Below are 144,179 nucleotides of genomic sequence, written 5' to 3' on the forward strand. Positions count from 1 at the left end.
TGTGGAAGACTAAAGCGTTGTTGCAGTATAGCTTTTTGGGCTTCCTGCATTGATAATCTAGCGAGCCAGTTTTTATTTTGTCTGGAATCTATAGTTCAATTTGATTTCTTGGTCACCTGGATCATTGATATGGAAGAAGCCAATGGTAAGCAAGCATTCTGGTTCTTGCCTTTTTATTTAGCTGAAAGTTAATTTATTCCGACATAATTTATCGTTTCTGGTTTTCGAGCTTGTTTATGTGATGGGCATGTGTGCACACACCCATCAGTGCCTTATTAGATGAGATATACGTACAAACCCAAACACATCTAATATGCAAATACCCATTCTTTAAACTGAAACCAGTGTGTTTCAATACAAGAAATGAGGAAATAGGAGGACCTTGTTATGACAATTTATCACATGTTTTCTGATGCAGTTATAGAATCCAAGGATGGGACCATTTCTGCAGCATCGGCATATACAGGTCATCATGAAGGTCAGATTTTGCTAGGTTATGCTTGATAACAATATTTTATGCTACTTTTCAATGGACTTGTTCTATTTGGGATCATGAAGATCGGTGCAGAAATCTGCATATAATTTGCAGAGTGATGTTCTTTTACGGATTTTTAGACAAACTTTTGTTTTTCAAAGATGAATTCTGCGATTTGAAATCTAATCCACAATAGAAAAAAGTGAGTGCATTGATGCTCCCGTGAACCATGCTAGAGACTAGCCAACTGCTCTTTGTTCCATGGAAAACAAGGTTCAGGTGCCAAAGAAACAGAGCAGGGGAAGCAATGGTTAAATGACAATCCTTATCTGATAAAGTTTAAAATAAAAATTCTGGAACATGCAAAGGAAGCAATTTTTAGGCATAGAGTAGGAGGAGAGGTAATTCTCTTATTTGTATCTTGCCTCAACCATTTAATGAAGTTACTAGGGTTCTTGAAATGTGTGGTTATGTGGAGATTCAACTAAATAAAAATGTTCAAGAAGGATTGCTGACGAAAAATTCCCTTCAGAAAAAAGGAACGTCTGCCTTGCAATTTCGAGATGCAGGATTGCAAATTCACATTTTTGGAGTTGATTGGGTTTATCTCTTATGTTTTTGTTATGTTTTTTTTTGGGATTTTGGAATCACCTGAGTGGGCTTTTTGTCCATTATTTCGCTCTCTTTAAATAGACTTCTATGAACCCTTTCTCATCCAATTGCACAAGACTATTTTTTGATTCATCTATAGAAATGAGTTTCAAGATTTTAATAATTCTAATTTCTAAAATTAAATAAATTATTTTTATTAAATGAATTTTATGAAAAGCATCTTACAATTAGTTAATGTTTTAGTTATAGTGTGAAACACCAATGTAAGTGATTTGTTTTAATATTTGTAAATGTAATTTGCGGCTTTTCAATTACCATGTAAAACACTGTAATTTACTTTTTATTTGTTCTTTTAATATCATATCTGCTGGTACTGTTCTTTTAATATCATATCTGCTGGTACACCATCGTGGATAGTACCTTCGTCACTACTGAGCTTTGTATATGATTACCTATCTGAGCTTTATATATGCTTGTCTATCTATAGAGGTTTCCTCTTTTTAATAATACTATCGGCCTCTCTTTGTACCTTTTGGAACAATTGCTAGTTTAGTTATTAATCAATAATAGTGAAAAAGATACTGATCACTCATTATTTTCAAACTATAAATTAATTTATTTATTCTTATTTAGAAAACCAAATTTCTATAAGAAAGATATGTATTGAATACTTTGAAGCTTCTTCGGTCAATGCATGCGTAAGCAGATAGATTGTTGGATGAAGCATGCCCCAAAGTTTTGGTCATCTACACACGCTGTCACACCGGTTCAGGGATTGAATATTAGACCGTTAGAGCATTCCATGGATTGACTTTTCTTCTAACTCGAATATACAATCAATTTAAAAATAGCGGAAGGTCGTTCTACTTACGTTTCACGAAATACGTTACGAAATCTCAATAAGAAGACGAAAACGATTCCATAATGGATCTTGAAAATATATGTATATAGGTGCACCGTTGATACATAATCAAACACCATCTGCATATTCCTGTTGCCGGTTTAGTGGTTAGAAGCATTCTACGCCCTGATTTGTAGATCCCCTCTTTTAGTCAAATGGGGGGCGTGAGATTGAGATTTTCTTTTTTATAAAATTATTTTTATTTTGTTATTTTTACTTTTAATTTTAGTTTTAAATTTTATTTTAAGGCAGTTAAAATATTTACTTTGCATTATATTAAATTTTTTATTTAGTTTAAATTTATTTTAAGCGACTTAAAATATTTACTTTGCATTATATTAAACTTTTTATTTAGCTTAAATTTTATTTTATTTTCGGAAAATTAGTTTACATTATATTATAACAGATATAAATTGACTAACGATTAATTAGTTCTCTAAAATAAATACGTCAACATAAACTTATATTAGCAGAAAGTGAACGTATATGGTAATGATGAATTAATTCCTTAAATTGAATACATTGGGTATGTAAACGTTACATAGAAAAACTTCACAAAGAATATTTACATAACCAATATATTTATTTTAATTAATGATTAGCCTACCTAAGTTCATTTACGTGTTCGATCAAGATAAATTCACGTAACCAATATATTTATTTTAGGGAATTAATTAATACTTCCTAAAATTAAAATTAATTAATAATTAGCCTACATAAGTTCATTTACATGTTCGATCAAGATAAATTCACGTAGGTAATCTATCGTAGATGTTACCAAATAATTTTTTAAATGTTACTTAAATTCACGTAGATGTAAGTTCACGATTCAGGTAGATTTCTTTTTTTAATTTTGATTATTCGGATGTAACTTACATTCACGCGGAAGTAAGTTCATATAAGTTACCTTTGAGTGATTTTAAGTTCACAAGTTAATAAGTTATATGAATAAACGTAAGTGTAAGTTTATGCAGATATTATCTTAAGTTCATGTAAGTTACTATGCTATTTGTATGAACATAAATGTAAGGTACGTAGAAGTTATTAAATTTTTAAAAGTTTTAGAGGTTTTATTTTTTTATTTTTTCCCAGTTTGAAAAGTGTTGAGGGTGAAAGTAAACTATAAGGATACATTGTTTTTTGGAATTTTAGATTCAACTAAGTCTAAATATTATTAAGAAAATAGTTTTTCAATTAGATATTGACATATTCGTGTGCTGTTTATTCGTGTGATATTGACATATTCGTGTGCAGAGTCGTTTATTCGTGTGCTGTTCGAATTGTTTGTTCGGTTGACAAGGTTTGTGTACCTGCGCGCTTCGCCTGGTATGCAGGTGCTGGTGCGAATGTTTGCTGGAGTTTCAGGGTTTGTGGTTGGGACAGTGGTTCTGCTTTTCTTGTGCTTTTCCACCTGGATTTCTTGGTCGTTCTGGAATGCCGGTTGTTTAGCATTTCTCTGGTGGTGGTCTTATTCGGCGATTTTGTTGTTTGGGGAGGAGTCGGTCGCAGTTTTACTGAGCTCGAGGTAAAATAAGAATTTGTTGTTTTGTGCTGGTGTTTTTGGTGGTTTTCTGTTCCCTAATGGCTTTTTCTTCTCGTTGCAGGTGTGGAAAAGGTCGTTGCAGGTGTGGAGAAGGTCTGGCGAGCTCCGGGGAAGGTGGGGGAGGTCGACGACCATCCATGGCCTGTATCCGGTAGGATTTTAATCCTACCAGCGATTTCTCTGTGTTTTCCAACACAAGCAACTCTATTTGGAAATTTTGTATACTTTCTATGGCATTTTTTTTAGGATTTTTTTTTAGGGTTTAGGGTTTTTGGATATTTTGATGTTGTTTGTTGTTGAAGGTTTAGGGTTTTTGTGGAAATTTCATTGTTTTCTATGTTATTTTTGCTGTTTTCGCTGTTATTTTTGCCGTCCCGTGCCCTCGGCCATCCCGTGCCCTCGGTCGTCCTGTGCCATCCTCGGCGGTGTGACCTATTCGTGCACTCTGAGTGTGCTCTGCCTACTACATATGTGCTGTGTGAGTTATGAGCGCGCTCTTAGAAGGAAAAAAGCACCAATACCAGTTAGAACCCACTTAAGCGGTTATTTTTGCCGTCCCGTGCCCTCGGCCATCCCGTGCCCTCGGCCGTCCCGTGCCATCCTCGGCGGAGGGCTTCGCCCCACAGCCGGCCCCGAGCAGAAAGACAAAGGGAAAATGGAACATCGCAGCAATGACCCCAAACAAACCCTCGAAACTCTCTGTCGCTGCTCTCAATTGACTTGCATAACTTGTAAATTCATGTAAATTTCGAGTGGACTTGGCTTGGCACTTTGACATGCCTGTCAGAGTAGCCCCTTGTTACTGTGTTTGCTTTATAGATAAAAACGCTGCATTTTTATTGTCCCTGCTATAGTATTTTTTTCATTGAATTCAGGATTTCATTCCATGTAGATATGACTACTTTTGTTCATTTTAGCAAGTTTAGTTTTTGAACTGTTTCTCTAGTTTGGTTGGCTCTAGCATCATAACCTGACCAGGAAACTTTTGCTAACATAAACAGAGTCAAGACAGAACTGCAAGATAATCTACGCATTTGAACAATAGCTATTGCAACTTTAGTATTGTCAACTCCTTAACTGCCTTCTTGCCGCAACATGCTGAGTTATTCTTGCATGTTAACGTTTGTGTTTTTATGGTTTGTACATTAGAAGCAAGCAGGAGGTGTTTCTAATTGTGAGTGTAGACTTCTATTCAGTGTTAAGTTATTGTAAACTTGCCCAGCACTGTCATCACATTATAACTGTTTTTGTTTCTAATAAAATTTATATGGTAAATATGTTCGATCTAAATCAGGACAGTATAGTGGTGTAGTGAATGCAGACCCATTAGAAGAGATTTACAGTGGCACTTATTTTTTATAAGTTGAATGGTGTTCCTTTAGATAACGGTTCACTTATTGGAGCCATAAGTGAGTTTAGAGCTTTGTACAGTGCTGCAAATTTGATGCCTTCAATGTTGAGATCGAAGGCATCCTTTGGAAAAATCTCACCATCATCTTTTTCTGTACAATTCATGTAAATTTCGAGTGGACTTGGCTTGGCACTTTGACATGTCTATCAGAGTAGCCCTTTGTTACTGTGTTTGCTTTATAGATAAAAACGCTGCATTTTTATTGTCCCTGCTATAGTATTTTTTTCATTGAATTCGGGATTTCATTCCATGTAGATATGACTACTTTTGTTCATTTTAGCAAGTTTAGTTTTTGAACTGTTTCTCTGGTTTGGTTGGCTCTAGCATCATAACATGACCAGGAAACTTTTGTTAACATAAACAGAGTCAAGACCAAACTACAAGATAATCTACGCATTTGAACAATAGCTATTGCAACTTTAATATTGTCAACTCCTTAACTGCCTTCTTGTCGCAACATGCTGAGTTATTCTTGCATGTTAACGTTTGTGTTTTTATGGTTTGTACATTTGAAGCGAGCAGGAGGTGTTTCTAATTGCGAGTGTAGACTTCTATTCAGTGTTAAGTGATTGTGGACTTGCCCAGCACTGTCATCACATGATAACTGTTTTTGTTTCTAATAAAATTTATATGCTAAATATGTTCGATCTAAATCAGGACAGTATAGTGGTGTGGTGAATGCAGACCCATTAGAAGAGATTTACAATGGAACTTATTTTTTATAAGTTGAATGGTTTTCCTTTAGATAACGGTCCACTTATTGGAGCCATAAGTGAGTTTAGAGCTTTGTACAGTGCTGCAAATTTGATGCCTTCAATGTTGAGATCGAAGGCATCCTTTGGAAAAATCTCACCATCATCTTTTTCTGTAAAATTCATGTAAATTTTGAGTGGACTTGGCTTGGCACTTTGACATGCCTGTTAGAGTAGCCCCTTGTTACTGTGTTTGTGATCAGGAGCTCAGGACTAAGTGTCGTAAAATGGTCAAAAATGAAAGTGATCAGAACTGATTAGAACCTGAGCGACCGGATAGAGCTCGTCTTCCTGATTCCGGCGCCGCAAACGGTTCGAAAAACGGTCGCTGTATGAGAAAGTTATGCCAAAAATAAGAATTGCTCAATAACTTTAGAAATTTGAATTTTTATAAAAAAAAATTAAAAAAAGAATATTCCACGGAATATTCTTTGGAATATTCCGAGGAATATTCCCATTTTGCAGCCAATCAGAAAGTGCCACGTGGCAGGCCCGGAGGGCGCCACGTGGCCTGGGTGACATCAGCAGAGGCATTTGGGCGAATGTTTAAAAGTTTTGGTCGGATGGAGGATTGAACACGCGACCTCCTACCAACCAGTGCTCCGCTTTACCGTTACACCACACTGTCAATCCTTGACATATGGGCGGCACAAAGTTTATTTAAGGTTTGAAATGTTCTGAGTGGGAAAACAAAGGGGGCCAGCCCCTAAGGGCCAGCCCCGCATGCCATATGACCTCAGCCCGAAAACCAGGGCTTAAGCCCCATAACCGCCAGCACGGAATCCTATGCAAACAGCCAGCAGATTTTTTGGTCACATGCATTTATGAAAACTGCAGTTCAGTTGGCGGCAGAATTGGCGGAGCGCCAAATTTGGCGGCCGCTCCACATTTGGCGGGCTTATCTGGCCGTAACTAAAGTTAACTGGAGTTTTTTTAGGCCAAGCTGGCAGTTGGGAGTAAATGGCCATAACTTTGGCTAGGAAAGTCCATTTTGGACGAATTTTTTTTTTGATTTTGGGTCTCTTCGACCTTCTGAAGCCATTGGCACAGGTTTCACAGCCATCTGAGGTCATTTGCAGGTGTTTTAGCTTCGTGGAAGTTCCAGGAGCCACTAGGGCCAAATCAGTTTAGGAGCTGTATTGGGAATTGTGCAGCCATTGAATGTGGAACGAAGGTCATTCCTGAAGTTTTCCAGCCTTCTGAATCCATTTCTACAGCTCGTTTTTCCTTCTGAGGAATTCTTCTCACTGTTTAGCTTCAGGGAAGCTTTCAGGGCCACTAGGGCCATTTCAGTGTTGGAGCTGTTTGGGGGCTATGTTCATCCGTTTTTGGTGATTCAAAAGCCTATGTCTGCTATTTTCGACCTTCTGAGTCTAATGGCAGAGGTTTCAGAACCAATTGAGGTCATATTCACCTCAAAATTCTCCAGGCAAGTGTAAAGGGCCACCAGGGCCAATTGGGGAAAGTACTGTATGAAGGTACAATTTTCACTGTTTAGTGTTGGGAAAGAGCATGTTTAGCTAATTCCTATCTTCTGATTCTGTATTTACAGTCAGATCTGTCCTTTGAGACATTCATATTCTTGTATTAGCCTTTGTAGCATTTTTAATACAAGAGGACAAGCCTAGTTGGAGAGGCTTGGTCCAGCAGATGTAGCCCAGGAGGGGGTGAACTGCTTTATCATTTTGATGTCTTTAATTGCTGAAGATGACATGGTAAACAAAACTGATATAAAGATTTAAACAACAAATATACATAACTTGCATACACACATAATCACCTGTTCAGCTGCAGAAAGTTACTTGTCTTATTCCGCAAGGACATTAAACTTCAAGTTTGTGTATGTCAAAGACTTCTAAGTGTTTACTTGTTTATTTCTTTAGGCAGAGCCTGTAGAGGGCCAGGTAGCCTCTGGAACTCATCCTCTTTTTAGAGGTGACATGTCCGGTGAATGCCCCTACAGTCTATCTCTGTATAAGAAATAAGAAGTTTATACATTTTTAGAGGTCATTTGGAGTGTCTAGCTCACAGTTGAAATTATTGGAAATGGATACCTTGCACCCTTAAACAAGTACATTCCATTTTCAGATCAGTTTGCTTTATAGATAAAAACACTGCATTTTTATTGTCCCTGCTATAGTATTTTTTTCATTGAATTTGGGATTTCATTCCATGTAGATATGACTACTTTTGTACATTTTAGCAAGTTTAGTTTTTGAACTGTTTCTCTAGTTTGGTTGGCTCTAGCATCATAACCTGACCATGAAACTTTTGCTAACATAAACAGAGTCAAGACAGAACTGCAAGATAATCTACGCATTTGAACAATAGCTATTGCAACTTTAGTATTGTCAACTCCTTAACTGCCTTCTTGCCGCAACATGCTGAGTTATTCTTGCATGTTAACGTTTGTGTTTTTATGGTTTGTACATTAGAAGCAAGCAGGAGGTGTTTCTAATTGTGAGTGTAGACTTCTATTCAGTGTTAAGTTATTGTAAACTTGCCCAGCACTGTCATCACATTATAACTGTTTTTGTTTCTAATAAAATTTATATGGTAAATATGTTCGATCTAAATCAGGACAGTATAGTGGTGTAGTGAATGCAGACCCATTAGAAGAGATTTACAGTGGCACTTATTTTTTATAAGTTGAATGGTGTTCCTTTAGATAACGGTTCACTTATTGGAGCCATAAGTGAGTTTAGAGCTTTGTACAGTGCTGCAAATTTGATGCCTTCAATGTTGAGATCGAAGGCATCCTTTGGAAAAATCTCACCATCATCTTTTTCTGTACAATTCATGTAAATTTCGAGTGGACTTGGCTTGGCACTTTGACATGTCTATCAGAGTAGCCCTTTGTTACTGTGTTTGCTTTATAGATAAAAACGCTGCATTTTTATTGTCCCTGCTATAGTATTTTTTCCATTGAATTCGGGATTTCATTCCATGTAGATATGACTACTTTTGTTCATTTTAGCAAGTTTAGTTTTTGAACTGTTTCTCTGGTTTGGTTGGCTCTAGCATCATAACATGACCAGGAAACTTTTGTTAACATAAACAGAGTCAAGACCAAACTACAAGATAATCTACGCATTTGAACAATAGCTATTGCAACTTTAATATTGTCAACTCCTTAACTGCCTTCTTGTCGCAACATGCTGAGTTATTCTTGCATGTTAACGTTTGTGTTTTTATGGTTTGTACATTTGAAGCGAGCAGGAGGTGTTTCTAATTGCGAGTGTAGACTTCTATTCAGTGTTAAGTGATTGTGGACTTGCCCAGCACTGTCATCACATGATAACTGTTTTTGTTTCTAATAAAATTTATATGCTAAATATGTTCGATCTAAATCAGGACAGTATAGTGGTGTGGTGAATGCAGACCCATTAGAAGAGATTTACAATGGAACTTATTTTTTATAAGTTGAATGGTGTTCCTTTAGATAACGGTCCGCTTATTGGAGCCATAAGTGAGTTTAGAGCTTTGTACAGTGCTGCAAATTTGATGCCTTCAATGTTGAGATCAAAGGCATCCTTTGGAAAAATCTCACCATCATCTTTTTCTGTAAAATTCATGTAAATTTTGAGTGGACTTGGCTTGGCACTTTGACATGCCTGTTAGAGTAGCCCCTTGTTACTGTGTTTGCTTTATAGATAAAAACACTGCATTTTTATTGTCCCTGCTATAGTATTTTTTTCATTGAATTTGGGATTTCATTCCATGTAGATATGACTACTTTTGTACATTTTAGCAAGTTTAGTTTTTGAACTGTTTCTCTAGTTTGGTTGGCTCTAGCATCATAACCTGACCAGGAAACTTTTGCTAACATAAACAGAGTCAAGACAGAACTGCAAGATAATCTACGCATTTGAACAATAGCTATTGCAACTTTAGTATTGTCAACTCCTTAACTGCCTTCTTGCCGCAACATGCTGAGTTATTCTTGCATGTTAACGTTTGTGTTTTTATGGTTTGTACATTAGAAGCAAGCAGGAGGTGTTTCTAATTGTGAGTGTAGACTTCTATTCAGTGTTAAGTTATTGTAAACTTGCCCAGCACTGTCATCACATTATAACTGTTTTTGTTTCTAATAAAATTTATATGGTAAATATGTTCGATCTAAATCAGGACAGTATAGTGGTGTAGTGAATGCAGACCCATTAGAAGAGATTTACAGTGGCACTTATTTTTTATAAGTTGAATGGTGTTCCTTTAGATAACGGTTCACTTATTGGAGCCATAAGTGAGTTTAGAGCTTTGTACAGTGCTGCAAATTTGATGCCTTCAATGTTGAGATCGAAGGCATCCTTTGGAAAAATCTCACCATCATCTTTTTCTGTACAATTCATGTAAATTTCGAGTGGACTTGGCTTGGCACTTTGACATGCCTGTTAGAGTAGCCCCTTGTTACTGTGTTTGCTTTATAGATAAAAACGATGCATTTTTATTGTCCCTGCTATAGTATTTTTTTCATTGAATTTGGAATTTCATTCCATGTAGATATGACTACTTTTGTACATTTTAGCAAGTTTAGTTTTTGAACTGTTTCTCTGGTTTGGTTGGCCCTAGCATCATAACCTGACCAGGAAACTTTTGCTAACATAAATAGAGTCAAGACAGAACTGCAAGATAATCTACTACGCATTTGAACAATAGCTATTGCAACTTTAATATTGTCAACTCCTTAACTGCCTTCTTGTGGCAACATGCTAAGTTATTCTTGCATGTTAACGTTTGTGTTTTTATGGTTTGTACATTAGAAGCGAGCAGGAGGTGTTTCTAATTGAAAGTGTAGACTTCTATTCAGTGTTAAGTGATTGTGGACTTGCCCAGCACTGTCATCACATTATAACTGCTTTTGTTTCTAATAAAATTTATATGGTCAATATGTTCGATCTAAATCAGGACAGTATAGTGGTGTAGTGAATGCAGACCCATTAGAAGAGATTTACAATGGCACTTATTTTTTATAAGTTGAATGGTGTTCCTTTAGATAACGGTCCACTTATTGGAGCCATAAGTGAGTTTAGAGCTTTGTACAGTGCGCACATAATAACTTATAGAAATAGTTTTATCATAATTAATGTTTTACAGAAAGACATATTCCATTGAAAATTTCTTATCAACACATAGTTAGGTTGCCACAAGAAATCACTACTAGGTTGTAAGCCAAAATGTTTCTGTGCCAAGAAAAAGATACAATCCATCCAAAATCCACATCATAATGTGGTTAGAACCAAAAACATATGACACCCCTATTCTTTATGGCCTTGAGAATCTTGAGTGCCAAAACTCCCGAGTTACCTTCTTGAGCCAGGTAGGTTGGCCTACCAGTCAAGGGCTGATTAGGAAATGTTTGATTGATGCCATATGATTGATTCCAATTTGCAGCTTCCAACCATGGAGGTACTGAGTACCCATACCTCACATTTGCACTAATGACCCCTGCATTAAGTGGAGGGGTGTAATGAGCATATAGAGAATTGACACCAGTTCTAGTAGGAACAAGGCAAGTGGGTAAACCCTCAGTTTGATAGTGGGGCACTTGAATGTTTATGAGATCTTGGAATAATGGTTTATTATCTGCAATGGAGTCCAATGAGTTTGAAATAATCATGGTTTCATCAGCTATTCTTGTATCGTTGATCATCCCTTGTTCCTTTTCAAGCATTTGTTGTGCCTTTCGTTTTTCCTTTTCCTGTCTTTCCATTTGCTTTTGTTGGTCCTTAACTTGCCTTGCTTTATCTCTTTCAATCCTTTCTTCTTCTCGACGTTGTGCTGCAACAATCCTTGCTGCATTCTTCTCCTTGACCATATCCTTCTTTTTCTGTTTTAATTCTTGCATTTCAAATTTCTTTTTTTTTGACTCAACTAACAGGTTTATATAGTCCTCTGAGGTGAGTAACTGTGAGCTTCGGCCCAGACGAAGACTAGCCGGTGCACCTTGCTTTTTTCTCATTGATACTCTCTCTACTGGTAGCTTTAGGAACCGCCCAAGTGTCTTCTCCACCCCTCCCACCTGCATGTCATTGCTTGGTACTTCCCTTTCAGTATCTATTGGAACTGATTGAACCATATCATTATCTTCATTTGATGCCTCATTATGTCCTTCATCTTCTTCCATTGATCTATTGTCCACAAGAAAATGAACAATTTCACTGTTCAATTCTGTTGGTTGTGAGGGCATGTTCATGCTTTCTTCATTGGTTGCTGAGACACTATGTGCATTCATATTGATCATTGCTTCTGCTAGCCATGAAGGTGGGGTTACTTGGCTTGGCAATGTCAATTGGTCATTGTCAACTGCATGTTCAACAATATCATTAGCAATATCAACAACAGGAATTTCATGTTCTTGAGTTGGTGGAACAATCTCCATGTTACTAGGAATTTATTCATTGTTATATTGTGTTTCACATATAGTTTCATCATCTTTAGCATATAAGTGTCCTTGAGACAGGGAAATCATATTACCAGCTGCAACAACATCATCTTGGTCATCTACTTCTTGCACTTCAACACTTGTTTGGACATTCCCTTCTTCCTGACCATCCACATGAAACGCTTGGCTACAACCAGTATCATGCATAAGAGCATCATAGTTCAGTGGCCAGATTCATGTCCTCCTAAAGCCAGCCTTGATATTTGATGGTGTCAAAGCCCTTTTAAAAGCTTTACTTGCAAGCTCTGCTAGCTCAAACCTTTTCACCTCAACCCCTGGATTCTTTGCCATCCATGCAGCACGCTTCAACCTGAAACAGTTCTTGAAAGGGACAAACACACTCACATCAAGGGGTTGCAGCCTATGAGTGGTATGAGCGGGCAATGTCAACAGGTCGATGCCTAAATTGTTTGCTTCCTCAATTGTTTGTACAGCCATGTGGCTCTCATGGCCATCTAATATCAAAAGGTGTTTGTTATTAGGCGAGACGCCACCTAGTACCGATGCAGCAAAGTGAAAAAGCCAACTTAGAAACAGTTCTTTAGTCATCCATGCATGGGGATGTGCAGCCATGCATGCACCTGGTTCACAGTTCTGTATATAGTTTTTTAGTTGATTTTTACCTTTGAATAGATAAAATCCTGGGATAGAAGTACCAATTGCATTAACACAACATAAAATAGTTATCCATTCCCTGCTCTTGGGCAAAATCTTTGGCACATTTTGGCTCCCTCTCTTGGCAATTACCCGCATGCCACAATTCCTCCCTGCCTGTAAACTTGTTTCATCACAGTTCCATATATGGTCTGCTCCATAAGAATGTTTATCATAAGCACTAGAAAGTGTGTCATAAAATTTTTGCACAACTGCAGGGCGCAAATTTAATGCTCTGTCTCTGTCAAGGCCCTCAGTAGTATGCAATACAAGTTCTGGATGCCTTTTTTTAAACCCAAACCACCATGATTTACCAGGAAACCCATCTTTGAATGGGTTTGGCCTCCCTTGACAGATTTGAGCAACTGTTGATTTGAGTTATATCAACTCTAGCCCATGTCCCAGTTGGGCCATCTCTTTACACCACTCAACCACCTCGGCCTCCTCCTCCTCAGTCATAACTGTAAGAGGCCCTCTACGTTTTGTATGAGTCAGTCCATTTATCCAATAATGTATTGATGAGGGAGGAATACCATGTTTTTTTGCAGATGCCCGAACTGAGTATCCATTAAACTCTATGTCGTCAATTGCAACTAACATTTTTTCTTTTTTCCATCCTCTTATAGCACTGATCTTTTTAGTTGAGCTTGCCCCTTGGACTGTTGTTGATGGTGGTTCTGTGGCTGATGGTGTGTTAACATCAGCGGCTGTCACATGGTCATCTTCAACAATGTTCCCTGGTGCATTGCCGGCATTGACATCAGCTGGCCTGTCATCATCAGACGATGTGCATCGCAACTGCGCACCCCTTGTCACTCTCCTGCCACTTCTCCTCGTATGAGCAGAGTAACTTCCTTTTGCCATAGATGCAACAACCTGTAAAATTATTGCATGCATTTAGACATTAGAATATATGTCAAATTATGCTTTATTACTTCTGCAAAAATTACTTTTCCTCTATTACAGGAAATTATCAACATGTATGTTGCATTTAGACATTAGAATATATGTCAAATTATGCTTTATTACTTCTGCAAAAATTACTTTTCCTCTATTACATGAAATTATCAACATGTATGTTGCATTTAGACATTAGAATATATGTCAAATTATGCTTTATTACTTCTGCAAAAATACTTTTCCTCTATTACATGAAATTATCAACATGTATGTCACTGTTTTCATATATCATTTTCCATTTACTTTCAACAGCTTTATACAGCTAAACCAATGAGGTATGTAAACATGTATGAATTACGTCATTCTCCTTATATCTGTTAAAGATTAGGGAATACAGGCAATAAGTAGGTCTATTCAATATGTACTTACCCTATAGAGTAGAGTGTAATCGTTACTAATGGTTGAATCAGTGCCATAAGTAGAACCATGGAAATCAAAGTAATGAGGAAACAGAGCTTGTTACATTAGGATATGCGTATACAGTGATTACAGTCTATCCATATGTATTGATTAAGTATTGATTATGGAGAGAACGGTACTCTATATAGCAATAAGAAAAAAGGTATTTATATAATAGGAATGACTAAGAGTGAGAACCCTGGGATATCATGTTGTATATTGATTAGCTTGTCACCTTTGTACCTTATCTAAGCTTATGACAAGCTATGGAATTAGAACACAGTAGTTACACATGACTCTTTCTAACCATGCTTGTTTACCTAATCACTTGCTTGTCTCGTTCTCATAACACTCGGCATAAGTAATAGCACAGATATTTTATAAGTAACATCATCTAAAGGTTGACCCATTAGTACTAACCTAAGAAATACATGTATAGATATGATAAAGTACCTGTATCATAGGTTGGTTATCTCCCTAATAGACTGGATTCAGCTTTAATATACATATAACGTATGTAATTATACAGAGCTTTGTTCTACCTCACTCATAGATAAGGGTGAACTGAAACCATGCTCAGATACTAATACGAGCTTTTTAGTGTATAGAGCTTAATAGTGATAAGATGAATGAGATGTATTCAATAGATTCAATTCCTGTAAGCTAAGGTTCAATTCCTGTAAGCTAAACAAGCTGTGACTACAGTACTAACACGACATACGTAACCTCTGTGATATGTAAGCTATAATCACTATGAAGTTGATGATCGAATAATTCCTGTAAGCTAAGGTTCAATTCCTGTAAGCTAAACAAGCTGTGACATTGATTAGATGGATACGACTGTATTCAATAGGTTCAATTCCTGTAAGCTAAACAAGCTATGACTACAGTACTAACACGACATATGTAAGCTGTAATCACTATCACATTTGATTCTATGGTCTCCTAGGTGTCATAGACAATTGGTTTTACTTCAGTTTAATCGAGTTTCATTGTAGTCATTTTTTTTTTTTTATATTTTCCATATAATTTATTTAGTTATTTTGAATATTGAGAAGAACAATCTCTGCTCCAAGATTTCTCTCCATTTTCTGTGACTTAATTTACAGTGCTGAATTATGTAAATCCCTATTCCTTTGGTCCAAATTTTACAACTCTGTATGGCTCGGTCTCTCCATACCCTAAGGTCTCGAGCTCAACGAGGTGAAAAGATATGAAGGCCAATAAGACTGTCATCTGCTATGTTACTTTTAATTGTGTTTTCTCATTATCTAAAATCTTACAGTCATCTAATCCAATAAAGAGAAATGGTCATTTGCTCAGGCTTCCATTCTAGGAAACCATTCCTCAGTTCTATGGTCCATTCATCAATAGTAGAAATTCACTTATTTGCATTCTTTCGACTCAATATCAAAATTTTTTCTTTCTCAATAGCTTCATGCTTCTGAAAATACATGTCTTTCGATTATGTTTCAATGTGATGTCTCAATGATGATTGTCAAGGTCTGAAAATATGTGAAAAATTACTAAGTTTATCAGAGTCATTAAAGATACAATTCGTTTTTGTTCTATGTTTTAACTCATTCTGAATAGAACCCAAGCCATAATAATCGCTCAATTCATGTAAGCTAAGGTTCAATTCCTGTAAGCTAAACAAGCTATGACTACAGTACTAACACGACATACGTAACCTCTGTGATATGTAAGCTGTAATCACTATGAAGCTAATGATCAAATAATTCTTGTAAGCTAAGGTTCAATTCGTGTAAGGTAAACAACCTGTGACGTTGATTAGATGGATACGACTGCATTCAATAGGTTCAATTCCTGTAAGCTAAACAAGCTGTGACTACAGTACTAACATGACATACGTAACCTCTGTGATATGTAAGCTGTAATCACTATGAAGCTGATGATATAATAAGCTAGAACACATACATAAACTTTGTATAAAAAAGGTTAACTGTAACTGTATAGGTTAACTGTAACCCTATGGACAGAACTGTAATGTAAGAAATCTGATAAATGAAAACAATGAAAACAGAACTGTAAGAAGAATGAGTTGTAATTCATATAACTAACTTGAATATATTGGCCACTGTTTTGTGATGTTGTCTTCAAGTTTGCTGAATAGTTTGAAAGCGTAAGATGCAACTTCAACAGTGGGTGGACTTCTTTTATAGTTTTGGGGACTTGATTTTAATTGGTGGACATGGATGCACATGGATTGCAATGGCTTCATTTTGAATGTGTGGTATGGATTTAATTTGATGTGATCTAATGGTTGGGAATTGTTTATTTGTTGATCCATGTGCTTTGATCTGTTTTAATGAGAAATAGAGTGAGTTGGGTGTCATTTATTGCAGTTATTGGGTCTAGGTGTCATTTATTGAACAAAGTGGATTTAATTGTTATTGGGTTGGGTGTCATTTATTGAACATAGGGTGTTTAGTTGTTGAACGACACAGCAGTTATGGCTGACATACATTCCTTTTGTTATGTGCAGGTAGGCATATTTATTTGGGATGCAAAGTTGCAGTTCTGATGAGTGGGGGTTGAAGTGACTGCTGTTTTGTACTTCTGGAATAGACCAGTTTGGAAGCCTTTATGGCTCTAGCTGTTTTCTACTTGGGTCAATATGTTTTGCAGTATTAAGTAGTAAAATACTATTTATGGACAGTTGTGGGCCTAGTCAATGTATGGGTGATTTTTGGACATAATTTAATACTTATTTATACATAATGTTATTTATTTCTGTTTAAATTTTGGTTTCAAAAGTCTCAATCACTGGTGGTTTGGTGGGACCAGTACTATATCAATTACTGGTCCCTGCACAACAATAGGAATCTCTCCCATAGCAGTACAAATATAAATTCCATTACCCTTTACAAGATCCACGCTAGTGGTGTAACGATAATTCGTTTGGCTTGCATTGAATAGGTCGTTGTCCAATCGTGCTTGTCGCGATTTTTATGCGAACAATATGTTATATGTCATTAATTAAAATATGTAACAAATTCTTTTCTACCAACTTATCTACAACATATTGGTAAACCACCGTATTTGGTTTTCGGAGGTTACAGATTTGATCCAACCCCCACAATCCATTGTCATGTGGCAGTTCTCAATTGGACCAAGAAAACATCCCAATCACCTGCCACATTTCTAGACACGTCAGCGCCATATCAACTCCATGCTACATCAACACGTGTTGACCACATGTCACATTCTTGTGTTTCCACTTGTCAGCGACATCAACATGCCTTGCCACATGTCACACTCTAATTGGTCTATCTATCATGCCATATCAACATATGTACTTCCACGCCATCACCATCCATACTACCATGTAAACGTTCATATAGTCCACCTCAACGTCAATAATACTACATGAGAACCTATCATATTGCCACATTATCATTTATACATTGTTCGTGCAGACATGTGGCAGTCCCTGGTGATGCCATGTGTCCCACTTATCTTTTTCCTGGTTTAGCTATAACTTTAGTAGGCCATAAATTTCTCATACGACATCCATTTGACTCCATTCAAGCATCTTTGGAAAGCCCTTGACGAGCTCTTAGACATGAGTACATTTAAATCAGAATTTGAAATCATCAATTTTTCTTGGTTGTAGAGATCCTTGTGGATCAAACCTCCCCACAAAAGGAACTTTTGGTCCACCAAAAGTTTACACATATGGTTTGACTTGTTTCTCTAAGTTGTACACTCTAGAAAGCATAATAACACTATGTTGCATATAAGTGATACTATAACAGGGGATCACTTATACAATTTTCCCTTCTAGGGGTCCCATACATAACATGTGAGGTTTACAACAATGGAAGTAAAGAATTATGCAAATAGGCTACCCATTCCTTACCCAGCCAAGCTAATGGATTATCCTTTCATGGTGAGGTTCTTCATGAAATGCGTATTGGATTATTATTCCGTGCTCCACTCTTCCATCTTCTACCTCCATTTTGCAGGTGCTTTCTCAACTTTCTTTCCCTGCTTTGGATGAAGTTATGGATAGAGTTTCCAACCTTTCTCTATCTAGTTACCACTCATATTATAATGAGTACAATGGTTCTTTTAAATCATGCCCTTCTTTCCATTCTCCATATTCCAACTTGGAGCGCAGTATTTATGTCTTGTCTCCATCCTGAGTTACATGACCTTCTTATACAAGGAATTTCTTTTCCAGCTACACAATGGTGATGTAATCCACAAAAAAACATGGATATTCATACAATAATTTATGTATTCCATAGCCGTTTTTCTTATGATGAAATAAAACATTGGAGTAATCATGGTTGTTGTTGTATCCCAAACATGTATAGTTAAAAAATCAAAGGTTTTAGTATGCAAAATCCAAAAAGAAGTCAGAGTTAGAGACCTGATGGAACTTTTGTAAGAGTAAGCAGAGCATGTAATAAAAATGATAACAAGGAATAAAATAGTTTGAATCGCCAATGGGATTGAAACTCCATATAAAATTTGTCACAATATGATCTTGAAGATCCATGCCCTTTAAAATATTGTATGTTTGAGCCGAGAGGCTTATTCTACAACTCAGTATGAGGGAGATGTGTAATTTTGTCTATCCCTCTGTTCTTTTTAAAATAAAAATAAAAGTAAAAATTATGTTTTAAATAGAAAAATAATGTCTGCTATAATAATGAAAAATAAATAGAAGTAAAAAAATGTATGAGTAAGATGTTTAAATCTTATACTTTTCAAAAATATTTCAACAAAAAATTTAACTATGTGAAGATCTATGTTAAGAAATAAAACAAAATAAGATACATATCATCTTTAACTTTACATATGATATTAGTTTCTTTGTCTATTTAACACCTCACTTTTAACATCTCACTCAAGGCATACTACTAATGTCCAGAGCCTAAAGAACCCATGGAACACTTTGAAAAAGCAGCGGAAATCATGTTCTTAAAACTATGAAATGTAACCAAAATAAAAAAAAATGTATAAGACCACTAAGCAACTAGGGGATTACACCTATGAAACTTTTAGAAAGCTATTTACAGTCAGACCAACGAAATACATGCCATTAAGAAAATGAAGAGGAAATTTTATTTTGGCAGGAAATTATGAATCTGAGAGAAGTGAAATCTCTACGCAAATTAAATATTTATATTTTGGAAAAAGTTAAATCACCATTTAAATATGTTGGCACAAGTGAGAAAATCGATGCAAATAAAAGCCCTCAACAATTGACTCTGATATTAAAGACACAACGGCGATGAAAGCAGTTTATATAATCTCCCTGCACTTTGAAGATGGTATCAAAGTAATCGATGGCCTACAACGCTCATGCTCCAGATCAATGGAATCCGAACAGGTCACCCAAATCAAAGTTTAAATGGCAGGAAACCATCGAGAAGCTGAATTATGAAACCATTATTTTCGTGATCCACGGCCACCATTTATCCCGACGGTATTCCCCATCATTACCAGAAACGCTGTAGTTTTTTTTCAGAGGAAAAAAATATTAAGAAAATATAAAGGTTTGTATTACACAACAAGATTTGGGGTATTGATTCCCCATCAATACCCCATCATTACAAGAAATGCTTTTTTTTTAAGTTATGGAAATTATGATCATATTTTGAAAAGATTTGGAGATTTTTGTAAATCTAAATTTGGGAATTTTTGTGAATCATAATTTTAAATGCCTTAAAAATTTTGGACAGTGCTGGATTTTCCTGACACATGTGATGACAATTAGATCATTCCAAACATCACTTTTCATATATGTTTTCGACTTGATGTAAATAGCCAGAAAACTAATTCAATGAAATAATTTGTAAATGTTTTATAAGGAGAGTCAAAGTTTAGATTTTTAAAAAATTGTTATAATAATAATAATATCTATATATAATATTTTAAAATTATATATAAAATATTTATTAAAAATAAATTGCTCTTATAACTTTCAAAAAAGTCAGCTTTAGAATGGACTGAAACCGTTAATCTATAAAAATAAATTGCTTTATAACTTCCAAAAAAGTCAGCTTCAGAATCGACAGAAACCATTAATCTAGGGTAGATAATAAAAATGGGAAATCAAGGTTTTTGTAATGGTGCAGAGTTTGTAAATTAGGAAATTAGGAGAATAATGTAATGGAGAAATTTTTTTTGAGATTGAAGAATAAAATTAGTTTTGATTCTAGTGTTGGTGGTAAATTGTAGTATTGTTTTTTTTTTTTTTTTATATTTGTTATTTTAATTATGTTTTTTTTCTCATGGACAAGTGCATGTAGCAACATGATTTTTTTAAATTGGGAGTATGAATTTACTTTATAAATGGTACTTATTTTTTAGTTTAAATTTTTTAATGGACGCTCTCCTTCCACGGATTCATACACAATTTCTTAGTCTTTTCACCATTCTTTATGTAGAGTTTGAACTCAGATTCTTAAAGGCTAGAGTTGTAAAACCTTGTTATTTTTTATCTTTCTTCTAATCAACTCTTTAGTCTAAAATTTTGCAGTCCACATTGGTCTTGGCCACTTTGGTCTTGAATGATAGGTTTCTGAACTAGATCATTCATTGCAACTCTCATAATTTGTCCCTCTCGCCATTTATTTTAAAGCTTTTTATCAGTTCTTATATGTCTTGGCCCTTGTTTTCCTTGTAGCCAGGAACTATCTCCAAGGTACAACACTTTTCATACCTTTTATGGATGTCCTTAGTGCAATTTTGTCAAGGAAAATTTGTTTTCACTCCTCCTTTGGAATTTTCATCTCTCTTTGGATATGCCTTGCATTCTTTATCATGCTCATGAAGTGATGTGCCATCGCTTTGGATAAAGGATTTTTGTAATAGTTTAGGCTCTTCTCTTGAAGCATCTCTTACTTCAACAACCTTGGAGAATTCTTCAACTTCTCCTTTGCCATATCCCAAACCTTCATAGCGAGGTCTTTCCATAACCTCTATGGAATTATTTATACCTTGGCCGTTGATTCCAAGGCCTTTTCCTTTAAATCCCATCTTGTTTAGCAATTTAAAACCAACACCCCAAGTATGCTTCTTAAACGCACCAAAAGCAACATCTATATCTTAATGGGAAGAAAGAGAACATGATGAATCACTTACACTGCATACCTCAATCACGATTTCTATAATAGGTGTAGGAGATGGTTTCTTTAGAAAGGTAGAACCTCCTTTCCCCTTAAATCCTTCGACACTCTAAAATTTTTCCAAAGTCTCTTCTATAGCTTGCAACTAAAGTTGCATCTATTGTATGATTCCCATAAGAAATTCTCCATGAAGCAACAATATGTATTGCAACTCTTGCTTCTCATCTTTCAAGACTCATAGCAACCTTCTCAATTTATAATTATCTTCCTAAATTTGTTGGTTAATATCTTTAAGTTCCTGAAGTATTTCTCGCTTCAACGCTTTTCCCATGGTTTCCAAACGCACTAACAAATATTGTCATACCTTCTCTGACACCAAACTTGATCTAAAAATTACACTATCTGGTTTGCAACAACTTAAAGTGTGAATGGACTTATCATAAATTCAGAAACTTAATGAGAAATTAAAAAGTAAAAATGACAAATGAATAGAAAGAATAAAGACAAAGAGGCAAAACTTGATAATGAATTACTGAATTTGGGTTACGTCTCTGGGCCCACTCAACTATGCAACTTCTCCATTATTATAATGTGAAGCATTTCATATGCTTTATTACATCACTATGGAACTTAATCTTGTAACAATGTCTTCACTAACTCTAGGAATATTGTTGCACTGATCTAAGGCTCTCCATGCTCTCGATCTACTTGAAAAGTTCTTATAAGTTCCTTAGTTTCCCATTCCACACTTTCAATGTCTCAAATCAAAGCTACCCTAGCTTGCACATTTTTATAATAAGCAACTTCCTAAAACATTGGTAACCTACAAAATTTACAATGGATAGATCTCGAGTTCCATTCTCGACCTTTCCATCCTTTGGCTACTTGGAAAATGGCTTCTAAGGCATCATTCCTTCAAAATTATATAGAGAACTAACAAGCCCAAAACCCTTGGTGTTGAAAACATTTCACCATAACACACTATTTATAGCACTAGTAAAAGCGTATATTTATTAAACAACATGTATCAGGTTTGATCCCGATATTCCCATTATTTGGGTCGTGGTCTTCAAACTCTGCATAAAAACATACACCTGCAACAATGTTTCAACCTTCAGCCTCGTTGATGCAATGGAAAAAAAAATCTAGTTTATATATATTAGAGAAATTGTGAGGTCTAAAATGGGCCTTCTAGGGAATATCATAAAATAATAGTGGAAATAATAAAATAATATTAAATTACCTCATTAAGTTTTGGAGGAAAAAAGAAAAAAACTATTTTTTCAAGTTGTATTTTCAACTTATCTCCCCACGATTTTACTCAAATTTCGAGTGGGAACACTCGTTGGATGCGGGATTTAGTCTTGCATCCAAGGGGTGCCCAAGTTTCATACTTTCGATGGAACCAACTGCATGAAAATTGTAAAATACATGTAACAACGTGATTGCAAACATGTTTTTCCATGTATTTCACATTTTTCGTGTGGTAGGGTCCATCAAAATTATGTAATATTAGTACTCCTTGGATGCAAAATTAAATTACACATCCAACAAGTGTTCTCACTTGAAATTTGAGTAAAATCATAGGGATATAAGTTGAAAATACGAGTTGAAAAGGTAGTTTTTTTTTTTTTCATTTTACCTTTTTACTCCAAAAATGGTGAATCATCCCCCATGGTTGACATCATCATATTGAATCCTATTGGTTCTTATAAAGCTGACTTTTTTGTACATTTTTGTTATGAGGCCCATTTTTACCTCAAAATTTCTCTAATGCACCAGGTCGTAGGATCAAACCTAGAAACCTTGGTGATTTTGTGGGCTTCAATAGAATTTACACTTCAAATATAAATTATAAATGATTGCTATATTATGAATTTTGGTAGCATGGTGGTTGGTTCATTAGAGCATCAACAAGGAACTCACGGGGTCAAACACACAAACTCCCAATTTTAACCATTGAATTTGATCAAAACTTACATAAAGGTTATCTATCTACCTGTTGAAGCCCCGAAAATCGGGTCTACAACAAGGGGGATACCCGCTCGGTCCGGACATTGGTTGGTAGCTCCTTATCCGTTTGGTATAGCGGGTTCGACTGGGTATATGGGACCAGTTTCCCAATCTATCAGTGTGTGTGTGTAGAATTTGATGTTCCTGGTCTAACAGTTCCTAATTTAAGATATTCTAATTCTAATTGTAATCTAATGCTATGCTATTGTAATCTAATAAGCAGCAACATCTAAGTCTATACTAACTCGGGATATAATTCTTCTATTATGTGATCTAAAAAGAATTCAAATAACAACTGGTAATAAAGATCATTCAGCTATTATAAGAAAGGAAATTAATAAAGATGAACCACTTCGCATAAAAAGTTAGACGAAACAGTTGTGAACAACATATCGCATAATGAGCTATTCATACATTAAGTATAAATAAATAGCTATCACCGTACAAAAGTGCCAAATGATAACTCAGGCATTCATGCAATAATACATAAACAACTAAAAACTATATATCACTTTAACATATAAGCAAAAATGGTCAAGAGATAAAAGTACCATTTATGACTAGTCCTACTCATAAGCTTCAAGCGACAATGATTTATCTCTCCTTGCTCTAACATCCACTAAGAGTACAGAAGTGCAACATCAGTAGCAGACATCAAATGCAAACATCAACAAATCTTGATCCATTCATTCACCAAAACCTCCTCTGAGGGTGCAAAAGTGCATGTTCTGAGGACAAGTTTTTGATAAATTTCTGGACCCTTCTCTAAATGCATGAGAAGGGTTTAAATACTACTAACTAAATAACTTAATTACAAAAATTCAGGATGCGGTTTAAATGACCGCCCTTTTTCTAAGCAAAAATTAAAGTGAAAATTGAATCCAGAATTAAACTACTTCTGTACTTGGTCTTTGAAATTGCATGTATGCAGCATCTGTTTAAGGAGAGTCGGCTGGCTGACTTCTGCTTTTAGCTGAGCTGAGAAAATAGAATCGATGAGAGCTGGTGCCATTTTTTCGGCCGCATTTATGATACACTTAACAATCATCCACTGGCTATGCAGCTTCACCAAGTATGCCCAGTAATATTCCCAATTTAACTTTTTCAGCCCTTGAATTGCTTTTGCCTTTTCTTGCGCTCTCTGTTTCCATTCTGCCTCTAGTTGTTGTTTGTTCGGTAAATATCCTGGGGTAGTCTCTGCGATCAAATTTGCCTTGTGCAAATTTTCATTTATACAATCAATAAGACTGCTTGCTGCCATGGCTGCTGTTTCTGCCGCTTGTTCTGCCTCCCTGATTTGATCGTCCCATTTGTTAAAGAGCAGTTCTTTATGGTTCTCATTTATCCTTGGTGCACCTGCTCTTTTTCCCTCGTCTTCATCTTGCCAAGCCAAGTACTCAGTCACCCGTTTATCAATCAGATCATAGTCACTTCGTAAATCTACCACTTGATTAGTGGTCTTATCACTAATTTCACAATAATAACTCCACTGTGGTATCTATTGGCTCAATACTTCTTGCTGCTGTAGTAATTGTTCATTGAAGGAAATGGATTCCGAAATAAATTTTGTAAGCTTAGGGTCACCTTTGTGCATCTCTTGTAAATCCTGTAACTGCTTTCCTTTCTCATCCAAACTTTTCTGATATCCTATCTACATTTGCTGGAAGTCCTGCTGCAACCTATCAAGTTGTTTTTGTGCTTCATTATTGGTGTTAGCTTGTTGCAACTGTTGTTGCAGTACTTGTATCTGGTCTTCCCTTTCTTTTAACAACTGTTGTACCTCAGATGCTTTATCAATAGTCGCAGAGGTGTATGCACCAGCGATCTGAGATAGTTTGGTGAGATGTTCAGTAGGATTGCTAGTGGGATATTTCCACAAGACGTCTAATTGTTCTGCGTCTTGAGAGAGTGCATTTTCCAATTTCCTTTTCTTTCTCTATCTTCTTACCACTGCTTTATGCTGTGGGCTATAAAATATATCCAGAGGGGGAATTTCTTCTATGTTGAGTATAAGCTCAGAAGATGGGGCAACCGGAATATGCTCCGTATCTGAGACATCGTTGATTGTTGTTGTGACTACTTCTTGTGCTACTTGTGTATTGCTCACAGGTGTTTTTAGGGCTTGTCCTTCAAGAGTGATCAGTTCGTTGAAGGTTTCCCATTCTTTATCTAATTCGGTTGTGACTGGTGGTGCTTGAATGATGAGAGGAGGAGGAGGATATTTTTGCGGGGAGGCAATAACTTGCTGATGTAGAAGTTCCATTGACTGAGCAGTATCCTTAGCTGACTCTTCACTCCTATCCTGGTCATTTTCGGATCTTTTAGAGTGTTTGGGCATTTCTTGTTCAGACTTGGATTTAGATCCGTTAGTGCTTGAACTCCCACTGAGACTAACACTTGGAGTTGGTTCGCTTGCGGGTAGGCGTAGTTTCTCTAGAGGAATACTAGCTAACCTTCTTTCTCTGTATATTATGAACTTTTGGAAATCTTCTGGAGGTAACTGCAATTGGGCTTTGCGCAAAATCTCATGAATTGTGCTTTTCTATTGGAATATATCATCAAATAATCCTTTTTCCCAAAGAACACCTTTATCTTGACTGTAGTTGTGAAATTCTGGGCAACCTCATTAGGGTCAAATGGTCTTCCCGGGAATTTGAATAATTGTAAACACGTCATATTTTGTACTTCCGTGAGTGCGTGACCTACATCGAATAGCGAAAAGGCCCCACAGGCCATAAGAAACTGTGGCCATATAGCCTTCTTTTTGTCCTTTAAGTCTTTAGTTAGGCCACCTTCTCCACAGATTTGATATGCAATCTCTCGAGCTAAAAGTTTATCAGGGATATACAAAGGTAGAACATGAGGGGGTGCAGTACTTCCAAATACCCTGACATAAGTGAACAATTCCTCACCGAACCATCTTGCGATGGGGAGGATGTCTACCTCTGCTTCAGGCGAGCATCTTGGGGGGTCTTTATCATACAAAATTCTATACAAGGGCAGCATAATTCCATGACAAATTTGGTAGAAGTATGGAGTGAACTGAGAGTCCCACAATTCCTTATGATAGACATGGATGGGTAAGGGGTCTTGAGTTGTCCACTTCCAACCCATAACAGGAAACTTAGAAACATAACATATTGAATCCATAATATATGCAGACAGGTAAAAAGGAGGATAAATTCTCCGATCCGTAGCTCTTTTGGACCGGTAACTGACAATGACCATGACTAGCTTTTCAGATAAAATTTGGCCCAATCTACAATAGTGGCATTTGTGGCAGCATCCAGTAATGGTAGCCATTCGGATGAAAATTTGTTGATATCTGGCATTCCAAATATTCTACAGAGCATGGTAGCAGCAAAGAAATATGGGGAGGTAAGGGAACCAGTACTGTACATACCGTGTTTATCTTTCTTGAGCGGTTTGTCTCTCCTGGACCAGTCTTTGGTGGTTTCTGCTAGGTTCTGGTTCTCCTTTACAAATTTCTCCATAAATTGTTTGTTATAAGTTGCTAGTGGTTTGGGCAAATGATACATGAGCTTTAAATCCTGCGCAGTGAATGAACCGTTGAGTCCTTGACCATGAACCTTGAATTGTCTATTTCTGATCTTTGCGCTATCGAGTATCCACTTGACCATGTCTGTGTATGGGAGGATTTTGGCCTTGCTGCTATCCGATGTAAGAATGAGAAAGCTAGATCTATTAGGGTTACTTTAGAAGGACTCCGTGAGCCCACAACAGTAGTAACTTCCATTACTCTGGGGTTCTCCTCTTCAAGTATATTATACATGCCTTCCCACGTAGCTATTCCCGCGTCTCTGTTACAAGCAGTGTCTGTATATAAAGGTGCCATTTCCTTTTCTTCGGAGCTCGGGGCTTTGCTTTTCTTTCCCATTTCAACCTGCGTATTGCTTTGTATCGTCCTCCGTTCTTCGTTCCTGCAATTCACAAGTGAAGTAGAAATGAATGCCAGGAAGGGTGATGGGATAATTTTAAATACCGCAGACATACCAAATACACCACCTTACCTGAAGTGATTCTTCGAAAAGCACGCATTCATATTCTATTAATAATTGACAACTAACTCCTTTATTAGCATTTAAAGTGCATAACCATGTGTCAATTTATGGAAAATACTTTTCTTGAATATCGTGCCTGAAAGGTCTGCAATGGAGCGATTTTGCGATTTGCTTCGCAACATCGCAGATCGCAACATCGCAACATCGCAACATCGCAGAATCGTATAAACACAACATCGCAGCGCTGATCTGGCCTGACATCGCAATCATTGCTTTATCGCGAGATCGCGATATCGCAATATCACAGATCGCAGGAGTTTTATGTATGAAAAATTTCGTTAACCTGCTTCTTGCGAGATGCGATCTTGCGATCGACGTCATCGCAAATCAGTAAATTCTGAAGTGTTTCGTGTAAGTTTTACTAAATGCGACGCGATATTTATTCAATGCCACGATCTCGCAAATGTTGGGGTTATATTCGAATGATGGCATCCCGCTATCTTTTTACGATGCGATTTTTAAAGACTTTTTACCTTATCAGAAACTTAGATCTTAAGAATCTCAAAGGAGGCTCCTAAGCTTATGATGGTAACTTTATTTACGGAAAAGAAATTTAAGCACTACTTTTTTTTTCCTAGATTTTAACTAAGGGTCTCCACACATTTAGTCTTTCGATTGACACTTAAATGTGAGGGGGGTTGTTGCTGGCCAAAACAATTAGCGATTCACTTAGAAGAACCAGTTATCTCTGTTTTCCTATTGAATATTCTAAACTTCCAAAACAGAATTTTTTTTAGAAAGTTAAACTTTGTTATGGAAAGATAAAGTACATTATGCTCTAACCTGTCAATGGCATTTTGTTTCAACTATTTTCAACTTTGATTATTTGCTTCCTCAGGCTAGTCCTTGTATTTACATCAGCCACTACTTGGTCTGTAAAAATAAAACAAAGTCTTCTTTGTACACAGTTTTAAATGTGCTCATTTGTCGTAGGTAGAGCCTCTACTGCCAGCAGGAATTTATAGCCTTGACAGGGTTACCTGTTACCCAGAAATGATCTTGTATCCTACTTAAGGCAGCCTACAACTTTTCAAAGAAAAATCCATATCCACACTTATTGCTTTGATTTTCTTTTTACTCTTAAAGAACAATGTCTTGGTTTGGTAGCCAAATTATAACACAATCATTCACTTGATTTATAACCTTGCTGAACAAGCTGGCTCCTGATGAGACCCCTTGTTTTTTGATTGCAACAATCTCGAGTCATTGCCCTGTTGTGGTGTACAATATTGGCAAAGTCAGCAAGTTATAATATCTGTGATTATGATAAGCCGGCTCATGATGAGACCTCTTATTCCTCAAGATAAAGTGTATCTTGGGGTTGTTCCTCTGAAAGTCGTGATTTCCTTAGCAGGGAGGAAGTCATTGTTTCCTTAAGATAGCTTCTGGATGACAATAATAGAGTTTTTGAAAACAACTATTCTACAGAGAATCTTTATTTCGTTATTGATACCTTTCATTGTACTGAGATAAAACAATTTCTTCACTAAAGGTTGTTTTCATCAAACTTTATAAAGTTGAAACTAGTATCATATCTAGGCTAGAGTCTTTAACTGTATCTATCAATAATAAAGATCAATTTTCCAAAATATTTGCTATTTATACAAGCGAAAAGTTCAAAATCTGAAAGAGAATTGGTATCTTTTTCGTAAGTGCCAAATGCAGTTAACGACAACAGATTTTATTATGGAAAAATATATTTAAGGAAAATGAGAAGTAACTATTCCCTTGAATTATTTATATGATATGAAGAGGGCTAATTACTTCCTTTATTTTGCCTGCAGACTGTCAAAAATAAAGTATCAACCTAACAAACTAACTAAATTAATTCTACTCCTATTTTAACTATGTACATAAAATTGACTAGGTATAATGATATTTCTAGTGTAACCATTTTCTCATTTTTATTCCTACACATATATACATTTCAAATATTAGTACTAGCAATAAAGTTTTTGTTGAACTGAGAACATTAAATGTGGAATTAGAATGCGCAACTATTGTTAGAATTTTGCTCGAAATCTCCTTCTTATGATTTTTTTTTTTCAATTGGATACCTATTGTATCATAAAAATCAGGATGGGTTTCCATTATGGATTGATAAACGTTCAATGGAAGCGATGACAGGCCAGATTGAGGATATGAATTTTTGGTTTTAACAGCCTGTAACATATTATTAATGTTATATGTGAAAGTTAAGCCTTTGACAATTTCTAGTGAAAGAAAAGTTTCCAAATATATCTCACTGAATGGATCAATGAAGAATGGATGGAAATCTTTCAAAGGACAATTATCAATTAAATTGAATTGATGGCAATTTTCTAAAAATACATTCTTTTGTTGATATTGTTTTGGATAAGATAGAAGCTCTTCAAAAAACATTGATATTGATTGGAATTGAGACATTCTTTCGAAAAACTTCAATTTTCCAAAAGGGTAATACATCACTCGAATGTTTGATAATTTTGTGCTCAGTATGCCAAAATGATATGTCAAAAGTGTGAAAATTAAAATCTAAAGCAAAATCTGGTTTTATACAAAATGAGTGCAAACGGAATAGAATGCAATGACTATCTGTACAACTAGTATTATAGCACAATTGGGATCGTTTTGAAATATTTTCTCTTCCACAAGGATTGGCCAGAATTATGGGATTCGAGTAATTTCAAATTCCATCTTGTGAATTAGAAAACAGATTATGATTGTGAACAGGCGTGAAGGCTTGATCATGATATGAATCATAGACTGGAATACTCTCTTGGATAGTGAAATCATGCAGATGATTTGCTGCTTTAGAATGAGGATCGGTTGAAATGGTTTTTGAATTAGAATACCTCTCATTCTCAGATGTTATTTGAAGTTTTTGATGATTCTCTCGAGATAAATCAACATCTTCAATATCAAAGTAATTATCATAAATGACTTCACAGGTTTCCCTAGATTCCTCTTTTTCATCCAGTATATTCAAACAAGGAGGGACAAACCTTTCATGTTTATTAATGGAAAAAAGGTGTTCTATAGCTGCTTCTCTATCTTGAAAACCTAATGGTGATTCATTTAGATCAGCCTCTGTATTTTCTGAAATATCATTAATACCGAGGGGGGAAATTTATCATCATTAAAAATATCAGGATAAAGAGAAAAATGTGACTTTGAAATAATGCATTTAAAAATATCTCTTTGTGAGAACTCTTGTGCATTACGTTCATCGTAGATTTCAGGTTTTAGATCATACCTTTGTGTGCTCATGTTTTTTGGAAGAAGATTACTTTGCTGTTCTAACCTTGGCATTTGCATTTGTTGAGTTGCGATCATATTTTCTGAATTTGCCTCAAAGTTGCTTTCTGATTCCAAGGCAGCCTTTTTCCCAAAATTTCCGCTTTTGTCTTCTTGTATTAGATCAGACATATCCTCCAAGCTTTCGGAAACTTCTTCATCATAATTTATTTGCACATCCAAATTGGATTTCTCATTTATATTAGAAGGAAATTGAACAAAGCTTGGACTAATTTCCACTGGATTGGGAATAGGAGGCAGAGAATAATTATGATCAACAAAATCTAGTGATTCTTCACTTATGAGTTCATTTTCAACATCATATTTCAAACAATTAAGATGAAATCGAATATTAAAATCTCTAACAGACTCATCTTCTTTTCGTAGATATTCAATTTCATCATATACCTGATCATAATCATAGCAATCAAATTTACAAACGAAAATCGTGACAAATTGATCCCAGCTGTGAATTGAGGCAACCAGAAGGGTTCTACACCAGTTTCTAGCTTCCGCTACAAATGTGAGAGTAAAAATTCTGCATAAAATGCCTTCATCAATTCCTTGAAAATTTGAATTTGAAACATTTTGAATAAATTGAAGGGCATGATTAAAAGCAGAAGAATTTCTCTTACCATTGAATTTTACCTGAGACAAGAGTCTTACCACTTTGGGTGGAGTGTTGGAAGAGGCACGAACATGGATACAACTCCAAATTGGAAGTTTAAGAGAGGCCATCCTAATTCAAATGTTACAATTGAAAACAAACCCCAACAGACAACATGTTTCAGGCCCTCCTTCTAGCGCCAAATATGTTGAAGCCCCGAAAATCGGGTCTACAACAAGGGGGATACCCACCCGGTCCAGACCTTGGTTGGCAGCTCCTTATCCATTTGGTATAGCGGGTCCGACTGGGGATATGGGACCAGTTTCCCAATCTATGAGTGTGTGTGTGTAGAATTTGATGTTCCTGGTCTAACAGTTCCTAATTTAAGATATTCTAATTGTAATTGTAATCTAATGCTATGCTATTGTAATCTAATAAGCAGCAACATCTAAGTCTATACTAACCCGAGATGTAATTCTTCTATTATGCGATCTAAAAAGATTTCAAATAACAACTAGTAATAAATATCATTCAGCTATTATAATAAAGGAAATTAATAAAGATGAACCACTTCGCATAAAAAGTTAGACGAAACAGTTGTGAACAACATATCGCATAATGAGCTATTCATACATTAAGCATAAATAAATAGCTATCACTGTACAAAAGTGCCAAATGATAACTCAAGCATTCATGCAATAATACATAAACAACTAAAAACTGTATATCACTTTAACATATAAGCAGAAATGGTCAAGAGATAAAAGTACCATTTATGACTAGTCCTACTAATAAGATTCAAGCGACAATGATTTATCTCTCCTTGCTCTAACATCCACTAAGAGTACAAAAGTGCAACATCAGTAGCAGACATCAAATGCAAACATCAACAAATCTTGATCCATTCATTCACCAAAACCTCCTCTGAGGGTGCAAAAGTGCATGTTCTAAGGACAAGTTTTTGATAAATTTCTGGACCCTTCTCTAAATGCATGAGAAGGGTTTAAATACTACTAACTAAATAACTTAATTACAAAAATTCAGGATGCGGTTTAAATGACCGCCCTTTTTCTAAGCAAAAATTAAAGCAAAAATTGAATCCAGAATTAAACTACTTCTGTACTTGGTCTTTGAAATTGCATGTATGCAACATCTGTTTAAGGAGAGTCGGCTGGCTGACTTCTGCTTTTAGCTGAGCTGAGAAAACGGAATCGATGAGAGCTGGTGCCATTTTTTCGGCCGCATTTATGATACACTTAACAGTCATCCACTGGCTATGCGGCTTCACCAAGTATGCCCAGTAATATTCCCAATTTAACTTGTTCAGCCCTTGAATTGCTTTTGCCTTTTCTTGCGCTCTCTGTTTCCATTCTGCCTCTAGTTGTTGTTTGTTCAGTAAATATCCTGGGGTAGTCTCTGCGATCAAATTTGCCCTGTGCAAATTTTCATTTATACAATCAATAAGATTGCTTGCTGCCGTGGCTGCTGTTTCTGCCGCTTGTTCTGCCTCCCTGATTTGATCGTCCCATTTGTTAAAGAGCAGTTCTTTATGGTTCTCATTTATCCTTGGTGCACCTGCTCTTTTTCCCTCGTCTTCATCTTGCCAAGCCAAGTACTCAGTCACCCGTTTATCAATCAGATCATAGTCACTTCGTAAATCTACTACTTGATTAGTGGTCTTATCACTAATTTCACAATAATAACTCCACTGTGGTATATTTTGGCTCAATACTTCTTGCTGCTGTAGTAATTGTTCATTCAAGGAAATGGATTCCGAAATAAATTCTGTAAGCTTAGGGTCATCTTTGTGCATCTCTTGTAAATCCTGTAACTGCTTTCCTTTCTCATCCAAACTTTTCTGATATCCTATCTACATTTTCTCGAAGTCCTGCTGCAACCTATCAAGCTGTTTCTGTGCTTCATTATTGGTGTTAGCTTGTTTCAACTATTGTTGCAGTACTTGTATATGGTCTTCCCTTTCTTTTAACAATTGTTGTACCTCAGATGCTTTATCAATAGTCGCAGAGGTGTATGCACCAGCGATTTGAGATAGTTTGATGAGATTTTCAGTAGGATTGCTAGTGGGATATTTCCACAAGATGTCTAATTGTTCTGCGTCTTGAGAGAGTGTATTTTCCAATTTCCTTTTCTTTCTCTATCTTCTTACCACTGCTTTATGCTGCGGGCTATAAAATATATCCAGAGGGGGAATTTCTTCTATGTTGAGTATAAGCTCAGAAGATGGGGCAACAGGAATATGCTCCGTATCTGAGACATCGATGATTGTTGTTATGACTACTTCTTGTGCTACCTGTGTATTTCTCACAGGTGTTTTTAGGGCTTATCCTTCAAGATTGATCAGTTTGTTGAAGGTTTCCCATTCTTTATCTAATTCGGTTGTGACTGGTGGTGCTTGAATGATGAGAGGAGGAGGATATTTTTGCGGGGAGGCAATAACTTGCTGATGTAGAAGTTCCATTGACTGAGCAGTATCCTTAGCTGACTCTTCGCTCCTATCCTGGTCATTTTCGGATCTTTTAGAGTGTTCGGGCATTTCTTGTTCAGACTTGGATTTAGATCCGTTAGTGCTTGAACTCCCACTGAGACTAACACTTGGAGTTGGTTCGCTTGTGGGTAGGTGTAGTTTCTCTAGAGGAATACTGGATAACCTTATTTCTTTGTATATTATGAACTTTTGGAAATCTTCTGGAGATAACTGCAATTGGGCTTCGCACAAAATCTCTTGAAGTGTGCTTTTCTGTTGGAATATATCATCAAATAAATCCTTTTTCCCAAAGAACACCTTTATCTTGACTGTAGTTGTGAAATTCTGGGCAACCTCATTAGGGTCAAATGGTCTTCCCGGGAATTTGAATAATTGTAAACACGTCATATTCTGTACTTCCGTGAGTGCGTGACCTACATCGAATAGCAAAAAGGCCCCACAGGCCACAGGAAACTGTGGCCATATAGCCTTCTTTTTGTCCTTTAAGTCTTTAGTTAGGCCACCTTCTCCACAGGTTTGATATGCAATCTCTCGAGCTAAGAGTTTATCAGGGATATACAAAGGTAGAACATGAGGGGGTGCAGTACTTCCAAATACCCTGACATAAGTGAACAATTCCTCACCGAACCATCTTGCGATGGGGAGGATGTCTACCTCTGCTTCAGGCGAGCATCTTGGGGGGTCTTTATCATACAACATTCTATACAAGGGCAGCATAATTCCATGACAAATTTGGTAGAAGTATGGAGTGAACTGAGAGTCCCACAATTCCTTATGATAGACATGGATGGGTAAGGGGTCTTGAGTTGTCCACTTCCAACCCATAACAGGAAACTTAGAAACATAACATATTGAATCCATAATATATGCAGACAGGTAAAAAGGAGGATAAATTCTCTGAGCCGTAGCTCTTTTGGACCGGTAACTGACAATGGCCGTGACTAGGTTATCAGATAAAATTTTGGCCCAATCTACAATAGTGGCATTTGTGGCAGCATCCAGTAATGGTAGCCATTCGGATGAAAATTTGTTGATATCTGGCATTCCAAATATTCTACAGAGCATGGCAGCAGCAAAGCAATATGGGGAGGTAAGGGAACCAGTACTGTACATACCGTGTTTATCTTTCTTGAGCGGTTCGTCTCTCCTGGACCAGTCTTTGGTGGTTTCTGCCAGGTTCTGGTTCTCCTTTACGAATTTCTCCATAAATTGTTTGTTATAAGTTGCCTGTGGCTCGGGCAGATGATACATGAGCTTTAAATCCTACGCAGCGAATGAACCGATGAGTCCTTGACCATGAACCTTGAACTGTCTATTTCTGATTTCTGCGCTATCGAGTATCCACTTGACCATGTCTGTGTATGGGAGGATTTTTGGCCTTGCTGCTATCTGATGTAAGAATGAGCAAGCTAGCTCTGTTAGGGTTGCTTCAGAAGGACTCTGTGAGCCCGCAACAGCAGTAACTTCCATTACTCTAGGGTTCTCCTCTTCGAGCAGATTATACATGCCTTCCCACGTAGCTATTCCCGCGTCTCTGTTACAAGCCGTGTCTGTATACAAAGGTGCCATTTCCTTTTCTTCGGAGCTCGGGGCTTTGCTTTTCTTTCCCATTTCAACCTGCGTATTGCTTTGTATCGTCCTCTGTTCCTGCAATTCACAAGTGAAGTAGAAATGAATGCCAGGAAGGGTGATGGGATAGTTTTAAATACCGCAGACATACCAAATACACCACCTTACGTGAAGTGATTCTTCGAAAAGCACGCGTTCATATTCTATTAATAACTGACAACTAACTCCTTTATTAGCATTTAAAGTGCATAACCTTGTGTCATTTTATGGAAAATACTTTTCTTGAATATCGTGCTTGAAAGGTCTGCGATGGAGCGATTTTACGATTTGCTTCGCAACATCGCAGATCGCAACATCGCAGAATCGTATAAACACAACATCGCAGCGCTGATCTGGACTGACATCGCAGTCATTGCTTTATCGCGAGATCGCGATATCGCAGATCACAGGAGTTTTATGTATGACAAATTTCGTTAACCTCCTTCTTGCGAGATGCGATCTTGTGATCAGCGTCATCGCAAATCAGTAAATTCTAAAGTGTTTCGTGTAAGTTTTGTTGAATGCGACGCGATATTTATTCAGTGCCACGATCTCGCAAATGTTGGGGTTATATTCGAACGGTGGCATCCCGCTATCTTTTTACGATGCGATTTTTAAAGGCTTTTTACCTTATCAGAAACTTAGATCTTAAGAATCTCAAAGGAGGCTCCTAAGCTTATAATGGTAACTTTATTTGCGGAAAATAAAATTAAGCACTACTTTGTTTTTCCTAGATTTTAACTAAGGGTCCCCACACATTTAGTCTTTCGAATGACACTTAAATGTGAGGGGGGTTGTTGCTGGCCACAACACTACCATATTAGGTGACATCTTTGGCATGTTGGTAAAGTTGTTGGCTCATTTGCGCTAAGGTCACAGGGTCGACCCTCATCGACTGCTAATTTTAAACATTAGATACATTAACAGTACAAATATAATTCCATCAAATGTTTACAAGCTCCATGTTATTGGTGTAACAATAATTTTTTTGGATTGCATTGAATAGGTCATGGTTCAATCCTACCTGGTTGGCTTTTTGTGCTCACCATATGTTTATGTCATTGAATGAGATATGTAACATGTTTTGTTACTAACTTATATGTGGCATATTGGTAAACCATAATATCTGGTTGCTAGAGCTTATGGGTTCAATCCAACCTTGACAAGCCATTTGAGACTGTCACGTGGGAGCTCTCAATTGTACCATGAAACCATCTTAATCACTTGCTATATTTCCAAATGTGTTAGCACCATGTTAGTGCCACATCAACCTCCTGTTATGTTAGTAGTGCCTCCTATCATGTTCTGGTGCTACCACCTATTGGCCACGTCAACATGCCTTGCCACGTGCCCCACTCTAATTGGTCCACATGTCATGCCACATCGGTATATGTACCACCACATCAATATCCATATAGTCAACCTCAATATTGTACTACCACGTCGACCTGTCATATTTCCAAGTTAGCATCCCTTCTATGTTCGTACAGACATGTGTCGGTCCCTAGTGATGCCTCGTGTCCCACCTTCATATGTTTTTTCTTGCTTGGCTAAAACTTTAGCAAATTGTAACTTTCTCATACAATATTTTTTTGACTTCATTCAAGAATTGTTGGAAAGCTCTTGATGAGCTATTCAACATGAGTACATTTACATCAGAAATTGAGATCATAATTTCTTTTATATAGATATCCTCCTGTATCATCTAAGAATATCCTAAATATTAAATGCAATATAGCAAGAATGTTGGGATTTCAATGAAGATCCCTCTCTTTAAAATATCAAGGGGAAATGTTGCTAGCAAACACCCTTAGAAATAATTTTTGGGAGGATCTACTAGGAAATATGGAACAAAACTAAGTATTTGGACCTTAAAATACCTTACTCTACCAAGTAGGACCCTCCCAATGGACTCAATGAAATTCGTGCTACTCTACCTATTTATGGTATTAGTTGCAACAAAATTCCTAATCCATTTGAAATTATAAAGGGATTTCCCTAGGGGAAGACCCCAAAAAGGAAACAAAAATAAGCACCCACGGTATGGAAAAAAGTTTGTTAGCCCAAATAATAAAGGATATTATGTATAATTGATCCTAGTTGAATAAGAAAATCACTAGTAGGGGAGATGAATCACATCAAAAGAGAAGTTATTGGGATAAATATGAAGAAAAATGTATGCCCACAATGTAGAGGAAAAATATTTGGTCCAAGTGGATGGCATAAGAACAAGATCTTAATTATGGAATAATCCATGGCAGAATAAAGGATTGGTACAAGACAAAAAATTCTAGGAATTAGATCAAGATGAACAACCTTATTCAAGGATGAATCCTAACAACAAAAGCCTAAGTTATAGAGGAAGAAACCCATGAAATTTATTGGCTCCTTTCTAGGATGGTAACATTTTCATTCAGTACCAAAGAGAAGAATGTGAAATATATGCAAGAGATGAAGGATATAGAAAATAGGGGAAAGTTGGTATGCATGCCCATTGCTAGAGAACAAGACCCTCATAGACGAAAAGTTATCCAAAAGGTTAATTAGACAAGAGCAAGGGAGGATACCTTATGTTGGGATAACAAGGAGGGGGGATTAATATAATTAAAGAGGCATATATATATATCTATATATATATATATATATATATCTATATATATATATATATATATCTATATATATATATATATATATATATATATATATATATAGTTAAAGAACTAAGGGATAGAAGAGCCAGGAATATGGAGTTGGACATGGAACCATGATCTGTAGTAAAAAATGTCAATGTTTCTATGGGTTCTAGCCAAAATAAGACCCTTGCATGGGATAAGGTACTTCCATAAGGTCTTAAGGATCCTTCATATGTTTCATGTGTAGTAAGGAGGGAGAAACAATAGAAAATTTATTTAACCATTGTTCATAAGCTAGTCAATTGTCAAACCAAGGAGCCACCATTTTCCACCAAATAGATCACCAAAGGAAGACCTTCGAAAACCCATAGAGGAATGGTGTCATTCAAGCCATTTGAAAAGATATTTCTAAATAGGGTATGGTATTTATTTATATGTTTACTCTTTTGAAGACTATGGAAGGAAAGGAACAAAAGAATTTTCAAAGACTAGATTAGAAAGTTTGCCAAGTATGGAAATACATCGAAGGTAATGTCAGGGTAACCATTCATGTGTTAAGTTAGTTAGAGGAAGACAAATAGTACCAAAGGAAATAACTCATCTTATAGGCTTGAGCTTATACAAAATAAATATCTTAAACAAAATCCTCCCACAACCATGCCTTAAGCCACTCCTTTAAAGCACCAGACTAAGCCTCTAACAAGCTTCATAAAAATGAATTTCAATTATGGCACTTCAAAGGAAAAACCTAGGCCTTGCAAGTTTAGGTGGAGTCTTTGGAGATGATAATAGAATTATATTATATGCCTACACATAATTCACAGGCCAGGAAACTCACAATTAAGCAGAAATGGTACCCATGGAGAAAGGACGCCACATATCCATATGGAAAACCTAGAGTGGAAATGTAACTCTCAAATTTTGGTAGCAACACTAGGAAAATTGATCCATGGTAACAGGTGTAGAAATCTCACAAGGAATTGACATCTTTCAGTAGGTTAGGAAACATACAATTCCCAACAATCATTCCTTCTCATGTGTGATTCAAGGTGAATGTTCTAGGAAACATGCTAGCAAATGTAGGAGTTCTTAGAGGAATACAAGAACTCAATGTGGCTTGGGAAGACTTGGAATCAAATTGTCTCAAGGAATATTTAAACAACATTAATTGAAGAGAAGAATCCTTCCCTAGATAGGGCTAAATATTTTAAATGTAAGCACCTCCATATGCATCAAAACACCATTATTATTATTTATGTTGATATGCTCAAAATGTTAGACAATAACTCATTACTTTGATAACTCAAAAGCAAATTTTGAAAGATCCCTTAGAGAGGGAAAACATATAAGGTTTTTAGAAATTATAAAACCTAATTTCATCTAATGGGTGGACCCAATGACTCATAATTTCCTTTCATGTCACCTCATGTGATGACCGAGTGGTTGGCATAATGGGATGTTATCCCCTCCACCTAGTTTCAAATCCCATGGTGGGGGCATCTTTTTCCCAATGTGATAAGGCTCAAGGAGCAGGCTCCCCCACCCTCGTGGAGTCTCAACTCTTGCTAAGCCACAAATTCCTTTTATATCTGGCTTATGAGCTATTGGATATACTCTTGGTTTTATAGTGGCAACCACTAGATTTGATCTTGAGCCTCACCCAGATTACTCCAATGAATTAACGATTCAACATGGTAAAAAAAATCCCTATCATATATGGGTTCAATAACTCCTTATTATTATTAATCATTATGTAAAATATTGATTCATTATAATTAATTAACTTAAAAAAAATACTTAACTTCACTATTAAAAGTGTCACGACTTAATTAAAAAGCCATTTTAATTATTTAATACTTTATTTATACGTTATAACATAGTAAGTTATATATTAATTATAATTGTACTTTTAAAATGCTTCAACCATTAGCCAAAAAAATTATCTAATGAATAATGATTCTTTAATTTAAAAGGAGAGTGAATTAAATATAAATTATGCTTAAATATTATTTTTCAAAAACTAGGCGTTTAATATAGTCATTACTTATTAATATTTTTTAATAAATTAATAAACTAATATCATTATTTAAATATTAATTTTCAAAAACAAGGTGTTTAATATAACCATTACTTAATAACATTTGTTTTTAATATATGAATAAATGAATATCATAATTTAAATATTATTGTTCAAATATAGTCATTACTTGAAATTATGTTGTTGGCATTATGATTCTGGTTTGGCTATATGGTTCAGGTGTTGTACTTGATGGCAACTCACTCAAGTGGAAAAACTCTGTTCAGGCTCTCAAAATGATGGAAAATAAGAGGTTCGCTAGTGCATCGTTCAAAAGGTGTGGACCCGCAGGTTCACCGTTCAGGAAGTGCGGACATACCCGCAGGTTCTCCGTTCATAAGGTGCGGTCTCCCAGTTCACTCTCTCCAATGCAGAGAAGTGCGCTCACGTGGGGTTTCTTATGTTTGGCCCTTGGTATTTAGCCCGTCGATTCATGATCCTATGGTTTTTGCCTGTGGTATAGGATCTAAATTATTGAACCCCGGTTTGGATCCCTTGTATTGGTGTTTGATGGTTTTGTCCCATGGTGTGAATAAGGGATTGACTATAAAAAGGGGAAGGAGATCACTTGGCTAAACACTTGTGAAAATTTGAATATCTTAAGATCTGACAGTTTGGGTGATTGGTTTTAAAAGATAGATCTAAATCAAGGAGAAAATTTAAGGCGAATCTATTGATAAGTCATGATCTCTCGGGCACATGATCAGATCTGTGGATTTGACTGATTGTGGCACATTGGAGGACTGCTAATTTGGCCCTAATCAGAGGTTCGCAGGTGATCCACGGCGTAAGTGCGAGGGTACACAGTGCAGGAGAAGACGTAATGCGGGGGTACGTAGGGCAACAGAAGGCGCAGTGCGAGGTACGCAGCGCAGAAGAAAGCACGGTGCAGAGATACATAGAGGCACAAAAGGAACAGTGCGGAGGTACGCGGTTTGACAGATAGTGCAGTGTGTATCTGAGTTGAGGTACGCAGTTCAGCAGAAGGAGAAAGTGCAGTGGTACACAGAGCAACAGAAGGATATGGTGCGGATCTACGCAGTTCAGGCACAGAAAGAATGCGGATATCCGCAGGTTTATATCGGTGAAGTTGTGGACCTGTCTTGAAACATTTGTTGGCTGTCTTTTATATATTGCTGCAGAGTTTTGGGTTTAGATTTCTGGTATTACTTTTCTGCTTACAGCATTCTGAGAAGTTGGGTGATTCATTGGTTGATTGTATAAGGAGATTGGGTGATTTGCATGTACTTGATGATTATTTGATCTTCTTGGATCCAGTCTAAAAATTAATGAAACGTGGTCCTTAAATAAGTAGAAGAGCAAAGGAGGTTGTAGCTCCCTTCCAGGAGAGACTGGAAAACGAGAGAGAGTTGTATCTCTCTGCAGGTTGCAGCCTGCATACTGGTAAAGGACTACACCAGTACAAAATCCTTGTAAAAGAAGTTTCTAATTGAAAGAAGATAGAGACATATTGCAGCATGTGGCTTTCACCCACATTGGGTTTCCACCTTATATCTGGTGTTCTTTGGTTTGCTTATCTATTTTTCTTGTTCTTGTTCATTATTATATGGCACTGACATACAAATTAATGATCAATATCTGAGGAATAAATTAAAGTATAAATATGGAAGGCATATTGAAAAGAATTTGATAATACTGATTCACCCCCCCTCTCAGTATTATTTCCAACAGTTGGTATCAGAGCAGGTTCTTCAGAAGAAGCTTGATCGCTTGAAGAAAGATCTTGCATCATGAGCAACTACGAGAGGGAAGCATCAATCAGGCCACTGATTTTTGATGGGACAAACTTCGTTTATTGGAAGGTAAGAGTTATTGCCTATCTTCAATCTCTTGGTACAGAAGTCTGGGATATCATAGATACAGGGTATACTTTTCCATCAGAAACTCCTACAGATCCGGCTGAGAAGAAGAAATATGAAACAAATGCAAAGGCGGTCAATACTCTATTAGGATGCATATCTCAATCAGAATTTGTCAAGGTAATGCAGTTTAAATCTGTGAAAGAGATATGGGACAAGATTGTTCTGAGCTATGAAGGAGATGATCAGGTAAAACGAGCAAAACTTCAAACCCTCAGGATTCAGTATGAAAATCTCAGGATGTATAATGATGAAAGTGTGGCTAAATATTTTCTTCGTGTAGATGAGATTGTTAATTGTATGAAAAAATTGGGTGAAGAAATAAAAGAGGCTGTTGTGGTTGAAAAAGTTCTAAGATCTTTGTCCCCTAGGTTTGAATCTAAAGTTTCTGCTATAGAAGAAAAAGAGAATCTACAAAGCCTTCAAATGTCACAGCTGCACGGAATTCTAACTGCTTATGAAATGAGGAAAGGAGGTCCATCAGACAGGAGAGAAGCTGCCTTCAAGGCTTCAGGAAAAGGCGAGTACTACGAGTCAAGACACGTGTTAGAAGAAGAAGAAGAATCAAATTTTGTCAGAAATCTTCAACGGGGTACTGGACGGTTTCGAGGTAAGTTACCTTTCAAATGCTTTTCTTGTGGAAGAGTCGGTCACTATGCTGCCAAATTTCCCCACAAGGGTAAGATTGACAAAGGGAAGGAACCTGTTAGATGGAACAAGAAACAGAATGCAACTAAGAAAAGTTACTACACTCATGAAGACAGTGATGGCCTATCAAATAGTGACGAATATGAATGAGGTAATGATTATAAAATTTTAATGGCTTTTGAAGATGATGATTACATGGATGCTATAGATGTGGATGAATTTTATGAAGAGATTTCTAGACTCAAGACATGTTTAGAAGAAAAGAATGTGATCATTGATACTCTGCAATTTTGTTGGGTCCCTATAATACTAGTGATTACCCCATTACTATTGTAGTTATACCCCTTATTTATATTGTTGTGCCCCTATTACCCCCATGTTGTTATTTCTGTGCCCCATAGAATCCCTCTATTGTTATTTTTGTGGCTTTATATTATTATTGTTAGGTTGGCTGGATTATATTGTGACTCCTTAGACTCCTATATATAGAAAGGAGGTTTTGTCATTTGTATCATCCAAGAATTGTTCATTTATGTAATGTAAAGGAGGTTTCCCCCTCGAAGAGGCTGAATTCTAAGGCGTTGATCTTTCTTTTCTATCTTTTCTTGAGCTGGTTTCATAACATTTGGTATCAGAGCTTTGGATTCTAGGGTTTCGCTGCTCCAAACAGGTCATCGTGGCATTTTCGCTATAACTTTTTTTCTGTGACATTTCAGAAGTCGTAAAAAAAACCCATTTGAGAAGAATTGGCACTGAACCTTGGGTCCGAATTTCAGAGCTTTTCGCGCGATATTTTCGGAGATATGATCTGAGGAAGTTGGTCTTTTTGCAGACTCCTGAATTACATTCAAAACAGGTGACCTGGGGAAAATCGTCATAACTTTCTCTCTGAGGATCGGATTGAAATTTCATAAAAAGGTACAAAAAGAGGACGGACTGTAGTTTCTTGTATGTGTGTTTCAGATCTAAAGGTCAAAACAGTGACTCGTGGCACGTCGTACAAGTTCGCTCTACTGAACCAGTCTATAAGCAAGTCACTGTGGGAGATTTCACATAACTCTTCCTTGGAGAATCCAATTTGGGTCAGACTTGTGGCATTGGAAAGAGGACACAGAGGGCTACTACAGCTCACAAATTCAAAACTAGATGATTGGAAGGTACAGAGATACATCAGAGTCAATATCGAGCTCCTACAAAGTGAAAAAAGGTGTGTAGATTTTCTTAAATTTTTGCTTAAGCTTGGTTTGAAAATTTATTTTGAAGGAATTCAAAGGGCATAGTAGAGCATTATTATCGGTAACTGATGCCCCGAGGAAAAAAAATGCAAACACCTAGTAAGGAACCTGAAAGCTCTAGCATGACTCATGAAGAAGAGGAAGAAATGCTACATGATATATCAAAATTACAAGACCAAGTGCAACAACTGTCCCTTGCACAAAAAGGAACAGAATCTAAGATGGATGGTTTAAAGAAAGATGTAGAAGCTAAGATGGATGGTTTAAAGAAAGGTTTAGAAGCTAAGATGGACTGTTTAAAGAAAGGCGTAGAAGCTAAGATGATTGACGTGGAAGCTAAGATGGATGATTTGAAGATAGATTTGAAGACAGACATGGACGAATTGAAGATAAATATGAATAAGTTGCTACAAGAAATGGTCACTAAGGTGAAAGAGTACTAAAGGAAACTCATGATGAGAACAAAAGAAATGTTAATCATGATTCCATAGACTCTAATGTTGGATCGAAGACTCACCATGTTCCAAAAATCGATATGAGGAAGTTTGATGGCAAGGATCCCGCCACATGGATATTACAGATGGAGCAATTCTTCGATCTCAATAATGTGCAAAACACACAAAAGGTACGTATGGCAACTTTATATTTGGAACCAAATCAGTTTGTATGGTATCAATGGCTTTGTTCTCGTAAACAATTTATCACTTGGGAAATTTTTACGGAAGAATTGATAGCACATTATGAGGATACAAAAAGCAACACTTTTTTTAGCCAATTGATAAGTCTCAAACAAAAGGGTTCAATAATGGAGCACATTGAGGAGTTCCAAAAATTGAACATAAGGGTAAAAGATATTCCAGAGGAGCATAGGATTGATGTGTTCATAGGGTCTTTAAAGGATAATATCCAACATGATGTGCGCCTTTGGGAACCTGATTCATTAGAGAAGGCATTCAGGTTAGCAAGAAAAATGGAAAGCAAAATTATGGCAACTAGGAAGCATACCATTCACAACTATAAAGACGGAAGTGTTGTTGCCATAGTCTTCCACAACCTACAAGGTTGACACCACAACAATTGGAAGAAAAAAGAGCAAAAGGGCTTTGTTACAATTGTGATAGCAAATACACAAAAGGTCATAAGTGTGCTGAGAAGAAATTATTCTACATAGATTGTGAAGAGGAAGAAGAAAAGGAGCAAGAAAGGTCAAAAGAAGAGGATATATTCCAGGAACAAAGCCTAGATGAAGAACAAATAAATCCGACCATATCTTGTAATGCATTGGCGGGAATTACCACTCCTCAAACCATCAAGATAGAAGGACAAATCAAGAAGAAAAAGGTAATAGTGTTGATTGATTCAGGAAGCACCCACAATTTTATTCATTGTAGGGTAGCAAAAGAATTGAATTGCTTCCTATATCCAGCACCAGAGTGTCAAGTGATGATTGCAAATGGAGGAACAATAAATTGTTCTGGAAAGTGCCATAATATCAAGCTATCCATGGGAGAATATGTATTGACTAGCCCAATGCTTTCCATTCCAATGGGAGGTGCTGATGTTGTACTAGGAGTCCAATGGCTACAATCCTTGGGTACAATAGCTTTTAATTTTCAAGAACTTTTCATGAAATTTTCTGTGGAAGGAAAGGAAGTTGAATTAAGGGGTATTGCAGGGAAACCAGGAAAGATAATCAGCTCTAATGGCATGACAAAGCTTCTAAAAAAGGAGCAAAGAGGTGTAATTGCACAATTATGTTCGCTAGATGTTTCCACATTGGAATCATCTATTTCTCCAGATCTCCAAAAAGTCCTGGACAATCATTCCAAGGTATTTGAGACTCCCAAAGGTCTCCCACCTATGCGTGATCATGATCATGCTATTCATCTGATTCCAGGAAGTGTTCCTCCAAACATCAGGCCGTACAGATATCCATATGTCCAAAAAAGTGAAATTGAACGTATGGTTGCAGAAATGCTAGAGGCTGGTATAATTCAACCGAGTCAAAGTTCTTTCTCAGCTCCAGTAGTATTGGTGCACAAGAAGGATGGATCATGGCGCATGTGTCCAGATTATAGGGAGCTCAACAAGCTCACTATTAAAGATAAGTTCCCCATTCCTGTCATTGATGAATTACTGGATGAATTGCATGGATCAATTTACTTCACCAAGTTGGATCTTCGTTCAGGATATCATCAAATCAGAATGAAGATTGAAGACATTCCGAAAACGGCATTTAGAACTCATGAGGGTCATTATGAATTTTTGGTCATGCCTTTTGGCCTTACCAATGCACCTTCAACATTTCAAGGTTTGATGAATTCAATTTTCAAACCATTCCTTAGAAAATTTGTGTTAGTATTTTTTGATGATATACTAATCTACAGCAAGTCTTGGAAGGATCATGTTGAACATGTTGACAAGGTGCTACAACTATTGGAGGAGAAACAATTATATGCAAAAAGATCCAAATGTTTCTTTGGAGTCCAGGAGGTGGAATATTTGGGTCATATTGTATCTCATGAAGGAGTTAAGGTAGACCCTAGCAAAATTAAAGCCATTAAGGAATGGAAAATCCCCACATCCATAAAGCATCTGCGAGGATTTCTTGGGTTGACAGGGTATTATCGCAAGTTTGTTAAGAATTATGGGAGAATAGCAGCACCTCTAACAACATTATTGAAGAAAGATTCATTTTCATGGACTCAGGAAGCAACAAAGGCCTTTAACATCTTAAAGAGGCAATGTGCCAAGCACCGGTCTTAGCTACACCGGACTTCACAAAAACCTTTATTGTGGAATGTGATGCTTCAGGAAATGGAATTGGTGCTGTTCTAATGCAAGATGAAAGACCCATTGCTTTTGAAAGTCGTCCAATCAAGGGAAAGTTTTTAAGCAAAGCTATTTATGAGAAGGAAATGTTGGCAATACTCCATGCACTTAAGAAATGGCGACCCTACCTAATGGGAAGACACTTCAAGGTAAAAACGGATCATGATAGCCTTAAATACTTTTTAGAACAAAGATTATCCTCTGAAGAGCAACAAAAGTGGGTCACAAAGATGTTGGGTTATGACTTTGAAATCATCTACAAAAAAGGGAAGCAAAATGTGGTGGCAGATGCACTCTCAAGAAAGGATGAGGATGTGGAAGCATTGTTGTGTGCCATTTCTATTATCCAACCAGATTGGATAAACGAAGCAAGGGAGGAATGGAAGAATGACGAAGAAGTGTGGGCACTTATTCGAAAGCTACAACAAGATTCCAGTACTTCTGATACATTTAGCTGGCAAAATGATTCGTTATGGTACAAAGATCGCTTATACCTCTGTAAGAATTCCCAGCTAAAACAAAAGATTCTTATGGAATTGCACACTTCTCCCTTAGGAGGGCACTCAGGATTTTTAAAAACTTACCACAGGGTTAAGAAGGAATTTTTTTGGGATGGCCTTAAATCAGATATTCAAAAGTTTGTGGCGGAATGTTTGGTTTGCCAACAAAATAAAGTTGAAACAATTAAGACACCGGGTCTATTACAACCTTTATCCATTCCAAGCCAACGTTGGGAGGAGGTTTCAATGGATTTTATCACAGGTTTACCCAAGTCTGAGGGAAAGAGTGTCATCATGGTGGTAGTTGACAGACTTACCAAGTATGCACACTTTTGTGCATTATCACATCCATTTAAAGCCAGTACAGTTTCTACTGCATTTATGGAAACAGTTCAAAAGCTACATGGAAACCCAAAGATTATTGTAAGTGACAGAGATCCCATTTTCACTGGAAATTTTTGGACAGAATTATTTTCTTGTCTTGGTACTCAGTTAGCTCATAGCTCATCTTATCATCCTCAATCTGATGGGCAAACTGAGATAGTAAACAAATGTTTGGAAGGATATCTTCGTTGCTTTGTATCTGATAAACAGACACAATGGGTCAAATGGTTGCCTCTGGCTGAATGGTGGTATAACACTTCCTTCCATACAGCAACAAAAATGACCCCATTTATGGCACTTTATGGGTATCAACCACCATCCATCACATCATATTTAAGAGAAAATTCTAAGGTTCAGGCAGTGGAACATCACATCGAACATCAACAACAAGTCCTCCAACTCTTAAAGGATAACCTCGTGTTGGCACAAAATAGAATGAAACAACAGGCAGATCAACATCGCAGTGAAAGAAGTTTTGATGTAGGTGATTGGGTATTCCTACGGCTACAACCATATAAGCAAATGTCCCTAAAGCAAGCTAAGAAGGATAATAAATTATCACCAAAGTATTATGGTCCGTACAAGGTGTTGCAAAAGATTGGTACTATGGCATACAAATTGGAGCTTCCTGCAGCTTCTCGATTGCACCCAGTTTTCCATGTTTCATGTTTAAAGAAGGTTATAGGCGACAAGCTCCCAGTTCAAACAATATTGCCAGAACTTGACGAGGAAGGAAAAATTATATTGGAACCGGAAGCAGTCACAGAAACAAGAACTCGACAGCTACGAAATCGATCAATTTCAGAGTATCTTATCAAGTGGAAGAACTTATCCGCTGAAGATTCCACATGGGAGGATGAGAATTTTATGCAGAAGTATCCAGAACTACTCAAGCGTTGAGGACAACACTTTTTTGAAGGAGAGGGGCATGTTGGGTCCCTATAATACTAGTGATTACCCCATTACTATTGTAGTTATACCCCTTATTTATATTGTTGTGCCCCTATTACCCCCATATTGTTATTTCTGTGCCCCATAGAATCCCTCTATTGTTATTTTTGTGGCTTTATATTATTATTGTTAGGTCGGCTGGATTATATTGTGACTCCTTAGACTCCTATATATAGAAAGGAGGTTTTGTCATTTGTATCATCCAAGAATTGTTCATTTATGTAATGTAAAGGAGGTTGCCCCCTCGAAGAGGCTGAATTCTAAGGCGTTGATCTTTCTTTTCTATCTTTTCTTGAGCTGGTTTCATAACAAATTTCAACTTGATGAAAAAGAAAAATCTCTTGGGAAGTTATAATGTGAAATTGTTGGCCTTAGAAAAGAAATTGAGAAAACAAAGGTTCTTAATCTTAAGTTTGTTAAAGGATCTGAAACTCTGGATGAGATTATCAATGTACAAAGTTCTCCTCTAATTAAGACAGGTCTAGGTTATAATGGAGAAACATCTCAAGCATCCACCTCAAAGAATTATCTTGATGCAGCAAGGAGGAATGAGAAAAATCCCAATGGAGATCATCAGGTAAAGCAGGGAAAAATTACATCAAGAACAAACAGAGACTACCAGGTAAACTAGGGGCAATCCATCTTAAGGGTGAACAAAAGATACAACCAGCCACAGGTAAAAGCTTCTCAATTTGCTTCAAGAATGGATGACAATAGAAATTACAATCATTTGGCTGGTAGTTTTGATAATCGTAGAAGTTTCTTCAATGGCCAATATTTCTCTTGCCATAACTTTGGTCACAAAGAAGCTCAATGTGTTGCCTATAAGACAATCATGACTAGAGAAGCTCAAAAACAAAGAAGTATGACCGAGATTACAAAAAGGACCTATAACAACTTTTTGGCCCTTGAAAATGAAATTGAATGTTCTATTTGTAATAAATTCGATCATGAAGATTCTGAATGTAGGAGCAGGTTTCGTCAGACAAAGGAACAAGCCTCAAGCACTCGAACATGGAGAATAAAGGAACCACAACCAGAAAGATGTGGGATAGCTTTTTATGCAGAAGGACAGGAGAATCTATGGTACATCGACAACGGATGTTCGAAGCATATGACAGGTGATAAAGAAAAACTTGAATCATATACTGCTTTAGAAAAGGGTAAGAAAGTTTCTTTTGGAAATGATACCCCTGCAGCCATAAAAGGAAAAGGCATTGCTCAGTTAAAAGAAAAGGTTAAAGCTGGAAATGTTTTGTATGTTGATGGCTTGAAGCATAATCTGCTGAGTGTCAGTCAGATGTGCGATCAAGGAACCGAGGTAATATTTTGATCAAATGGATGTAGCATTCGTGATCTTGATACAGGAAAAATAGTGATCAAAGGCAGAAGAACTCCAAATAATCTATACATATTTGAAGAAGGACAACAACAATTCTATTTGAGCAAGGATGATGAACATTGGTTATGGCACCAGAGGTTGGGGCATCTAAGCTTTTCACAAATAAGGAAAGCATGCAAATACCAGGCAGTTCGTGGTCTTCTAGATATCAAAATTCCAGACAACACCATATGTAAATCATGTCAGTTTGGTAAGCAAACCAAAACTAACTTCCCTGAGAAGGAAGGATCAACCAGCAGGCCTCTTGAACTAGTCCATACAGATGTATGTGGTCCATTTAGGACAAGGTCACCTCGAGGAGAATAATACTTTATATTATTCATTGACGACTTCTCCAAGATGGTTTGGTTGGGACTTATGAAACACAAGGACGAAGCATTCGAAAAATTCAAATCTTTCAAAGCCTTGGCTGAAAACGAATCAGATCACAAAATTAAGTGCCTCAGGTCTGACAGAGGTGGGGAGTTTACCTCAAATGAATTTTTCGATTTCTGTGAGAAACATGGAATAAGAAGGGAATTCTCTACAGCTAGGACTCCTCAGCAAAATGGAGTGGTGGAAAGGATGAACAGAACGGTCCAACAAATGGCTCGTGCTATGCTTGATGAGTCTGGGACTCCCGCAACCTTCTGGGGTGAAGCTGCATTTGCTGCGATTGTTATTCTCAACAAAACAAATGTCCGAGTGAACAACACTCAAACTCCTCATGAGCTCTGGTATGGTGAGACTCCTTCAGTAAAGCATTTCAAAATTTTTGGGAGCAAATGCTATATCAAGAACACTGATGAACAGCTTGGAAAACTTGAACCTAGAGCAGATGAAGGCATTCTCCTTGGTTATTCTCCCCACAGCAAAGCATATAAGTGTTACAATAAAAGACTTGGAAGAATTGTTGACAACATTGATGTAGTGGTTGATGAAAAGGGATACATCCCTAGGCAAGTAAATCATGAAAATATCGAAGAGGATGAAGACTACTCTCCAAATCAGACAAATGATGAAGAAGAACCTCAAGAGGCACCTGAGGAGCAAATAAGGATAGAAGAGAAGATTCCATCCAGGTACATTCAAAAGAATCATCCAGAATCTCAGATTTTGGGGCAGAAAGAACCAGGTGTACAAACAAGAAGAACAATTGCAGAAGCCTCAAGCTATTTGGCATTGCTCTCCTCCACTGAACCACAAAATGTAAGAGAGGCATGCAAAGATGAATTTTGGGTCAAGGTGATGGATGAAGAACTTGAGCATATCGAGAAGAACAACACTTGGGAGTTGGTTCCTAGACCAAAAGATAAGAATGTCATAGGGACAAAATGGATCTTCAAAAATAAGTTGAATGAAAATGGAGAAGTAATTAGAAACAAGGCTAGACTTGTGTGTAAGGGGTATGCTCAACAAGAAGGAATAGACTTCGAAGAAACTTTTGCTCCCGTTGCTAGACTTGAGGCCATCCGAATGTTCCTTGCTCTCTCAAGCTTTCAGGAGTTCAAAGTTTTTCAAATGGACGTGAAATCAGCCTTTCTGAATGGGGACTTAGAAGAAGAAGTGTACATTGAGAAACTAGATGGTTTCATCCTTGGGAATGATCCAAATCTTGTATGCAGACTAAAGAATGCTCTCTATGGTCTTAAACAGGCTCCAAGGGCTTGGTACTACCGTTTGGACAAATATCTTCATCAACAAGGTTTTTCAAAGGGATCAGCAGATAGCAATCTTTACATAAAAATTGAAAATGAAAAATTACTAATACTTGTTGTGTATGTAGATAATATTATCTTTGGCAGCAATGAAGAAGCTATGAGTCAAAGCTTTTCCTTGGTGATGCAGAAAGAATTCGAAATGTCTTTGCTTGGAGAACTGACATATTTCCTTGGATTGCAAATCCAAAAAAATGAAGGCAGAATCTTCTTGTCTCAAACCAAGTATCTCAAGCAGATTTTGAAGAAATATGGCATGGAAGATGCAAAACCAGTATGTACCCCCATGGTCATAGGATGTAGCCTCAGTGAAAATGATGAATTAGCAGCATTGCATCAACCAACCTATAGATCTATGATTGGAAGTCTACTTTATTTAACAGGTACCCGACCAGACATCATGCATGCAGTGGGAATAGTTGGAATATTTCAGGCAAATCCAAAGGAAACTCATCTTCAGGCAGTGAAGAGGATTTTCAAGTACCTTCAAGGAACTCAAAACTATGGCTTATGGTATCCTAGAGATACAGATCTCACACTTCATGCTTATACAGATGCAGATTGGGCCGGAAGCGTGGATGATAGGAAGAGCACAAGTGGTGGTGCATTCTTTATGGGTTCCAGATTAGTATCTTGGTTCAGCAAGAAACAGAGTTCGATTTCTTTATCTACAGCTGAAGTGGAATATGTGGATGCTGCATCTTGTTGCACTCAACTCCTTTGGATTATGCAGACCTTGCAGGATTTTCAAATCACTTGTACTCCACCTATCTCCATCTTATGTGATAATACAAGTGCAATCAGCATTTCAAAGAACCCAGTCATGCATTCAAAGACCAAAAACATACCAATCAAGTATCACTTTCTCAGGGAACAAGTGCTTGAACAAAAGGTCAAGTTGGAGTATGTTCCTTCTAAGGAACAAGTTGTTGATATACTCACCAAACCATTGCCCAAGGAGACCTTTGAATACCTCAGGCAAAAGTTGGGGGTTGTTGATGCATCATCCTGTTGTTGAATCTCATATGTTTCAGAGATTGTTGGTTGTACGCAAGTTTCATATGGGTAGAAGATCGAATGGCACAGGTTCAGGGGGAGCATATATTCTTCTAATAATTCATTTTTGGCATTATGGTAGAAGATCTTGGAGGAAGTACAGAAGCAAAACATGGATGTTGATCTGAATATTGCTGCAATATGTGTCTATCTCTTTCACGGTCATGTATGGTGTATGGTGGATTATGGTTCTTCTTGAAGAAATTTTTCGTTTGCAGATCTGATCTTTAGTCAGGGGGAGCATGATTAGCAAAGCAAAGGCCTAAGCATGTTCTCAGGGGGAGCATAATCCTTTGCCCTTGATGTCAAAGGGGGAGAATGACGTTGAGGATCTTGAGGTTGCCATCAAGTCCAAATGGGGAGATTGTTGGCATTATGATTCTGGTTTGGCTCTATGGTTCAGGTGTTGTACTTGATGGTAACTTACTCAAGTGGAAAAACTCTGTTCAGGCTCTCAAAATGATGGAAAATAAGAGGTTCGCTGGTGCATCATTCAAAAGGTGCAGACCCACAGGTTCGCCGTTCAGGAAGTGCAGACATACCCGCAGGTTCTCCGTTCATAAGGTGCGATCCCCTAGTTCACTCTCTCCAATGCAGAGAAGCGCGCTCAGGTGGGGTTTCTTATGTTTGGCCCTTGGTATTTAGCCCGTCGATTCATGATCCTTTGGTTTTGGCCCGTGGTATAGGATCTAAATTGTTGAACCCCGGTTTGGATCCCTTGTATTGGTGTTTGATGGTTTTGTCCCATGGTGTGAATAAGGGATTGACTATAAAATGGGGAAGGAGATCACTTGGCTAAACACTTGTGAAAATTTGAATATATTAAGATCTGAAAGTTTGGGTGATTGGTTTTAAAAGTTAGATCTAAATCAAGGAGAAAATTTAAGGCGAATCTATTGATAAGTCGTGATCTCTCGGGATCATGATCAGATCTGTGGATCTGACTGACTGTGGCACATTGGAGGACTGCTAATTTGGCCCTAATGAGAGGTTCGCAGGCAATCCATGGCATAAGTGCGGGGGTACACAGTGCAGGAGAAGACGCAGTGCAGGGGTACGCAGCGCAACAGAAGGCGCAGTGCGAGGTACGCAGCACAGAAGAAAGCACGGTGCGGAGATACACAGAGGCACAGAAGGAACAGTGCGGAGGTACGCGGTCTGACAGACAGTGCAGTGCGTATCTGAGTTGAGGTACGCAGTTCAGTAGAAGGAGAAAGTGTGGTGGTACGCAGAGCAGCAGAAGGATATGGTGCGGATCTGCGCAGTTCAGGCACAGAAAGAATGCGAATATCTGTAGGTTTATATCGGTGAAGTTGCAGACCTGTCTTGAAACATTTGTTAGCTGTCTTTTATCTATTGCTGCAGAGTTCTGGGTTTAGATTTCTGGTAATATTACTTTTCTGTTTACAGCATTCTGAGAAGTTGGGTGATTCATTGGTTGATTGTATAAGGAGATTGGGTGATTTGCATGTACTTGATGATTATTTGATCTTCTTGGATCCAGTCTGAGAGTTAATGAAAGGTGGTCCTTAAAGAAGTAGAAGAGCAAAGGGGGTTGTAGCGCCCTTCCAGGAGAGACTGGAAAATGAGAGAGTTGTAGCTCTCTGCAGGTTGCAGCCTGCGTACTGGTAAAGGAATGCACCAGTACAAAATCCTTGTAAAAGAAGTTTCTAATTGAAAGAAGATAGAGACATATTACAGCAGGTGGTTTTCACCCACATTGGGTTTCCACCTTATATCTGGTGTTCTTTGGTGTGCAGATCTATTTTTCTTGTTCTTTTTCATTATTATATGGCACTGACATACAAATTAATGATCAATATCTGAAGAATAAATTAAAGTATAAATCTGGAAGGCATATTGAAAAGAATTTGATAATACTGATTCACCCCCCCTCTCAGTATTATTTCCAACATATGTCTCTACATTGCTCTCTATTTAAGCCTTTGTCATGGTATGCACCTTCATATGGTCCTGGTGATGAACCACACTTTTTGGTTCGAAACGCGTTGGCCAAAAATTTCTCTTATGTGATTTCTACTGAAATACTTTGCTTAATAAATAAATTATTCTTTTAGTTTCCTAAAAAGTCAATACTATTTCTCCCCCCCACCCCCAAAAAAAAATATTAAAATAATTAAATAATATTTTATTTGAAAGATAATTTAATTAAAAAGTAGTTATGGCACCCCTCTAAGTTTGACTTTAAAAAGTTTTGGAGGAAGAATCTAATTTGTAAGATTAAAGGAAATTATTTGATTCCAATGAAGAACTGGAATATTTACCTTAAAAACCTCTATGAATCCCCTAATATCATGGACACCATTTTGAATGCCCCTATAGAGGATGATATCTTCTTTTTGGAAGACATTGATTTTGGGATTAAATAACTTGTTAATGGGAAAACTAAAGACATTGAATCTCAAATTTTTTAAATGGGAGAATCTTTCATCATCCAACACTTACAAAAGCTCTTTAATCTGGTAGTGAAACAAGGTTTCCCTAAGCCTTAGATGCAGAGCCTTGTTGTACATATCATTAATTGGGGAAATAAAATCATTCCCTCTATTACATGAACATCATGATTAGCCACATTTTAGCCAAGTTGTATGAGCTTATTTTGGAAACAAGATTAGCCTTTGGCTTGAAAGCCATCGTAAAAGAGCTAAATGAAATGTTGAGTTTAGGAGATATCATTTAACCACGGACCATCTTGTTACTTTTAGTATAATCGTAGAAGAATGTTGCAGTAATAAAGTTGATCTCTTTTGTTTTCTTATTGAATTAGAAAAGATTTTGACACCATTACTAAAATAAAGCTATGGAAGAGGCTAGAAGAGATAAATATTCCTCTCAAGTTTATGGTTGTTGTGACTAGGTTGTACAAGAATGTTATTTCCAACCTTAAGACCACTGAGGCTTGGTTGGAAGAAAGTAAATGCAATATTGGAGTTAAGAAAGGGTGTCCCTTATCTCCTACCCTTTTTGGCATATATGTTGATAAGCTAGAAGAATGTTTGGAAGATGCAGGTTGTGTTGGTCCCACACTCACTGATATGGTCATAACCCTTTTTTTTTTATGACAATGTTGTTATTTTGGCAAGGAGTCATTATAATCTTGGAAAGTAACTTAGAATCCTCTAAGATTTCTACTCCAAAATGGGTATGACTATAAATACCGACAAAACTAAAGTTGTGATAATCGAATCCAGAAATATTGCCTATGATACTTTCTGATCTAGGTGGCTCCATACATGTCCAGAAATAGAAGTGGCCTTGAAAAGCTCAAAAATCAAAGTCCTAAGATTGAAGTGAAACCAAGACCGGATTGTATTTCTCGTCGTCCTCATTCCAACAGTGTAAAGGGCTCTCAAATTTGAGTTCATATGCTCAAGATATTCATGGTCAAAGTTCATGTCAAACTTGGCCAAGTGGCCATCATTAACGAGGAAAAAATTTGGCAGAGTCCTACCGTACAAAATCTAGCCACTCGAATGGGTGCGTTTGTTGCCTACTTAATTTTTCCAATGACCCTTAAAATCTGGTCAAAGTTTTTAAACTATTATTGTTAAAAAAAATCGAAAAAAGATATGAAAATTGGGGTGGCATGCTACCACCCCCACCATCCCCACCAACGACATCGTTATATATATTATATTAAAAAAAGAACACTAGGTTGGCGGGCCGCCACCCCCGCCAACCACATACCACATATATCATATGTATAACACCTGACCCATTTGTAATACCACAACGTCAACATTTTCTGGGGCCAACAAGGTTTGAACCCACCCGGCCCACGTGGGTCAGTGCCCAACGGGTGGCCCCACATTATAAACACATTGCCACATATCATATTAAACATAACCATTTTCCAACGGTTATTCAAACCACATATATAATCGCACTACAATACTACCAACAAATGGTTAGAACTGTCAACGGTTCAATTTATTAAATGCCAAAACAATGTAAGCAGTGAGGCAGGGGTTGAACCTTGGGACCTCTGCCCGCCCAACTTAACGCTCCACCAATGTGCCAAATGGGCTAAATTTGATCACTCCACCCACACACAAGATTTTAAACCTTTGTTGCTCATTCGAACGGGAGGAAGCGTTGAACGAAGTGGAGCTCGAGAACCGTGAGCGAAACCAGGAGCCGAGGAATTGCACCCAGGTTGGGCATGCTTTTTGAGGAGAGAATATTCCAGGGGAATATTCCACAGAATATTCTCATGGAGAATCTTAAAGGAATCTAAAAGATTCATTAGAGGGTGATTTTTCACAGTGACAGAAACATGTCAACTTTATATTCAAAAGAACCAAAATTTCACAGGGAACGCGCTGGTGTGGTTTGATTCCGTTTCCTTTGGAGGATGATTTTTGATAGAGGTGGAATGATGCCAACTTTATAGTAATTTTTCATAGAATTTTGTGGGGAGCGCAGTGCTATGCTCAAAATCTTGACCATCTTCAGGAAGGAATCTTTGAGATTCTCGAGGGTCCATAATTTAACAGTGTCAAAAATGGGAAAAGTTTATAGTTGTTGGACATGATTTTGCACCATGAATTTGATAGTGCAGTCCATTTCATTAGCTTATCTTTGTATCTTCCGACCATCTCGAAAATTGGAGGTAAATGATGCAGTTATTCCAAGTCTTTTCTCTAATTTGTTGAGATGATGTTTTTGTTGTTGAGATCTCAGATTACCATTATGTTGAGGGATACTTGTATGCCACATCATGTCCTATTTTATTAGCTTGTCATGCTGAAGGAGGGCCCATTTGAGTGAGAGTTCCTATAAGGGAGAATGTATTGTGGAGAGACATGCCACTCTGGTTGAGGGAATTCATCCTTGTAATGAAAAATAATATACCATGTACATCATCGTCAGCATTTGCAACATTTAATGAAGTGAACTCCCTTATCTTGACACTAGGGATTAGAGACATAACCCACACTGGGTGAACTCTGTTATCAATATATTTGTGTCTTTTGATTTGCCGGTCGTCATTATGTTTCCTCTTATTTATAGTATGCACGTGTGGCTTTTCATACTCTTTCATATACAATTATGATAACATCACATAAGTAAAAGATCTTAGTTAATTCCGATAGCTGAAGAGATCCAGATCAATTTCGTTTATGAAAACAACCCTTTGGAGGTAATTCCTTCATACAAATATGTGAGAATCAACATCCATCATAAGTTCAATTAGAATTATATAATTGATAAAAGGATAAATGGATCTTGGAAATCTTATCGACTCATCTTCGATATTAATACCACTTCTTGGGAATAACGATTTCTATCAGACCAGAAACTGTAGGTGCTAGTCAACTATCACATCGCCTGAGATAAGGATCCACGAGAGGCAGTAGTCCATGTTGTAAAACACACAAGGAGCATTGGTTTATCCAATGTCCAACAATCTCCTCCCTAACACGAGTCGGGTGTGTATTGAACTCATTACCTACGCTCTGATACCAATTAATGAAAACTTGACTAAACTGAGAGGGGGGGTGAATCAGTTTAACATATTCATGGACATTGAATTTTATTTCATTAAACTCATTAACTGAAACATTACATGAGCAACTTAACAAATAATGACCAGCAGATTGAATATGTGAACAAGTAATAATCAAACTAAAACATCACATGAACACATAATAACAACACATGTTGACACCAGATATATGTGGAACCCATAAAGGGAGAAAACCACGATTTTATTATTGTTGTGATGTAGATGAAAGATCCTACTAATTAGATTTGATTTTTTGTAGGCTCCAACCCACAGGAGGCTACTACCTCAATTTTCTGCAAGTTGCAAATACAAGGAAGCTCCGATTCCCATATGTTTTCTATAGGCTACAACCCATAAGAGGCTTCTACCTCAACAAGCTCCAACCTGATGTTTATCAAGCCACTACTTGAAAGGAGACTACCATCTCTTGATGCAAACAAGAAATAATAATGTGTTGGTTTACCTAGTCATAAATTCTACATATCTCCATCTTCATTTCTGCATCTTCTTCCCTTCAAATCTATTTCACATCAGCTTCATATGTGCCAGGTAACTAATGCATAATAGCTCAATCAACTCTCTCACATTCTCCCATTCTCTAACCTCTTCAATGCCTTCCAAAATCACATCTTTTATAAAGATATTTTGTTGGTTGTTTATATCCCACATAGGAATATGAAGTGAATAGGCTTGACTCTTTGCCTTCCACTCATTTGTTTCCAAACTCTTCCTATCTTGAATATTAGAACACAAAAATAAATAATCCATCCAATATTAATTTTAGTCAAATGTAATTATTAAATGCATCAACCTAATGCCAACATCAAATACCAATATTTATCATTAATGCATCACAACAATATTTGCAACATCTTTTTCTTTGCCTTGGAGTCTTTCCTTAACAACAAATTAGTGTCACCACAAATTCTTCATTAAACAAACTCTGCAAGATTATCCAAGCATCAAGCCATCAACATGCCATCAACATGAGAATCAAGCCATCAACATGCCAACATCAATGTTCTATCAAACCATCAATGTATATGTTGCTCCTTTGTCCTTACTCCTACATACCTTGCCTTCTTTTTATTGTTGTTTCTTGTGTTTCTCCTTTTCCATCAATGACAATATTGCCAACAATCTCCCCCTTTGGCATTGATGGAAACACATTTGTCCTCCCCCTTTTAGTCTGTGAAGTGTCTTCCTTCCTCTAATTACCTCCCCCTTTGACATCAATGGTAAGGGGGTTACATATGCCTTGTAGCCTGTAAAAGAGTCTTAGTGTAGTTTTCATCATTGCATTAATGCTCTATAACCTGCAATGTCTTGTTCTGCATAAACAATGTTGACACTATCATTGAATGAACGCCACTCTAGATGGCTTATTAGAGTTCCTCCATATTGAATGAATGCTACTCCAAAATGACATATAAACATTGCTCCAAATACGCTTAAAAAATTTTCAACATTGTAAGAGGGCTGTAAAATATTGCTGTGAGAACTCTCTATAAAATGTTGCAAGAATATTGTTGAGATAAGACTTTGTAAGGAAATCATGGCATGCATGAGAAATACATTATATTGGGAAACATCCTCGCGTAAAAGTGCAAAGAATACAAAAATAGGGAAATAGTTTGCAATTGCATTATATCTCCTGATGGACAAATCATTGTTATCAACTTGCATTCTTCGAAGCCATGTCTTAATTCTTTGAATTCCTCTTAAGTACCATAATACCTAAGGATCACGTTTATGGTTACTGTATCAACTAGATAGCCACAAATCTCTAATAAGTTAAGAGTTCCTTCCATTTCTTGGAAAGGACCACATTTTTCATGGGCATAAATAATAGACTTAAACTCGTTTGGAGATGGCTTATACCTAGAAGTTTACATTTCAGTCAATATTTCCTCCGCTTCATTAGGAAGATTCATGAGTGCTAGTGCACTAATAAGTGACTTATACCCAATTGCATTAGTGACCAAATCAAAGAAATGATCTTGAGCATATGCCTTCTCAATTTCGTTAGTAAAACTTCAACAATAGATTACAAGGAACAACTTTACAAGAGTAACTGAAACCATAATTCCAATAACCCAATGTTATTTGTCACCATATAAAGATAAACCATCCTCCTTATATATAAGTTATCAAATATATTCTAACAATATCTACAACCAAAGCCATAACAACAAAACCCTAGCCATGACTTATAAAAAACCAAAATTCCCAATGGGATAAAGGTAAGGATTTGGCAACTACATATTAAATGCAATGAACCAGAGAATAAAACTTGACAAATGATCCAAATGCGAGTCTAGAGTTTAAGAAATTATGGCTAACAAGCCACTCTTTATTGATGCATATACTTTCGTAGTGAAAAGGACAATGTTTACTATCTTAGACAATAGAATTGCAATTGTCTCACTTCTTGCAACCTTGCCATGCTCTTCCTTGGATAAGCCAGGAAGATAACCGTGCTCAAATACTATATCCATTTTTGTGAATCCCTCAAAATATGAGTCTTCTTCAAGCTTTCCATGATAGATCACTTTCTTCAAGGTCCCATCCCATCATGTTGTTGCTAGGGAAGCCATGACTCTTCCTTTGGTAGATGGAAACTGTGTCTTTATAAAGGAGAGGCACAATGAAGTTGTGGTTTCTTATTGCTACAAAGGTTTGGTTTCTTATTGCTACAAAGGTTTGTATTGTGGTGAAATTTATGGAAAATTTTGTAACAAAATATCCCCTCATCAACATAGAGTACAAATATGCATTTTCATTTGAAAGACAGTGATAAATGATCGAATATGTCCAGTTGCATTGGTGTAGACCGTGTCATACTCGTGGATATTGCAAAATGACCAAAATTATCATTGTCGAAGGCAATCATTGCATCATTCTCGACATATACAAAATACATAATGCTTTACCACTTGTATTAATGTTGTTGTTGTTGAATAATATGAATGCTGTATTATTACCGTAAACAACCATTAAATGCTTCCAATCTATAAAAAACATTGTTGGAAAATGACAATATATACGACCTTACTCCAATCAGAATGATATGACGTTGCTCTATGGCTTGAAATCTGCAATGAAGAATTGTAAGCTACACATTATATATCCGATGTAGACACAATATATATCGAAACATAACAAAAATATATATATGGTACAAACGATGTGGCTAACATCACCCATGTTAGAGAAACACAACAAAACAACCATAATTTAACTTTGCCAAGCTCCAACCCTCTTTTGAAGACCAAAAACAAATAGTTTGCTCTAACTGTGAGTATCCACACATCCTAATCATAACCTCTGCAAATCGCACTACTACTCCTTGAGTTGGTCACTTCAACATACGCTCTCCCAGCAACTTTCAGAATTAGAGCACATAACATTGTCGCTGATAGGAATTCCATTTGCTTCTCTTAGTCAATGATAAAGAGGATTGTGATCGATATCACCACTGTAATTGCAATCAATTTGCAAGTGTACCCCGCCTCAAGATGTGAAGGAACATATGTGCTCGTCCTTAAGTCACGTTACTCAACATCGTCATATTGAGAGTGCATATCTAGGTATCCCATCTTGTGAGGCCGTCTACACCGAAGGCATGAATGAAAAGGAGAGATGGCCTTGGATTTTCCAAGTTTTGTGGATCATTCTTATGTAAAACCCAGTAGTGCAGTGAAGTGAAGTGCGATTTTTCAATTGTATATATCCCGCCTTTAGGCCACGACGTTCTTTAGTTTAAGAACAGCAGTTGTTACAGGAAATAATATGAATGAATCACTGATAATAAGAACGTTGCTTCATGAGAATAAAATATACACCCTCAATAATACATACGCTAGCATAAACAATCTACATGTTGATATTTTCAAGTTCTCAATGCAATGTGGTTTCATGTAATTTGTAGGAAACGATACAATTTAACGCCAACAGAGATGCCATGAAATTGATAGGTGACTTTCCATTAATGCAATGCATTAGAGCCCATAATATGAATAAAATCCTTCAATATTTCTTCTTCAGTTCATCTATGTTTCTAGAATTGACTCCTCCACTTCCAGTTGTAGTAGAGAGAGACAAAAGATTCAAGTCCAACTATAAAAATTATGAGCATTGAAGAGATTGGATTTGGCGTCAAGAAGAGCAGAGTTCCAATGTAGACTCCTCTTGAACTACTGCTCTTGGGTATGCGCAGTAACGAGATGATGCACTACATTTGTTTGAATATGCTCCAATTTTTCTTCTACATGAGACATGTAGGCCGCTATAATTTGACATATAATGATGTTTGGAATTATTTTGTATTCCCTAACATTCTCTAGCACTCACTGGCGTTTACTACATAGGTTGAAGACATATTTTTCCTCAACATGTAACGCTCGCATTCAGAGTATCAACCCAACATGTAACTCTCGCATTCAGGGTGTGTAGTGGTGACTGTGTAACAATTCATGTAACTTACCATGGATATGCACTTTGAAAAGCAACAACAACAATTGATTTGGTTGAGCAACAAACCAAGCAATATAACGTTCATTCATATTTGTCGCTATGTGACACATATAACATGGTATTGATATTGAACTAGATGCATCGGCATGAAGAATGAGATGCTCTTGGCGGCATCGTATACGAAGCATAACGTACAATAACGTACTATAATGTACTACAGTAAATTTTCTCTGCCCATAGATTTTGTCTTATCCTAACGGTAAACTGTATAACGCTTCAGATTCTGAATTTTTGACGTATATATTTCTGCTCAAGACCATTACTCCACAGGTCCTCATCAGTATGTAGCACAGGTTGTGTAACATCTCAGTGTAATGTTTCTCCTAATGTATAGGTGCACTGCTCTATGAGACAGACTATGTCTATAGACATCATAACTATCGAATGAGATGGAGCATTCATCTAAACTCGATCATTTAATCCAACTACTATCGATAGACTTTGAAATTTTCATCAATACTTCATAAACATTGTGTAGATAATTGTAGCTAGGTGACCTTTCCCTCTTAGTTATTCACTTGAATCTCGTCCAAACTTGTCATGTCCATGCCATTTTGTTAGTTTCTTTGCTCATACTGAGCACTCTTCTTCTGGTCGAATTTTTTTTTTCTTATATGTAGAGGAAACCCTATATTCTGCTCACAATGATTTCATAAACAACCCAAAGGTTTGTAATCCATTCTTCAGATTGCAAAATCATATATATTCACTTGTCTATCCTTCCCACCAGTACTTAAATGCCACCGATGAGGATTGATATCAAAGCCTATTTTCTGATTAGAATTCTCTGCAGAGCTGTGACAAAAAAATAGTTGTATTTTGCACGTCCCATCACAAAATATAAGGATTCTTACGTTCTTGAGTGTAGAGATATTTTCCACCCCTTATCACATATCTTTTGTACTAGGAAGCGTTGAGTGTTGTTCAAAATCATGATTGGGCGATATATTTTAAAGACTTTGAGATGGTATCCACCAAATAATTTTGTTCCCAAAGGATTAATTGCAACAGAATAGGTTGTCATTATTTTATCCATAGATTCATATGCCATATGTATCATGATGTTTACTAGATGTAGAATCCCAAATACGAACTGGATGGTTACGGGTTGTTGATGAGGCTCATCAATAAGTAAATTATATGGGTCTTAATGCCACTCTCCAGCTTACTAAAATCAACTTTTCTCACATTTCTTTACATATTTTATTATATTTTTCTTAGTGAGAAGGATAAAGGTGAGATGTTATATAATATAGCCTAATATGTATTAAATGGAGGAATTGGAGCAGTTTTGGGCTAATTTAAGTGGAAGTGGACAATTAAGAGGGACTTTAGGAGATTTGGTCTCCCTCCTTAACTCCTCAATCATTCAAAGATTCCTCCACCAGATCTCATCATCTTAGAGTTACAAGAAGCCAAGCCAAACGAGATCATTGGTAGCCAAGACATTGACAGTTGAAGATAAGTCAATCTCGAGTTTGGGAGCCAAGCCTCCCTAATTTTTAGGAAGTTGTTGGTAGCTTCAATTTGTATAAATAAGAAGGCCAAGGGCTTAATTAGTATTAGACTTTGTGTTGTAGCCAAGAGGCAATTTGGAGCTCAGACATTGTGATTGTTACTCTAATGTTATTTTTGACATTTTGATCATAATGAAAAGGTTTACCTTGATTGAACACTGAGTTGACTGAGAGGGCTGAAGCGTTTGGGTTAGGGCCCAACCCTAGCTGTAGAAGTTCCTCTTTTTGTACATGTATTCGTAGGTTAAAATCATAGTTAACTGCAGAAGTTATTCCTGCTTTGTTTAATTTACAAGTATTTGAATGATTGTTTAGTTTTTCTTCCCTTAGTTGAAGAAGTAGATCAATGGTATAGTAGTGAAAGAGAATACATCAAAAAATCTTGTGACAGTGGCCTCTTCCTCATTTCCGTCATGGGATCATGGTTTGAGAGCCCCACTCTCATAGCCTCAAAAACAAATTTATCTTTTGATCATTGCACGGCTTAGGATTCCTTGTTGAATAGATCATTGTCTATAATTTCTTGGAAGCACCTACAATTTTCATTTTTTTTCTTGAGTTTGTTGTAGTTTAAGAAGGCATTTCATTCCACAGATATAGTCATTAGCCATCAATAAATCAATTTTCTCAAATTCAACTAATATTTTCCATATTTGTATGAAGTTATGCATAAATGAAAAGAAGAGCACGTGTTGTTGCAGAATTAGTTTATCTATGGGGAGGAACTCATTCCACCAGCCTCATCTAAGCCTTCTCCACCTATTTCTAAGGCCTACCATCCTCTAATTTGAATTTTTGTTTTATAGCCACTGTGGGCAGCCACCTTGAGCAAATCTAACCATCTTGAAGTGTTGGGATGAGCCTTGGGAACTGTGCATCTTCCATACACATTATTCCACCATTAGACATCTTCCCAGTACTTCATTTCACCTTCCCTACCTTCCTATAGCCTTCAGTGAGATTCTTGTAGAAAACTAGGACATCTTGTAGTAAACTAGGACATCCTGTAGTAACTACAAGAAACCCTATAGTAGCCCGTTTTCGCCTATTTTGAGAAGAAATGTTGATATGAGAATAGGGTAGGCCCTCCACTTGACTTCCATGTCCCTCAATGCCATTTTGGACCAACTTTTCCATGCCTTTCTCCCCTACAAAAGATCAGATTGTTTAGCTTAGCAATTACATTTCTAAATTGAAAATCAAAAGACGCGTTTTCTGCCATTTTAACAGAAGATAGCTAGTGCATACATACATCAGTCATAGCAGTTTTAGGATAATTTCCATGCCTACGTAGTCTAGATATCTAGATGATAGAATGCAAGGTTAGATTAGTTTTCTTCTGCAAGTAATGTGTGTCAATTCTTAACTAGATAATTTCATGTGATTTCATAGCACTTTCCATTCAACACTTTCATTTTCCTAAAATAGGTAAGAATTTAATTTCTACATCAAAGATATCTTTACATTCACTGTCACTAGTCAGACCCCTAGTCAATAGAAGACTGGTTTGAAAAAGGCTAGTGGTTTATCGCCCCAGTTGAGAAGTGACAGGGGTAGACTATTGCATCTACTGTGCATACAACACTATCACCTCCAAGTTTTTACAAAACCCGTGTTGATAAAGTAAATTTGGTAGCCCTAGGAGTTGTAGCATCCTTGCTGCAATACTGGGGCTCATCACATTTTAGCATCTTTGTCGGGGAGGTGTCTAAGTAGTTGCAAATTATGCTTTCCTTTTTTGTTTTACATTCAGTAAGTAGTTGCAATTTATGCTTTCCTTTTTGTTTTAAATTCAGTAAGTAGTTGCAATTTCTTCTTTCCTTTCTATTTTAAATTCAGTAAATAGTTGCAATTTTTGCTTTCTTTATGTTTTTCATTCAATAGATAGTTGCAATTCCTTCTTTCTTTCTATTTTGCAAGTAATTCTGGAAAAAACCTATAAAAAAAGAACATTTCTTTCATGCCTCATAGGAGTAGAGACAATTTAGGAAAAAAATTCCAAATATCCCCACACCATCAGACAACCAACCTTCCCTCTTCTTTGGTGGCTTTCAGCTTCCCTCTCTGATTGCAGGGGAGCTAGAGGACCCATTAGGTGAACAACCATAGATCTTTGAAGAGCCTATTGGGGAAGAAGAAGAAGAAACCCTTCCACGCACTTACAACATGGCTAAAAACAGAAATGAAGGTGATTTTCCCATTAGAGAGACTAATGGAGATTCTAGGATGAAAAACATAAGCCCCTCTGCCCTTCCTCACTTCCGTGGATTAACCTTAGAAGACCCTCATACCTTCTTGTTTGAGTTTGTTGTCATCTGCAAAACTTATGATTATACCTCTGATGACTATAAGTTGAAATTGTTCCCATCCACCCTTAAGGATGTAGCCTTGCGCTGGTTCATGGGTTTGCTTGGGGGACAACATCACTACCTTGGCTCAGATGCAGCAATCCTTCAATGGAAAGTATAGGGACTATTGTAGGTACAACGATACCAAAGAATAAATCTTAAGAATGACCTTGGGTGATGATGAATCTTTGGAAGATTATGAGGAAAGGTTCCAACTCAGCTACAAAAGGATCGAATGCAACCTCGATCTTGAATCACTCAAGTTAGTCCTTCTTAGAGGGATCAGGTAAGATATCCTAGAAACCCTAAACATGTTGTCTAGAGGGGACATCTACTAGTTATATTATGATGATATCAAGATAGTTTTCAAAAATCATTCTAGGGCAGCCAGAAAAAAGGGTAGGGTTAGTGAAGCTTTGGTCAGCTCATCCTCCTCCAACACATCCATCAGAATTGAAATTGGAAACATGTTGGAGGAATTTAAGAGTGAAATGTTCAATACCCTTGCTCTACAAATGGACACCATGCAGATCAAGAGGAAGCAAAAATAGCCTTAGATTTATTTTTCCCTAGATGCATTAGGAGGCACCCTAAAAATGAATCTCCATTCAATATTATAGAGTTCTACTTGGTCTATGAGGAAAACCACTCCACAGACAAGTGACCTTCTTTGCCTAGATTGAAAGTTGTGTATCAAGGAACTTAAGGTGTGACTAAACAACTCTGCTATATCAACCAAAGGAGGCCTCAAGGACCTAGACCATACCAATAGGGCACGCAAGGGGCACCATATTCATATTACAACTGCAATCAGAATGCATCCATTCCCCCTTGGTGTCCTCTTGCTCATCCTTCATGGTCCACACCTTCTCCCTAGTCTTATGCACCTCAATACCATTCCCAACCTGCCAATCAATCATTTCAGCCATATGCTCCCCCACAACCTCAATGGAATACACCATCACAGGGGTGGAGGCCCCCATTCAACCAATCTCCAACCTTACTGCCTCCACCACCATCTCAACCACAACTCCTTCACCCTGCTCCACCTAAGCAACCTCAGATGCCTGCTCAGCCAAATCTGAACCCAAAAAACAAGCAGGCACAATAGGTCTATAGTGGAGAGACATCCTACCCTGCCTATGTTGTGGAAATTCAAGAAATCAACCTCAGGTATGGAAGAGTGCTTCCATATAACCAACCTCCATCTCCACCTGAGGAGCTTAAAGAGGAAAAGGAAGAGAGTGTTCCTCAAGCCAATCCATCTCCTTTTGCCAAGAGACTAATCCATCCTCGCCAGCGCACCCCAGAAGAGACTAAACTTCTGGTTGAATTGAAAAAATTATGTGTTTAAATCCCACTCCTTCAAGCTATCAAGGATGTCCCCATACACAACAATATAATCAAGGAGAAATGCTTCAAACATCCTAGGAGGAGAAATAAAGACACCCCTACCGTTAATTTCATTGGACAACTATCTGACTTAATGTTGGGGAGAGTGATTTTCTCGAAGTATCTAGACCCTGGAAGTCTTGTGGTAGATGTGCACATTGATGGTATCATTGTCCCCCATACCTTGATTGATCTCAAGGCTTCCATCAATGTGATGATTAAGGAGACGATGCTGAAACAAAATCTCCAAGAATCATTAAGGAAGATCACAACAGCCTTGCAGCTTGCAGATAGATCCACAGTAGGTCCTGAGGGAGTTGTTGAGGATGTGATGGTCTCCATTGATTCCTAAGAAAACCCTGTTGACTTCTTAGTTCTCCAACCTAAGACCAAATTCAATGGTTATCCTCTCATCCTTGGAAGGCCATGGCTAGCCACTATTGATGCTTACATAAGTTGCAGGGTTGGTTAGAAGAGGAGGAGGAAGATGAAGTATACCATGCCACATATTATTTGTACCCTAAATGCTATTATAGGAGGGGGGAAACCTGATGAAGACGACTTGGTTGATCAAATCCTCCCAAATCAACCCCCAAACACTAGGTATCTTGATGAGTTATTAAAGAAATCTGAAGATAACCCTTGGACTAATTTGTGCATAGCTAACTCAAGTCCTACTCATGTCAAGAGGATAGAATTTAGTCTAGCTAAAACATTGAAAATCAACCCCTCTCTCTGCACATCAAGAAAAGGATATATGAAACATGCTAAGAGAGAATATGGATTCCTTTTCCCAAAGTTATGATGAAATTAAGGGAGTGTAACCTTTAATGTGTACTCACCACATTTACATCAAGGAAGGTTGTAAGCCAGTGTGCCAACCTCAAAGGAGAATGAACCCAACCCTCAAAGACATAGTTAAAGAAGAATTGCAGAAGTTGTTGGATGTAGGGTTCATTTACCCCATCTCAGATAGTGAGTGGGTGTCTCCTCTAGTTCTGGTCCCAAATAAGAATGGAAAATGGAGGATCTGTGTGGACTACAGAGAGATAAACAAAGACACTGGAAAAGACCATTTCCCTCTACCTTTCATTGATCAAGTCTTGGATGGTCTTGCAGGGAAGAAGTTATTCTCTTTCCTAGATGGATTCAGTGGTTACAATCAGATCTAGATCAGCCCAGAGGACCAAGATAAAACCACCTTCACTTGTCCTTGGGGTACCTTTTCTTATAGGGTCCTTCCTTTTGGATTATGTAATGCCCCTGCCACTTTTCAGAGGGAAATTACGAGCATCTTTGTAGAGCTAGTCCATGAATTTGTAGAAATATATACATATGATTTCACTCCATATGGGTGTGATTTCTTAGAGGCTCTCTCTAACTAAGGGAAACTATTAAATAAGTGTGTTGAAATGAACCTATCCCTTAGTCTTGAGAAGTGTGAGTTCTTTATGAATGCAGGGACTTTTCTAGGTCATTCAATATCCTAGGAAGGACTACAAGTGGACACAAATAAAATTGCTATCATAAAGAGGGTCCCTACTCCTCAGAAGTAGAGGGATGTGAGAAGTTTCATGGGCTTAGATGGATATTATAAGAGATTCATAAAGGATTTCAGCAAAGTAGCCTCACCATTGTTTGGAATACTGGCCAAGGACTCTGACTTTCGCTGGTTAAAAAGCTGCTAAGAGGCCCTAGAAACTTTAAAGGATGAGTTGACTATTGCACCCATACTCTGAGGCCCAAATTGGGCCCTTCCTTTCCACATCCATGTTGATTCCTCTGATAAATCTATAGGAAAAGCTATAGGTGATATAGATGACAAGTTTCCTTATGCCATTTACTTCATTAGAAAAAATATGTCCAAGGCTGAATTGAACTATACTATGATTGAAAAAGATCTCCTAGCTATTGTCCATTCCTTGAACAAATTTAGACACGACATCACTGGTTACCATACCTTTGTACATATTGACCATGTTGTTATCAAATATTTGATGAACAAGCCTGATGTGAATGAAAAATATTAGATTGTTTCTTTTATTACAACAGTTTGATCTAACTATCATTGATAAGCATGTTAGAGAAAATGTAGTTGCATATTTTTTATCTAGACTTGCTTTGCCTACAGGTGAGGAAGGAATCACTGATGATTAGCTCCCAGATGATCATTTATTTTCTATTTCATTTCTCTCTCCATGGTTTGCTAACATAGCCAAGTGGCTATACAGTTCCCTCCAAATCTGTCCTCCAAGGAAAAAAGCAGAATTGTAACAAAGAGCGCGCCATTCACTTAGATTGGGGGAAATATCTTCAAGCTAGGCCCAGATAAAATTGAGGAGATGTGTTAGGGAGGAGGAACTCTTTGACATCCTTCTATCCTATCATGATGGGTCTTGTGGAGGTCACTTTGCAACCAAGAGGACACCCTTCAAGGTACCGCAAGCTGGCTACTACTGGCCCACTCTCTACCAAGACGCAAGAAGATACACCAGTCGATGTGATAATTTCCAAAGGATGGGGAAACCTACTCCGGAGGATGAAATGCCTTTGAAACCTCAAGTGACTTTTGAGCTATTTGACAAGTGGGGCATGGATGTCATTGGGCCCATTGATCCACCATCAGGGCAGAAAAAGAACATAATTGTATGCACTGATTATTTGACAAAGTGGGTTGAGACCAAGGCTACCAAGGTAGCAAAATAAGAGAAATTGGTTGAGTTCTTATGGGAGAATATATTCTATAAGTTTCGGTACCCTAGAGAACTAGTCACTAATCAGGGAGCTCAATTCACATCACAACTGATTGAGAATTTTTTGAGGCAGCAAAATATCAAACACAGGAAGTCAACTGCTTATCATCCTTAGGCCAATGGACAAGTAGAGGTTACTAACGGAGCATTGGAAGGTATTCTCACCAAGGTTGTGAGCAGTCACAGAAAATATTGGGTTGAAAAACTAGTGGAGGCCACTTGGGCCTATAATACAACCTGGAAGAGAACTACTGGCTTCACCCGTTATGAATTGGTCTATGGAAAGAAGGCTCTGCTCTCCATTGAGTTTGAGTACAACACTTTGAGAATGGAAGCACAATTGGATTTGGATGTTACAAAGGCACAATAGAAGAGGCTACTCCAACTCAATGGTTTGGATGAATTCAAGATGCAGGCCCTCCTACACACTGAAGTTGTTCAAGTATAGAGAAAAGTTTGGCATGACAAAAACATCAAGGAAAGGGTTTTTCAAGAAGGATTTTGGGCTTTGCTACATGACTCCAGGTTCAAGGAATTCAAAGGAGAATTGATGACCATGTGGCTGGGCCCATATATGATAGAAATGTTCCACGACAATGGGGTTATTCAAATCAGGACCATTGATGAAGAAGGTATGCACCTGCTTGTAAATGGATATAGATTTAAAGCTTATAAAAAAACCTCTATCAAGGGAGGAGTTCATCAGTACCATTAGTAAGGAAGTGAATGTGCTTGGAAGTGTATTAGCTTCCATCTCACCAAATTGTTGAAGACTTTTTTTATTTTTGAAAAAAAAGAGAAAAAAGAAAAAACAATAAGGGTCCTAGGTGAAAACCTTTATGAGGCACCTGACGCCAAATTTTGGGTTGAAAACCTCCTTGAGGTAGCCCAAGAGTGAAAAAAAAGGAAAATAAAAAGATCCCTATGTGAAAACCTCCCTTGAAGCACCTAGGGCAGGGAAACAGGCTAAAAACATCCTTTGAGGCAACCTATGTGTCTTTCAAAAAACAAAAAGAGAGAGAAAGAGAAAAAGAAAAAAAGAAAAACAAAGTGCCATGGAAGGGACCTCAAACCTTCCCACTAATAAAATTATGTGGTTTTTGCATGTTTTTAAAGACAACAAAGGACTCATATTTTAAGGGACAACAAGCCAATAATCACACCAATTATTCCTCCATTCACTTCACATATTCCATGCCTACCATGTCTCCATCATCCATCATGGTTTCTAGGCATCAAAAACCAATTTCTATGCATTTTTCTAGCTTCTACAGGTTTTCCTGTAGTTGCTATAAGAAGATCCTGTAGTACTATAGGATGTCCTGAAATACTACAGGAAAGGAGTCTTTATTGGAAAACAATGATGCAAACCTATTCTAGGTTGAAAAAGAGGACCCTACACCTCACCATCTCTCACCCAACACCAGCTCATGACCATACCCACCTCTGTGTCCATTAAAAAAAACTCAGAAAAATGAAAAAAATACAAAAAAGAGATTCCAAGGGACATGCCATCATTGGCCTCACTCACCTATCACTCCATCTACTTCATTACCATCTCTCCACTCCTACGTCACCACCCATCCCCTCTCCAATTGAAAAAATGATGAAGAAAAGGCAGCTCCATGGTTTCCTGTAGTAACTACAGGATCCCATGTAACAACCTGTGTTATGACAACAACATATTATCTCCGCATTCTCCTTCACCACCCATGAAAATAGAGAGCTCCAGAATCGTTGCAGGCATTGTGACTCCTATGCATAGCTCAAAAAAAACAACAAAGATGAAGCACTTGCAGACCACAACAAAGTAGACAACTACATCAACAAAGTGAAATCAACAGAAATATGACCAAGGGAGAGCACTTACTTGAACAACAAAAAGCATAGCCAAGTCACCCTCCAACATGCAACGACCAAGTGAAGGAAGTCAGGGGTATGGCACCTCATCCAAAATCTTCCCCAAGTATAATATGATAAAAGTGTAGGACTATGAAAAGGTTCGTTTTTATAAGCTGGAGGTGGTCAGTTAACTTGGCCACCCTCAGCTCAAAAAAAAAAACTAAAATCCCAGTTAGCATGCCACATTGCAATATCACATCAAGGAGAATCAGTTGAAAATGTGTTCAAGTTAAGTTGTGTGAGAGTGGGTGATGATTACAAGGGGCTTTTGTATGATAACAAATGGTGGGCCAATGGTCCCAATGAGTAAATCTCATAGATTCCCAACCAACACAACGCTCCAAGGAATCGACCATAAATAGCAAAAATTCCAAAATTTCATGCACCCGTCATTCATTTCAAGATTAAGGAGACTGGGACCACCTTGGAGAGACATCGAGGAAGAATACATGTTTTAGCCACCCTACATGAAACAAAACTACAAGAACAACTACAAGAAACACAGATAGTTGCAGGAAGCACTGGAAATTCACAAAGAACACCACAAGGGGGTGCCTAGGGTCTATTTGTTCAACAATTCTCCTATCTAGAGCATCACAATGAAAGGTAGGTGGCCCATATCTCCTGTTTTTTGACTTGATAGCTAGGAAATGGAAAAGAGAAACAAATCTAAATTTTCTAGTAATTATAGTGGGCCTAGGGTTTAGACAAAATTTTTTGAAGTTAAAGAAAACTGTGGGGATAGAAAGAAAAATTGCAATCATCCACGAAAAATTATAAATTACTAGTCACCCTGAAAAATAGTAAAGCTAACCCACCAAACTCCCTACAGTCAGCTCACCAGAGAAGAGAAATGACAAGAAGATTCAACAGAAGGGAACCCACAAACACATCCATGATACACTTCCATCCCCCTGTGATAGAAATATTTAGAAAGCATTGCTGGTTGGGATTCTTTGAGTTGCTCAAAGGGTATGATGATGATGTAGCTCAGGAATTTTCTGTGGCACTCAACCCTTAGGCTAGAACCAATGCTACTACTGTGGTAAGATGATTGTCAATTACAATTAATCCTAAGGTAATTAGCAGAATCACTACACTTTCTCAAGGGGTGCGATGGAGAAAGGAGGATAAGACTAGCAACACTTTTGATAAGAAATTTTCTTTCTTAAAAGATGAAGAGCCAATCGAGGAAAAAAATGGGATCATAAGGGAGAGCCTTCCCTATCCTTGGAATAAGGCGAGCTATCACATTCTCAAATATATTTCTTGTGATGGAAGCCTCAATATAGTCTATGGCTACCAATTTAGACTCCTCCATGAGTTGAGATGACGTAGGGTTACCCCTGCACATACCCAAAGTATGCATAAATATGCATAATCCATCATCCCAGGAATTTAACTATCAATGGTTAAGACCCTCTCTATCTACCGTTCCTTTGTATCGGAACCAATCACCCTGCCAAATCCTCCTATCAGGATTGTTAAACCCTTCGGAGCTTTTGATATCCTTTAATCGACAAATATATAATTTTTCCCTTTCAAACCCTTGGTTCATATATGTTATATCGCATAAATGCTTTATCAGCACATTTCCCTTCTGTGCTCACTTACAAAGGAAAATCCCACCGAAACATACCTTTTAGCCTTTGGTATGGCCTCTGCACATTAATGGAGGATACTTCATCACAATCGCTATCGGTTTTTCCCGCCTTACTACATATAGGGTTCATCACTCCTCTGACTCCGATATTCCAATATCAGAACACATATATTGGCTCATTTACACTAAAACTCGACCATTCATAAATATTTGAAATACATGGGAAAAGGGGTTCACAAAGGAAAATCCTCACTGGAACGTATAAGCTGGAACTCAAATATATTATACCTGTGACTATAAATATCGCTAGGTCCACCTTCGTCAAGCCTGTCTGCTTATAACTCCAATCTCCGCCAACGCCGATATGCGGTGGCCGATTTAATCGTGACCATCGATCAGGATCACGATCCGACGGTCGATGATTAATCGCCTAATCGTTAATAGATAGCAAACACCGATCACCGATTATCATTGTTGGCGATATCGGAACACACATAACTATTTACCCTTGGCACCTTCGATCGCCGATATGCGATTAGATCATGATCGTTGATTTGGCCATGATCCAATGGTCCACGATTAATTTCGCCCGTTCATTGACATTTCCACAAGGCTTGGTTGCGATTCAATCTTTTAATCTAGGCCATCGATATTCAAGATCCGATAGTTGTTGAGCATTAACACTTAGCTTCTCCGTCCGCCTCTTTATTTTGGTTTTACGCTATTTTTAGCAGGTTTCTGTGGTTTCCACTTCCATTAAAGGTTTGATCTCTTGGGGTTTTTAACTACGCTATCCCTCCTGAGCTTGAGCATTGATCATTCTAATGGATTTAACAATCCATTATGACCCTCCTTGTCATATTCTTCCTCTGTATAATCACTTCGACTCGGCTTGCCTACATATCTTGTGTAGAATATTTGATAGACACATAATTTATTAGTCAACACTTCAATCACCCCTTATACAACTTGGAATTAAATATCTGCGCATATGTAAATCCACACATAACTACAAAGTGGGACTCTATCTCTCGGTTTGGTTTCTCTTTATAGTGGCCTTTGGTTTACAAATCTGCTGGTAGGCTCAAAACCACACTTTTGCTACCTATCTAACCTAAATTATCTCAACATCTAACCCCTGTCTTTGCCTTTTAGGCTTACATTTACTAAGGGATTCTAAAACCAATTTTGGTTTAGATCCATGAATTCCTTAACAAAATTCCTAAATCTCTCCCTCATTCCTAAAACTCCTCTCTAATCCCTAGGTTCATGAACTAACTCCTAATCTAAGATTTACAATTAATTCTCAATCCCTCAATCTCTCAACTATCCTAAATCTCTCATGTTCTCCTATATTCGAGAACATTTACAAATATGCCTCACATTATTTAATTAATTCCCTATTCTAGCTTCTCTCATTAAAATCACTAAAAACATTAATAATTACACTTAATTCACACTTAGGAAACCAACTTCCATGAAAACACAATACCCCTATGTCTACTACAATACAATGAGTTTTCTTGGGCTGGATGCTCCTGCATCAAACTCCCAAAGTAAAAAATTTCCATGATCTCCTGATCATGTGTCTTCATAAGTTAATTGAAAAAATCCTCCAGGGTCCCAAACTTTAGTTTGTAGCTGTCCAAATGCTTTTTTCCTTTGCTGTTGTTGTACTTCTGTTGTTTTCTGCTCTATTTTCTTCTTCTTGTCAATCAGATTCATACTCTGATTGATCATCCTTCCTGCTGCTATTAATCTTCTCCATATGGACTGTTTCATCATTAACTGCCATAATCCTTCAATTTCTTTTTCCAGTTCATCCTTGGATTGGTCTATGTTTTGCCATTCACTGTTATTTCTTTCTCTCTGCTTTAGGTTGTTGCTGTTGTCCATCAATTCTTCAAAGTGCTGCTGGTTTTCTTTTTCTTCTTCATTTTCTCTTGTTCCAATTTCTTTACTTGCTTTTTTTGCTACCTCCCTATCATCCTTACCCTCTCTCATGACTGAATCATGACTGTTCAGCATTTCGTCTAGCAAATTAACTTCTCTATTCCATGGATTGAATTCTTCCATGGAGTCTTCTTCCTTCATTTTGCTGCTCATCTGTGCCAATTTTTCTCCAGCATCTGCAACTAAAACTCCACTCATAAAACAATTTTTAAAATAAAAATCATAAGGCTTCTGTGCCTTATCTCCCTCTGGCAACACATTAGTATGCTGCTCTGATTTTTCCTCCTTTGTCAGCATATCAGTATGCTAATTTGAATTCCCACAGAATTCATGAGACTGTCAGCTAGCCTCTCCTCCATACCATATGCTTCTATGATGTCTTTCTTCTCTTGTCCACTGTAGTGAACTCCTTCCTCTATAATCACACTGTCATACCCTGACTTACCCAGAAAATACTCCAGCAATTTGAGTTGTCTGTGACACTTCATAAGTACTTCATCATTACTTATGTTTCCTGCATTTATATACAAATTATCAATCTGAAATTTACAAGGTTCAATAGTTTCAACTGTTGCTTTACATATCAATTCTCCAGATTGATTTTCATCTCCTTCTTTCACAAGAAATTATTCCTATGTTGTCACAGTTTCAAACATCAATACATTATTAAGTTCTTTCTGTTGCAATAAATCACCACTTCTCTCATTTAAGAGATTTTCTCCATCCTCCTTTACTTCAGAATTTTTATCTTTTGAAAGATACTCTCCCATACTTCTGACAACTTTACAAGATTGCTTATCCTCTGCAAAACCTGTAATTACATCAAAATTATTAGATTCATCAATACAAGGTTTTACTTGTTCATCCTAGTCTGCATTTGTCCAATAGTTCAGAAAGTCATCAATAATTCCTTCTTCTTCACCCAGAACTTCACCCTACTCTGGTTCACAAATGGATACTTCCATTCCCATTTCAGTTCCTCTGAGTTCTTCAAATTTCAATTGAACATCCAGTACCTATTCAAGCTTCATTATCTCTTCTGCTAATTGCATATTCACCTGCTGACTTCTCTTCTCTTGTAACCTTCTCTATAATTTATACAATTTATGCCACCTCACTGGCTTCCTCTTCAAGACCCAACCTTGTCTTTGGTTCTCCTCTAGCAGCATTACTAACACATCGAGTTTTCCTCTTATCTCAACCATTTCCTTATCAATCTCTACTTGACTCATCCATTCCCTATGGATTGTTTGAGCATCCTTTTCCTTCATCTTGTAGCTTTCTTCTGAACCTTCCATATGAATTTCCATAGCCATCTTCTCTTTAGTGTGAGCTTCTACACCTGCAACCAATCAACTCTTCTAAGTTGATCTCTCACTAAGCTTCTCCTCTACCTGGTTTCCAAGTCCTCTTTCTTTAGAACTTTCAGATCAATCTTTCTCTCTCTCTCTCTCTCTCTCTTTGGTTGCTCCACTCACTACTCTTAAGGCCTCCTCTATCCTTATCTATTCCAAGCCTCAACTGGAATAAGGTTCTGCTACAATTCTAAGAACTTCCAAAAGTTCTTTCTACAGTTTGACTGTTGTAGTCTTGTGTCAAACTTGCATTCATTCAATTGCTGCTACTTTCATACCTCTGTTTACTTAAGCCAAAGATCATTCCCAAGCTTCCAAAGCTTAATTCTCAATTTCCCTTTGAGAATACTCTTATCCTCTTTGTCCAACCTTCAACTGGATTCTTCAAGTTCACCGCTGCTGCATGGCTTCACAAGCAATCTCCATCCATTCTTCACATTTGAGTGAATCTTCATCCTCCTCAAGAAAATAGACATCACTGCGTTTTCTTTATGCTGCTACCTATGCATTAGTTTAAAAACACAGATTCTCCAATCTTCAATCAAATTAAAACAAATATGTCATCTCACCTTCAATATCTTATGCATGATCTTGTTCCACCATTTTCTACCCTTTGAATAGACTGTCCTTTGTCTTTTGCATCTGCAAATTCTGCTATACGCCATCTCTGTGTGATTACTGCCTCTTAGATTAAAATTTGATCCCCCTTACCTACATGCATGACTTTCCACATATCTTTTTTCTGAGTTTTTCAAATAAACTTTCACACATATTTGCTTTCTTCTGCTTGATACTAAATGTTTCATTTATGATCAGCTTTGATTGCAATTCTTCTCTAATACCAAAATTGACGCAGGGTTAGCCCTGCACATACTCACAGTATGCATAAATATGCATAATCCATCGTCCCAGGAATTTAACTATCAATGGTTAAGACCCTCTCTATCTACCGTTCCTTTGTATCAGAGCCAATCACCCTGTCAAATCCTCCTATCGGCACTGTTAAACCCTTCAGAGCTTTTGATATCCTTTAATCCACGCATATATAATTTTTCCCTTTCAAACCCTTGGTTCATATATGTTATATCACATAAATGCTTTATCGACGCATTTCCCTTCTGTGCTCACTTACAAAGGAACATACCTTTTAGCCTTTGCTACGGCCTCTGCACATTAATCGAGGATACCTTCATCGCAATCGCTATTGGCTTTTCCCACCTTACCACATATAGGGTTCATTGTTCCTCCGACTCTGATATTCCACTATTGGAACACATATATTGGCTCATTTACACTAAAACCCGACCATTCATAAATATTCGAAATACATGGGAAAAGGGGTTCACAAAGGAAAATCCCCGCCAGAACATATAAGCCGGAACTCGAATATATTATACCCGCGACTATAAATATTGCCGGGTCCGCCTCCATCAAGCCTGTCTGCTTTTAACTCTGATCTCTGCCAATGCCGATATGTGATGGCCGATTTAATCGTGACTATCGATTAGGATCATGATCCGACGGTCGACGATTAATTTCCTGATCGCCGATAGATCACAAATGTCAATCACCAATTATCGGTGTCGGCAATATCACAACACGCATAACTATTGACCCTTGGCACCTCCAATCGCCAATATGCGATTAGATCGTGACCGTTGATCTGGCCGCAATCCAAAGGTCCACGATTAATTGTGCCCGTTCATTGCCATTTCCCCAAGGCTTGGTTGTGATTCGATCTTTTAATCTGGGTCATAGATCTTCAAGATCCGATGGTTGCTGAGCATTAACACTTAGCTTCTCCGTCCGCCTCTTTATTTCGGTTTTACGCTATTTTCTACAAGTTTCTATGGTTTTTGCTTCCATCAAAGGTTTGATCTCTTGGGGTTTTTAACTACACTATCCCTCCTGATCTTGAGCATTAATCATTCTAATGGATTTAACAATCCATTACAACCCTCCTCGTCATATTCTTCCTCTGTGTAATCACTTCAACTCGGCCTGCCTACATATATTACACAGAATCTCTGATAGACACATAATTTATTAGTCAACACTTCAATCACGCATTACACAACCTGGAATTAAATCTCCGCACATATGTAAATCCACACATAATCACAAAATGGGACTCTGTCTCTCAGCCTGGTTTCTCTTTACATTGGCCTTTGGTTTACAAATTACATAATCACAAAATGGGACTCTGTCTCTCAGCCTGGTTTCTCTTTACAGTGGCCTGTGGAGCGATAAAAAGGTGTCTTTTAAACTCCTAATTACCTTCACATTAATTATCAACCCAGGGACGACTTTTTATTTCAAGAGTGTACTCAGTCTGAGGTGGCTATTTACTCAAGAGTAATGCTTAGTAGTACAGCGTTGCTAAACAATGACTAAATTGCTCTAAAAGAATAAAATCACACAAGGCAGCTTATCAGTCAAGGGTGCGGAAGCAATAACCCATCCCTCTAGAAACTGATGGAAAAGGAATTAGAGCATGGACCATAGGTCTGGGAGCTAAGCAGCGACTTGCTGGCTCACTACAGCCTTAGACCTTCTCTCACACCAAAGCAGCAAATGCAAGTAAATGGAACAGTAGAAAGTAAAATGGAATAGCAAACAGGAAATGGAACAGCAAGCAGTAAATGGAAGAGCAATCAAATAAACTAAGTCTCGCGAGTCAGAACTAAACTCACATTCTGCAATAAAATAGCAATCTTCTTTCTTAAGGCAAATTGGATGGAATGTACTTTATGGAATAGCACTCATTGATGAATTAGCAAGAATCAACCATACATACACACAACACGCTAATATGGTAATCTGACAATTAAGGTGAATACGACTATGTTTCCAAATAGAATAATATCACTTTTCGGACTCCAATAATCAGGATTTCAAATGAATCCAATAACAGTAATATTCAGTACAAATGCTCTGTAACATAAATAGCTGGTTTAGACTAATAACATGCAATCAACTCTGAAAATATTCAATCATACAATGCAGAGTCACTACATGAATTTCCTGAAGAAACCATTAATGAATTAATCGTAGCAGAGCATGGAATAGCATATGAAAAAGCATGTCAGATTACCGAGCAATAAAGATAAGCAAACCACGCAGAAATCAAAAGAATATAATATACAGTAGCAGCAACATACTCCACCAGAGGCTGGGCCCTTAGCTGCCAGCGGACGCTGCTGGGTTACTTCAGAAGGAAAAGGATGAACAACAACTCCCAAATCATGTATTAATCAGCAAATTGTGGAATCATTACAACAACAAATGCTTGAGAATTACAACATGCAACAATCCCTATCCTATCATGGATAATCCACCATCATTCTTCATCATTTTTCTATCATTCTTCCATTATTCGAATTCCTCTGAAATCACCCTCCTCTCTGATCTCTGTTGCGATTTAAATAAAGAGAGATCAGAGAGCAGTTACAATCAAGATAAGTACAACATGATTTCTTTTACAAAATTGGATTGATTCTAACCAGTTGATCAACAAGAAAATATATTTCCTTTCATCTCTCAACAAAAGCAAGACGAATTTGGCTTTGCAGCTGAGATTTGGAGGACGGCCGCAACAACAAATCTGAGAAAATCGTGCTCAAAGAACCATGCGTTTCTCTCAGTACAAACCGAATTTGGGCAAACCGTTCTTTGTTAAAGTTAATTGGGCTCGTTCTGGACAAAACCCATGTTCTAGATTTTCCATATTCTGCTCCATTTGCTCAGAATCTCAACCGAAAAACTGTCACTCCTTATTTCAGCGCATTTCTGAGTTGGCGCTTTTAAAAATCAAATATTCAATCTGAAAATTAGCTTGGAGGCTAATAATGGTAAATAATGTTATAACTGATTTATTAAAACTATCATTGATAAAATCACGCATAATCATCAATTTATTAGAAATAAAGGAGAATAGATAATATTCATTCATAAGAGCATAAATCATTTATAAAATGGATTTAAATGATAAATTATAGCAAATGATATGATGAAGAATAGTGGAAATGGGTGGGATAAGTGTTCAAAAGTGATAATAATAATGGCATATTAACGACCCAACATACCCTCACACTCAATATGTTGCATGTCCTCATGCAACGAAAACTGAATATATTGCATGTCCTCATGCAACGCAAAGACAGAAACCATGTGTTAACCAAGCAAATATGTTCATCTCAGCTCATGAAATGGATAGAACAAATGAATTCTTCCTTAATTAATGAATATTTACTTTTAGTAATCTTGATGAAGGCATAACAATTTTTACATTGACATTCAATTATATGTATATATGAAGTTGCAACAAAATATGATATAGATAACAGCAAACTTCATTAACCATTTTGTAAAAAACTACAAACCAGATTTTGTTGAAATGTTGCAAGTAGATTTGTAATATATGAAGGCTTCTATGATCCAAAAATCAGATCGTTTTGATGCATGTATCATGAGATATAAACAAAATGGTTGTAGGTGAGAGTGCATGATTTCCGCAATTTTATGAACCAATATTTCTTGAAATTGTGTGGGTTTGTATTGATGATACGTATGTGTTTTCCAAAAATTACAAGAATTGAGTTCATAGTTTTAAAAATATGTGGAAATCAATTTCTGCACTGTGTAAAAATGAAATTGTATGCCTTAAATAAGGAAGAAAGTAGAAAACATCCATCATGCATAGCAATTCCTCCCCCTCTCTGAAAAATTAGCATGTCCTCATGCGATGCTAGAAAACAAATAGAGGTGGTTGCTACCAGCTGTTGAATTCTATGCTTGGTGTAAAACAACATGAAATAAGAGAGGTGTTGAGAATGAATAAGAATAGCAATGGATGATAAAGAATATGAATGACATGGTCATAAGAAAGAAATGAAGGAACACTCCCCCACACTCAGAAATGATATGCTGCTGAAAAATGGGAAGTGGTAAAAACTATGAAATGAAGGATGGTAAATAATGCTTCAAAATGGATGTTCAGTAAATTCTCCTAAATTCGTAATAAATCAGAAAATTATGCTATTTTACCTCAAGTTTTACCTCCAAAAGAAAAATGTGGAATGACATATATGTATTGAAAGTTGTTGAAGCTGATGTAGGCAAAGTTGGTGCAAAAGGTGGAATCCAGGTAAGCACATAATGTCTGAAGAGTTGTTCATGTTCGCAAGTTGCTCGAGCCGCTTCTGTTAGTTGCAATAGTGTGGTCATACTGTGAATAGAATTTCCCTTGCATACTTGTTGTTCTCCTGTAAACAGAGCACTATTTTGAATACAATGTTCTTGAATCCATAGTGTTAGTGTTGAATAGCAACAGATAAGATGCATGCAAAATTTCAATTAGAAAAACTTATGTATACATGCAATACTAATATGTTGTCAAATCAACAAGGTATGGCAAAGTGCAGTAATCATATCGCATGCAATCCCATAATGCATACATTCCCCCCTCCAATTGGAAAATGGGTTCCATAACCATAAAGCATATGAAAGGGGTGGTGCTGACGACAAGGCAATGGAATGAACAATATATCAGTAAGGGAGGCAGAGTACACTTATCAATGATAGGACGGTGAAAGTTATGGTTATATTGAGAGCAAAGTGTGTAAAGATAGTTATGAATATGAGATAGGATGCTTTGGAGTGATGATAGTTTATGCAAAACGAAAAAGGACAACAATATGCTAAAAAGATGCTTTGCTGACAGTATTCTAGCTGAAAATGATGTGATTGATCATAAAACAATTTCTCATGCATAAAGGTTGAAAACAGGGAAAAAATTAAGGGAATAACTTCTCTGATAAAAAGGAAAATAAGAAAAGGGTATTATAATAATAATTGACGAAAAGATATAACTTCAATACCATAAGCAGAGTCGCTGCTGCCAACAGGCGTCCATAGCCTCGGCAGGGTTGCTTTTTAACCCATATGAGCCAGGATCCTCAATTTATAAATGGAGAGTTACAGTGTTGTTCTACAGAAGAGATCAGTGTGCTGGCGTGGTAACCAGATAATCACACTGCCATTCACTGGGATGTAGCAAAAGTGATCAGGCCGGCTCGTGATGAGACCTCCTGTTCCAAGGATAATTTGGCTATCCAATGGATCATAACCCTGGTGTGGTGGCCATAATGGGAATGCCACTTTGTTACAACCTTATGAACATGGTAGGCTGGCTCGTAATGAGACCCCCTATCCTCCATCTGCGAACAAAATTTTGTTGTTATTACATATTTTTATGATAAAATGAGGGAGGTTCAGTACTCCTTAAGAGCAAGGATGGCGGAAGAAGTTGAATATGTCAATAGAAAAAAATATACCCATAATCTCATTTATTACAGACAGAGAAGATTATAACTAGGGATGATGGAACCAGCATGGTATTAAGATGATCAATCAATATCATGTTCAACAGAAAACAATGCAGTAAAGTAGTATATAAATAATTGTGTCCCTTTTGAAAAAAATCTATCATCAAGGAGCTGTCTTGTTAAAGATCATAACGTGAATGATATTAACTCGCTTCAATAGAATCCATAATTCTTGTCCTCATAAAAATAGTGTACTTCATGCCACAAAATGAAATCAGTAAAATGTGGTTGAGATGAATTAGGATTAATCCTACAAGAGGAAGGAAGGGTTGCTCTCGAAAATAATCCCAAAGTGTTGCTCTTTTGAATGAACAACAAAAACAGTCAAAAAGTGGTGTTCCTTATAGGGAACAACAAAGGAAATGGACAAAAAAAAAAGCAAGAATACACACAAAAAAGTGTGAAAATGCAAATGTCGTTCTTTTGGAAAAAGGAACAGCAAAAACTAAAAGTGTCATTCCTTTGGAAAAGGAACAGCAAAAACGCAAGTGTCGTTCCTTTGGAAAAGGAACAGCAAAAATCAAAGGTGTTGTTCCTTTGGAAAAGGAACAGCAACAACACAGGTGCCGTTCCTTTGGAAAAGGAACAACAAAAATCAAAAGTGCCGTTCCTTTGGAAAAGGAATAACAAAAATGCAAGTGCCGTTCCTTTGGAAAAGGAACAGCAAAAATGAAAAGTGCAGAAGTGCTGTTCCATTCGAAAAGGAACAGCAAAACGTGAAAGTGCAGAAGTGCTGTTCCATTCCGAAAAGGAACAGCAAAACGTGAAAGTGTAGAAGTGTTGTTCCATTCGAAAAGAAACAGGAAAATGTAAAAGTGCAGAAGTGTTGTTCCATTTCGAAAAGGAACAACAAAACGTGAAAGTGCAGAAGTGCTGTTCCATTCGAAAAGGAACAGCAAAATGTGAAAGTGCAGAAGTGCTGTTCCATTTCGAAAAGGAACAGCAAAACGCGAAAGTGCAGAAGTGCTGTTCCATTTCGAAAAGGAACAGCAAAATGTGAAAGTGCAGAAGTGCTGTTCCATTTCGAAAAGGAACAACAAAACGTGAAAGTGCAGAAGTGATGTTCTATTTCGAAAAGGAACAACAAAACGTGAAAGTGCAGAAGTGTTGTTCCATTTCGAAAAGGAACAGCAAAACATGAAAAAGGAACAACAAAATAGACAATCATAAAATGAAAGCATGCAAAAAACAAATTAGCTATTCACGACATTCATGCTAAGGATGAGTTACACTTTGAATGAAGCAACACCTGAAACACAAAATATAAGAGAAATTAGAAAAGAAATAACATTTTATTTAAAAACAATATGTAAATTAAGTTACAACAGCTATGATATTATGTAAAAAAATGATCTTTTTGAAAAATGTTTTGGCAGCAGTGACAAGACATGAATCTTCAAATCGAAATCAATTCTTCATTTATTATGAATCTATTGGGTAATGAGTTGGATGAAATTCCTTTGTTTTATTAAAATTTGTTTCAAGAATCACTTGTCCATAAATTGACGTTCTTTTTCTCCTAGGACCTGCAAAAAACGAGTGTCTACCTGCAATAAAACATTAAATCATCGAGAAAGAGAGGTGCACGGCTCCCCTAATCCAAGAATTATGCAAAAAAAACTAACAAGTAGTTACTCTATATAACAAATCCACAGATAAAATAACAAAGTAAAATTTATTTGTCACCTGCGGGAGAGTAGTGGTCGACCATACTAACCAGCGGTGTTTTAATCACAACTTATTTGTTTTTTGTCAAAATTGAGTGATTCCAAAGGCAAATGAGAGCTAATTCAAAGGTTTATCTCCAGTAGAAACAGGTTTTAAAGATTCAATGATATGATATGTCAATTTTAGTTATAACATCTTGCATAACAGAGTAATTTTCGATTACCCAGCCTAGACCAACAGTTGATATTTCAAGCATAATTTTTTCGTTTGATGTCGGATTCAAAGGATTCAATTGGAAATGAAAGTATATTCATGTATTTATTTCCAATAGAAATAGGTTTTGAAGACAAGAAGAATTGATAAGTCAAATACTGTAAGGAACAACCGGAAAGACATAGTTTTAAGGGTGCTGATTTACGATAGACAGTCAGTATTTTGATCATAACTTCCCCATACGATATAAAAAATGAGTGATTCCAATTGCATTGTAAACGAGATTCATAGGGGAATCTACCATAGAAACAGGTTTTAAAAATTCATTCATTTAGGCCTCCAAAAACTGACTGTCCCAGCTCTGTTCCTGAGCTGCCCACTAGACACCCTGTCAATGTTTTGTTTCTAACTTTTTTGTTTCAAATCCAAATTGAGTGGTTCAAATTGGGTTAGAAAGTAGAAATCAATGTCTACCTAGGGTAGAAATGGGTTTTTAAAATATTCACTTTTGGTCCCTCAAAACATGACTGTCCCGACTATTTTTCCATAAAGTTCATCAACTCGCAAGCCAAAAAATGATATTCAAGCATTTTTTCATATTGATGATAAAAATGATATATAAGTGTTTGTAGAATTGTTATTTTTATTATAAATCATCTACATACACAAATGAATTGAAACATTTATCATCGATGTTGATTTCGATAGCGTGTTGCAACCAAAGCAACTAGTTTTATAAAAGAAAAAACAAAATGCATTTATTTATTCCCTTATTTATTTTATTTTCTACACTAACCTATTTTGATTGGAAAAATGAATATGACTACATATATGAGTGCTTCCAGTGAAGCCATTTTCGAAGTAAGGCTTCACGTATGCACATACCCAAATTTGAAAAATGCATGTTAATGGATATTAGGGTATGAGAAGCCAACTTCCCTTCAAAAAATGGTATCAAAAATTGTTGAAGCATAGAATGATGTTGCAAACAAATGATGGAGTGAAACCAATCTTCAATATATCCTTTACTTTTTTGATTTCGCATAGCCATCATATCATGAAGTTCTTGAGCTTTTAAAATAGCTTGTTGATGCATAGTAAAAGAAACCTCATTTTCTTCCATAGCTTCTACAATTTTTGCATTTGAAACATTCTGAATCTCATTGTAGGTTTTCTCTAATAACACATGTGAGATAGAATGGGTGGGAAGGGTGGGTAAATTTGCCAGTTCAACATTGTAAGTATGTTGTACTGGTTTATTATGGTGAGGGTGTGGAATTAGTTGAGCAGGAAAATGTGTAAGGAATGGAGCATTTTGATGATATGGTTGATTGGGTTGTGTGAATGGTTTTGATGGGCAAGCAGGATATTGTGGAAGAGCTGGTGGAGAATATGGAGAATGTGCTTGTGCTACAAGATGGGGGAGAGTAGTCATGCAATCATAAGGTGAACCATGCCAAGCTTGTAGAGAAAATTGCTGGTGGTTATATTGAGATTGACATGGCTGCCCTAACACATTAGTATTCCATAATGGATTATGCAAGTAAGAAAGTGGAGAGGGAGTGTTTTGAACCATACCTGTAGGCCATGATTTCCGTGGTTTTGACCTTGTTGCAGCTTCCTTACCTCTTTGATATGCTACTTCCATCCTAGATAAGGAAGAGTGAGTATCTATGAGATGCTCCTTTCGGTCCTGAGGGTAAAACACTTCATCCAATTCTTGATTTTTATGAACCTGCAAAACATCCAATTTTTCATTTAGAGAGCTAATAAAATCAACTTTAAAATTTTCAAATAACACATTGATTTCAGCTCTTATGTCTCCTATTCTTGTAGCAGATTTGGAAAAGAAAGAACAAACATCTCTAGAATTCTTACCAGCCTTGGAGATTCCTCTTGAATACCTTATGCACAACTCACAAACATCATCATATGATAACTGAAAAACATCACCTTTTCCTATCAGATTTAAGATTTCTAAACATTCCTCTTTGATTCCTTTAAAAAGGAGTGTTTTTAAGATCTCTTTTTCCAAATGCTTATGCTTTGATTTTTGAAGGTTATAATGAAATCGATCTACATAATCCTCCAAACTTTCATCTTCCCATTGTATCATACCGAAAATATCTTCATTGGATTTGCAATAGTCTTGGTACTTCTTCAAGAATATGTTCTTCATGTCCTCCCATGTTTGGATGCAATTCCCACCTAGGCTCATGAACCATCGGAGAGCTGCTCCTTTTAGAGTAAGAGGAAACACTTTCAATATTTCATCATTTGTACAATAATCATATCCTCTACAAAGTATTTCGAACTCAAATAAAAATGTATCTGGATCTTCATTTGCTAAACCATGAAAATTTGGTAAAGATGGGGGAATTATGTGCATTTGTGTCACTTCTCCTAGATCTTTGATAGGAAATTCAAAAGTAGAAACGCGAGCCATTTCTTACCATAATATAAGATGTTCTTCATGTGTTTTCTTCGAGGCTCCTTCTTCAAATGTTCCTGTCAATCGGTTAGTGAAATGGGTGGTGCTTACATCACCACTTGCGTGAGATCATGTGATTCATTTTATAAAAATTTCTATCTTTTTCCTAATCATTCACACAAAAATTCAAACATCTATTTCTACCCTAGGTTCTTTAACAGTCCTGTTGGAAAGCGGACGGGGGAGCAGGGTTTTTACATGCTCTGTACGCAGGTTCTTACCTTCCGTTTTTAAGACCCAACTCTTCCCTAGCAGGCACTCATCAGATTCACACTACTCTTTAGAAATGGCTACACTCTTCCCCGACAACGGCGCCAAAATGTGGAGCGATAAAAAGGTGTCTTTTAAACTCCTAATTACCTTCACATTAATTATCAACCCAGGGACGACTTTTTATTTCAAGAGTGTACTCAGTCTGAGGCGGCTATTTACTCAAGAGTAATGCTTAGTAGTACAACGTTGCTAAACTATGACTAAATTGCTCTAAAAGAATAAAATCACACAAGGCAGCTTATCAATCAAGGGTGCGGAAGCAATAACCCATCCCTCTAGAAACTGATGGAAAAGGAATTAGAGCATGGACCATAGGTCTGGGAGCTAAGCAGCGACTTGCTGGCTCACTACAGCCTTAGACCTTCTCTCACACCAAAGCAGCAAATGCAAGTAAATGGAACGACAGAAAGTAAAATGGAATAGCAAACAGGAAATGGAACAGCAAGCAGTAAATGGAAGAGCAATCAAATAAACTAAGTCTCGCGAGTCAGAACTAAACTCACATTCTGCAATAAAATAGCAATCTTCTTTCTTAAGGCAAATTGGATGGAATGTACTTTATGGAATAGCACTCATTGATGAATTAGCAAGAATCAACCATACATACACACGACACGCTAATATGGTAATCTGACAATTAAGGTGAATACGACTATGTTTCCAAATAGAATAATATCACTTTTCGGACTCCAATAATCAGGATTTCAAATGAATCCAATAACAGTAATATTCAGTACAAATGCTCTGTAACATAAATAGCTGGTTTAGACTAATAACATGCAATCAACTCTGAAAAGATTCAATCATACAATGCAGAGTCACTACAAAAATTTCCTGAAGAAACCATTAATGAATTAATCGTAGCAGAGCATGGAATAGCATATGAAAAAGCATGTCAGATTACCGAGCAATAAAGATAAGCAAACCACGCAGAAATCAAAAGAATATAATATACAGTAGCAGCAGCATACTCCACCAGAGGCTGGGCCCTTAGCCGCCAGCGGACGTTGCTGGGTTACTTCAGAAGGAAAAGGATGAACAACAACTCCCAAATCATGTATTAATCAGCAAATTGTGGAATCATTACAAAAGCAAATTCTTGAGAATTACAGCATGCAAAAATCCCTATCCTATCATGGATAATCCACCATCATTCTTCATCATTTTTCTATCATTCTTCCATTATTCGAATTCCTCTGAAATCACCCTCCTCTCTGATCTCTGTTGTGATTTAAATAAAGAGAAATCAGAGAGCAGTTACAATCAAGATAAGTACAACATGATTTCTTTTAAAAAATTGGATTGATTCTAACCAGTTGATCAACAAGAAAATATATTTCCTTTCATCTCTCAACAAAAGCAAGACGAATTTGGCTTTGCAGCTGAGATTTGGAGGACGGCCGCAACAACAAATCTGAGAAAATCGTGCTCAAAGAACCCTGCGTTTCTCTCAGTACAAGCCGAATTTGGGCAAACCGTTCTTTGTTAAAGTTAATTGGGCCCGTTCTGGACAAAACCCATGTTCCAGATTTTCCAGATTCTGCTCCATTTGCTCAGAATCTCAACCAAAAAACTGTCACTCCTTATTCCAGCGCATTTCTGAGTTGGCGCTTTTAAAAATCAAATATTCAATCTGAAAATTATCTTGGAGGCTAAGAATGGTAAATAATGTTATAACTGATTTATTAAAACTATCATTGATAAAATCACGCATAATCATCAATTTATTAGAAATAAAGGAGAATAGATAATATTCATTCATAAGAGCATAAATCATTTATAAAATGGATTTAAATGATAAATTATAACAAATGATATGATGAAGAATAGTGGAAATGGGTGGGATAAGTGTTCAAAAGTGATAATAATAATGGCATATTAACGACCCAACAGTAATCACTTCAACTCGGCCTGCCTACATATATTACACAAAATCTCTGATAGACACATAATTTATTAGTCAACACTTCAATCACGCATTACACAACCTGGAATTAAATCTCCGCACATATGTAAATCCACACATAATCACAAAACGGGACTCTGTCTCTCAGCCTGGTTTCTCTTTACAGTGGCCTTTTGTTTACAAATTTTCCCGTAGGCTCTAAACCACACTTTTGCTATCTATCTAGCCTAACTTATCTCAACATCTAACCCCTGTCTTTGCCTTTTAGGCTTACAATTATACTCACGGATTCTAAAACAAATTCTGGTTAGATCCATGAATTCCTTAACAAAATTCCTAAATCTCTCCCTCATTCCTAAAACTCCTCTCTAATCCCTAGGTTCATGAACTGACTCCTAATCTAAGATTTACAATTAATTCTCAACCCCTCAATCTCTCAATTATCCTAAATCTCTCATGTTCTCCTATATTCGAGAAAATTTACAAATATGCCTCACATTATTTAATTAATTCCCTATTCTAGATTCTCTCATTAAAATCAATAAAAACATTAATAATTACACTTAATTCACACTTAGGAAACCAACTTCCTTGAAAACACAATACCCCTATTGCTACTAGAATACAATGAGTTTTCTTGGGTTGGATGCTCCTGCATCATGAAATTTAAAGAGGATTTACCCATTGACAGAAGACTCAGTTTAGCATGCTTCTTGTTGCAATCAATAAAAGACATCATCCTAAAGGTACAATATGGGAAACATCAGCAATTGGAACATCATGGACTCATTAAGCTAATACTAGAGGATGCCTTGAGCCAGTTAAGAATCCCTATTCTATGGTCCACATTTAGAGTCTTGGAGAGAGAGGTTGTTATTTATATCCAAGCCCTTGAATATGATAGGGACCCAACCTCTAGTGGTGAAGAGGAACTAGAAGAATAAGAAGAGGAGGAGGCAGAAATAGATAAAATAGAAGAGGAAAGAAAGCAGTGGGAAGAAATAGAGAAACATGCAAGGTTCTATCCTCAAGAGGAAACTCCATCAATAGAGGCATGGGATGTCAGAGAGGCCACAAGAGTTATGAAAGATATGGAAATATACTAAGTTTCTCAAAGGATAAGAAACACCTTCAGTAAGGGAGTGATGATGAGGCTCGTCAATAGGTAAATTATATGGGTCTTAATGCCACTCTCCAACTTATTAAAATCAACTTTTCTCGTATTTCTTTACATATTTTGTTATGCTCTTAACCTGCAAGATGATTACCAGAATACCAAATATGCGAAGAAATATACCCAGAACATAGAATAGTGAGAAATAAGAGCAAGAATTTTATTATTCAGAAAGCAATGTTCACTTGCCTCTTCGAGGGGGCAACCTCTAATAGAGCAGAGCTCGATTACAAAATAAGACACGATGCTCCTCGCAGGGAGTCTCTATCCTTTATATATGACTCATACATGCAATACCATGGTTCTTATTAATACCATCTATCTAATACCATGGCCCATTTGCAACTAACTGTGGTCCCGTCATTAATTGCGGGTTAACCACTTACAATTATTAATATGGGTTTTATTGACTCTTTACTTAACTATAACTATGACTCGATCCTACTACATAAATAAGGGGGTTAGGGTGGGACCCTAACATACCCTCCCCCTTAAGAATAGCCTTGTTCTCAAGGCTGAAGCAGCGAAAACTGCTGAAGAATAATGGTTGGTTCCTAGGTTGCATCTTCCGGAGAGGTGTCTTTCCACTTGACGAGGACTTCCCTGATCATGTGGCCACGCAGGTGCCGTTCTCGTGTGTCTAGGACCTGTTCAAGTTGGAACTAGATTGACCCTTCTTCATCTAATTCAGGTAGACTGGTTTGAATTCTGCAATTTTTCCCAATCACTTTCTTGAGGCATGAGACATGGAAAACTAGATGGATTTTTACAGTGGGTGGAAAAGCTAGCTTGTAGGCCACTTCTCCAATGCGTTGAAGTACTTGATATGGTCCATATAATTTTGGAGATAGTTTATGACAACCCTTGTCTTTGGGTGAAGTTTGCTTATATGGTTGCAGCCTCAAAAATACCTGATCCCCTTCTTGAAATTGGCGCTTTGAGCGATGCTGATCTTCCTGTTGCTTCATGCAGTTTTGAGCTTGATGAAGATTCTCTCTAAGATGGGTGAGCATGGTTGTGCGATTTTGTAGGAGTTGATCCACCACTTGTACCTTAGAGCACCCCTTGATATAAGAAGTAGGGGAAGGAGGGAGTTGACCATAAACTACTTCATAGGGAGTCACTTTGGTGGTGGCAGGATAGTTGGTGTTATACCACCATTCAGCTAGAGGCAACCACTGTACCCATAGATGTTTCTTTTCTGAAGTGAAACACCTAAGATAGGTTTCCAGACATTTGTTGACGGCTTCAGTTAGACCATCTGTTTGTGGATGATAGGAAGTATTGAGTTTTAGTTCGGTGCCTTGTAGCCTGAAGAGTTCCTACCAAAAATTACTGGTGAAGATTGGGTCACGATCAGACACAATAGAAGTGGGCATGCCATGCAATTTGAAGATTTGATCCATGAAAGATTGAGCGACCAAAGTCAGTGTAAACAGGTGGGGTAGGGCGCAGAAATGAGCATACTTAGAAAGTCGGTCCACAACCACCATGATGACTGACTTGTTTCCTGACTTTGGAAGACCTGTAATGAAATCCATAGAAACCTCCATCCATATAGATGCCGGGATGGGCAACGGTTGTAATGTGCCTGGTGCTTTGATTGTCTCCCCTTTGTGGTGTTGACAGACATCGCATTCTGCTACAAAAGTAAGGATGTCATTTTTCATGCCTGTCCAACAAAATGATCTTCTAGTGCGAGCATATGTCTTCTGAAAGCCTGAATGTCCTGCAATGGGGGATGAGTGCAATTCTTCCAAAATGCGGCTTTTGAGGGTGGATGTTGGTGATATTACGACTCTTTCCTTGTAGCGAAGAATCTCATCTTGCCACGAGTATCCCTTGGTGTAATTTGGATCCGCCTGCAATTGATTAATGAGTTGGAAGAGCTAGGGATGTGAAAACCATTCCCTGCAAGCCTCTTCAGTCCATTCTGGAATGGGAAGGGAAATTGCGAGCAGGGTACTTTCCTCCTCAAATTGGCAAGATAATGCATCTGCTACACTATTTTCATGCCCTTTCTTGTAAATGATCTCATAATCATATCCCAACATTTTGGCGAGCCATTTATTTTGTTGTGGGGAGGATAGGCGTTGCTCCAAAAAATATTTAAGACTGTGATGGTCTGTGCGGATTTGGAAACGTCACCCCAGTAAGTAAGGTCGCCAGGTTTCTACTGTATGTAAGATGGCCATCATTTCCTTCTCATAGGTAGATTGTCCCAGATTCTTCCCACTTAGTTGTTGGCTTATGAAGGCCAAGGGTTGACCTTCCTGCATTAAGACCGCCCCAATACCCGTACCCGAAGCATCATATTCAATGACAAAATATTTGGTGAAATCAGGTAGTGCTAAGACTGGAGTGGAACACATGGCATTTTTGAGAGCTGTAAATGCCTGTTGTGTGTCATCATTCTAGAAGAATGAATTTTTCTTGAGGAGTTGAGTGTTGGTAGCTTCAATTTGTATAAATAAGAAGGCCAAAGGCCTCATTAGGATTCAACTTTTTCATTTAGCTAAGAGGAAATTTGGAGCTAAGACATTGTGACTATTACTCTTATGTTATTTTTGACATTTTGATGATAATGAAAAGGTTTACCTTGATCCAGCACTAAGTTGACTAAGAGGGATGAAGCTATTGGGTTAGGGCCCAACCCTAGCAACAGAAGTTCCTCTTTTTGTACATTTATTCTTAGGTTAAAATCATAGTTAGCTGTTGAAATTATTCCTACTTTGTTTAATTTACAAGTATTTGAATGATTGTTTAGTTTTGCTTCCTTTAGTTGAAGAAGTCGATCAATGGTATAGTAGTGAAAGAGAATACTTTAGAAAATCTTATGCCAGTGGACTCTTCCTCATCTCCCTCATGGCATCATGGTTTGAGGGCCCCACTCTCACAACCCCAAAAATAGTTTATCTTTTGATCATTTCATGACTTACGATTCCTTGTTGAATAAATCACTTCCTATAATTTCTTGGAAGAATCTACAGTTGTCATTTTGTTTCTTGAGTTTGTTGTAGTTTAAGAAGGAATTTCATTCCATGGATATAGTCATTAGCCATGAATAAATCAATTTTCTCAAATTCAACTCATCTTTTCCATATTTATATGAAGTTATGCATAAATGAAGAGAAGCACATGTGTTGTTGCAGGATTAGTTGATCTGTAGGGAGAAACTCATTCCATTAGCTTCATCTAAGCCTTCTCCACTTACTGCCAAGGCCTACCAACCCCCAATCTGATTTATTTTTTATAGCCACCATGGGCAGCCACCTTGAGAAAATCCAACCATCTTGAAGTGTTGGGCTAAGCCTTGGGCAGTGTGAATCTTCCCTACACCTTATTCGACCATCAAACATCTTCCCATCACTTCATTTCACCTTCCCTACCTTCTTATAGCCTTCATCTAGTTTCCTATAGAAAACTAGGAGATCCATTTGTTTAGCTTAACATTTAAATTTACATTTATTTATTTAGTTATTATTTTTTTTTCCTGCAATTTTAACAAAATATAGCTAGTGCATTCATACATAGTCATAGCAGTGTTAGGATAATTTGCATGCCTACTTAGTCCAGATAGCTACATGATAGAATGCAAGGTTATATTAGCTCTCTTCTGAAAGTAATGTTTGTCAATTATTAGCTAGACAATTTCATGTCATTTCACAGAACTTTCCATTCAACACTTTAATTTTCTTAAAATAGGTAAGCATTTACTTTCTGCATTAAAGATAACTTTACATTCACTGTTAGTAGTCAGACTCCTTATAGTCAATAGAAGAATGGTTTGAAAAAACCTAGTGGTCTATCTCCCCAGTTGAAAAGTGATAAGGGCATATTGTTGCATCTACTATGCATATAGCACTGTCACCTCCAAGTTTGTACGAACTCTGAGCTGATAAAGTAAAGTTGGTAGCCCTATGAGTTGCAACATCCTTGCTACAATACTGGGGCTCATTAGTTGTAGATGTCAAAACACAAGTAGTTGGATCTAAAGCAAGCATATGCAATTTCCAATAGTGGTCATAAACACAATCTCTCTCATTTATCATCAACCTTCAAGAAATTGTTGTTGGGGTTGCAAAAAGATGTGTTATTAGAAGAGATAGTGACATTTATTCCATGAAATTTTGTCTCAATAATTTTTTTTGTACATGTCATGGTTTTCTTTTTCATTGAAGTTTTATTGTAGGAATTCCAATATATGTATTATATTCTCAAGATATTAATGGGACTTCTCTCCCCCTAGGATTTTTCTTCTCTAATACTGATATATTCTTCTTTGTTTCCTTGAGCAACCCCCCTAATATTAGTCTGACTTCACTTTATCATTGAAGTGACATACTACTCTTTTTTCTTCCTCTTCCATATTTGAGTGGTTTTCCTTCTTTTGTCTTCATTTCTCTTTGACTCATTGTTTTATTTGCTTGGAGTGGCTTCCTTGTTTTGTCTAGATCTCTTTAATGTATATGGAAACTTGCAGTCTTTGGCCTTGTGGCCAAATTTATCACACTTATAACATCTTGTGTGGAAAAGAAATGGAAAAAATGGTGTGTATTTGCTTGTGCCCATATTTTTCTTTTCATATAGTTTGCATTCAATAGTTTTTTGTCTAAATCCATTGCACAATTAACAATAACCATAAAAATGATTTGTGTATGTGGTGAATGAATGTCTTCTCTCTTTGATTGTTTGAGGGAGCCTTCTCATTTGCTGCATCTTCAATTGATTGTTCTTGGTTTGTTTGTTCTTACAGTTTGCTGCAATATGTCCTGGTTCATGGAAATGGAAGCATGAGATATATTTCCTCCTTTGAGATATTGAAGATTTTCTAACTTCATCTCTATGAGCAGATTGCATCCTTGCAAAGTAGACTTTCTTTGTTTCATTCTTCTCCTTCAAGTTCTACTACTTATTTTTATTTGTTTCTTCTTTTGTAGGTCCTTTTGATGCTACTTTGTCATCTTTAATGGTTTCCTTGTCTGAGTTCTTCATGGAGGAAACCTACTCTTCTAGCTGCTTACACAAACTATTCTTTTCTTCTAGCTTACTTCTAGCTGAACTAGTCTCGGATTCTAAATTTTCACATTGTTCTTCTTTTTACTTCAGTTTTTGCTCATCATTTCTTTAGTTATCCTTGTTCCTTCTAATTTTTTCCTCATATTAGTAATTTCTTCCTTGAATTTATGTTCTCTTTCATCACATATTTGCAACAATTTCTTATAGTCTTTGCTCTCATTCTTCAATGTTTCTGTTTCAGTCAAGGTTGATTCAAGTTTAATTTGTTCTTTAGCTAACTTTCCTTCATGAGAATCAGATGTAGAATATGTCTCATTTAATTGAACACTTTCTTTTTGACATGAATTCTTCTTCCTGTTCTTTTTCTTCTCCTTTTCGATCATGCAACTACTAGTGTCTCCTTCATGTATGACCTGCAATCTATCCCAAATTTCTTTCCCAGAATTTAAGTATATTACTGTATCAAGATCCTTATTGTGAAGATTGTTATACATAACAGATTTTTCCTTAGCATTCAACTATTGTTCTTGCATAGAGGGGGAGTCTTTATAGTAGCCATCACGTACAAGATTCCATACACCAGGTCCATAAGCTATTAGTTCAGTTCATATTTTACCTTATCTCTCCATTCATGAAATTTTGTTGCACTCAACAAAAGTACACTTTGATAGTCCATGAGTCAACCATACATATCTTCCAACTATTATGCTTATACGAAAGGAACCGGATATGATACCAATTGATGAAAATTTGTGTAAACTGAGAGGTGGGGGGGGGGGTGGGGTGTGTGAATCAGTTTAGCATATTCATGGACATTAAAATTCTTTTCATTAAACTCATTAACTGAAACATTACATGAGAAACTTAACAAATAATGACCAACAGATTGAATATGTGAACAACAAGTAATAAGCAAACCAAAACATTACATGAACACATATTGACACCAAATATATGTGGAAACCCAGAAAGGGAGAAAACCACGATTTCTTTTATTGTTGTGATGCAAAGGCAAGCTCCTACTCCTTATTACATCTAATTTTCTGTAGACTCCAACTTACAGGAGGATGCTACCTCAATTTTTTGCAAGCCGCAACTGCAAGGAAGCTCCAACTCCCATATTTTTTCTGTAGGCTACAACCAACAGGAGGCTCCTACCTCAACATGCTCCAACCTGATGTTTATCAAGCCACTACTTGAAAGGAGACTACCATCTCCTGATGCAAAACAATAAATAATAATGTGTCGGTTTACCTAGTCATAAATTCTACATATCTCCATCTTCATTTCTGCATCTTCTTCCCTTCAAATCTACTTCACTTTAGCTTCATATGTGCCAGGTAACTAATGCATAATATCTCAATCAGATCACTCGCATTCTCCCATTCTCTAACCTCTTAAATTCCTTCCAAAATCACATCTTTTATAAAGATATTTTTTCGGTTATTTGTATCCCACATAGGAATATGAAGTGAATAATCTTGACTCTTTGCCTTCCACTCATTCATTTCCAAACTCTTCATATCTTGAATGTTAGAACACAAAAATAAACAATCCATCCAATATTAATTTCAGCCACATGTAATCATTAAATGAATCAACCTAATTCCAGCATCAAATACCAATATTTATCATTAATGCATCACAACAATCTTTGCAACATCTTTACCATTGCCTTGGATTCTTACATTTGCATCACAAAAAATCATCTTAACAACAAATTAGTGTCACCACAAATTCTTCATTAAACAATATTTGCAACATTATCCAAGCATCAAGCCATCAACATGCCATCAACATGAGAATCAAGTCATCAACATGCCAACATCAATGTTCTATCAAACCATCAATGTATTTGTTGCTCCTTTTTCCTTGATCTTGCATACCTTGCCTTCTTTTGCTTGTTGTTTCTTGTGCTTCTCCTTTGATTTCTGCTCCTTTGCCATCAAATAATATATTTCCAACATGTAAACAATCGTAAGCTGGCATATTTTTTGATTTTGGATTAAAAAAAAAATCCTCTTTGAGGCTCTCGTCACTCAAATTATTCTATATGAATGTGAGGTGTGAGGTTGAAATATATCTAGAGAGTCATGTGTTGAAGAATCCAGGGAAAATGTAGGTTAATGAGATTCTTCTTATCATGATAACTATTTGTGAGGTGTTTTTAACTTTTTCTTCTTAGCACAATTTTCACTTGTTATTATTAGAGTGTGTATTCTTAGTTGATCAAATAGCTACCAAATCAAAAGAGACAAGAACACAAGATGTTGCCTTTCTGCCATGGCCAAAACCTCTCACTCTTTGAGAGGAAAACCCACACAAAATTATTCTTATAGAGATTCTAATTGACGAATACCAAGACTATGACCCTTGACCTACTAAGCCACTCGAAGGCCAAGACACCAATCCTATCCCTTTTCACTGTTGTGATCATCATCATTACAACTGCTATACAAAGGTCAATTTTATTGCATCACTGAGGTCATGAATAGCTGCACCATTACCGGAATCATCACTGTACATAGCTGCACCATCATTGAAACCATCATTGTACATTCACTGAGACCATCTATGCACCTTTCTTGAGATTTGGTACACCTTCATTGAGATCATTACTACACTTTGAGATCATTACTAAGATCATCTCTAATATTTCATTGAGATCACCATCATAACAATGAGATCTATATTTAGATATGTATATATCCATGAGATTTGCATCGAGAATGTTTTCATGATTAAGAATTCGTAACTATGTCTTCATCATATTCATGACAAAGAACGAGATCATGACTGCATCCAGATTATATATCAAGCAAATGCGTGTTACTGTGGGATCATACCAAAGTGTTTCATTACAAGATTGAGTGTGCTACTGTAGGATCATCGAAATCCTTTTCATCACAATTAAGTCCAGACTATAACTGTACCAAGATAGTGTGCCGAGAGTGTAAATATGTCGAGACAGTGACTACAACTCGGATGATGAGAAAGTGATCATGAGGAGGCGAAGACACAGAGATACTTGATATTGTAATCATCCACCTCAGTTACAAAGACATCCGAGTTCTATACTCCTGTAATGCGGATCTCAGAACTCATCCGAAGATTATAGAGGATCTGGGCTCTTGTTTTTTGTTTTTCGAATACTCTAGCTGGGTATTTATAATGGTTCAATCCACACATTAAGCCAACATGACATTGAACTATGGTGTCTACTTATTTGTGTTGACATGACTGCTTTTAAGTTGATTTCCAGGCTGACATGACAAAGAGGATTGTGCTTGTCATTTTGGAGGGCTTCTTCCAAGTATAACATGAATTTATAAACATTACAATGACTCTTATCCATTACGATAAATCATAAAGACATTAAGAAGAAGAATTTGACCTACAAATAACATTTCTTTCTCATGAAACCCATGATGCAAGGAATACAATAAATATATTTATTTTTTCAATAATCATAATTACAAGTCATTATGAAGACCAAACCTAATTGCACTTTCTTCAACACTACCTTTTAACTAGGGAGGTATTCATAATGTTACTTGGTCATTCTTAATTTGAACAATTTCTCATAAGATGAATCATATTGGTAACCCATCTATATAGCATCATAGTAACCAACATTTTTTCCACAGTGTTATCACTCAAGAAAAAATTTTAAATTGTTCACATTAGTTCGATTGTTTGTCAAAGGGTTGGTGTCAATTTTGGGTCTAGTCTTTTCATCTGGTTTTAGAGTCTAAATAGTTTGAATAGGAGTCTTGTGAAGAGTATTGTTGGTATGTACAAAGGGGTCAATTCTCTGTTTTAGTCTATCATTGGTCTCACATCTCACATGGATATCATATGTCCAAACTCGTTTCAAAGCTGAAATTGTCTAGGTGATTTCGTAGCGCATAATTCATATTTTGCACTGGCTGCGCTACGAAATTGGGGATTTGTTTGAATCCATAGCAAATATTTCACAGCTGTCATATCCAGCAAAATCCATCAACATTTGTCAGCCTATATACTTCGTCGATCATATCCGACCGCTTATCCTCATCATTAGGTCGTGAGGTGTCTTGGTATTGGTACGTGTTTGCAGTTGTATTTTACTCTGCGGGTTTGGTCGATCAATCAGGCTTTTCAAAATAGTACCAGTGCAGTCAGAAGAAATTAGAGCGATGGCAAGGCATTGTAGTGTTGGCACTGAACTGAGGATGTCTGTTGAGCGGTTTATTCTCCTTGACACTCAGCCTGTATTTAGTGCATCTGTTTTGGCGGAAATGATGAGGCCTGATGGATCTTCTTCGATTTCTGTTTTAAGTGGAGAGCAGTTATCAGCTGAGTTGGCTCATGAGTTAATGGGTATTCAGGGCACTTTCTAGCTTGGCGTTTTCCTTGCTTCAGTCTTCCATGTGCTGTTGTTTGTGACAGAGGGCCTTCATGATATCAGTCTCTGGAGACTCATGCTAACGGTTGATATGCTAAAGCAGGGGCTACCAGACCCATCTCTTCTGAATTCCCCTTCAACTGGAATAGGTGCCTATTCACAAAGTTCAAATATAGCGTCTGACAGAGAGGAGTGGGACACTTTACAGGATGATTCAACTGAGTTTTTGGCTGATCCAGTGTTCATTCACACAAAGTTACGTGAACAGAAGTTTTCTTGGTACAATGTTTTGTGTTTGAGAAAAGCGCTTTCACTTTATTTCAATTCATCTTCTTTCAGGAAGAATAGGTTTGTTCAGTATTTTCCATCACGGCTCCAATACAATGATCATTTGGATGTGCTGAATGAAACCCCGTCTCAACCAAATAAAGATGAAGCTGGCCCTCAAGGGTGTCAGATGATTTAACAAAGATCCAGCTTGAGAGCTATACCTCAATATTGAAGCAACTCCGTGATCAGGTGCTTTCGATGCCACGTCGTTCCTTTGCAAAGCCAATCAGTGAGCGTGAATTGCAGTTTACATGGTGTGAGTTCGGCAAAAGATGTAACATGTTTCAAGACTCACAAAGGGTTTTGGGATGAAGTAGCCGAGAAATTGAAAGAAGAGACAAGAAAATGTGTATCGCCATGGAAGTTTTGTACCAAGTTTAGGACCATGAAAATAAGATACCTTGCAAAAAGCAGAGTGGTGTTCAACACCAAAATAAACATGATGCGGCAGTTTGATGATAATATTCCAGCTCGAGCATTTGACAACTTCCAGTTTGTGAACTTTACAGAGATTATGTCAAAGAATGTTGCTAAATCTAGGAAGGAGACTGAGTTTGCCCTTGCATCACTTATGGAAATACCATCTCATTACAAGGCCACACGGGATCTTGAAATACTGGGTCGCCGCAGAGGCAAGATGCCTGATAGGTCTCCTCTTCCGCCAGCACTTGGCAATGATAATCATGCTGCAAGGCAACAATATCAGTGTGCAGACAGTTTCCAAACAAATAGCTCCCGAAATCGTTGTGTTGATTCCTTTGCAGGATCTGCTCCTCCAGAAGCCAAGGATACACAGGATGCTCAACTGTGTCCAATCTGCCTGATGAATGCTAAAGACCTTGCTTTTGGATGCGGTCATCAGACCTGTTATGACTGCGGACAGAACATTGTTACATGCCCTATATGTCGCAGTGATATCACAACTAGGATAAAACTGTATTAAAGTCAATGCAAATTTCGCAGAAAGATAAATATTTATTATGACTTGGCCATCTGAAATACGCCGAATTGGGGCTGGATTGGCATGGGTCCATGTTCTATTGTGTGGATTTGCACAGTAGCTACGATAAGGATCTTTTTGGCAAACTTGAGCAAAGGGGCAGAGTGAAGACCAGAAGTGTGAATGTAAGGCCAATGTGGATAATTTAGTGCTTCGTTCAGGTGTCAAGACAGTAAAGCGGCGTGTTAAGAGGGTAAGTGGGGATTGAAAGGATTGAAGGAGCTCTTGGTTGGAATACAGTTACAGTGGATAACATACATGAAAGCATGGAGTCCTTTCATAAAGCACTTGTTTCTGCTTTCATGAAACTGAGAGGCCTACGTTTATCAAGACCCTGATTGGTAAGTTGTCCAAGAAAGAAGGAACAGCCAAAGCTCATCATGGAATATTTGATGATCAAGATCTAAAGCAGATGAGGCAGAAAGTGAAATGGGAAGACAGAGAACCATTCCATGTTATTCCAATGGCCTACCAAGAACTGCAGAAGCAAGCGAAATATGGAGAAAGACTGGAAGAAGAACAGAACAACTTATCTTGGCTACTATTCCTCTTTCAGAAGATAATCCAGCTCCAAGTATTGTGACAGAGAAGAACATCAAATTATTATTTGAAATGCAGAAAAAGGTGGATAGAATTCAAGGAAACTACTCTGGATCATTGGTATCTCTAAAGGATATCTGCATGAAGCCGGTTGGTGAGGAGTGTGCTAGTCAAACTGTTTTACAATACTATAAAATGAAACCAGAACTGTTTGATTATTATGAAGGGTCTTCACATGCGTTGTTTTGCTTTGAGCATTACACATCTTCGGAGCCATGCTTGAGTTCATATCATGCTCTTGTTGACCCAAACACAATATTAGGGGGTTACAAGGGAAGCAACTATTCACAAGCTACTGCATTTGTTATCACATATCCTGTTAATAATGCTGTAGACAAGATAGGACATGAAAATGGAAAAGCGTTAGCATGGGAGAATTCTTTCATTCATTTAGTGAAAGAAGAGCTTATTCCAATGGCAAAATTGCACAATATTACTCTTGCAATTTCTGCAGAAAGTTCTGTGCAGGAAGAACTTAAGAGGGAGAGCACTGCTGATGCTATAATCATATTGATCAGCTACATTGTCATGTTTGCCTACATATCAGTGACACTGGGTGATATTTCACCACACTTTTCACTTCTTTATGTTTCATCGAAGGTGTTACTTGGTTTGTCAGGGGTTATTGTTGTTGTCCTTTCGGTACTTGGATCTTTCGGTACTTCTTACTGCAAGTGACTGCATTTGTTCCTCTTATGACATTTGATTTGATAAGAACAGAAGGAAACATAGTTGATTTCTTTCCTTGCATTAGAGTTAGTCCATCAACAACTGAACTTGAACATGATAATTTGGGCAGGGGGCACCAAAAACTTGGCCTTTTGGTGCAGTACATGAAGAATATCCATGCACCTGTACTAAGCATACCAGCAGTGAAAGTTGCAGTCCTATTGGTGTTCAGTGGTTTTGCTTTTGCAAGCATTGCATTAACTACAAGGCTTAAACCAGGTTTATAGCAACAAGTGGTACTTCCAAGAGACTCTTATCTACAGGGCTATTTCAATAACATATCTGAGTACCTTCGAGTTGTCATTCGAGCTACAAATGACTTCAATATTACACCAAATGGCATGCTTCTAGGGCAGGGTTCAGTTCTTAATGATGTTCTTGTAGCCAGATTCATACGGTTATATTTGGAAAAGTGAATGGTGTTATTGATGTCATTACATCTTTTCCTCAGGAGAAATATCTGTTTCTTGAAAAGTTGCAAGCAAATCCTGTCAAAATGATCAAGGGAGTAAGGTGCTTAAGCCATGAACAGCGGCAAATCTTTTCGAAAGGTTTTGTCATCACACAGGTACATGGGAAAGGCTTACAGCACATCAAGGACGTGGCAGTCTGCTCCACTTCTTTGGAGTCGAACATTTTGAGGCAAACCGAGGACCGACAAACAGGGGCAGTTTCCTATGTTTCCGGGCATTGGAAAACATGTGATATCGAAGAGTAACATGAAGCATTAAAGGTCCATCACAGCCACCGCCATAAGGGAACCAGATGTCAGAGAACGAAAATGATTGTAGACCAAGGCTATTATGGAATTAGAGTCCTATTTGATTTAGAAGTCTAGAAGATCTAGTAGAATTAGAATCTTAATTGTTTTAGGATTCTAGAGCTGTTAATTAGTAGTCAGTTGTAATTATTAGTTAGTTAAAGTGTTAGTAGGTGTCATCATAGGCAGAATTGGAGTTCCCCTCACGCTGGAGGAGGAACCTCAGTTAGGTGGAAGAGCTCTATATATAGTTGAAACAGCAATGTAATCAGGGTTGGAAAATTTTATGACACAGCTTGTTTTTGGCTTATGTAAAGACTCATTTCAGTAATATAATTTTGATTTTACTTCTCAGGATTCATGAAGGATTTCTTATACTCAGAATGTGTGATTCTGTCCTTTCCTTAGTATTGTTTGCAGTGGTATGGATGTATAATCACTCAGAATTCACTGAATGTGATCTGATTTCCTGTATGCATCTATAAATTGTGTGGTTCTATATGAATGTATGTTCTGAGTATTTAAATGCTGAATGCCCTGACTTCCATGTAAGGTCAAGATCTTTGTTATGTTGAGGTGTTGTTGACTCCATAGGCCCAATGGATAGTTGTTTAATATGTTTCCAGCATTCATATTTGTTACAGTTGTTTCACAAGAGTTAGCCATCTTATCTTGATCAGAATCATTAACCCATCTAGAGAGAGCCCTCTCAGGTTGAGGAGGCTAAGCCTCAGCCTAAAGTAGGTTTGAAATAGTTACTTAGAGTCAACATGACAAGCAGCCTATCAGGGTCTGATTTTGAGATAAAATTTTGGTGCGTCTGCCGGGAGATTGAAGATTATTCATTCCCGAAATCAATGGCTGAACTTCTGAAGGTAGCAGGAGCTCAGACATCTTTTTGAGGCTGCAAATCTACCTTGGCGACTCCATTGTTGAAGAATTCGAAATTCATACATTCATGGTGATTCCACTGAAGTTATGAAGGACCCAGATGCTACCATTCTTATTTCAAGGTATGCATGCATAAATTTTTCAGGAATTCATGGTTTCCCAAATCATTTTCCCAAGGATGCATATTTTCTAAGGAATGGTCCAAAATTCAACGGAGAAGATTTGAGTTTAACTTTGAAGCATCTATCTGAGTTCTGTGATTTTATCGAGCTTCTTAGAGTTAAAAATGAAGATGTTTGCATTATGTTGTTCTATGATTCATTTCAAGGGAAATGCAAACAGTGGATTGAAAGCTTTCCTGCCAAATCCATTAAGTCATTTGAAGACTTTTGGTTTATGTTTTTGGAGGAATGGATAGATAGATCAGAGTTGGTGGCAAAATATCCTTCAATTCAAGGTTTCAAACAATGGAATAATGATCATAGTAATGGAGAAACAGATGAAAATTTTTCTTTGTCCTTGTCCTCGTAGCTAAAATCATTTGAGTGTAAGGTAGAGGATAAGATGAAATTTTTGAATGAAGTTGCTAATTGAGAAAGACATTGAAGGTCTACAAGGTCAAATTCAATCATATAGTCTTCATGGTTGTGATCATCCTTTTCAAAAGGTTCCTATGTCAGAACATAAGGAGAGAGTGTTGCTTCCTTTCTCTTTCACGATTGAGGAACTGTACACTGTTGTTGAAGATCAGTTTTCACAGCCAGAAAGTTACGAGAACCATCAAGCTGATCATGTATTCTGGGATCCTATAGCTGACTACATGGAAGAGTTTTACTCTCCAGTGTTTTAGTTTTTCTATGAAGATCAGAGGCAATTTCAATGGCAACGGTCATCACAATATCATAGTGGCTCTGAACTCCGATGCAGTCAAAAAACTCAAATATCAGATAAGACAAATGATTGGCTACATTGGAAATTTCACAGTGATTGAGCTGAAAGAAATTTGAATTGTTAGGGTAGGTAGGTAGGAAAATGCAAATAAGCTCAAGGTTGACTGAGCATATTTTTTTTCAGTAGATATAGATTTCTTTCTCCTACAGTGATCATCAAGCTTAAGCCCGAGGTGAAGGCCCAAGACGCTGGAAAGGGATGTTTGTCAAGAAAATTTCTGTTTGTAATAAAAAAGATAAAGCACTGGACCTATGAGTTCTTAGTGTACTACAGTAGCACACTATCCCAAGTGGAGTCACTGTTATCACTCAAGAAAAATTTTTAAATTGTTCACATCAGTTCGATTGTTTGTCAAAGGGTTGGTGTCAATTTTGGGTCTAGTCTTTTCATCTGGTTTTAGAGTCTAAATAGTTTGAATAGGAGTCTTGTGAAGAGTATTGTTGGTATGTACAAAGGGGTCAATTCTCTGTTTTAGTCTATCATTGGTCTCACATCTCACATGGATATCATATGTCCAAACTCGTTTCAAAGCTGAAATTGTCTAGGTGATTTCGTAGCGCATAATTCATATTTTGCACTGGCTGCGCTACGAAATTGGGGATTTGTTTGAATCCATAGCAAATATTTCACAGCTGTCATATCCAGCAAAATCCATCAATAGTTGTCAGCCTATATACTTCGTCGATCATATCCGACCGCTTATCCTCATCATTAGGTCGTGAGGTGTCTTGGTATTGGTACGTGTTGCAGTTGTATTTTACTCTGCGGATTTGGTCGATCAATCAGGCTTTTCAAAATAGTACCAGTGCAATCAGAAGAAATTAGAGCGATGGCAAGGCATTGTAGTGTTGGCACTGAACTGAGGATGTCGGTTGAGCGGTTTATTCTCCTTAACACTCAGCCTGTATTTAGTGCATCTGTTTTGGCGGAAATGATGAGGCCTGTATTTAGTGCATCTTCTTCGATTTCTGTTTTAAGTGGAGAGCAGTTATCAGCTGAGTTGGCTCATGAGTTAATGGGTATTCAGGGCACTTTCTAGCTTGGCGTTTTCCTTGCTTCAGTCTGCCATGTGTTGTTGTTTGTGACAGAGGGTCTTCATGATATCAGTCTCTGGAGACTCATGCTAACGGTTGATATGCTAAAGCAGGGGATACCAGACCCATCTCTTCTGAATTCCCCTTCAACTGGAATAGGTGCCTATTCACAAAGTTCAAATATAGCATCTGACAGAGAGGAGCGGGACACTTTACAGGATCATTCAACTGAGTTTTTGGCTGATCCAGTGTTCATTCACACAAAGTTACGTGAACAGAAGTTTTCTTGGTACAATGTTTTGTGTTTGAGAAAAGCGCTTCCACTTTATTTCAATTCATCTTCTTTCAGGAAGAATAGGTTTGTTCAGTATTTTCCATCACGGCTCCAATACAATGATCATTTGGATGTGCTGAATGAAACCCCGTCTCAACCAAATAAAGATGAAGCTGGCCCTCAAGGGTGTCAGATGATTTAACAAAGATCCAGCTTGAGAGCTATACCTCAATACTGAAGCAACTCCGTGATCAGGTGCTTTCGATGCCACGTCGTTCCTTTGCAAAGCCAATCAGTGAGCGTGAATTGCAGTTTACATGGTGTGAGTTCGGCAAAAGATGTAACATGTTTCAAGACTCACAAAGGGTTCTGGGATGAAGTAGTCGAGAAATTGAAAGAAGAGACAAGAAAATGTGTATCGCCATGGAAGTTTTGTACCAAGTTCAGGACCATGAAAATAAGATACCTTGCAAAAAGCAGAGTGGTGTTCAACACCAAAATAAACATGATGCGGCAGTTTGATGATAATATTCCAACTCGAGCATTTGACAACTTACAGTGTGTGAACTTTACAGAGATTATGTCAAAGAATGTTGCTAAATCTAGGAAGGAGACTGAGTTTGCCCTTGCATCACTTATGGAAATACCATCTCATTACAAGGCCACACGGGATCTTCAAATACTGGGTCGCCGCAGAGGCAATATGCCTGATAGGTCTCCTCTTCCGCCAGCACTTGGCAATGATAATCATGCTGCAAGGCAACAATATCAGCGTGCAGACAGTTTCCAAACAAATAGCTCCCGAAATCGTTGTGTTGATTCCTTTGCAGGATCTGCTCCTCCAGAAGCCAAGGATACACAGGATGCTCAACTGTGTCCAATCTGCCTGATGAATGCTAAAGATCTTGCTTTTGGATGCGGTCATCAGACCTGTTATGACTGCGGACAGAACATTGTTACATGCCCTATATGTCGCAGTGATATCACAACCAGGATAAAACTGTATTAAAGTCAATGCAGATTTCGCAGAAAGATAAATATTTATTATGACTTGGCCATCTGAAATACGCCGAATTGGGGCTGGATTGGCATGGGTCCATGTTCTATTGTGTGGATTTGCACAGTAGCTACGATAAGGAGCTTTTTGGAAAACTTGAGCAAAGGGGCAGAGTGAAGACCAGAAGTGTGAACGTAAGGCCAATGTGGATAATTTAGTGCTTCGTTCAGGTGTCAAGACAGTAAAGCGGCGTGTTAAGAGGGTAAGTGGGGATTGAAAGGATTGAAGGAGCTCTTGGTTGGAATACAGTTACAGTGGATAACATACATGAAAGCATGGAGTCCTTTCATAAAGCACTTGTTTCTGCTTTCATGAAACTGAGAGGCCTACGTTTATCAAGACCCTGATTGGTAAGTTGTCCAAGAAAGAAGGAACAACCAAAGCTCATCATGGAATATTTGATGATCAAGATCTGAAGCAGATGAGGCAGAAAGTGAAATGGGAAGACAGAGAACCATTCCATGTTATTCCAATGGCCTACCAAGAACTGTAGAAGCAAGCGAAATATGGAGAAAGACTGGAAGAAGAACAGAACAGCTTATCTTGGCTACTATTCCTCTTTCAGAAGATAATCCAGCTCCAAGTATTGTGACAGAGAAGAACATCAAGTTATTATTTGAAATGCAGAAAAAGGTGGATAGAATTCAAGGAAACTACTCTGGATCATTGGTATCTCTAAAGGATATCTGCATGAAGCCGGTTGGTGAGGAGTGTGCTAGTCAAACTGTTTTACAATACTATAAAATGAAACCAGAACTGTTTGATGATTATGAAGGGTCTTCACATGCGTTGTTTTGCTTTGAGCATTACACATCTTCGGAGCCATGCTTGAGTTCATATCATGCTCCTGTTGACCCAAACACAATATTAGGGGGTTACAAGGGAAGCAACTATTCACAAGCTACTGCATTTGTTATCACATATCCTGTTAATAATGCTGTAGACAAGACAGGACATGAAAATGGAAAAGCGTTAGCATGGGAGAATTCTTTCATTCATTTAGTGAAAGAAGAGATTATTCCAATGGCAAAATTGCACAATCTTACTCTTGCAATTTCTGCAGAAAGTTCTGTGCATGAAGAACTTAAGAGGGAGAGCACTGCTGATGCTATAATCATATTGATCAGCTACATTGTCATGTTTGCCTACATATCAGTGACACAGGGTGATATTTCACCACACTTTTCACTTCTTTATGTTTCATCGAAGGTGTTACTTGGTTTGTCAGGGGTTATTGTTGTTGTCCTTTCGGTACTTGGATCTTTCGGTACTTCTTACGGCAAGTGACTGCATTTGTTCCTCTTATGACATTTGATTTGATAAGAACAGAAGGAAACAGAGTTGATTGCTTTCCTTGCATTAGAGTTAGTCCATCAACAACTGAACTTGAACATGATAATTTGGGCAGGAGGCACCAAAAACCTGGCCTTTTGGTGCAGTACATGAAGAATATCCATGCACCTGTACTAAGCATACCAGCAGTGAAAGTTGCAGTCCTATTGGTGTTCAGTGGTTTTGCTTTTGCAAGCATTGCATTAACTACAAGGCTTAAACCAGGTTTAGAGCAACAAGTGGTACTTCCAAGAGACTCTTATCTACAGGGCTATTTCAATAACATATCTGAGTACCTTCGAGTTGTCACTCGAGCTACAAATGACTTCAATATTACACCAAATGGCATGCTTCTAGGGAAGGGTTCAGTTCTGAATGATGTTCTTGTAGCCAGATTCATACGGTTATATTTGGAACAGTGAATGGTGTTATTGGTGTCATTACATCTTTTCCTCAGGAGAAATATCTGTTTCTTGAAAAGTTGCAAGCAAATCCTGTCAAAATGATCAAGGGAGTAAGGTGCTTAAGCCATGAACAGCAGCAAATTTTTTGAAAGGTTTTGTCATCACACAGGTACATGGGAAAGGCTTACAGCACATCAAGGACGTGGCAGTCTGCTCCATTTTGGGTAATTAAAGGATAAAAGGCATGCTTCTTTGGATTCGAACATTTTGAGGCAAACCGAGGACCGACAAACAGGGGCAGTTTCCTATGTTTCAGGGCATTGGAAAACATATGATATCGAAGAGTAACATGAAGCATTAAAGGTCCATCACAGCCACCGCCAGAAGGGAACCAGATGTGAGAGAACGAAAATGATTGTAGACCAAGGTTGTTATGGAATTAGAGTCCTATTTGATTTAGAAGTCTAGAAGATCTAGTAGAATTAGAATCTTAATTGTTTTAGGATTCCAGAGCTGTTAATTAGTAGTCAGTTGTAATTATTAGTTAGTTAAAGTGTTAGTAGGTGTCATCATAGGCAGAATTGGAGTTCCCCTCACGCTGGAGGAGGAACCTTAGTTAGGTGGAAGAGCTCTATATATAGTTGAAACAACAATGTAATCAGGGTTGGAAAATTTTATGACACAGCTTGTTTTCGGCTTATGTAAAGACTCATTTCAGTAATATAATTTTGATTTTACTTCTCAGGATTCATGAAGGATTTCTTATACTCAGAATGTGTGATGATGTCCTTTCCTTAGTATTGTTTGCAGTGGTATGGATGTATAATCACTCAGAATTCACTGAATGTGCTCTGATTTCCTGTATGCATCTATAAACTGCGTGGTTCTATATGAATGTATGTTCTGAGTATTTAAATGCTGAATGCCCTGACTTCCATGTAAGGTCAAGATCTTTGTTATGTTGAGGTGTTGTTGACTCCATAGGCCCAATGGATAGTTGTTTAATATGTTTCCAGCATTCATATTTGTTATAGTTGTTTCACAAGAGTTAGCCATCTTATCTTGATCAAAATCATTAACCCATCTAGAGAGAGCCCTCTCAGGTTGAGGAGGCTAAGCCTTAGCCTAAAGTAGGTTTGAAATAGTTACTTAGAGTCAACCTGACCAGCAGCCTATCAGGGTCTGATTTTGAGATAACACACAGGAAGGCCTTGACTGACAACTCCATCTCTCATCAGATCATAGCACAATGTTGGTGAGACCAATGACTATAGACACCTTCATCATTGTCTCTCAAGGTACATACCCACTCGGGTGTTCACTGAGTATGACCTTCTAGGACTATTCTTATCTTGGTTTCCCAACCCTCAAATAATATCTTTTCTCTTGCCTACTCTTATCTTGGATTCCCTACATATCCTCAAAGAGGCATTGAATACTAAATGATTACCCAATTGTTCCATTATTTCTTCCCAGGTGAAGACAAGAATGTTGTGTCTATCTCTCCCTCTTAACTAGGGAAGATATGCCCATTCCTGTAAAGGAATGTACCCAAGTTCCCTCTGACCGGAAAATTTCCCAAGCTCCCTATTTATTAGGAACTTTTCTAAGCGCCCTTTTATGTAGGGACTCTCCTTTTTGTTGGGTTGTGTTATATTCTTTCCACAACTAACCTACGTAGTGAACCAGGGGGTTAAAGGGGGGCCAGAGCCCTCCCTTCGTTGTGCTGATTGCACAGCGGGGGGGTTGAGGGGGGCAGGTAGCCCCACTCTATGGGGTTCGGGGCAATGCCGCGGGATTTTTTTTTTTGGACCCTATATTAGGTTGGGCGAACCTACCTATGGTTTTTGGTCCATGGTTTTGGACGCGATGGTTTTTGGTCCATGGTATTGGATGCTTCGGCATGTATAAATATGTATTGTAACATTGAAAGGAATAAAATGAAAAATCAAGTTGGTAGTCCCGGCTTTCGGATCCAGGGGAAAATCTCTGTGTATATGTGTTTTATGTGTTATGCTCTCGCATTGTCTATTTTTTGTGTTTTAGAATTCGTATGCAGGTAATTTCTGTACGGGGTTAAAACCTACATTTGGTATCAGAGTTGTTTTGGCTTCAAGGGGATGCCTTTGTTGCTAAGGGGTTTCGCTCACGCCTGTGGTAGACCCTATTTAGTGGGAGATCTGCGAGATCGATTCTAGTGGTAAAACAAGATGGCAAGCAGTGGAAAGATAGAGATTGAGAAATTTAATGGTCAGAGTTTTGAGTTCTGGAAACTCAAGATGGAGGATCTGTTGGTGGATAAATATCAATGGATCATGGTAGATCTGGGTACTAAACCAACGAGGGTGACCGATGAAGAATGGAAGAAGTTGGATCATAAGGCAAAGAGCACAATACGATTGTGTGTCTCAGATTCAGTATTGCTAAATGTATCAGGGGAAGCTATGATGAAGGCTTTGTGGGACAAGTTAGGGACTTTGTACCAATCTAAGTCTCTGGTGAATAAACTATTCCTGCGAAAAAAGCTGTATAAACTGAGGATGAAAGATGGAGACTCGGTGACAGAGCATCTGAATGCGTTTAATATTGTGGTAAGTCAGTTATCATCTGTTGATATCAAAATTTCAGATGAAGATAAGTGCATTAGTTTGTTATGTTCTCTAGTTATTGCAATAGGTAGCAATGCAACTGCCTTGCAGTTTGATGAAATAGTCTCATCCTTGCTGATGGAGGAGATGAGATGGAAAAATGTGGAGAGCCAAAATGGTGATGCCTTGTCTGTACGAGGACGATCCCAGAATAGAAACAAAAATAAGTCATCGAGTGGGAGATCTAAATCTCCAGGAAAACCTATAAAGGTGGTGTGCTGGAAATGCGGAAAGGAAGGGCACTACAAAAGGGATTGTAAATCTAAAGCTCCTGACAAAGGAAAGGGATCCGATGATGCTCCTTTTGCAAAGGCGAAAACCACTTCAAATGAAGGTGGGGATGTTTACTTGGCTTCTTCAAGTACAGATGTAGATCATGAGGCATGGTTGATTAACTCAGGTGCATCCTTTCACTTCACTCCCCATAGAGAGTGGTTCTGCGAGTATGAGAAATACGATGGTGGTGATGTCTTCTTAGGGGATGATAGGAAGGCTAGAATCGTTGGTCGCGGAAAAGTAAAGTTGAAGTTGCAAGGTGGAGGGGTTAGAACACTTCCGGGTCTTCTACATATTCCTACATTGGCCAGAAATCTGATTTTTGTAAGCAAGTTGGATGATGCAAGTGTAAAAATAGTGTTCGAGAAGGATACCTGCAAGATGGTTCGGGGAGCACTGGTATTGATGCGTGGAGTTTGGACTGGAACTCTGCACAAGCTGCAAGGTAGCAATTTTGTTGATGGCTGCAAAAGTTATGTGGTTCCTAAAAGTGGAGCATAAAATCTAGTGGTCTCTGGAGAGAAGACCATGTTGTGGCATCAAAGGCTTGGACATATTGGAGAGAAGGGCCTTCGAATACTTCATGGTAAAGGTATGGTAGAAGGTATGAGTAATAGCTCTCTGGATTTTTATTTCTGTGAAAATTGTGTATATGGGAAGCAGAATCGGGTGAGTTTCCCCTCTGGCGGTAAGAGGGCGAAACAGATATTAGAGCTTGTGCACAGTGATGTGTTTGGACCTATGAAGGTTCCATCACTGGGTAAGTCTGTGTACTATGTATCATTTATAGATGACTTCTCAAGGAATACATGGATATATTTCCTTAAGAAGAAATCTGAAGTCTTTGACAGGTTTAAAGAATTTAAGGCTCTAGTGGAAAACTAGATAGAGAAGAAGATAAAGGTGCTGAGAACAAATAACGGTGTAGAGTTTTGCAGTAAGGAATTTGAAGAATTCTGTAAGAAGTGTGGTATAGCATGGCAAAAGACTACTCCATATACACCTCAACAAAGTGGAGTTGCAGAAAGAATGAACAAGATGTTGATGGAAAGGGAAAGAAGCATGCTTAGTGGTGCCAAGTTAGGACAGGAATTCTGGGCAAAGGTGGTGGAGACAGCATGTTACCTAGTCAACAGATCACCTTCATTAGCGTTGGAGGATAAGACTCCACAAGAGGTATGGATTGGTAAGAAACCCTCTCTTTCACATTTGAGGGTATTTGGGTGTGATGCATATGTACAGGTTCCAAAGGAGAAATGAACAAAGTTGGATAATAAATCTAAAAAGTGCATCTTTATTGGGTATAAGGATGGTTTAAAGGGTTATAAGCTTTGGAACCCAGCAACAAGGAAGGTTGTGTACAGCTGAGATGTGGTGGTCAGAGAGGTGAAAGATGTTATTAAACATGAAGTCCAACCAAAGGAACCTGAGAAGATAGAGTTTGAGCTAAAGGAGGAAGAATCAGACTCTACAGCAGAGGAGGAATCAGAAGATGAAGAGCCACAAACTCCAGGTGTAAGAAGATCAGTTCGAGAAAGAAGGCAGCCAGAAAGGTATAGTCCATCTGCTTTCTGTTCAGATTTTTCTTTATCTATTACTGATGATGATCTTAGAACTGTGAAGGAAGAAATAAAGTAAGGGAATGGAAAACTCTGGAAAGAGGCTATGGTTGATGAAATGACATCTTTGCACAAAAATGAGGCTTGGGATCTAGTGGAGTGTCCGGCTGGAAGGAAACCCATTGGCAACAAACAGGTGTTCAAGAAGAAGACAAATGCAGAAGGAAAGCTAGAGAAATACAAAGCTCGATTGGTAGCAAAAGGTTATTCCCAAGTGCCAGGAATTGATTTTGGTGATATTTTTTCTCTTGTTGCCAAGGTAACTTCTATTAGATTACTTTTATTTGTTGCTGTTGCTTTTGATTTTCAGGTAGAACATATGGATGTGAAAACAGTGTTTCTTCATGGGGATCTGGAAGAGGAGATCTACATGAAGAAACCTGAAGGCTTTGCGGTGAAGGGTAAGAAAGAACTAGTATGCAAGTTAAAGAAGTCTCTGTATGGGTTAAAACAGTCACCAAGGATGTGGTATCAGAAATTTGATACATTTATACGGGGACTTGGCTTCACCAAAAGCAAAGCAGATCATTGTGTGTATTTTAAATTAATTGGTGACCATGTTATTTATCTAATCTTGTATGTGGATGATACGTTGTTGGTTGGAAATGACAAAGAAATTATCCAGGATTTGAAGGCCCAATTGTCCTCCAAATTTGACATGAAAGATCTTGGTGCTACAAACTATATTTTGGGCATGGAAATTAAACGAGATCGGACAAAGAGGAAGATCTTCTTAAACTAGAGGAAGTATGTCGAGACAATACTGCAGAGGTTTAATATGTAGGATAGTAAACCAGTGAAGGTTCATATTCTTGTAGGTGTAAAGTTATATGTTGAACAATGTCCCAAGACACAAGAAGAGGAAGAGGATATGTCCTGTGTTCCATATGCAAGTGCATTCAGTAGCTTGATGTATGCAATGGTCTGTACTAGACCAGACATTGCACATGCAGTGGGAGTATTGAGTAGGTTTATGTCAAAACCAGGGAAGGAGCATTGGATAGTAATGAAGCAGGTTTTCAAGTATTTGCATGGCACTAGTGATTATGGCTTGTGCTACCAAGGAATACCAGGATTAGACAAAGTCTTGGATATCCATGGCTTTGTTAATGCAGACTAGGTTGGAGATTTGGATCAGAGAAGATCTACAAGTGGTTGTGTTTAACCTATTTGGAGGTGCAGTCAGTTGGATGAGTAAGAAACAATCTATAGTGGCACTATCAACTATAGAGGAAAAATACATGGCAGCCACTCATGCAAGCAAGGAAGCAGTTTCGTTGCAGAGATTGTGTTCAAGTATGGGGTTAGTACAGGGAGCTATAAGGATAGACTGTGATAGCCAAAGTGAAATTTTCTTGGCAAAGAACCTTGCTTATAATTCAAATACAAAGCACATTGATGTTCGGTATCACTTTGTGAGGGATATGATAGAAGACAAAAAGGTGTTGCTAGTAAAGGTGGACACTTTGAAGAATACTGCAGATGCATTGACAAAATCTGTGAGCTCTGAGAAGTTCTCCTGGTGTAGAGAAACAATGGGCATTTCAGGGCTAGAAAAATGACTAAGCTCTCATGTGACCCCCTGTGGAAAGAAAACAACAAGTGGGAAAATGTTTGGTTGTGTTATATTCTTTCCATGATTAACTTACGTAGTGAACCACGGGATTAGAGGGGGGCCGAAGCCCCCCCTTCATTGCACCGATTGCATAACGGGGGGGTGACAGGGGGGGTTTGAGGGGGGCAGGTAGCCCCCCTCTAAGGGATCTAGGGCATCACCCTGGGAAATTTTTTTTTGGACCCTATATTAGGTTGGGTGAACCTACCTATGGTTCTTTGTCCATGGTTTTGGACGTGATGGTTTTTGGTCCATGGTATTGGATGCTTCGACATGTATAAATATGTATTGTAACATTGAAAGGAATAAAATGAAAAATCAAATTGGTAGTCCTGGTTTTGGGATCAAGGGGAAAATCTTTGTGTATATGTGTTTTATGTGTTATGCTCTCGCATTGTCTATTTTCTATGTTTTAGAATTTGCATGTAGGTAATTTATGTACGGGGTTAAAACCTACACTTTTAATCAACAACTTCTTCTTCATGGGTCCTTCAGCTACTTGATCAATTTGTTTTCCTGGTTTTCATGAAATTTAGTCGAGCTTTTTTCTTGTAGGGAAACAACAATTGATCACTTTCCTTCTTAGTCTGTCATGTAATTCCTTTATTCATGGAAAGTGGTGTTCTTTATACATATATGGAACCTTCTTCATGTGGCTACTTCTTCCTCATCATGTTTCTTTGAAGAATTTCTATCCACCACATGAATGTTAGTTGTACTTGTACTTACAGCTCTTGTTCCTGCATGAAATCATTCATATATTATTCAAGAAATCAAAATATAATATTAAATCAAATCATACCTTACTAGATGGCTCTTCATCATGACATCTTCCTGTAAGTATTTACATCCAGCATACATGTTGACACATCTCCCAAATATCTCCATTGTTAAGGGTCTTCATCTTTTCAGATTTTTATCAGAGCCTTCGTATCCTTCTATGTGATTTCCTAGTCAAATATTCTTGGTCTTTTGGATGTTGATTGCCTTCATCGTGGTTTCATATGTCATGATATCTTCCTTCCTCACACATTCCATTAAGAAGATACTTCAATCGGAGTCTCTTAATTGTATTCAACCTCCTCATACTTCATATGAAGACATATTATGTTGATTTCATCTAGTGTGAATTTATCCTTTCAGGGGAGGAGATCCTTTTTATCTTGATCATTCTTATTAAGATAGAAGTAGTGATCCATGTTACTTGCAACCATATGACATGAAATTATAATATTAAATGCAAGCATACATACCTCATTTTACCTTTTAGGTAATCTAGGCGTCTTCCAACAACTTCCTTGATTGAAAAGATCTTCAATCCCTTGATCTGCTTCATGTCATCACACCACCATCCCATGAATTCCATAAGTAGGAGTCCCTGATGAAACACTTGCTTCATCTCTAGATTATTGAACCCCCCAATGAGGATTCCATCAGAGAACCTTGAGGATCTTGCATATCCCCATCTAGAAAATGTTTCCTTTTTGACTTGATGTATTGTGAGCCTTGTCCTATATGACTTCATCCTTTCCTTCAATGTTTAGTGAGGTTCCCAAGAGCTATATCCTTCATTTTTGACTGCCATATATTTTGTCCTCCATGATTCCCATGGTGATGTCACAAGCTCTTGTTTCTAATGCTTCCGTGATGCCATGATGCATCTTATTATCATGGTCATATATATAATAAAATATTTAAGAGATTATGATATGACCCTTTTGTGAGGGATACCATCTTGATCATAGTAGAGATCTGTTACTCTCTCTTTCCTTGGCCTTTTTCTTCAACTTCCTCCATATTTGGGTGATATGAGCTTTCTTTCCATAATATCTCCATAGCATTGAATCTTAGATATACTATTTTGTCTTGTTTGAGGACCAAACTTCCCTTTCCTTTATGCACATGTTTGAGTCCTTTAACCTTCAATACTTTTTCCATCAACTTGTCTTTATCTATCTAGCATAGAGACCAAAAATTGTCGAATGAGGTGACCTTCTTATTCATGGAAATTTGTTACCTTACCTATCAATTAGAACAATGATGATTATCTTCTTATCATCTCTCCTAGATCTTCCAATTGAGATCTTATGAAGATATCCCTTCATTATTTGATGCCTTCAATCAGGTCTAAGTGATATGACCTTCTTCACTGCATTTCAAAGAGAATATTTTCTAGAATTTCACATATCTCTTTTATGTCACCTCTCCTGCTACATAGGGATGAGAGGACCTAGGACTAATTTCATATGAATTCTCTTCCACGGAATATATCTATCCTCGTTTCTTATGAAATGAATCTTGATGACCCAACCAATTTATAGATCTCCTTGCAAACATGAAGTCACTTAACCAAAATTGATTATAAAATGAAAGATACTTACTTGAAAAGTGAAGATGAACCCTTCCACTTGATCACTTTGATGATGGTTGAAGAAGATGTACTAGGGCTTCTTCTTGGATGACCTCTTTTTAAATGAGAGAGCCTTTCTTTGTAGTGTAGATTAGGACTTCATCTATGGTCTCAACATTTTCCAATATGATGTGATCCTCATTTTGAGGTCCTTTGAGCTACATTTCTTTGTAGACAACATGATGAGGATCTTGGTGGTCTTTTGATGATGTTTTCAGAAAATAAAAATAAAAATAAAAATTATTATTATTTGAGACCCTCTCCTTGATTATATAGACAAAATCACTTGCCATTATATACTGTTATTGTGGAATGGTCCTTCAATCCTTGATGTAGGTTTTGAAAACACAAACCCCCTCAACTTTCTTTAACGCCGTTCTTGAAAACTGATCCTTGCATGTCTCTTTTTGTTGCCCTTCCTTTGACTTCAACACCGTAGCTCTAAAACCATGTTGAAGAATCTAGGGCAGATGTATTTTAATGGGATTCTTCTTATCATGATAACTATTTGTGAGGTGCTTTAACTTTTTCTTCTTAGCACAATATTCACTTATTATTACTAGAGCATGTCTCTTAGTTCATCAAATAGCTACGAAATCAAAAGAGACAAGAACACAAGATGTTTCCTTTCTGCCAGGGACGAAACCTCTCACTCTTTAAGAGGAAAACCTGCACAAAATTATTCTTATATAGATTCTACTTGATGAAAACCAAGACCATGACCCTTGACCTACTAAGCCACTCCAAGACTAAGACACCAATCCTCTCCTTTGTCACTGTTGTGATCATCATCATTACTGCTGCTATACAGAGGTCAATTTTATTGCATCACTGAGGTCATGAATAGTTGCACCATTACCAGAATCATCACTATACATAGTTGCACCATCATCGAAATCATCACTTCACATTCACCGAGATCATCTCTGTAACTTTCCGGAGGTTTGGTACACCTTCACTAAGATCATTACTACACTTTGATATCATTACTAAGATCATCTTTGAGCCTTCATTGAGATCACCATCATAACAACGAGATCTATATTTAGATATGTATATATCCATGAGAGTTGCACCGAGAAATTTTTCATGATCAAAAATTCGTAACTATGTCTTCATCATATTCATGACAGAGACCGAGATCATGACTGCATCTAGATTATATATCAAGCCAATGTGTGTCGATGTGGGATCATACCAAAGCGTGTCACTGCAAGATTGAGTGTGCTAATGTAGGATCATCAAAATCATCTTCATCACAATTAAGCCGAAACTGTAACTGTACCGAGATAGTATTCTGAGAGTGTAAATATGTCGAGACATTGACTTCAACTAGGATGCCGAGATAGTGATCATGAGGAGGTTGAGACACATAGATACTTGATACTATAATTACCTGCCTTAGTTACAAAGACATTAGAGATCTATACTCCTGTAATGTGGATCTCAGAACTCATCTGAAGATTGCAAAGGATCTGATATCTTGTTTTTTTGTTTTGCGAATACCCTAGCTAGGTATTTATAGTGGTTCGATCCACACATTAAGCTGACGTGACAGTGAATTGTTGTGTCTACTTATTTGAGTCGACATGACTGCTTTTAATTCAATTTCTAGGCCGACGTGACAAAGAGGATTGTGCTTGTCATTTTGGAGGGCTTCTTCCAAGTATAACATGACTTTATAAACATTACAATGACTCTTATCCATTATGATAAATCCTAAAGACATCAAGAAGAAGTCTTTGACCTATGAATAACACTTATTTCTCATGAAACCCATGATGCAAGGAATACAATAAATAAATTTGTTTTTTCAAGAATCATAGTTACAAGTCATTATGAAGACCGAACCTAGTTACACTTTCTTCAACATCATGGAGAAAGACTGAATAGATATTGTTATGCCCCTATACTACTAGTGTAACCCCTTATTGTTATTAATACAACCCACTTATTATATTGATGTACCCATGTAGTGCCCATCTTGTTACTATTATGCCCCATAAAAGCCCACTATTGTTATTATTGTGCCCTTACATTATTATTGTTATGTCGGCTCTGATTATGTTATGACCCCTTAGACTCCTATATATAGAAAGGAGGTCTTTTCATTTGTATCATCCAAGAATTGTTCATTTATTTAATGTAAAGTAGGTTTCCTCCTCGAAGAGGCTGAATTCTAAGGCGTTGATCTATCTTTTCTATCTTTTTGTGAGCTGGTTTCATAACATTTGGTATCAGAGCTTTGGATTCTAGGGTTTCGCTGCTCCAAATAGGTCATTGTGGCATTTTTGCTATAACTCTTTTTCTGCAAATTTTCAAAAGCTAAAACAAAAACTGATTTGAGAAGACTTCGTGCTGAATCTCAGGTCCAAATTTCAAAGCTTTTTGTGCTATATTTGCAGAGATATGATCTGAGGAACTTGGTATTTTTGCAGACTCCTGAATTACATTCCAAACAGGTGACCTGGGGAAAATCCTCATAACTTTCTCTCTGAGCATCAGATTGAAATTTTGTAAGAAGGTACAGAAAGAGGACAAATTGTAGTTTCTTGTATATATTTTTTCGAGCCAAAGGTCAAAACAGTGACACGTGGCACTTCATACAATTTCGCTCTTCTAGAAAGGTCTATAATCAAGTCATCTTGGGAGATTGTGCATAACTCTTTCTTGGAGAATCCAATTTGGATAAGACTGGTGGCATTGGAAAGAGGACACAAAGGGCTACTACAAGCTGCAATTTCAGAACTTAAAGATTCGAAAGTACAGAGTTACAGTCGTTTCAAGATCGAGCTCCTAAAATCAAGAAAAAGAAAGATGAGGAAGTTTGATGGCGAGGATCTGGTAAATTGGATACTTCAGATGGAGCAATATTTTGATCTACATGGTGTACCACTGTTACAAAAGGTATGTATTGCATCTTCATATTTAGAACTGGATCAATTTTTATGGTATGAAAGGCTTTGTTCTTGTAAACAACTTGTTACGTGGTCAATTTTCATGGAGGAAATGATAGCACATTATGAGGATACAAAGAGCAAAACCTTCTTTAGAGAAACACCACAACAATTGGAAAGAGTAAAAGGGCTTTGTGACATAGTGGAAAGCAAAATTATGGAAACTAGGAAGCATACCTCTCACAACTATAAATATGGAAGTGTTGTTTCTCCTAGCCTTCCACAACCTACAAGGGTTACACCACAAAAATTGGAAGAAAAAGAGAAAAAGGGCTTTGTTACAATTGTGATAGCAAATGCACTAAAGGTCATAAGTGTACTGAGAATAAATTATTTTATATAGAATATGAAGAGGAGGAAGAAAAGGATCAAAAAACATCAAAAGAAGACGATATACGCCAGGACCCCACCCCAGAGAAAGAAGAAATGAATCAGACGATATCTTGTAAAGAATTGGCAAGAAGTACCACTCCTCAAACTCTCAAGATAGAAGGACATATCAAGAAGAAAAAGGTGCAAGAAGTGAAAGATCACATCGAGAAAGAAGAAATGAATCCAACCATATCTTGTAATTCATTGGTCGAAATTACCACTCCTCAAACTATCAAGATAGAAGGACATATTAAGAAGAAAAATGTTCAAGAAGTGAAAGATCACATCAAGCATCAAGAAATGAATCCGACCATATCTTGTAAAGGATTGGAAGAAATTACCACTCCTCAAACTCTAGAGATAGAAGGACATATCAAGAAGAAAATGGTTCAGGCTGTGAACGATCACATCGAGCATCAACAACAAGTTCTCCAACTTCTAAAGGATAACGCCCCTTTGGTGCAAAATCAAACGAAACAACAGGTAGATCAACATTGTAGTGAAAAATGTTTTGATGTAGGTGATTGGGTATTTTTACTGCTACATCTCAAGGAAGCTATTTATGAGAAGGAAATGTTGGCAATACTACATGCACTTAAAAATGGCGACCTTACTGAATGGGAAGACTCTTCAAGGATGAGGATGTGGAAGAATTGTTTTGTGCTATTTCTATTATCCAACCAGATTGGATAAACGAAGCAAGGGATGAATGGAAGAAGGACGGAGAAGTATGGCCACTTATTCAAAAGTTGCAAAAGATCCCCATTCAAACAATATTGCTAGAAATTGAAGAGGAAGGAAAAATCATATTGGAACCTGGAGCAGTCACAGAAACAAGAACCTGACAGCTACGAAATCAATCAATTTCAGAGTATCTCATCAATTGGAAGAACTTACCCACTGAAGATTCCACATGGGAGGACAAGAATTTTATATAGAAGCATCAAGAACTACTCAAGCGTTGAGGACAACGCTTTTTGAAGGAGAGGCCCTATACTACTAGTGTAACCCCTTATTGTTATTAATACAACCCACTTATTATATTGATGTACCCATGTAGTGCCCATATTGTTACTATTGTGCCCCATAGAAGCCCACTATTGTTATTATTGTGCCCTTACATTATTATTGTTATGTCGGCTCTGATTATGTTATGACCCCTTAGACTCCTATATATGGAAAGGAGGTCTTTTCATTTGTATCATCCAAGAATCGTTCATTTATTTAATGTAAATGAGGTTGCCCCCTCGAAGAGGCTGAATTCTAAGGCCTTGATCTATCTTTTCTATCTTTTTGTGAGTTGGTTTCATAACATTTACAAATGCTATTTATAACTTGTAACGTCAAGATTAAAGGGAATATTCCCTAACCTATCCTCTTTTCCCCCATTGAAAGCATGGCTATGACTAAGTATCTTAATATGTATAAGAAGGCATTATAGAACATGGGACACCAAGAGTAACTTTACCAAAATTGCTTTGAAATCTAGCCAAAACCCCCACCTTCGGCTCAAGCAAGGGTGACATAATGATGCCTAGTCTTGGCTAGGCCAATGCAAAATAATGGAGGAGATCATCTTGTAGAATCCATATAATATTAAAAATATTATTACTTCCACATTTAAGGGGAAATAATGAAGAAACAAAGAGTTGGAGTGAAAAAACAAAACTTAGATATTATAAGGAGGTGGTCAACCCCAATCTCAAAAACCCAACTTATCTCTTTGTCTTGACTAGTGTTAAGAAGAAAATAAACATTTCAAAGATTAGAACTAATTCTCATGATCTTCAAAGTGAAATTGGGTGTTGGTCAATTCCCAAAACACCATGGGATGAAAAGGTTTGTCACTTGTGCAATCCTATGAGGGTTTGAAGATGAAAAAAAATTCCTCTTAGATTGTCCATCTTATACTCACACTTGAGCTAATTTTCAAAATATTTGTCACACTACGAGCCTTATTGACCTTCTAACATAAAACAAACTATGGTGATCTTGAAATTCTTCTCTCACTTATTTTCTAACATAGATATAAAATGTTAAAGAATTTTGATTAATCTCTTACATTATTAAAGGCCAATAAACCATATAAATCCTAGTAAATGTTAATCAACATCATCGAAAAAAATTTAACATTCTTTCACATATTTATAACACTAAAATATGCAAACAATTTATCATAAAAATAATTTCATGCAAGATATTACAAAGTCTTATTATTCTTTGATATATTTGTAGGACCAAATATGTGACTATTGATGCTTACACCACCATGATGTAGAGAAAGTTGTTCATGAAATTCATTTAAAAAAAAAAGATCTCGAAGAAGGGGATTGTAAATTATTGAACATGTAAAAATTTTCATTTTAAAAGAGGATTTAAAAAATAATGTTGTTTGTAATTGGGTTATTCATTTAACTTTATCATAAATAAGGTTTTTACATTTGTTCAATGTTTTTCGGGAATTTAAGTTGTATGTTGAAAAATATAAATTAAATTGATTTCAACTCTAAATTTATTCATTAATTATTTTTAAAAATAAATCAATTTATTTAAAATAAATAAAAATAATAAAAAATAATCTTATTTCTTAAAAATTAAACCATAAATAACTTAATTTAATTTCATATAAATAATTAATATATCGAATATTAAATATCAAAATTTTGAATCTTAGAAAAGAGAATTTTGACTATTAGAAAATAGAATTAAGAGATCAATAATATGGCAATCCTAAGCTATCATTTTTTATCTTATAGATTTTGTGCTTCTCGAGTCTAGTTGAGGTTATTGTGTCTTCTCTCGTGGGTTTTCTTTCAATGAGAATCTCCACTCTTTGCCCTTTCCCAGTTGGGCTAGTATTTCTTAGGACTCTAAGTATTTTCTTGGAAATTTCTTCTGGAGGGAGGGTTTATCCTACCTTCACATGAGATCTAGTGGTTTTTTTCCTAAATTTAGTTCTCAAGGATGAGGCTTCCTCCTCTCTTGTTGGCTCCTAATAGCCAAGTCTCGTTGGGAACCTCTTATACAACCTTGGTAAAAAGGTACCTACAGTACACTACAACCTCCACCCATTCTCCAACACATGCTAGAAGGGAGCTACAACCCCCTAATCTTGTTTACCAACTTCTACTAGAAGGAATATCCTACTCCCTTTCTGAAGGTTGCAACTCTCAGCTCCATGTGGACCACTTTTCAGAATGTTTCAGACTAGATCCACCTGTCAAATAATCATCAAACAACCTGTAGGGCACATTTCATCACATTTTCAAATTGGACCCATATCAACAATAATCCCAAAAAACCATGTCAAACTGAAGCACTAAATCTGAGTCACTGTAACACTGCAAATCAATTGAATTTTTGAAGCATCAAATCACTGAATATAGAACCCAACCAGAATCAACAAAAATCAGATTCTATATGTGATTGTACTGAACAAAACTCACATATGTACATGACTCCTTTGTATAACACCTGCGTACAGATCTTAAATTACTGCAAACTGAATCATGAATAACTGTAATGTTGAATCAATTAGTGGATCGTGCATATAACAATAACATAATATTAAACCAATCACAGATCCCCACACTATAACATTATTTCCAATCAACTAGCCCAATCATCATAGTTAGACACAAATCATCAAGATAAAGACATCATTGATAGACAACAAAAAATAGAGAAAAACTCATCAGGTGTCATCATCAAAATTCACTGCAAACCCTAACATATATACACGACTACCATAGTATAAATAAACATATGTATTTGACTATCATGCATAACACCAACGTATTGATCTCAACAAATTGTAGACCATATCTCATAATATCTACACGACCCTACAAAAATAGATCATCATATGTATGCGACCATTCAGAAGAAAATTAGCGTACAAATATAAAATCATTGAATCATACCTTCTCAATTTTTGTCAAACCCAAATATTGGCATACACACTATCATAGTCATACATTATCATCTTCAAATTCATACCATCATCATAGATCTATCATTGTTAACTACATACACAAATAGATCAAGCAATATGTATTCCTTTCATATCTACCAGATCTGATTCATTTCCATGCTCCCTGATGCACCCCTGTTTCAAATCAAATAATTCATAAACAATTAATCACTTTCATGCTTGACATCTTGATCTCCATCCCCTTATATAGTTTTAGCCTTAGCCAATACCTTAGGTAAATCCCTTGGTAATGTCATTAGTATTATTTGACGATATCAAATAACCGTTGTTGCACCACTTAATATGGTCCAATACCATGGTATTCAAGTTACCATGGTAAAGATTATGTACGTGACTTCCCCTTATAGGACCTTTGTATGTATGCAACCCTTCTTCATAAGATCCGTGTATACTTTCTGAAACTTCACCTTTAACATCCATATGTCTCTAAACTTTCATTTCTCTGTCGATACAATTTGTAGCATTTGTATCAATCTACATAACCATCATGTTATCACAATGTTGACATCTTTATCAAGTAGGATTCCATCAAGGAAAACACATTAATTGCAATGTCAACAATCTCCCCCTTTAGACTTGATGGCAACCACTATGGTGTTTGGTCATTCTTGTAAAAATGTGCAAACACACCTACAAATATCAAGACTTATCACCAAGAATTATCTCCAAACACTAAGCTTCTCTCCCCCTTTGACATCAAGGGAAAAGGGTTGACCAATATTGAATGAAGGCTTGTCTCCCCCTTTCTAAAGAGAATCATTGGAGGTCTAATCTATTGAATATGATAATTACTTACTGACCATGCTCCCACTGAGCATATGCTAAACTTTCTGAAGTTCAATAGATTACAAGACTTGATGACTCAACCAAAGGACATTTCCTATGACCATTGAGTCTATGCACTCATGATTACATTAATTACCCAACTTGTGGGGTTTACATATTAGATCAAAAAAAATTACATCAATGTCCCAACATAATGAGATTACATTCATTACATGACTTGCTCCCAATATCCCATATATGACTAAATTTTACAATGATTTACAATATGGGTCCTTTCATGACCTTTACGTCAAGATACATAATTACAATTATTACCAAAAATGGGACATCAGCAATGAGGTAGCAAGATCACGATAGTCATTAGCAACCACTATACACCATATAGGAACCTGCAATCTGAACATATGATCACAACAACATAGAATCATCATGAACATAATCAAGAAGCTATGTAACATAAAGCAATATAACATCAATCTTTCCAACATCATCAACATGGACCAAGTCTGCAATGAATCCAAGAATCACCAAGTAACTCCAGCCAATCAACATCAATACTGACCATATCATACACATCCTCCTCATTAAGCATATCAACAGATAGGCATCATTCATACCTTTATCATTTTGAATCCATACATAATTGATAACTAGTGACAAAACAACATCATATAAATCTTCAGTAGTAACAGTAGAAACATCTAGACATAAGCAAAGATATACAACAAGACATGCTTAGGAAATCATAATTCCAACAAGGAAATATAGGGACATAAGTTGATCCCCAATAGACTGTAGTAAACCAATTTCAGAACTAGAATACCAAACATGAAATGATGAAGGTATATAGGAGGCTCCACTTTAATCTGTGCCACTCATTTTCAATCACTGAGATGTATACACATCTATCTAACTCTGAAACTATGTATATACATGACTATCCTTCACACTATCCATGTATAGAAAGTAAATTGTAGTAAATTTACATCCGTAACCCCCTTGTACATGATATACCTATTAGAACAATTAGCAGAGTGATGAGGAAGAAATCGTTCCTAATTTCTATATGAGATATTCAAGGAAATCACGTGGCAGTGACTTTGTAAATATATCTGCAACTTATTCTTTTGAAGGAACATACTCTAGTTTAACCTTTTGTTCAAGCATCTGCTCTCTCTGGAAAATGGTATTTGATTGGAATTTGCTTCTTTTTTTAGTGCATGATAGGATTCTTAGAGATACTTATGGTTCTAGTATTGTCACAGAGAATAGGTACAGGTTTAGGACAAGTGACTTGAATATCTTGCAATGCTTGGCTCATCCATAGAAACTGAGTATAGAAAGATGCATAAGGAAAAGGAGCTTTGTTTCATTCTAAACCATGAAACTAAGTAGGGTCCCAAATAAAATTCTACTCCACTAGTACTCTTTCCATCATCAATATTACCTGCCCAATTTGTATCAGTGTAAGCATGAAGTGTAAAGTCTACATTTTTGGGATACCATAGACAAAAATATTGAGTTCCTTGTAGATACTTGAATATTCTCTTAACTGTGTGAAGATGATTTTCCTTAGGATTTGCTTGAGATCATCCAGAAATTCCAACCGCATGCATAACGTCTGGTCTTGTACTTATAAGGTAGAGCAAGTTGCCAATCATAGATTTGTATTATGGTTGATTAACAGAAGGAGAATCGTCATTTTGATTAAGATTGAATCTTGTTACCATTGGTGTGCATACAGGCATGAAGTCTTCCATTCCATATTTCTTCAAAATTTGTTTGAGGTAATTGGTTTGAGAAAGAAAGATACCATTCTTAGTTTGTTGAGCTTGAGACCAAGAAAGTATGTTAGTTCACCAAGTAGAGAGATTTAAAATTCTTGCTGCATAACTAAAGCAAATCCTTGACTCATAGATTATGTATTACTACCAAATATGATGTCATCTACATAGACAAAAACTATCAAAAAATTTGTATTTATCAAATTTGATATATAGGTTTCTATCTGCAGACCCCTTTTTGAAGCCTTGTTGTTGAAGATACTTGTCAAGACGATAGTACCATGCACGAGGATCTTGTTTTAACCCATACAATGCATTTTTAAGTTTTCAAACAAGATTTTTATCATTTCCAAGAATGAGCCCTTGAGGTTTTTCAATATAAACTTCTTCTTCTATATCCCCATTTAGATATTCATATTTAACATCCATTTGATATAGTTTAAATTTATGGAAGCTTGAAAATGTAAGAAACAATTTTATGGCTTTAATTCTAGCTATAAGTGCAAAAGTTTCTTTAAAGTATATCCCTTCCTGTTGAGCATAGCCTTTTCATACAAGTATTTCTTTGTTTCAAATAACTTCTCCATTTTCATTTAGTTTGTTCTTGAACAGCCATTTTGTCCCAATAACATTTTTATCATAAGGCCTTGGTACTAATTCCCATGCATGGTTCTTTGCTATTTGATCAAGTTCTTCATGCATTGCCTTAACCCAACATTCATCTTTTCTTGCTTGATTTATATGTTGGGGTTCAATTGTGGATAGTAAGGCTAAGTTTCTTGAAGTTCTAGAAAGATTTCTTTCTAGTTTGTATTCTTGCTTCCTTTTCACCTAGAATTTGAGATTTAGGATGATTTTTCTGAACATACCTTGAAGGAGTCTTTTCTGATGTATCTATATTTTCATTTCCTTCTTCTGATGCTTCTTATTTCCTTCTCCTACAACCTTTTGGCTTGTAGTAGGGAGAGGTTCATCATCTGATGGTGATTTTCTTTTGTTACCTATGGATGGTTCATCAATCACAACATATATGCATTCAACAATATTTTGAAGACTTTTATTATAACATTTATATCCCTTGCTTCTAGAAGAGTATCCAAGAAGGATTCCTTCATCAACTCTAGATTCAAACTTTCCAAGCTTATCATCATTTTTCTTTATGTAACATTTTCTTCTAAAAATTCTAAAGTGTTTGACATTGGCAGGCTTACCAAATCACAATTCATGTGGAGTTTTATCATTGTTTACTCAAACATGAGCTTTGTTAAGTATATCCATAGTTGTATGTGCTACTTCTCCCTAGAGGGTGTGAGGTGTTCCTGACTCATCAAGCATGACACTTGCCATTTTTTGGATTGTTCTATTCATTCTTTCTGCCACTCCATTTTTTTGAGGAGTCTTAGCTATGGACAATTTCCTTTTGATGTCATGTTGTTCACAAAAATTGAAAAACACATATGATATAAATTGTCCTCCTCTATTACATCTAAGACATTTGATTTTCAAATCTAACTAATTTTCTATGAGAGTATTGAATACTTTAAATTTATCAAATGCTTCATATTTATGTTTTAGTAAGCCAATCCAACACATTCTTGTAAAATAATAAATGAATAATATGAACTATTTCTCACCATGAGGAGACTTCTTTCTCATAGGGCCACATAAATATGTATGAATAAGTTCAAGTGGCTTATTTGAAGTGCCTTCTTTAGCTTAAAACTGAACTCTGGTCTGCTTACCAAATTGACATGATTTGGAGATGTTATTTTCGAGTGGAGAGATGTTGGGCAAGTGATGAACTACTCCCATTTTGCTTGATTTGTATAATTGAGAAAATCTAAGTTGCCCCAACCTTTTGTGCCAAAGCCATCTTTCTTCAGATTTACATAAATAAAAATGCTCTTGCCCGCCTTCTAAGACATAGACATTGCATGGATTTCTTTTTCACTTTATTATGATCTTACATGTATCCATATTTCTTACCACACAATTCTTTGATTTGAAAATAATTTCATTCCCTTGGTCACACATTTGACTAACACTTAATAAGTTATGTCTTAATCCATGAACAAATAATACATTTCTAGCCTTGACCCTTTTATTCAAAAATACAGTTCCTTTACCCTTGATAACAATCGGTGAGTTATTAACAAAAGTTACAGTCTTTTCTTTCTTTATTTCATTAAAAGAAATAAACTTATCTTTGTCACTTGTCATATGATTTGAACATTCGTTGTCGATGTACCACATATTTTCTTGATCTCCCGCATACAAATATAGACCACGATATTCAATATCTGTAATTTTCTTTTTCCATACCTTGGGTGGTATTATCTTCTATTCATGTTGGTAAGATGGTAACATTCTGCTTCTACATTCAGTTTCTTTATAACCAAATTTATTGCAAAGAGAACATTCAATTTCATTTTGAAGAGGTTAGAAAACATTATAATAATATTTCTTTGCCCCGATCTCATTCTTTTGTTTTATTTCTTCTCTAGTCATAAGAGTTTTATAAGGAAACACAACGAATGACTTTGTGACCAAAATTGTGATAAGTGAAGCATTGACCATTTTAGTAGGAATACTTAGGAGTATAATACCTTATTGAGTAGATTTCCCTTTGATTACGGTAAGTTTGTTTTGCATGAGAAGGATTTGATCCTTCAATCTTTTGCTGAGAATTACAATTCTGATGACTGCTTCCTTTTACTACATTGACGTAGTGTTTTGTACTTGTTTCAAAAGATTTCATAGTTTTTGATGTTTCACCATTTGAACTGTATCCATGACCTATTTTTATTAGAGAAGAGTGTTTCTCTTTGATCATTTATTATACAGTCTTAGATCCTTTAGAAATCTAAAATTTAGAGCCCTTGTTTTCTCAAGTTCCTTTCTTAGACTGACTATTTCAAGTTCTAAATTTTCACAGTGCATTTCCTTTTCTAGAACTTGTTTCTTGAAAACTGCTTTAGCTAATTTAGCTTCTTCTAAACAAATTTTTAGTTGAGTTATTTCTTCAATGAGAGTACTTTATTTTGTTGAAGCAAGAGTCATACCTTCTATTTCATTAAATTGGAAAATAAATTACATATAATACAACAGCCCACGAGGGACTATGGACCAAGTAAAAACTATTCCCTTTCTACCAAGGGCATCGAGCTAAAGGAAAAAACCTCGAACCCTACTTACAAAACCTCAAAAATCTCAAAAGACAGAAAATGTTGAGGCTGTACGAACTTCCCACATAAATCCGACGGACGAGATACAATTCGAACTGGCACCAAGCCCACACTTTACCTCTAACATCAAAGCCGAAGAGAAAAAAAGTGCCAATCTGAAAGGATTTTGGGTTCACCTGGGGAAATAACTCACGAACCTGTTGAACGTGCTAAAATAATTGATTCCCGCAATGAAACGAAAGAGTTACAGAATATATTCCTCATCTAGACTTGCATCTTTAATATTTACCGTTAAATCTCCATGCCCGATCCAACGACAGAGGAAGATTTCACGGTACTAGACATTCGGCACTTAACCCCCTAGACCCACCTACATGCACGATTAATCCTGACCGTAGATCCACCTTGCTTAATACGACGGCAGAGGCTCATATCGTATGGGTCAAAAGCACCGAACATTAGTGCGCGATGAGGGCGGTATTAAGTCCCACCTCTTGGCCAAATGTAGCTAGATGAATGGAATCGCTCCCATTTTAGAAAAACTGCTTCCCACTTGAAATGCATGTGATAAACCATATACCACCCAGAGAGTGGTATTGCATCCATCGAAAGAGAAGCAGGGGTATTAGGGCTGCTAAGAAAGCCTAGATTCTAGTAGTGGAAGATTTCGCGGTACCTAGACTTACGACGCTTAACCCCCTGGACCCACCTACATGCATGATCATTCCTAACCGTAGATCCATCTTATTTAATCCGACGACCCAGGCTCATATCGCATGGGTCAAAAGCACCGAACATTAGCGTGCGATGAGGGCAGTATTCGGTCCCGCCTCTTGCCCATGTGTAGCTAGATGAATGGAATTGCTCCCATTTCAGAAAAACCGCTTCCCGCTTGAAATGCATGAGATCAACCATATACCACCCAAAGAGCGGTATTGCGTCCATCTAAAGAGAACCAGGGGTATTAGGGCCTCCGAGAAATCTTGGATTCTGGCCCCTCGCACTATTCCTTTTGCACCCGTACATAAATCAATGTAACATGATGCACCAACCATTCGGCCAACCATCCTGTTGCACAAAATATTGTCACCATGACATTCTGCAGTCAATATGAGTCTATCACCACTCATACTGTCCTCCTATGTAAGTCTTAAACCTCAACTCTTCATGTCAAGCATTAAAACTGAGAGAAAGTCCTTGAAAATCTCTAAAACTCTGGTTCCGCACTTTCTCTTAGCATTACCTGCGGTCCCACACCCACTGGTCATGTCCCCTGTGGACCTGCCCGCTCTGTCTCTAAAGGAAAGGGTGCGGTCCCCCGTAAAATTCAAAAAGGCGCAAGTTTATTATTAAAAACTCACTTTGGGTTAATTCTGAATGATTCTAGAAGCAATATTGAGGTGGCAAGTTCGCTCCTAGGTGGTTCATGCATCCCATAACTAAAGGAGCTAACCCCTTGATGAGAGGAGCTTATCCCTTTGAATGAGGACTCTATCCCTTTGAAGGTGGACCTGGTAACTTCCTTCCTCTGCACTATTAAATGAGGCATTGGGCTGGTTGCTAGGGAGGTTGAAAGATGAATATTTTTGGGGGTAAATGCTATTGGAATTTAGACTTCCTAATTGAGCTTGAGAGGAGAGATTACATACCTTTTGATCTCATTGGGAAGACTGTGAAGCTTGTTAAAGTAGAGGAGATTCTTGCTGGACCCTGGGAGGAACTTCTACAACATCAAGGCACCAAGGTTGTAAAGTTCTTCTTTGTTTAAAGTTAATACAATCAAGTTCATTTTTTTCAATAAGTTGTCTTCTATGGTTTATTTCATGAATTCCTTGATCATCATGATAAATATGGTTTATTATATTGGCTATGCAGGTGTTATTTGATGTGTGCTTGTTTGTGTTTGCAGGTTCTTTAAAAGCAAACTCATTTGGACGGTCAGAGTGTGGCTGCCACAAACTAGCGTTGGACTTGAGGTAGGGTTTAAAACATCTCTTGGCTTTTATTTATAAATCACAATATTTAGAGACAGATAGAATTTGCTTGTATTGCTTGTCGCTAGATATCTGTAGATACTAGGGAGATCAGTCTTGTCTGCAAGAACAATTTATCTGGCCGAAAAAATGGCGACTCTGCGGGGGACTTGAATTTTGGTTTTTTGCCTTTACTTTTACTTTGTCTTGAGAAACTTTTTCTCTGTTTCTGGTTTTTGCTTGATGTGTGTGGGATTGGGTAGTTTCTTTAGATTTTGAATTGTTTTTGTTTTTCACGCTTTTGAAAGAGGACCACACGTTTTGGTTGTAACACAGTGTGAACATCCCCACACTGTTGATTTATTACATAGAGCGGTACTGCACCTGGTTATACTGGGAGCCTGCGGACCCTGTCAAATTTTTGAAAAACTTAAAATCTTCTTGTTCAGTTAAGCTTAGGATTTGTTTATGTGTTTTAGCCTCTGCCCAGATCTGCATGTGTCTTGTCAGAAACTTTTTGTAGGTGAATTCCATTGGCATTTTGGTTTTAGGTGAATTTCTAGAAGTTTTGTGTGCCTGGCTTGATTTTCGTTTGGTCTTTGTAGTAACTCAGAGCTTAGAAGCCTTAGAAACCTCAGATCACCCTCGTTTTTGCTGGTCTTCTTTATGAGTCTGACTGATTTGTAAAATCTGCCTTAGGTGAGGAATACATCTCGTTTTTCTCTTTGCGAAGCTTCGAAAGAACTTGTTTTGAAAGTTTTGGATTTCATTTTTAAAAAAGAAAACATAAGCTGGTTGTTTTTTGATTAATTTGTTATTCTGAATGAATTAGTCCTTAGTTTGCTGATAACTAAGTAAAACATCATCGAAAATAAATTTTGTAAGCTTTTACTTCAATTAGATTTTTAGAAGTTATAGATCTCAAGATTAGATTTTTAATAGTTTTAAGTGTTTTCTAGAAATTAACAAAAAAAAAAAAACAACTCTCTTTTGAAAAAGTTTGTTTTTGTAGTTTTTGAGTGGAAAAAGAAAGGGATATTTTTCGTGAGCATAATTAGTAGTCTTGTTTTTTAGTTTATTGAAAAAGACAAAAAAAAATTTCTTTTTATTTGTTTGTTAAGGAAAGATTTGTTTTTCAAGCAATTGCATTCTCAACTCTTTCTTTAGCTAGAAATTCATTGAAGAAAAAGGATTGGCTATCATCTTAGGTGCATTTTTAGTGTTTTGGAGTCGAGTCTTCACACCATAAAGTTTCATCTCCACACCTTTTGACTTAAGAAACAACCATAAAAATAACGCTTAAAGTAAAATTTATCTAGAAATATTTTTATTTCTAGGGCTCTTTATCACCAACATAGCTTAGGCTAGTATCTTGGAGTAGCGAGTAATTAACTCTCCAAGATAGTTAAAACAAACAAGTAGCTATATCTTGCGGTAGGAGATAAATTCCAATTGTTACATCTATGCTCTGGGTAGCTCCTCTTATAGGAGTCAAGCACGAGATCATATCTGAACCAGTGGGGTAATCAATCCTTCCTTATTGGGAACAATAGAAGATATACACGTATTACAAACGGTAAACCTCGGATTAACCATTGTCGAGGAGCCTGGGGTCACTTGTTGGTAAACCTTGGATATGTCGAGGAGCCTTCAAAGGGATTGAGCTTTGCTACTCTGCCCTTGCGTGTGTATCAGATCACAGACTGTTCCCCCAGGTATATTTGTTTTTGTTGGTAACCATAGTGACCATAATCTATAGGATTCTTTCCTAAGGTGACGGTGGAGGGAAGATCCCACTGTACCTGGAGTAGATGTCGACTAGACTCACTTGGACTCTCTGGGGGGTTCTCTTCACTCGAGACGGTTTAGCGGAGAAACTTGTGCCAGTCTGTTTCATTAAGCAAGTTGTCGGGGTAACTGTTCCAACCGTCATTTCTGTATTGAATTCTGCGACGTTGGATTTCATCACCAACTAGTGTTTTCGGTATGGAAAGTTACTGTTTTTGTGTGGTTTGAACTCCTAGATTCTTTAGGCGTGTGATTCAAATTGTTTGGTTCTTTAGAGACTTTAGGTGGCTTTATTGAGATTTTTCTTTGTTTGCATGTGAAGTAATTAAAATATTTAATCGTGGCTGAATTACTGAGACAGTGCTGTAGACGTCAGGGGCAACCTCCCGAGTATGCACCAAGCCAGCTTGAAGGGCTACGAGCTCTTGTAACTCCTAGTGATAGTAGAGTTCGGTCCCCAGAAGAAGGAGAAACTTCTTTAGTTGTGCATCTTGATTATCAAGTCCAAGCACCAGAGTATATTATTGAACCAATTTCATTTTATGAGGTTACTGATAGTTTTTCTTCTACTAGTGAATTAGCCGAGGAACCTGAAATTTCTGAACCTAAAACTGAACCTACTGCTACTCCATCATCAGGATTTGCTTCTCCAACTTCTAGTGGTCCTGGTTCACCCAGGGTAGGAAGAGTCATTACCCAAAATCTTCCTTCTGGACTTATTACTATTGAAGAACTTGTCACTCCAGAAGAAGGTATATCTATCCCTGAAAATCAACCAACTATAGAACTTAGGGAGAGTGAATCGATCTTTTACAGTCCACCTAGGAGGGACGCTTGGTATCTTTCATTGACCAATTTTCTAGAAAACCCGGGACTAAGTTTTTCACCGCCTCACATTCCTTTTCATCCAACACCTAGAGGTTATTATCCTCCTTTGAATATGTCGAGACAATCATCCATGTTTTCTCAATCTCCAGAAACATTTTTATATGGCGGTCCTTCTGTTCCTTCTAGGTATCAGTCACTTACTGGTACTTTTTTGGGAGCATCTCCTCAACCTGTTGAACAAGGGTTATTAACTGGTAATAACGGAACTAAACCGTTGAGTGTAGAAGACATTCTTATGATGTCAGGTACCATTCCAAATCCGTAGCCTCAAGGTAGTCAGTTACCGCCTGAGGGGCAACCTCAAGGTCCTCAATTATCGCCTGGGGGGCAACCTCAAGGTACCCAGTTACCGCCTGGGGGGCAACCTCAAGGACATACCTTCATGACAGTACATTCCTCAAGGTCAACCCCAGACTCAGTACGTACCTCAAGGTCAAACCCAGTATCAATATGTACCTCAAGGTCAACCCCAGCTTCAGTACGTGCCTCAAGGTTATCAACCTCAAGGTCAGTACCCAACCCAAGGTTTCCAACCACCTTTAGGTCAATCATTTGTCCAAGGAGCTGGAAATGTACCTTTGAATTATCAACCCTACCCTCAACAAGGTTATGGTCCTCAATATGCTCAACCTTCTATGGGTCCATACCCCGGAATGAATGTAGTGTGGGATCCATCTCAATCTCAACAGATCTTGCAACCGAATGTGTAGCTGTCATCTCAATCTGGACAACCCTTGGTTTCTGGTTCAACCCAGCAACCTATCCAGCCTACTATTCAAACTTCTGCACCTGGTTTAGTTTCTCAGCCTGGGCCTAGTTCGCCTCGAACTCCACCTCAAACGACTGCTGCAACTACTGCAACATCTGTTTAATCTACCCCACCTACTTTTGGAGTATCGGCAGCTCCAGTTTCTATTATTCCTGCATCAATTCCTCAAGCATCTTTACCTCAGTCTGGACCTACAATTTAGACTTCGGTTCAAATGCCTATAGGACAACCTGGTCCAACAACCTGGTCAAAGCCGAAGAGAAAAAAAGTGCCAATCTGAAAGGATTTTGGGTTCACCTGGGGAAATAACTCACGAACCTGTTGAACGTGCTAAAATAATCGATTCCTGCCATGAAACGAAAGAGTTACAGAATATATTCCTCATCTAGACTTGCATCTTTAATATTTACTGTTAAATCTCAATGCCGGATCCAACGACAAAGGAAGATTTCACGGTACTAGACATTCGGCACTTAACCCCCTGGACCCACCTACATGCACGATTAATCTTGACCGTAGATCCACCTTGCTTAATCCGACGGCAGAGGCTCATATCGCACGGGTCAAAAGCACCGAACATTAGTGCGCGATGAGGGTGGTATTCAGTCCCACCTCTTGGCCAAATGTAGCTAGATGAATGGAATCGCTCCCATTTTAGAAAAACCGCTTCCCACTTGAAATGCATGTGATAAACCATATACCACCCAGAGAGTGGTATTGCATCCATCGAAAGAGAAGCAGGGGTATTAGGGCTGCTAAGAAACCCTGGATTCTAGTAGTGGAAGATTTCGCGGTACCTAGACTTACGACGCTTAACCCCCTGGACCCACCTACATGCACGATCATTCCTAACCGTAGATCCATCTTGTTTAATCCGACGACCCAGGCTCATATCGCATGGGTCAAAAGCACCGAACATTAGCGTGCGATGAGGGCAGTATTCGGTCCCGCCTCTTGCCCATGTGTAGCTAGATGAATGGAATTGCTCCCATTTCAGAAAAACCGCTTCCCGCTTGAAATGCATGAGATAAACCATATACCACCCAAAGAGTGGTATTGCGTCCATCTAAAGAGAACCAGGGGTATTAGGGCCTCCAAGAAATCTTGGATTCCGACCCCTCGCACTATTCCTTTTGCACCCGTACATAAATCAATGTAAGATGATGCACCAACCATTCGGCCAACCATCCTGTTGCACAAAATATTGTCACCATGACATTCTGCAGTCAATATGAGTCTATCACCACTCATACTGTCCTCCTATGTAAGTCTTAAACCTCAACTCTTCATGTCAAGCATTAAAAATGAGAGAAAGTCCTTGAAAATCTCTAAAACTCTGGTTCCGCACTTTCTCTTAGCATTACCTGCGGTCCCACACCCACTGGTCATGTCCCCTGTGGACCTGCCCACTCTGTCTCTAAAGGAAAGGGTGCGGTCCCCTGTAAAATTCAAAAAGGCGCAAGTTTATTATTAAAAACTCACTTTGGGTTAATTCTGAACGATTCTAGAAGCAATATTGAGGTGGCAAGTTCGCTCCTAGGTGGTTCATGCATCCCATAACTAAAGGAGCTAACCCCTTGATGAGAGGAGCTTATCCCTTTGAATGAGGACTCTATCCCTTTGAAGGTGGACCTGGTAACTTCCTTCCTCTGCACTATAAAATGAGGCATTGGGCTGGTTGCTAGGGAGGTTGAAAGATGAATATTTTTGGGGGTAAATGCTATTGGAATTTATACTTCCTAATTGAGCTTGAGAGGAGAGATTACATACCTTTTGATCTCATTGGGAAGACTGTGAAGCTTGTTAAAGTAGAGGAGATTCTTGCTGGACCCTGGGAGGAACTTGTACAACATCAAGGCACCAAGGTTGTAAAGTTCTTCTTTGTTTAAAGTTAATACAATCAAGTTCATTTTTCTCAATAAGTTGTCTTCTATGGTTTATTTCATGAATTCCTTGATCATCATGATAAATATGGTTTATTATATTGGCTATGCAGGTGTTATTTGATGTGTGCTTGTTTGTGTTTGCAAGTTCTTTAAAAGCAAACTCATTTGGACTGTCGGAGTGTGGCTGCCACAAACTAGCGTTGGACTTGAGGTAGGGTTTAAAACATCTCTTGGCTTTTATTTATAAATCACAATATTTAGAGACAGATAGAATTTGCTTGTCTTGCTTGTCGCTAGATATCTGTAGATACTAGGGAGATCAGTCTTGTCTGCAAGAACAATTTATCTGGCCGAAAAAATGGCGACTCTGCTGGGGACTTGAATTTTGGTTTTTTGCCTTTACTTTTACTTTGTCTTGAGAAACTTTTTCTCTGTTTCTGGTTTTTGCTTGATGTGTGTGGGATTGGGTAGTTTCTTTAGATTTTGAATTGTTTTTGTTTTTCACGCTTTTGAAAGAGGACCACACGTTTTGGTTGTAACACAGTGCGAACATCCCCACACTGTTGATTTATTACATAGAGCGGTACCGCACCTGGTTATACTGGGAGCCTGCGGACCCTGTCAAATTTTTGAAAAAATTAAAATCTTCTCATTCAGTTAAGCTTAGGATTTGTTTATGTGTTTTAGCCTCTGCCCAGATCTGCATGTGTCTTGTCAGAAACTTTTTGTAGGTGAATTCCATTGGCATTTTGGTTTTAGGTGAATTTCTAGAAGTTTTGTGTGCCTGGCTTGATTTTCGTTTGGTCTTTGTAGTAACTCAGAGCTTAGAAGCCTTAGAAACCTCAGATCACCCTCGTTTTTGCTGGTCTTCTTTATGAGTCTGACTGATTTGTAAAATCTGCCTTAGGTGAGGAATACATCTCGTTTTTCTCTTTGCGAAGCTTCGAAAGAACTTGTTTTGAAAGTTTTGGATTTCATTTTTAAAAAAGAAAACATAAGCTGGTTGTTTTTTGATTAATTTGTTATTCTGAATGAATTAGTCCTTAGTTTGCTGATAACTAAGTAAAACATCATCGAAAAGAAATTTTGTAAGCTTTTACTTCAATTAGATTTTTAGAAGTTATAGATCTCAAGATTAGATTTTTAATAGTTTTGAGTGTTTTCTAGAAATTAACAAAAAAACAAAAACAACTCTCTTCTGAAAAAGTTTGTTTTTGTAGTTTTTGAGTGGAAAAAGAAAGGGATATTTTTTGTGAGCATAATTATTAGTCTTGTTTTTTAGTTTATTGAAAAAGACAAAAAAGTTTTTCTTTTTATTTGTTTGTTAAGGAAAGATTTGTTTTTCAAGCAATTGCATTCTCAACTCTTTCTTTAGCTAGAAATTCATTGAAGAAAAAGGATTGGCTATCATCTTAGGTGCATTTTTAGTGTTTTGGAGTCGAGTCTTCATACCATAAAGTTTCATCTCCACACCTTTTGACTTAAGAAACAACCATAAAAATAACGCTTAAAGTAAAATTTATCTAGAAATCTTTTTATTTCTAGGGTTCTTTATCACCAACATAGCTTAGGCTAGTATCTTGGAGTAGCGAGTAATTAACTCTCCAAAATAGTTAAAACAAACAAGTAGCTATATCTTGCGGTAGGAGATAAATTCCAATTGTTACATCTATGCTCTGGGTAGCTCCTCTTATAGGAGTCAAGCACGAGATCATATCCGAACCAGTGGGGTAATCAATCCTTCCTTATTGGGAACAATAGAAGATATACACGTATTACAAATGGTAAACCTCGGATTAACCATTGTCGAGGAGCCGGGGTCACTTGTCTGTAAACCTTGGATTATGTCGAGGAGCCTTCAAAGGGATTGAGCTTTGCTACTCTGCCCTTGCGTGTGTATCGGATCACAGACTATTCCCCCAGGTATATTTGTTTTTGTTGGTAACCATAGTGACCATAATCTATAGGATTCTTTCCTAAGGTGACGGTGGAGAGAAGATCCCACTGTACCTGGAGTAGATGTCGACTAGACTCACTTGGACTCTCTGGGGGGTTCTCTTCACTCGAGACGGTTTAGTGGAGAAACTTGTGCCAGTCTGTTTCATTAAGCAAGTTGTCGGGGTAACTGTTCCAACCGTCATTTCTGTATTGAATTCTGCGACGTTGGATTTCATCACCAACTAGTGTTTTCGGTATGGAAAGTTACTGTTTGTGTGTGGTTTGAACTCCTAGATTCTTTAGGTGTGTGATTCAAATTGTTTGGTTCTTTAGAGACTTTAGGTGGCTTTATTGAGATTTTTCTTTGTTTGCATGTGAAGTAATTAAAATATTTAATCATGGCTGAATTACTGAGACAGTGCTGTAGACGTCAGGGGCAACCTCCCGAGTATGCACCAAGCCAGCTTGAAGGGCTACGAGCTCTTGTAACTCCTTGTGATAGTAGAGTTCGGTCACCAGAAGAAGGAGAAACTTCTTTAGTTGTGCATCCTGATTATCAAGTCCAAGCACCAGAGTATATTATTGAACCAATTTCATTTTATGAAGTTACTGATAGTTTTTCTTCTACTAGTGAATTAGCCGAGGAACTTGAAATTTCTGAACCTAAAACTGAACCTACTGCTACTCCATCATCAGTATTTGCTTCTCCAACTTCTAGTGGTCCTGGTTCACCCAGGGTAGGAAGAGTCATTACCCAAAATCTTCCTTCTGGACTTATTACTATTGAATAACTTGTCACTCCAGAAGAAGGTATATCTATCCCTGAAAATCAACCAACTATAGAACTTAAGGAGAGTGAATCGATCTTTTACAGTCCACCTAGGAGGGACGCTTGGTATCTTTCATTGACCAATTTTCTAGAAAACCCAGGACTAAGTTTTTCACTGCCTCACATTCCTTTTCATCCAACACCTAGAGGTTCTTATCCTCCTTTGAATATGTCGAGACAATCATCCATGTTTTCTCAATCTCCAGAAACATTTTTATATGGCGGTCCTTCTATTCCTTCTAGGTATCAGTCACTTACTGGTACTTTTTTGGGAGCATCTCCTCAACCTGTTGAACAAGGGTTATTAACTGGTAATAACGGAACTAAACCGTTGAGTGTAGAAGACATTATTATGATGTCAGGTACCATTCCAAATCCGCAGCCTCAAGGTAGTCAGTTACCGCCTGAGGGGCAACCTCAAGGTCCTCAATTATCGCCTGGGGGGCAACCTCAAGGTACCCAGTTACCGCCTGGGGGGAAACCTCAAGGACATACCTTCATGACAGTACATTCCTCAAGGTCAACCCCAGACTCAGTACGTACCTCAAGGTCAAACCCAGTATCAATATGTACCTCAAGGTCAACCCCAACTTCAGTACATGCCTCAAGGTTATCAACCTCAAGGTCAGTACCCAACCCAAGGTTTCCAACCACCTTCAGGTCAATCATTTGTCCAAGGAGCTGGAAATGTACCTTTGAATTATCAACCCTACCCTCAACAAGGTTATGGTCCTCAATATGCTCAACCTTCTATGGGTCCATACCCCGGAATGAACGTAGTGTGGGATCCATCTCAATCTCAACAGATCTTGCAACCGAATGTGTAGCTGTCATCTCAATCTGGACAACCCTTGGTTTTTGGTTCAACCCAGCAACCTATCCAACCTACTATTCAAACTTCTGCACCTAGTTTAGTTTCTCAGCCTGGGTCTAGTTCGCCTCGAACTCCACCTCAAACGACTGCTGCAACTACTGCAACATCTGTTTAATCTACCCCACCTACTTCTGGAGTATCGGCAACTCCAGTTTCTACTGTTCCTGCATCAATTCCTCAAGCATCTTTACCTCAGTCTGGACCTACAATTCAGACTTCGGTTCAAATGCCTATAGGACAACCTGGTCCAAGTACGGTTGTCACAAGTCAACCTCAATTTACTTATCAACCGTACCAGGGACAGTACTAATTCGGTCCTGCTGTGTAGAACCCAGTCTATCAGTATCAACCGTACCCTAGATATACTTATCAGCAACCTCAACAACCCCAGTACGGTCCGGTTAATCTTGGTTTTCCAGGAGGATATAATATCCCAAATGCAATTCCAATTCCAAGTTATCCTGGATATCCTCCTCCTGGGGCTGGTCTCATGACCCAGGGTTTTTGAGACCCTAATCGCCAGTTAGCATTCATTGCAACTTTGGACTTGCCTGATTTGTCGTGCCTTACGAACGATTCGATTAATTATTTTCCGTTTTGGCCGCTAATTCCGAATAAGTTGCCCAGTGATATCCCAAAGTTTGAAGGTAAATCAGGAGAGGATCCGTCAAACCATGTGATGACTTATCACCTCTGGTGTGCATCTAACTCCATTTCAGATGATTCAATTCGTTTACGTCTTTTTCAACGCACTCTGATTGGTCTTGCGGCCAAGTGGTACATTGAGTTACCGCGAGCCACTTTTTATAATTTTAGTCAACTAGCTACTTCATTCTTAACTCATTTTCAGTTGCTGGTCAGATATGACAATGGCACGGAATTATTAACTTCATTAAAACAGTCAACGTCCACTTATATTTCGGATCACATTCATGAATGGAGACGTCGATGGTGTTTAGTGAAAGTTTTTATTCCGGATCAAATCTTAGCAGAATGGTTTGTTAAATCATTATTACCTAAAATCACTGAGGATGTAGCTAAGGCAGGAGTTGTTACTGAAGAGAAAGTAATTTCTCAAGCTCAGTACCTTGACCTCGTTTATACGCAGTCGGGTACTTTACACGAGAAAATCCCTGACCTTCCTAAACAAAATCAAATAACTACAGCTCCTTCAGGGT

The 144,179-nt window shown here is 37.4% G+C and overlaps 3 pseudogenes; all 3 read left to right on the forward strand.

Annotated features, from left to right (window-relative positions):
• The first annotated feature begins 2,932 nt into the window (after window positions 1–2,932).
• Window positions 2,933–101,690, forward strand: LOC149147182 (uncharacterized; annotated as a pseudogene).
• Window positions 101,691–101,817: 127 nt separating this feature from the next.
• Window positions 101,818–102,321, forward strand: LOC149147183 (E3 ubiquitin-protein ligase RGLG2 pseudogene; annotated as a pseudogene).
• Window positions 102,322–108,122: 5,801 nt separating this feature from the next.
• Window positions 108,123–108,626, forward strand: LOC149147184 (E3 ubiquitin-protein ligase RGLG2 pseudogene; annotated as a pseudogene).
• Window positions 108,627–144,179: the final 35,553 nt, after the last annotated feature.

Source organism: Pinus tabuliformis, chromosome 9 (assembly GCF_031772625.1).
Source record: "Pinus tabuliformis cultivar Carrire ecotype Pingquan chromosome 9, CPIR1, whole genome shotgun sequence".
Classification (NCBI taxonomy): domain Eukaryota; kingdom Viridiplantae; phylum Streptophyta; class Pinopsida; order Pinales; family Pinaceae; genus Pinus; species Pinus tabuliformis.